General features: G+C 35.7%; 11 protein-coding genes, 1 long non-coding RNA gene and 2 pseudogenes across 15 annotated transcripts; 8 read left to right on the top strand and 6 right to left on the bottom strand.

Annotated features, from left to right (window-relative positions):
* Positions 1-6,437: 6,437 nt before the first annotated feature.
* Positions 6,438-13,269, bottom strand: LOC124821608 (isoleucine N-monooxygenase 1-like). Its single transcript, XM_047293520.2, has 3 exons — positions 13,110-13,269; positions 7,314-8,330; positions 6,438-7,228 (listed from the first exon to the last, which is right to left on the bottom strand). The coding sequence occupies exons 1-3, from the start codon at positions 13,122-13,124 to the stop codon at positions 6,605-6,607; spliced, it is 1,656 nt and encodes a 551-aa protein (XP_047149476.2). The 5' UTR covers positions 13,125-13,269; the 3' UTR covers positions 6,438-6,604.
* A 17,675-nt stretch (positions 13,270-30,944) lies between these two features.
* LOC148195727 (uncharacterized) lies at positions 30,945-32,486 on the top strand. Its single transcript, XM_088093881.1, has 4 exons — positions 30,945-30,980; positions 31,143-31,772; positions 31,856-31,978; positions 32,064-32,486. The coding sequence occupies exons 1-4, from the start codon at positions 30,945-30,947 to the stop codon at positions 32,484-32,486; spliced, it is 1,212 nt and encodes a 403-aa protein (XP_087950007.1).
* Positions 32,487-36,210: 3,724 nt separating this feature from the next.
* Positions 36,211-37,135, bottom strand: LOC148195726 (protein FAR1-RELATED SEQUENCE 1-like). Its single transcript, XM_088094283.1, has 2 exons — positions 36,449-37,135; positions 36,211-36,363 (listed from the first exon to the last, which is right to left on the bottom strand). Exons 1-2 carry the CDS (start codon positions 37,133-37,135, stop codon positions 36,211-36,213), a joined length of 840 nt encoding a protein of 279 aa, XP_087950409.1.
* A 224-nt stretch (positions 37,136-37,359) lies between these two features.
* On the bottom strand, positions 37,360-38,619 carry LOC148195725 (protein FAR1-RELATED SEQUENCE 5-like). The gene has a single exon (XM_088095271.1). The coding sequence runs from the start codon at positions 38,617-38,619 to the stop codon at positions 37,360-37,362; it is 1,260 nt and encodes a 419-aa protein (XP_087951397.1).
* A 69-nt stretch (positions 38,620-38,688) lies between these two features.
* Positions 38,689-40,296, top strand: LOC148195724 (uncharacterized). Its single transcript, XM_088095270.1, has 4 exons — positions 38,689-38,785; positions 39,498-39,647; positions 39,729-39,967; positions 40,057-40,296. The coding sequence occupies exons 1-4, from the start codon at positions 38,689-38,691 to the stop codon at positions 40,294-40,296; spliced, it is 726 nt and encodes a 241-aa protein (XP_087951396.1).
* A 3,120-nt stretch (positions 40,297-43,416) lies between these two features.
* On the bottom strand, positions 43,417-47,324 carry LOC148195723 (uncharacterized). The gene is made up of 11 exons (XM_088095431.1): positions 46,474-47,324; positions 45,754-46,383; positions 45,544-45,669; positions 44,842-45,461; positions 44,687-44,768; positions 44,523-44,612; positions 44,311-44,433; positions 44,104-44,232; positions 43,909-44,012; positions 43,734-43,824; positions 43,417-43,661 (listed from the first exon to the last, which is right to left on the bottom strand). The coding sequence occupies exons 3-11, from the start codon at positions 45,604-45,606 to the stop codon at positions 43,560-43,562; spliced, it is 1,404 nt and encodes a 467-aa protein (XP_087951557.1). The 5' UTR covers positions 45,607-45,669; positions 45,754-46,383; positions 46,474-47,324; the 3' UTR covers positions 43,417-43,559.
* Positions 47,325-50,033: 2,709 nt separating this feature from the next.
* On the bottom strand, positions 50,034-50,439 carry LOC148195722 (non-specific lipid-transfer protein 1-like; annotated as a pseudogene).
* Positions 50,440-50,488: 49 nt separating this feature from the next.
* On the top strand, positions 50,489-61,002 carry LOC148195721 (putative sucrose-phosphate synthase; annotated as a pseudogene).
* Positions 61,003-64,466: 3,464 nt separating this feature from the next.
* LOC124837836 (Endoplasmic reticulum vesicle transporter protein) lies at positions 64,467-84,502 on the top strand. Its single transcript, XM_047313292.2, has 11 exons — positions 64,467-64,782; positions 64,887-64,969; positions 65,068-65,143; positions 65,251-65,318; positions 68,987-69,071; positions 71,886-72,007; positions 72,106-72,189; positions 73,590-73,736; positions 83,439-83,547; positions 83,633-83,752; positions 84,116-84,502. Exons 1-11 carry the CDS (start codon positions 64,695-64,697, stop codon positions 84,178-84,180), a joined length of 1,047 nt encoding a protein of 348 aa, XP_047169248.1. The 5' UTR covers positions 64,467-64,694; the 3' UTR covers positions 84,181-84,502.
* LOC148195720 (uncharacterized) lies at positions 74,367-81,680 on the top strand. Its single transcript, XR_015780682.1, has 2 exons — positions 74,367-79,861; positions 79,952-81,680. It is a non-coding gene; the product is annotated as an uncharacterized LOC148195720 (long non-coding RNA).
* A 6,290-nt stretch (positions 84,503-90,792) lies between the features above and the next one.
* LOC148195719 (uncharacterized) lies at positions 90,793-92,569 on the top strand. Its single transcript, XM_088093906.1, has 2 exons — positions 90,793-91,558; positions 91,628-92,569. Exons 1-2 carry the CDS (start codon positions 90,919-90,921, stop codon positions 92,233-92,235), a joined length of 1,248 nt encoding a protein of 415 aa, XP_087950032.1. The 5' UTR covers positions 90,793-90,918; the 3' UTR covers positions 92,236-92,569.
* Positions 92,570-96,522: 3,953 nt separating this feature from the next.
* On the top strand, positions 96,523-98,299 carry LOC148195718 (uncharacterized). Its single transcript, XM_088093892.1, has one exon. The coding sequence runs from the start codon at positions 96,649-96,651 to the stop codon at positions 97,963-97,965; it is 1,317 nt and encodes a 438-aa protein (XP_087950018.1). The 5' UTR covers positions 96,523-96,648; the 3' UTR covers positions 97,966-98,299.
* A 3,951-nt stretch (positions 98,300-102,250) lies between these two features.
* LOC148195717 (uncharacterized) lies at positions 102,251-104,027 on the top strand. Its single transcript, XM_088093901.1, has 2 exons — positions 102,251-103,016; positions 103,086-104,027. Exons 1-2 carry the CDS (start codon positions 102,377-102,379, stop codon positions 103,691-103,693), a joined length of 1,248 nt encoding a protein of 415 aa, XP_087950027.1. The 5' UTR covers positions 102,251-102,376; the 3' UTR covers positions 103,694-104,027.
* A 3,371-nt stretch (positions 104,028-107,398) lies between these two features.
* On the bottom strand, positions 107,399-123,454 carry LOC124832544 (uncharacterized). Of its 4 annotated transcripts, none has more exons than XM_047306769.2 (8): positions 123,193-123,445; positions 122,442-122,924; positions 122,094-122,265; positions 115,222-115,525; positions 114,466-114,538; positions 108,284-108,374; positions 108,099-108,178; positions 107,399-107,962 (listed from the first exon to the last, which is right to left on the bottom strand). In XM_047306769.2, the coding sequence occupies exons 1-8, from the start codon at positions 123,259-123,261 to the stop codon at positions 107,738-107,740; spliced, it is 1,497 nt and encodes a 498-aa protein (XP_047162725.1). In that variant the 5' UTR covers positions 123,262-123,445; the 3' UTR covers positions 107,399-107,737. The 4 variants fall into 4 exon arrangements, 3 of the variants coding, with proteins under 3 accessions (XP_047162725.1, XP_047162726.1, XP_087950434.1); XM_047306770.2 differs by having other exon boundaries at positions 122,442-122,878; positions 123,193-123,443; XR_015780776.1 differs by lacking the exon at positions 107,399-107,962 and adding an exon at positions 109,528-109,782 and having other exon boundaries at positions 108,141-108,178; positions 123,193-123,454.
* Between the last annotated feature and the right edge of the window lie 11,707 nt (positions 123,455-135,161).

Genomic DNA, 135,161 nt, shown 5'->3' with positions numbered 1-135,161 from the left:
CAAGAAGGGCAGTGAGAATGTGATTGTTGATCATCTATCTCGGTTAGTAAATGATGAAGTCACAAGTAAGGAGAAAGAAATTTGGGAGTCCTTCTCAGATGAAACACTCCTGTATATTCAATAGAGGCCATGGTTTGCTGACATGGCTAATTTTAAAGCAGTAGGAGTAATCGAAGGAGATTTTAATTTGGCAATAGAAGAAAATGTTTTTGCATGATGCAAAATAGTTTATCTGGGATGATCCATTTTTATTTAAGATTAGAGTAGACAATCTTTTGAGGTGTTGTGTTACTAATGAAGAAGTAGAAGGAATTTTTTGGCATTGTCATTATTCACCTTATGGGGGGATTTTAATGGACAGACAACAACTGCAAAGGTTCTCCAGTCAGGATTTTATTGGCTTACTTTGTTTAAAGATGCTCATAATCATGCCAGAAATTGTGATAAATGTCAAAGAATTGGGAGCATCTCAAGACGACATGAAATGCCATTACAGGGCGTTTTGGAGGTTGAAGTCTTTGATTGCTGGGGGATAGATTTTGTTGGACCATTTCCACCATCTTTTAATAATGAATATATTTTGGTGGCGGTTGATTATGTGAGTAAGTGGGTGGAAGCACTTGCTTGTCCCAGGAATGATGCTAGCACTATCATTAAATTTTTGAAAAGACAAATTTTTGCTCGGTTTTGAATTTCTAGAGTTCTTATCAGTGATGGGGGATCTCATTTTTTCAATGCTCAACTAGTAAAAGTACTCAGGCATTATGGTGTGAGGCATAAGGTAGCTGCACTTTATCATCCACAAACAAATGGACAAGCTGAAGTATCTAACAGAGAGATAAAGAAGATTTTGGAAAAGACAGTTGCTTCATCACGGAATGATTGGTCTCAAAAGCTAGATGATGCTCTCTAGGCATACAGGACTACAATGAAGACATCTATAGGGTTATCTCCTTTTCAATTATATATGTAAAAGCATGCCATTTACTAGTGGAGATGGAGCATCGAGCTTTGTGGGCTTTGAAGTTCTTAAATTTTGATCCATGTGATACTGCTGGTAAGAGAAAAAGACAAATTCATGAGTTGGAAGAGATGCGTTTGCATGCTTATGAGTCTTCCAAGAATTATAAAGAGAAGGTAAAATTTTATCATGACAGGAAGCTGGTAAAGAAGGTTTTTCATCCAGGGCAGCAGGTCTTGTTATTCAACTCACGTCTAAAGTTTTTCCCTGGGAATTTGAAGTCCAAGTGGTCTGGACCGTTTACAGTTAAGGATGTTAAACCGCATGGAGCAATTGAGTTGGTAGACTCGGCTGCTATTGATCCGCAAAGAAGCTGGGTGGTTAACGGGCAACGCCTCAAGCATTATTTGGGGGGAAAGGTTGAATGTTTTTCCATAGCAATAGGGTTGGTTGACCCCTGAGTATAATGGTGTCAAGCTCATGACGTTAAACAAGCGCTTACTGGGAGGCACCCCGGCTTTCTGAACTTATCTATTTACTTTTATGCATTTTTGAATTTTTAGTTGTAGTGTGTGATGTATTTGGCTTAAATAAATTGTTCTGCAATGGTTTGGCTATAATTTGTTGTTTTGTGATGAGTAATAGTGTCTTGTGTTTGCTCTATTGTTTTAAGATGCATGATTGAGATAATGATTGGTTTAACTTTCAAGCATAGATGGTGGTTGCTCATAGTTGTGATTCATGATTTCAATTGTGATTAATATGTTGGGCACGATGTTTATCAAAATGTGGAACTTGAATTAACCTGTGAGAGGTTGGACTCCAGAGTCTTTGATTGATTGAATGCTATTACTTTGGAAGAATGATTGATTTTCCTTGATTTTCTATGATTGAACCACTTGCTTGCTTGTTAAACATGATCAAGGCCGTGTTTTTCTTCTCCCATATAAGTCAATGCTAATATGTGAACCCAATAAAGAACCATGTTTGTTCTATCCTTTGAACCTTGAGCCTAAATATGAAAAACCTTTTTGAAATCCTTGCCTTGAGTTGAGTATGTTTATATGATAATGGAAAATGGTTCAAGTTTGGGGTTGTGGGAAACTAGAAAAGAACTTTGCGAAAATCTTTAAAGGAGCATTGAGCAAAAGAAAAAGCAAAAGAAAAGAAAAGAGAAGAAAAGAAAAGGTTAAGCTCAATGCAAGTAAAATTGAGAATGAGTTCAATATTGGTTTCTCACATAAAAGCAAAAAGAGAGATTAATGATGTATCATGAAGTAAATTGCACACTCTCTTAACTCAAGGAATTTTGTTGTCTAGAAAAACCAATTTTCTTCTTAGCCCGACCATTTTACAAGCCTAGAAAAAGTCCTTGTGATGATAACTTGCTTGTGAGTGTGTTTGATGTGTTTAAATGAAAGGCAAAGTTGATTCATGTGACATTGTGATGGTAGAGTACAAGAGTGTCACCTCACTATACACCTTTGAGTTAGAGTGAAACACTATCTTGGGTGAGGAATTATTCCTGCACTTTATGATAACATTCTTGCTTGGTTGTTGATTGTTAATGAAGTTGGCATCTGTTATGTATGTTTTGATTATGTGAGCACCATAGTTGAGCTTGATTGGCTAGAGCATTGTTATATCTTGATTGATCTTGCTATGAGGAGCAGACATGAGTGACTTACTTGTCTTAGAGAAAAATATTTTTTGGTGTGCTAGACTATTGTTGTTTTGCTATGTTGTTAAGCCAGGTTTTGTTTTGCTTGAGGACAAGCAAAGTCTCAAGTTTGGGGTTGTGATAACGGTTGAATATACCATTATCTGTGATGCAATTTTGATACTAAATCAACCCTTTTTGACTTAGAAGCTTGCTTGAACTCATGTTTTTAGCTTATTTATGTGAATAAGAGTGTTTAGGTTATACTTGAAGATTTTATCACTAAATTCCCTTGATTTTGTAGGAAATTGGAATGAATTTGAAGAGGATTAAAATATCAAGGAGTTGGAACTCAGAAAGGACTGAAAGAGCACCAGAAGAGAAGCTTGCAGAAGCTTGCAGGACGCTTGGGCACCCTTTCTGGGGCCCTGGGCGTTGATTGTCTCGCAATCACGCTTAGACGCCCTTCTCTGGAGCCCTCAACGCTAGAAGTCTCACATTCACGCATGAGCGCCCTTTCAGGGACGCTGAGCGCCATTTCTTGAGAATCGTTTCACGCCTGGGCGCCCTTCCTGGGGCGCTGAGCGCACTTCTCTCGCAAGCTCGCCTGGGCGCCCTAAGTGGGGGCGCTGAGCGCTGGCGACGTTGGTCCATAATCCAATTCAACTGTATATAAGGACTTGCACGTCCTAGAGGTGGTATCTTTTGACAGAAGGGACGCAAATTCAGACTTTTTCAACTCTCCGAAGGTAAAATTGGATGCGGAAGCTCTCCTTTTCGGTTTTTAGGGTTTATCTTTCATTCTCATTCCATTGTACATCTAGTTTCTCCATGACAAATGGGAACTAAATTCATTTGTTGTGTGGGAAGATGTAACCTCTAAACTCTCATGTATTTGAATTGATTCCAATTTATATATCCTTCTTTCATTAATTGTTAGGGTTATTCTCCTATGCTCTATGCTTGTTATGTTTAACTCATTCATGGCATGATTTTTGGTTTTCTTTTTTATTGACAAATACCTAGAAACCTAGAATTGGGGAATTTCTCTCACGGGAACTATTGCTTAGACATAGGGATAGAACGTTTGGTTGTCTTAAGCTTCCGTTCGTAATGCAAAATTAATTATTAGGGATGCAAGACATTGTGGTCTAGTAATTAAGGATAGGCCTCTTTCGTCGAGAGATCGGGTTCTAAGTAATTTAGAAAGTGACATTGACAATTAATAAAGAAGAAGAATTCTTATATACATGAGAGTTATTAGGTGAAATCTAAACTCCAACAACATCTTCATCTCATAATACCAACATCATCATTCCCTTTTTCATTTCTCTTCAATTGATCAAAATTGCATTCATATTTATTTTCTTGTTTTTACATTTAAAAACCCTAAATTGTTCTTCAAAGTCTTAATTAGTTAAGTAATTACATGACTGTTTAATGTCGTGAGTTTCTTGGGAAATGATACTTGGTCTTACCAATTATTATTATTATTTGATACAATTTGGTACACTTGTCGAGGTCTTAACAATAATCGATTATTTGCACGAGCAACTCTTTTTGAAATGAGCTCGTGATAATCGATTATTACACCAAATAATTGATTATCTGCGTAAACTTTCTAAAGACAGGAAAACTTCTAAGTGTTTACATCAACAAATTTATTCCTATCACAATTTATTCTACAAAAAAATGCTTTTAAAATAAATACAACAAGAGTCTTCAAGTTTTTCATCTTGTAGCATCATCAAAACCATAATATCTTTAAGACACCAATGGTCCACATTGGTAACAAAATGGAGCCCACGATTAATCACAAGTAAGGGAATCTTAGCTTAACGCTTAATATGACATTGAGTCTTAAGTTCAATAAGATTAAATCTCTTATTTGATGATTGAAAGCACAAATAATTATTTCAAGAGTGCTTTAAGATCTGTGATGCTTAGGAGGTTGCTAATTATTAATTGAGTTCTTGAATTTATGTTTTGTCACAAAAACATGTTTACCTAAGAAATCAACCTATGTGTGCGAAGTTTGGCTGCTTCAAGAAGTTTAGGGCGCATGACTTTGTTGCACTTATGAATAGATATGGATGCATGACCCTATTGTGTCAAGTATAACAAGAATAGGTAATTTATCTTATATATAGAATATCTTCAAGACTTCATTATGTATTATGTTGGTTCAATCGTTTTGACACCAATAAAATATGAATTCCTCAAATGTGTATTCTACTAAGTAAAAGTTCAAGTCTATGTACACTTTCTTTTATGTGTAAGATTGCAATTATTAAATTGATGTTTGTGTTAAGTAATTATACAATACTCTCAAATTGGTGGAGGATTGTTGGAATTTAAGAGTATTAGAATTCAGATTCATGAAGAGTTACAATTATTCATGAAGAGTTCCATTCATGAAAAGTTACAATAAAAAAATGTAACTAATTAGAATCTGGTATCTCTTGGATTTGAAAGATGTTTGATCAACATCTATATAAAGGGATCATGTGCTCTATTGAAAGGTGAGACTTTTTCTCTATATTCGTGAGAATTTTATTCTTGTTTGACATTAATACTAAGAGTGAGTATTATCGTTATTTTTCTTCTTTGTATCTCAAAAGTGAATTTCGTGATCCCTTCACTTTTATTAGAGACGAAATATTACTTTTAGAAAAATGTGAATTCACGCCTAAAAAATTATATCAAGTCTACATTATTATTCATTTTGTTTTCCTAAGTTTTAGAAAAATTGTTCCAACATATTGGAACCCACCACTCACCCATGTTAATTCAGCCTAAAAGCTCCTTCACCTAAAACAACACTGTTCATCTAATTTTTTTGTTAGTTTTTGGGGTCTAACTTTCGTACCCGACTTAAAAGTAGACCCAGCATCACTTTAAAGACAGAGAGTCCATTATAATAATAATAATTCTTGAAATATTTAAAAAATGTTGTTATTTTATTATTAAACTAATATTTAAATAATTATATCTCAGTTATTATTTAGAGAAATATTAACAAAATCTACTAATACAGTCTATGTATCTATAAACTTAAAGGCTAATGAATACATATGCATCATATATAATCAATCAATATCTTTCTTTTATTGTTATCATTTTATACATTCATTCTTACTACTTTCAGGGTAATAGATTCTTTTTAAGTGTACCGTACAACCCGTTTGATTATGACGCATTGAATGACCATTCTCACAAAAGAACTATCCTAATGTCGGCACCTTTAGGAAGCATGGCCAAAGAATCCTTTCACGGAACAATTAACACTAATTCTGAGTAATTAAAACAAAATGTAATTACTATTAACACTAATCTGAGTAATTAAAATAAAATGTAATTACCATTAATTAGACCGTTAATCAAAATTCCAAGATAAGAGATAAGTTAAGTATTTGCATTACTACATTATTAATATTGGAGTAACTAAATCTTCACTAGAAATCTTTTATCACGACAGAAAAACGAAACACACTAAACTATATCTTAAGGAGATAATCTCCTAACTCCACAGAAGAACGGAATAGTCGAATGTCGTCACCGAAGTATATCTTAAAGACTTTAAATTGGATATTACACTGAGACTCTTAACCTTGACCCCACACCGGAAATAACAATTAATTTTTTTTTACTCATATCAATAATCTCACACTAACACCACTCTGATCAATTGGAAAAAGAGATTGGGCCCTTTGAAATTTTTAATTCCACCTTCAAGGCCACTCGATAAATTTCGGTAATAACAAACGTAAAATGTTTAGTCTATCTTGAACGACTGAAATTAAAAGATAGCATTAATTGCCTATCAAAAGAAAATTTTCAAATTAATAATTTATCACAGTACAATCTCAAATCAAATTGAAGTAAACAGAAATCCAAATTTAAATACGGCACCATGACAGTTTTTGTGTTTAATATAATAAATTTGAAAAAAGTTGGGGTGCTAATCTCCAAGGACGAATAATTCACACAGTATAAAGTTGTTGTGCTAATCTTGGCTTTACCACTGCCACAAGTGGGTTAGCCAGAAGTATATCGTGGTGGCTCTCTGCAAGGTTGATGCGTGAGGCATTGGGCGGCACAGTCCAACTAAAGGAATGAAGCAACCTAGCAAACAGCATCACAGTCATTGTTGTTCCAAGCATGATTCCAGGACAGCCACGTCTTCCTGTGCTGAAAGATACAAAATTCAAATCTGGATCTGTCAAAAGCACATTGTCCTTAAGATGACGTTCTGGCTTAAACTTGAGAGCTTCGTCACCCCAAACTTTTGAGTTTCGTCCAATTTCCTGTCTACTTAACAGTACATGGCTCCCTTTCGGGATTAGGTACTTTCCCACTATGGTGTCTTTCACGGAAACATGAGGAATATTGAAAGGTGCAACGGGATGAAGGCGAAAAGCTTCTCTTGCACATGCTTTTATGTAGTTCAGCTTTGGAATGTCTGATTCTTGGACCAATCTTTCTTTTCCAACTACCCTGTCCAATTCTTCTGTTGCGTGTTGAAGCAACTCAGGCTGGTTTATCATCTCTGCCAGACCCCACTCGACTGCATTTGATGGGTTATCCACAGCAGCCATCATCAATTCCTGCATCAAAAGTTTCATTTTTTTTTATCAGTTATTCAGTTATCTATGGAGTGATCAAAAGGATAAGAATATACTAGTCACGTACCATTATTTGTGCCTTGATTTCTTGTGTTGTCAATACTGGATTATTGTTGGCATCTCTGAGTGAGATGAGAATATCAAGGAAATCTTCTTTATGAATCTTGGATCCATCATTCCATTCTCTGATTCGTTGATCAATGATGGGATCGTGATACTTGTCCACGATTTGTATTGCCTTCTTCACCTTGTTCTCGTGGCCGTCCAAATCAAGTCCTCTCAAGCAAGGAACATAATCAGAAACACTGAAATCATAAATGTACTTTAGCAATACAAAAATGGCTTCAAGATGTTCCACTTCCTCATAACCAGGCCCTCCATCACTCTTACCCTCCCCAAAATACCTCATACCAAAGCTCAAATTCTTGATCACGTTGCAGCAATAGTGTTGCGCGACATCCCTCACATTCACAAGACCAACATTAACGTTGACGTTTTTTTTGCACTTATTGTAGATGCAAAAGACAAGGTTGTTGGCTTCTTCAAGCCTCTTGTGTTGAAGCTGGTGGTGAATGGTGGTGGACAACAGCTCATTGCCAACAATTCTTCTCATTTTCTTCCATTGTTCCCTTAAGGGCACAACGGCTGTGGTGAGATAACCACGACTGATAAGAGAAGTGGTTATGCTTGTGGGTCTAGAAGCAAAAGTAGCATCTTGTTTCCTCAAGAATTCACGAGCAATGAAGGGACAAGTTACTGGGATAACATGAACATTGCCCAGGCGAATGCAAGCAATCTCAGTTTTCATTCCCTTCATTAGGTTGTTTATCCACCTGAATGTAGGCCTAGTTGCAAGCATTTCAGGAAGGTTGCCGATGATAGGCCATGGTTTGGGACCAGGTGGTAAGGGTATTTCTTCATTCTTGGATTTCTTCAACAAGTGAAATCCAAGGCCTTTGAGAAAGGTTATGTAGAAAATTACAAGAATGATCAAAGATGACCACAAGTTTTGAAATTGAAGGTGGGACAATAAAAGGATGGAGGAGTGATCCATTGGAAACAGCAAGAACCTTTGCACTGTGTCCTGCATTTTAAAGGAGTTAGTTTTGTTTGCTGTGACATCAATAAGAAACACCTATTTATAAGGTCTCTGCCTCTTCCAAAGGGGCTAGTTTTCTTCACATGTTTAACGTGGAGAAGTGTGCATAGCAGTATATATTTTTTTACTTTTAAAATTAATTTATCTATCAACAAATCAAATGTTATAAAATCAAGGCTTAATAACTTCTTTTGTTTTCAGTTTTGCTGAATTTTGTCAATTAGATCTCTCCTTCTAATCTCTCCTTCTAAAAGTGTGTCAAATTGGTCCTCATTTAGTAAAAAATATTACTATGGGAACAATTGAAGGAAAGGTTTTCCAAAGGAGATTACTTTAAATTTATAGACTTGCTCCAAGAAATTAATTATATTAAGCAAGGAGAAAGGAGTGTGAGTCAATATTTTACTGACTTGAAGATTCTATGGGAGGAATTGGAATTTCTCAGATCCATCCCATGTTGTAGCTGCAAGATTCCTTGCAGTTGTGATCTCTCTAAAGTCTCTCATAAATACAGAGAAATGGAACATGTTATCTGCTTCCTAAAAGGCCTAAATGAATGCTACAATACTGTGAGAACACAGATTTTGTTGATGGAACCTTTACTCAGCATTAACCGTGTCTTTTCCCTCATCATACAACAGGAAAGATAGGAGAAACCTGACTCTGGCCTCATCAACTAGAATTTGGAAGTAAAGTTTGTGAGAATTAGTGTAGGATTTGATTGACGTGACAAATTAAAAAAATTTACTTCCAAATCCAATCTCATTTACCTTCAAATTCACTCAAACAATCAATAAAAAAAATTATTTTCAAATCCTCTCAAATCCCCTCAATTACTCTCCCTCAAATCCACTCAAGTGAACAAGGCATAAAAGACAAAATCACTGAAAGGGTGACCAGGGTTGGAAAACCCATGGACGTGGATTCACACCTCGTGGTCAAGGAAAAGGGAAAGGAAGAAATCCTAATTATGGGAAGCAATGTTCCCACTGTCACAAAATGAATCACACGGTTGATGAGTTCTACTTTAAACATGCATATCCACCATGGTATAAGAAAAACGACAATAACAATCAAAATAGTTTGGGACAGAGTGAATGGGGGTCTGCAAATGCTTGCACTACCTCTGTTGTATCACTGACCAGCCAACAGAATAATACCAATATTGTCCAAAGCTCTTTCACCCAGAACAGATGCAGAAAATACTGCAGATGATGGAAAAGACTGACAGCCCTTCTCATAGCATCAGTCAAATGCACAAAGACACTACAGAGGACAGACAAGGTATGTTCTCATGGATTATAGACACAGGGGCCACTTATCAGGTGACTCATGACAAAAATCTATTCATGACATTCAATAAAATCAATCCTATATTTGTTAAGTTGCCAAATAACTTCATTGTTACAGCCCACTATGCAGGAACTGTGCAGTTTTCCAAAGATTTCATAATCTTTAATGTTTTATACATACTTGATTTCGCTTTCAACCTTATGTCTTTCCAAAGTCTAACTAGAGATATAAACTGCACACTAACTTTTTCCTCTAAGATGTGTCAGATTCAGGACAACTTTACATTGAGGTGTGCTAATGTGTATAAAGGGTTTTACTACCTGCGATATGTTAGAAGAGATCTGACACCTAGATTTGTTTTCTCTTATGTAAATATAAATTTGTGGCATTATAGGCTAGGCCACTCTGGACATAAAACATTTGAGAGAATGTGCAAGATTTTCCCTTATATTCAAACTGTTTCTAATAGTGCTTGTGACATATGCCATTATGCAAAGCAACACAAATTGCCTTTTCCTAAAAATAATTCTTTGTCTGCTAATTGTTTTGATATTATACATTGTGATATATGGGGTCCTATCTCCATCCCACCTGTACATGGCCATAAATACTTCCTTACTATTGTTGATGATTGCAGTAGGCATACTTGGGCCTTCCTTATGCATAATAAGAGTCAAACTAGATAACTTCTGCAAACTTTTATCATGAAAATTAAAACCCAGTTTAATAAAATTGTTAAAACCATTAGGACTGACAATGGTCCTGAGTTTAATTGTTCCAGTATATACAATTCTTATGGAATTGAACATCAAAGAAGTTGTGTTGAAACTCCACAAAAAAATTCTATTTTGGAGCGCAAACATCAACACATATAGAATGTTACCCGTAGTTTAATCTTTCAATCTAATGTTCCCTATGCTTATTGGTCTTATGCCCTATCCCATGCTATATACCTGATTAATAGGCTGCCTTCCCCTGTTATTAAGAATCAGACCCCTTATGATGTGTTGCATAATAATCCCCCCACTTATCTTAACCTAAAAGTTTTTGGCTGTTTATGTTTTGCTTCCACCTTAGAAAGTAATAGAAATAAACTAGACTCTAGAGCTAGAAAAGGTATATTTCTAGGGTACAAAAGTGGAATAAAATGATACATTGCTCTTGACATCAACACTAGGGAAATCTTTATTAGCAGAAATGTCATTTTTTATGAAGACATCTTTCCTTATAAGAATGAGCAAGAAAATAAGAATAATTGTAGTAACAGTGAAGGCAACACTTTTTTTCTTGATAATTTACCTTGCAGTTATGAGGAGGTTTTAGTTGAGGATAGAGGAGATGATCAAAGTCCTACTGACAACATTGATACCAATGCTGAGAACACTAATCTCGTGGACGAAGAACAAGGAAACAATCAAAGGAGATCTAACAGAATAAAGAGAACTCTTGAGTACTTAAAAGATTACATACATCAAACTGATCAGTCCTCATCTACATCTTTGTGTGTCAAGAATGGTTTGAAAACTCCTTACCCTATCACTGATAGTTTATCTTATGAATCTTTGTTTGATAAACATTTAAGGTACACTCTTGCCATAACTGCTAGCAAGGAACCCAACTCCTATGATGAGGCTAGAAATAGCCTTGAATGGGCTGATGTTATGTAGAAGGAAATCAAGGTCCTGCAAGACAATGACACTTGATTTTTGTCCCAACTTCCTCCTGGAAAGAAACCCATTGGGTGAGGTGGGTCTACAAGGTAAAACACAAAGTTGATCGGAGTGTGGAAAGGTACAAAGCCAGAATGGTTGCCAAAGGCTATATCCAACAAGAGAGAATAGATTTTGGATACTTTTTCTCTTATTGCTAAGCTCACCTCTGTTAGACTATTACTTGCTCTTGCTGCTTCAAGGAATTGGTTTGTGCATCAACTTGATGTAGACAATGCTTTCTTACATGGAGACTTAAATGAGGATGTTTACATGGATCCTCCACCTGGTTTGAGCACTAACACAAAGGGACAAGTCTGTAAGCTCACTAAATCTCTATATTGGTGCTAGTAGACAATGGTTTGAGAAATTGTCCACTTTTCTATTTCTGCTAATTATGTTCAATCCAAATCTGACCACTGCCTATTTGTAAAGAAAACTCCCACGGATTTTACAGCTTTACTTGTGTATGTAGATGACATTGTTTTAACAGGAAATTCCATGAATGAGATCACTAACATAAAGGCTCTCTTACATCATCAATTCCAGATAAAGGATCTTGGGGAACTCAAATACTTTCTAGGATTTGAGGTTGCAAGATCTAAGAAAGGGATACATCTTTGTCAAAGAAAATATGCCCTTGATATCCTTGAAGAAACAGGAATGCTAGGAAGCAAACCATGCTCTACACCTTTTCTAAGCAGCACCAACTCATTGTACAAAACAGAGAATTATATGGATAACCCCAGTGTTTATCGCAGATTAATAGGGAAGCTCTTCTATCTCACTAATACTAGGCCTGATTTGTGTTTTACTCTTCTAAGCCAATTTATGCAGGAACTTACTAACTATCATTATCAAGCCTTGGAGCATGTCCTTAAATATGTCAAGTCCAGCCCTTCTAAAGGACTTTTCTTTGCTGCTGATTCTGACATGCAGATCAAAGGGTTCAGTGACTTTGATTGGGCCACTAGTCCTAACACAAGAAGATCAACTACTGGTTACTACGTTTTCCTAGCTGTTGATTCTAACATGCAGATCAAAGGGTTCAGTGACTTTGATTGGGCCACTAATCCTAACACAAGAAGATCAACTACTGGTTACTACGTTTTCCTAGGGACCTCTCTTGTTTCATGGAGGTCAAAGAAACAAAGCACTATCTCAAGGTCATCTGCTGAAGCAGAGTATCGTACCCTAGTTGCCATTGTTTGTGAGATGCAGTGGCTTCACTACCTTCTTGAAGATCTCCAAGTCCAACCCACTGCTACTGCTATCCTCTATTGTGACAACAACTCTACGAGGCACATTGCTCACAATCAAAGCTTTCATGAGCGGACCAAGCATATCGAGTTAGATTGTCACGTAGTGCGCGAGAATATTCAAGCCAAGTTTCTACATCTTCTTCCCATTCGATCGGAAGAACAACTTGCCGATGTCTTCACCAAATTTCCTCACCGTACTCGTTTCAAATTTATCATCCCCAAGCTTGGATTAGTGAATATTCACCATCCATCTTGACGGGAGGCTATTAATGATTTTGTTTTGTAATTATTGCTCCTAAGAGCAACATTCAATGTTTTAGGATTTTTAGTTTTAGGAATTTATTTTTCTGTTAGGGATTCTAACTAATCCCTCTTTCTCAAACCTTTTACCGGAACCCTATATAACCAGGGATCCAGTATTTTTCTTTGTAAGAAGAAGCATTCACAATATACTAGAAAATACATATTTCATACAGTAAATAAACGATCTTTTCTCTGACCTCTGTTACAAGCATCTCTATTATTTTCTCTTCGGTCTTCTTTCCCTTCTCTGCCCGATAGCCACAGTTACGAGTTCTGCTGTTGAATCGTCATGGAGATCATCCGCTTCTCCCTTCTCTCTCATGTCTCACAATGTTCAGTCTCACCCACTATATGACGAGGGAAGCTTCTAGGGAAAGTGTTATTTCGCATTTTTGGGTCTGAGGTTATTGGGCCTCAGTTATATTAACTGTGGGTCTATTTTAACATCTATTAAAGATAGTAAAAATAGTTAGAAATTGTATATATCTTAAGAATAAAATTATTTGATAATATAAATAATCGCAAATTTTATTTTTCAAGTCATTTATATAATATTGAGTTAAATTTAAATATCTTTTAACATAATATTACAAGAGTATTTATCATAATGAAATTAATGATATTAAAGTTTACTATAATGAAATTGGTTATTAACTAAGTTTATTTTTACTTCTTATTATATTATTATTGGATCATCCAGCTATGATATTAAACATTTTTTTATATTAAATATTTAACAATTTTATGTTTATTTTGTAGGATTTTTTTATATAAAAATTGTATGAAAAATGTATTAAAAATATTTTTAAAATTCCAACATGAATACACTTTAAATATTCAATAGACAATACAAAATGTGAACTCGAAAAATAATGTAATTAAAATAATATAATTAAAATAATTTTTATAATAGATCTTTAAGATAAACAATATCAATAATACTAATATAACATTACTGTTAATATAAATCAATATTTATTTAATCTATAAAGTACATTGTTAATACATTAATAGTATATATTGTATAAATAAAGAAAATAAGCTAAGATAAGACTTTTCATAATATAATCCGAACTTATCATATTGTGTGTTAAGGGTAAGGTTTAAATCCAAACCTGTAAAAAGTTGTAAAAAGTAGCAGGTGATGCATGTTGAGTTAATTTATTATTAGCAGGTGATGCACGTTGAGTTAACTTTCATTAAGATTATTTTCTCTCTCACACTTTTTTTGGTATTGCAAAATGACGAAAAAATTCGACTGATAAAAAGAAAGAAAAAGGTATGCTCCATTATAGAGGAGTAGAGGAAGGAGAAAAAAGAAAGTTAAAACCGTTCTAGACAGCAACAAACGGCACCAGACTTGTTAGTAATAGACTTTAAGCCTAACTCAATCCCACAAAACCAGTTTGTAGGGTGATGTTTGCACCCACTTATAAACTATGAACTGGTCTTATCTTTAGTTGATGTGGGACTTCCAACACACCCCCTTCACGCTGAGGTATAGACATCTTATGCGTGATAATAGAAATTGGGTGGTCCAATAACGACCCGATAGCAAGTGGAATAGAAGAATAGAATGCTCACTTAGAACTCGCTAGGACTATTAAGCCTAAAATCAAAATAAAAATATGTAAGCGGGTATATTTTTAGGTGGCTTAAATACATTTTTTATTAAAATATTATAAAGGATTGTTTTTCGTTTTTAAATTAAATTATAAAATATTAAGTTCTTAATTTTTAATAAAATCATATAAAATATTATTTTTAATAAATTAAATATATAGTTTAATGTAATTTTATATATATATATATATATATATATATATATTGATTATATTATAGTTTATTATAAAATTCTATTTGTAATATAAAAAGATTATATGTCATTCCCAGAGAGAACGTCACTTTTATAAAATATAAACATTAAGATATAATATTTTATAATAGTGTAAGAGATAAAATATATTTAAGCCTTTAGTATTTCAAGTTCATCTATGGATGTGTGCAGAAACAAAAACATGTAGATAATTGATTATGTAACTTGTGGCATGCAGAGACCCAAGTCAGAAATGTGTGTAATAGTAGGTATAAACCACATTAGAAACAAATGCGCACGTGTGCAAAAACAAAAACATGTATTGATTATGTCACTTGTGGTAGGTGCGCACGTCTCTCTCACTTACTCTCTCTCTATGAAAATATATAAAAAGAAAGTAATTAAATAAGACCTCTTGAGTATTTATTTATCCAAAATAAAGATATAAATAACAATGCACTAAACCGCATTTATTATGCTAAAATGGAAACTTGTTATTAAATAAAAAATACTTTAACATGATTTTCAATATAAACTTCAAATATCTATTTACAGAAAACATATTATTTGATTTTTAGTTAGATAGGTTTGATTCTAATGCATATTTTAATAATATAATAACAATGTAAGATAAATTTAATGAATTAGATAATAAGTTAATTAAATTATAAATTTTACATATTGTAATTTTTTAATTATAGGTGGAAAGACAAGGAGATTATCAATCTAAGAGTTCAACTGGTATACTTGAGTGATGTTACTTCCCTTAAAAATACCATAGTTGTAAATAGATAATATATTTAATAATTTTACTTCTATATAATAAACAAATCATATCAAATAAAATAGTAGTATATATATATATATATATATATATATATATATATATATATATATATATATAAAGTGGATTGAGGAGTTTTAATATGTACTTTTAAAAGTTGGAACGTAATAGAAGATCAATTTGTAAAGACTCTTCTACACTTGCTTAACTCAGTTTGAATTTTTTTAGTGAAGGAGAATGAATAAATAATATGACAATGAATTATGATATTAAGATAATGTAATGGGTAGGAAACAAAGGCAAAGACATACAGAAAGCGAAATAATAAGCATGTAAAGCATTTATGCTATGTTGTTTAGTGATAAGGTAAAAAACATATATGTGGACGAGGGAAAGACACCGATGTAGCATGATCTCAATGGTAGGGAACAAACTCCTCATGCTAAGTGCCTCTTTATCTTCTTAATAACAACAATATGATTTTATTGAGATTCTGATTACGACAAATCAGTCTTCTCACACATTTCATAAATCAATAATGTTACAATAATTAGTAGATTTTAAGTGGTTTACACTAAAGAATATAGAGTTTAAATAACACAGAAAATCAAATTTGCACTGCAAAATTTAAAATAGAGAACACTTGGATTTAACATTAGAAAATTATATTCAAGATCTCACGTCATGATAAAAAGAGAAATATTTTTCATAATTTATATACTTATATAAGCACGGGTAGGAAAGGCTAGGTATTTAAAAAAAAATTATTAGACGCACTTAAATAACTATTAGACAACATGTTTTTATTGTAAGTATATATTTTTGTTTATTTAATGTTTGTTTAATGAGTGAAAGTAAGAATGTGAAGACATAGAAAATGATATTTTAGAAGTGGTAGTGAGTTAAAAATAATGATATTATTATTTTAATATTAAAAGGTTTTAATATAAAACGGATGGTTATAAATGAGTTTCATTATTTTAAAACACATCATTTCTCTCTAGAAATCACTTTTTTAGAGTCTTATGCCTTCTCTATGAAGGTTCTGCTTCTTGTTCATTTGTTTGAAGATTAGCGACCACCTCTGTGATCCTCGCGTTAAGATCTTCAAGTTTGTCCGATCATTTTCTCAAATAGAGTAAGTCAGTTTTCTACCTTTTTCTCTAGTTTCATGTTCTTCAATGCATGTGAAGTTCCTCCTTGTCGCATGTATGGTCTGAGTTTCCTCTTATGTCTTCTACTAATAAGTGGTTCTAATGGTATACCCTGATCATATTTTTGTGGTTTGTAGGTGTTGTTTGGTCTCTTTGAGATGAGGGAGCAAAGTCGGGTTCTCTAGAACTAGTTGGAGTTTCTAAGAGGTAAGGGAATCTAAAGTTAATTTATATTTTAGTTATTGAATATGAAAGAATATTTGGTAGTAAATAAAACTTATGCATGTTGATAATTGTGTTAAAATGGTTGTTATTGAGTATGAAGTGTTTTTAAAATGGTGATTATTGGTTGAATGATGTTAATATATTTTGTTGATTTTGTTTAGAACTGATTCTAGTTATGAATGTTATTGTTGAATTATTAGTAATATCAAGTGAGTTGTTATGTTAAGAAGAGATGGTTTGGGTTGCAAGTCTTTATTTTAGTAAAAAAGAGATTCTTGATAGGTGTTTGATGAAACATTATTTTCCCCATTCACTTAGCTTTTTGTACCATATTTAATTGGTGAATTGTGTTTAACTGTTTATTAGTTTCTCAATTTTTCTATTTGGGTTTAATTAGACTAGTAATTCATATTTTAATTAATTTGAATGTTCTGAACTTAATAATTCCATTATTATTTTCAAGACAAAATTTTGGAATTTTATTCTAGACTTCAAGAGGAGCTACCATGTCATCTAACATTGTCTACCTCAACATTTTATTTTTATTTAGTTTTTATTGTAGTTTGGGCTAGATTTTAAACTGAGGCCCATTTTTAGAGAGGGGGTCGATTTGCATTGCCTAGGGTTTTGTTCCCATGTAGCCACACTCACATTTTTAACTTCTGAAAAACATAAAACATGATTCTCTCTAGAACGTGAACAATAGTTGTTGGTCTTAGGTTTGGTTTTTTTGTTTTAAATTTTGTTTTTTCTTTTCTCTTAGTGATGAGTACATATTTATGTCTTCATTTAGCCTTTAATATTGGATTGTTAATTGGTTTTTGTACTTTAATAGAATACTTTAATTAGGATTTATTATAATTGAGTTTATTTAGCATGAGATACAAAAACATGTTAAAAATAACTTTTCAGTTGCATAAATGTTTTTTGGATATTTTGACGTGTGTTAGTGCAACTGCAGCTAAGTTGAGCTCATTGATGTGTGGAAATAAATTGGTTATAAAGTTTCCTGACACCTTAAAAGATACATACAAGAATAACAAATAATCAAGACCACAATAAGTTAATCCAAGCATAGCATGAAAAAGTGAAGAAATTTGGCTAAGTTAAGAGGAGGGAACACGCAACAAAAATTGGATCTTGCGGTTTTCTCTATTTTTTTCTACCAAAAGGCTTTGATAATTGAGAAATGTTTATGATTAAAGATAATTTGGGAAAAACATATCTTAAGATATTTTATTTGATATTGTTAAATAATTACCTTATTTAACTATATCAATAAATATCAAAAAGATAATATTTACCAAATATTTTTTAATCTAGCATATATCTTCTCAAATATTTTTAGATCTCCACAACAATCAAATATATTTTGAAGATATTGGATTATTTAGAAGATAATTGGAGGAGATTACATTATCATAAAGAAGATTACAACAACAAAAAAGCCTAAAACAAAGCCCAGTACAATTTCTATATAAAGAGACATAGGAAAACACTTTAGGAGAGCTGAGGAACCCTTTTGGGGGTTCAAATTTCGTCCTTTATCTCTTTTATCATGTTCTCCACCCTCTATTCTTCTATTTTCATGTTATTTCATCATTCCATGAAGTGTTAAGCCTCTAGGGTTGATTGTGCTAGAATTTCTTAACTGGATTATGAGGTTAAATGAATAAATTTGTTTGTTCTTTTGATTCTTGTTGTGATTTATTTTTATTTATGTCTTTCGCCTCTTAATCAAGTAAAAGTAATGATTTTTACATTATAGCAATTTAGCATGGTGTCAAATCTACATAACATATAAATCATATGAGTCCAAGGGTTTTTAATTTTAATTGAGAATTGATTAAAGTTAGAAATTTCATATCATTGAATGAGTTTTTGACAATAATTAAGAATGTACTTTGATTAGTGGTAAAAACTTTAACCAGAATTAATCAAGAATGTACTTTGGTTAATTATCTTTTTACTTGAGATAAGAGGTAAAAGAATAGACATGATTAAGCATGGTAATATTTAATTGAGAATGTACTTTGGTTAAATTTACTATGACTAATCTACAAATTTCTTGATTTTAATTGAGAATGTACTTTGGTTAAAAGTGAGAATGCCAACAAATTAATTGAGAATTTATATTGATTAATTTGAAAATCTAAGATAATAGTTAATTGAACAATAATCTATAGATAACCAATGACGAATCCTATTTTGAAAAACTAGTGAAATCAACCTATTTTCTTTATATTTGTTTTTATCTTTTTAAATCTCTTTACAAATTTATTTCTTTCTATCTTTCGTTACTTTGTTCTTTAATCTTTTTTTATCTTTATCTTTTTTATTATTTTACTAACCCTTTTTGTATAGCTTTTATTACTAATTTGTGAAGAATCAATTTTGTGTTTGATGGGAGACGACTTAGGGTTGAATTTACCCTTTCTATTTTGTTAGCTATTATCTTAGCAATACTAAAGTTGCTATAGTTTAGTTGTATTAATTTTATTTTTCATCTCAGAATTAAGACTACCATAGGTCCCCACCACCAGATTTTTGAGCAACTCCTTCTTTAGTACTTTTATGAGGGTCTAAACAACATGGAGAGGAGTATGATTGACGCTGCTAATGGTGGAGCCCTTGGTGATATGACCCCTACTAAGGCTAGGCATTTGATTGAAAAGATGGCCTTTAACTCCTAGCAGTTCAGTGGAAGAAATGTTGCCCTTGTTATTAGAGGAGTTCATGATGTGGCTGTTGATTCTTCATCTGCAGATAAGAAGCTGGAGAGTAAGTTTGATGCTCTTATGAATTTCGTTTCCCAACTTGAGCTTGATAAAGAACAGAATGACCTTGCGACATCTAAGAGAAAACTTCCTGAGCAAGACGAGCAAACAGGTGGAAGCAAGAAATTTCAAGCAGGTGGACCCTCTTCTTCCACCAGTACTTCTGACTTGCAACAACCTCTTATCCCTCTTTTGTTCCCTCCTAAATTGATTCAGAGAGAAAAGATGGAAGAGGTGGATAAGGAGATTCTGAAAACCTTCAGGAAAGTGGAGGTGAACATACCTTTGCTTGATATTACCAAACAAATTCCTAAATATGCAAAATGCCTAAAGGAGTTGTGCACTCATAAAAGGAAAATGAAGGGCAATGAGAGGATCAGCATGGGCAGAAATGTTTCTGCATTGATAGGTAAATTTGTTCCTCACATTCTTGAGAAATGCAATGACCCAAGTACATTATGCATGTAACATCCTAATTTCTGAGATGTCACGGTCAAATTTTTTTCAAACTTTTCTATAAAACAATCGTTTAAGATAGTCAAACTTTATTCGATTAAAAATGCGAAAGCAAAACATAACTATAATCATCATCTGAAAATCTTATAATATCGCTTATACATAAAATACCAGGTCTGAAAACTTTTAAAGTAATGTAACTAATCATTCCCGAAATAAAATATCTCAACTCTCATCAGCTACTTTGATCTAGTCTGCAACGCCATATACTCCCATACAAGACCGATCATCATAGGTAGAAATCACAACCTCAACATGCAGGGGTGAGCAACCAAAAATATCATATACACAATGTACAATGACATTTTAAATACATAATAACTAAATCATAAACATATATTGTCACAACATTAACATCACAACATTATTATCACAACTTAGTGGTCTATTTCCTCTACACTACCACACTACTTAAGCATCATAACCAATTCATTACGAGTCACACGACACCCTCTTCTCGTATCACTCGGCCAAAGAGAAACTCTTTTTCCGCATCACACGACCAAAAGAATCATCATTAGAAAACCATCATCTTCCTTCATCACACGACCAAAGAGAATCTCTTTCCCGCATCATACGGCCAAAAGAGTCATCACTACCAAACCATCATCTTCCCGCATCACACGGCCGAAGAGAATCTCTTTCTTGCATCACACCGCCAAAAGAGTCATCAGTACCTGAGTCATCCTCTTCCCGCATCACAAATCCATACATATTCTCAATAACATGCATTGCTCACCAATCATAAAATTTATAACGCCTGTCTCATTACATTTCATGCATAGTCTCAATATTATATATTAACTTAAACCACACATACGTTATCTTAAACGAAATCATGCATAGACTATAACAACCAATGCAATAACCACACATACATTATCTTAAACGAAATCATGTTCAACCCATTAGCTCTGCACCATCTGCCAATTTAAGACAACTCGTGCCTATCCAACCATCATTATAAATGTATGTCAACTTCCATACTTTACCGTATATTTCCTGTTTATCAAAATAAGATGATTCGAGTGGTCCTCCACCGCAACTTTGGACTTGTCTCCCAAATTCCAAATTATTCACCCCAACACTAAACTCAGCATGAGTCGGAACCCTATGGGTGAGACACACATCCTTTTCTACCCCCTCACAAGAGAAAAGAGCAACACTCAAATCCTAGTCCCTTCCACCGCCCATCATGGACGGAGAGACCCATCTTTTCCACTACCATTTAAAGACAAAGAGATCCACCTTTCCACCCTGTCGCAAAAGGAAAGGTGACTACCTTTCTACCCCCTCAAAAGAGGAGAGGTACAACCCCAGATTAATGAAGTATAGACAGAAGACATACTTAAAACACACCCACCATCACACCATATGGTTGGTTCAACACCGTGACTCTCTCACTAAATTAACCAATGATCATGTAAAACCATTACCACTCTTCTCGTAACCCATCCTCTTCCCCTGCAGGTGAAAGAGAGACCCTAACTTTAAGGGTATCACCGCCACCACACTAGATCACTTCCTACTTTTGAACAACATCACGCAGGAAAGGATAATCGATTATCATCCCAGATAATCGATTATTCTCGAAACGCGCAGATAATCGATTATAACTAATGATAATCGATTATTGCCAAATCAAAAAAGATCCTGGACATGATTCCAACATTCAAACATACATACATCAACCCTAGATCACGTGGAAACATAATTAACACATCATACATGCATTCAAGCATCACATACCCATGTAAACATACTCAAACACATATAATACATCACTTGAGTCATCCAGATCCAATCATGGACATGTTATACCCCAATAATAGAGATCAAAAGAGTCTCCGATAAAAACACCAAATAGGGTTTTCAATTACCAAACTAACTAAGCATAATGCTTACAAATGAGAACTAAGAAGATGAAAGTTCTCCTAACACAGCTATTGATGTGAGGTTTTTTTTCTCCCTATGAAGAATGGTCATAATGAAGAACCATTTGTCTAGAACCCACAGTCAAAAAATCAGCTCAATCCAACGGTGAACGACTTCACAACGACGAAAACACCAGTGCAGATTTTATAAAATTCTCCAAAATAGAGTTGCTGATGTGAGGGTGTTTTCTCCCAAACTAGACCTCTGATTGGCAATCCGAACGGTTAGAATGAAGAACCATACATTTGAAACCCACTGTCTAAAACTCAGCCCGATCCAACGGTGAACGGCTTCACAATGACGAAAACACCAGTTTCGATTTTATGTTATGCGGGAATGACTTCTTCTCTTCCTTTCTCTCTCACTTGGTTTTTCCTTCTCTTCAAATGACTCTAATATGCCCTACTAATCTGACCCAGCTCCACTAAAATAAAGTGAGACATAATGGTCCACATTATTTTGCCTATTCTTCATATAGGAAGGAAGCCAAATAACCCAACACTTACAACATATATTTGCATGGAAACCCCCAAGCATCATAATTTTGTTCTCCCTTAGCATCAATCTCTTTGTTGGGATAACCCAACCAAACATACATAATACACTCATAGGGAAAACTCATCACAAATATTACAAAAACCCTATGCCCATTCATACACAAACTCTAACCCAACAATAACAACTAGATAATTATAATTATATAAACATGTATCAAAACAAGGATTACCAATCAAGAACACATATAACATACAACCATAAACAAATGAAGGTAAGCTTCCCCATACCTTGACCAATCATAAGGTTGTATTTACAACCCTAAATCACCACCAATCTTCCTTTACACTAAGAGTTTCTTGTTGCTCTCTCTCTCCTTGTCCCCAAACACCTATCTCCTCTCTTTCTCTGTTTTCTCTCTTTGATTTATAGTTTCCAAGGTTTCTAAACACCAAACTACCCCTTAATTAATTTCTACACCAATTAAATAAAGGTAAAAGATCATTTTGCCCCTAGGAAAAAATATAAAAATAAAGAAATAACATAACAATTATTATTCTAACAAAAATATATACTTTTAAACACTAATTTCCAAACAACAACCCAAAGTCTCAAAACTACTTTATTTTTAAAACCCTTATTTTCTCGGATCTTACACCATGCCTCATACTCTATAACCACACACTCAAGTACATCCCAACACTCATTCATTCTTCAATTCACAATCACAAGTCAAAACTAACCCTAAACATGCTCATTACTTTTATTCCTTAAGTACCAACGTGTTCCACTACTTTATAGGCTTGAACTACGTCTATCCTTCATCAAATTCGCCATTATTTACAAAAATACACTGTGATAATCGATTATCACTTTTGATAACCGATTATCTTAGAGAAAATCACCTAGAAACATCACGTAAGAAAAGATAATCGATTATCATAAGTGATAATCGATTATTCCCGTAACCAGACTCAATATCAATGCGTAGATAATCGATTATCACTAATGATAATCGATTATTACTGAAACGAAACACATATTGGACATGATTCAAGCATTTAAACATACATACCTCAGTCTTAAATCATGTGGAAACATACTCAACAACATCACACATGAATTCAAGCATCACATGCCCATGTAAACATACTAAAACACATATAATATATCACTTTAATCATCCAAAACCAATCATTGATATGTTACACCCGAGAAAACCCAAATATAATGCATATGATTATTACCACACCTTTACACCTACATTTTCATGGGAAACCTCCATGCATCATAACTTTGCTCTCCCTTAGCATCAAACCCTCTATTGGGATAACACAACAACCCATACATACATTCATAGAGAAAACCCAACACCAATATTACATAAACCCTATGCCAATGCATACATAAACCCTTGCCCAAATATAGCAACATACAACCATAATTATAATCATATAAACATATATCAAACAAGGATTATTAATCAAAATAACCAAGAACACATATAACATACAACAATAAACAACAAAGGTAAGTTTCCCCATACCTTGACAAATCCTAGGGCTTTATCTAACTTCCAACTACCATAAGTCCTTCCTTGCACTAAGGTTTTCTGCAACTCTTCCTCTATTCTCCCAGAAAACGTGTTCTCTCTCCTTTAACTCTAACTTTTGTTTTTAGGAATTAGGTTAACAATGTGCAGACCTCTTTTACTCTTTTCCTTATTATCTTCTTCTATTCTATCTCTATTTTTTTAATTAAAATCATATCTCTCACTTAATCTATAAAACCACCAAGATTTCCTCTTATTCTCTCTTAACTACTTTTTAAAATATCAACAACCACTAAATCTTTTAAATTTCAGATTTATTTTTATTCATTTACTTCCTACACCCCTTATATTAATTCTACACCAATTAATAAAAGTAAAAAACATTTTTGCCCTTGGGCCCAAAAATACAAATTAAACAAAAGTTTAACTTAACTCTTTTTCTTTCTAGAATTTGGCCCACACCTATTCAATCCTAAATCACCATTCTACCATCAATCCAATACATCATATTGATAAAAACACACCACACAAATAATCCAAATAACAACATATTAATCATGTGTTCCTCTTAATAATAACATTAAATAATAATTACCATTCTAGAAAACATTTAGTCATCAAACACAAATTACCAAACAATAATATTCAAGGCTCATAACCATATTATTCCCTTCTTACCACATTTTCCTAGGGTCTTACACTATTTATCGACCAAGGGTGTCTCCTTCTAACCCTAAAAGCACGATCTCCCACTATTGCTCTCGTTGGCAAAAAATGAGGCCTTCTAACCTCTCTAATGATGGGAGGACATGTGGCCACTCATAAAAACACAATCATCTCCATTCCTAGAGTGTCATATGGCCACTACTAAAAGCAAATCCTCTTCAGTGGTGGAGGGACATGTGGCCACTACCATAAAGAAATCCTCTCCATTTCTAGGGTGTCATGTGGCTACCTTTTAAAAAGAAAATCCTCTCAATGGAAGCATGACACATGGCACACACTTTCCACTTGGTTTGGATAGCTAACTTAGGGAAAAATCCTATACTAGTTAGGCCTTAATACAAGCCTTAATCAAACCTACACTACATGACCGAGTATAAGGCCTAAATAAACCTACATTACTCTTCAACCTCCATGATGACCTATGAGAATGAGCTTGCTTCACCTTGCATAGATTATTCTAGCTTCTTTTTGAAATTCTTAGGCCATAGTTAAGGGTATTCCATCAGAAATGAAGGTGTGTCAAGTGACTCTTAAGTGTCATTTGCATCTTCACATAGGATTGTTAGTTTACTTGTTTACATAAAATTCAATTCCTACTTTACTTTTATACATTGTCTTGTTTTTCTTTTAAGTCTCTATGGTACTTAGGTTGTTTGAAAGCATCTTAGATAAAACTTTCTTTGGTTTTATGATCATTCTTTGCATTTGCATCTAAAAACACGTTTTGGAAGATTTTTACTTAGAAGCTTATGTAAGGGTAATCTAAGGAAACTCTGACTAGGAAGAACTTGGTTTTTAACCTTGTCCATTGTGACTCACCTCTCCTTCCTCGGAGCTACTTGGAACATTCTTACTCTATTGTTTCTCTTTAGAAATCATCCATCAAAAAGAAATTTTTACTTGTGAAAATCATTTCATTCATAGTTGTGAAATGTTTTGAAAACCTTGGTGAACTCTTTTGAACTTCACAACATGAGTAAACATTCTCATCCTTCAAGTGTTCATAGTAGTATAAGAGATAGTAAAGAGGACATCTTAGGTATGAACTTACACAAAAGTAAGCAAATTAGAATGTATGTTTACTGAGTTTATGTTGGAAAAAAGGAGAGAAACACAACAAACTGAGCCATCCAATATAAGAAGGTACACTAGAGAAACATTCACCTCTCATAGTAGAAATGAGCTTCAAAATTGTCACCAAAATGAAAACTTCTACCATTCTAATTTGCATGATCGTTTTTGGGATTATGATTGTTTCTATTATAGGTATAGTGAGAATGAGTTGTGTTTAAGAGCTGAGAATGACATTCCATATTTTGGTATAGAAGTTGATCCGATGTCATACTTAGTTTGGGAAGCAAAGGTTGAAAAACGTCATCCATTCATTATTAAGTGTAGTAAGTTTCACATAGTTGGTTGTGTTCTTCTACATTTGAGAGGCATGCATATGATTGGTGGCATCAAAGGAAAAATGATGTTAAAAGTGGTATCAAATCACTAATTAGAGATTGGAATGATCTAAGAGCTTGCATGAGAAGAAAATTTGTTCCACCTTCTTTCAAGAGAAATCAAGAGCTTAAACATTAAAAGAGAGAACTCATGGTGAAAGATAGAGAATTTATTAAAGGTGAAAAAGAGTTCTTTCTTAAAGAGAAGGAGTTTGAAGAGAAACGTGAGAAGCTCTTAAGGGATAAGGAAAGAACAAAAATTGAAAGAAAGAAAAAGAAATAAATACAACTATAGAAAAAAGTTAGAGAGGAAGAAGCTACAAAAGAAAGGAAGGAGAGAGAAAAGAAAGAGAAAGAAGAAAATGAGAGAAGAGAAACGGAGGAGACAACAAAGAAAGAGAAAGAAGAAAATGAGAGAAGAGAAAGGGAGGAGAAACATAAGAAAGAGAAAGAAGAGATTGAGAGGAGAGAAAAAGAAAAGGAATAAATCCTACTCAAAGAAGAAGTATTACTCAAGGCACCTCCTACTCCCCCAATCATAATTGAGTCAAGAGTTCTAAAGGGAGTTTTCCAAACTTTAAACTATTATCCTTTCATTAATGATTCTCATTTCTTGGTTTCAACTTTTACTTTTGAAAGTATTTTTACTCCACTTTCACTCCCCATTATTTTTAACTCCTCAATAATCTTTGAAAAACCATTCTTGGAGTTGTTGTTACCTCACAAGTTACAAATAACTCAAGGTGAAAAAAAAGATTTTTGTAAATTTGGTCTCATAACTTTTGAAGAAACCAGAGCAAGAGATGTCCAATGCTTCAAGTTTTTTGATAGAGGGAACATTTCTTTTAAATGTCATCCTAAAAGAACATTGCTTTTAAAATATCAACACACTAGAAGCTTGGATAACACTCGTGAAGAAAAAGTTTTAAATTCTGCAGAAAAAATAAAATATCCTAAAGAAAATCTTTTCAAAAATAAAAGGCCTTATTTCATTCTTCTTTTGTATATTCTTTTATCACTACAACAACTTTTTGAAATAAAGGCTAACAATTTTCTTCATAAAACCTTTCGTAAAAACAAAAAACCTTATTTCTTTATTCTTTTGTTTAGGTTTATTCTTTTAATAATACTCCTATTTGCTATTTGTTGTAGGTACATTTTTTATCTAGGAGGAGATCATTACACCAAAGTTGTGTTTCCTCAAATATCTTTCCGATCTGAGGACAAATCATTTTCAAGAAGGAGGGTATGATGGAATCCATTTTGGAAACTAAATAGAGATCCATGAAGGGAGCATCAACAAAATAAAGGGTAGGAAATTGGAAGAAGAAGAAGGACTTTCAAGTTGGTTCTTGCTTTCCCATAAGCCTTACAAGACATTATATCTCTCATAAAAAGCCACGGTCAAAGAAGATGGAAGAAGAAGATGAAGCTTCAAGGATTATACTCTTGTGGAGGATCACATTTTAGTCTTCTCCTTTATCTTAAAACAACTTTTGTAAATATTTAATATAGTTCATTATTAGGTCTTGTATTTGGCCAAGACACTTTGTTTAGCTTTGTTTAGAAGGCTTGGTGGCCTTAAGAGAGAGTTAGCACACCATTAGGTCCTTAGTTAGAAGGTAACACCTAAAATAAGTTAGAAATGGGTTAAAAATGGGTTTGGAAGGAGTTAGTTGCAAGGAGCCTTTGCATTAAATGCTTTGACTAAGTTAATTATAAAGCATAAGGCTCCTTACATTTAAGGTTTAGCCTCCTCATTTACATTATGTTCACTTCGAGGGATAGTATTGTTTAAGCAGTTTTATGAGCGATGATTTGAGATGAATTTCGCGTTCACATGAAGAGAAATGCAGAGACGAATTTGAAGGGAAATGCGGGATGATGTACTTTTCACTCACCCGCGGATGTGATGAGATTTGGAGCGATCCAATCCAAAAAGTCTGAAATGCCCCTATATCTCAAAGTAATTCCAGGCAAGTATTTGTATTTTTTCATTGTAGAGTTAATGGTAGATGAAGAAGATAAGGTTGATGGAAGATGAAGAAGAAAGTGGTTGTGTTAACGGTTGAAAATACCGTTATCTGTGATGTAATTTTGATACTAAATACACCCTTTTTTGCTTAGAAACTTGCTTGGAATAATGTTTTTCTTTTAAGTTGTGTGAAAAAGAGAGTTGAGGTTGAATTTGATGATTTTATGACTAATTCCCTTTGTTTTGATAGAAAATGTGTTAATATGGAAAGCAGGGATAAAGTGTTAAGGAGATAGAGCTCAGAAAAGTCCAGAAATAGCATCAGAAGGAAGGAAGCTCGAGGCTTGGGCACCCTTTTTAGAGGCTTGAGTGCAGCAAACCACCGTTCGCCGCCCGGGCGCCCCTTTTGGGCGTTTGAGCACCAACAGCACGAAGCTTGGGCATCCTCTGGAAGGCTTAAGCGCAGGAAGTGTCGCTCGCCGCCTGGGCGCCCCTTTTGGGGGTGCTTGAGCTCCGAATGTAGAAGGCTTGGGTGACCTCTGCGAGGCTTGAGCGTGGAAGACCACCGCTCGTCGCCCGGGCGCCCTAAGTGGGGCGTTTGAGCACCGGCGACTCAGGCTTGGGCTTTGTTTCTGTTCTGCTTTTGTTCTGCTTCTTTTCTATTTAAAGGACCCAGGCGTCCTAGGTTTGGTATCTCTGGCTGGAGCAGCACAACAACACACTCTTCCACTCTCTGAAGGCGGATTTGGATGTGAAAGCGTCCTTCCTCTACTTTTAGGGTTTTGCTATCTCATGTTTTTCCATTATTCATCTAGTTTCTCCATGTCTATGGGGAACTAAACTCTATTTGTTGTTGGGGAATGATGTAACCTTGTGAACTGTCATGTATTTGGATTGATTCTTAATTCCATAGGCTTTTTCATTAATTGTTAGAGTAATTCATCTGTGCTTATTACATGCTTTGTTTAACTCATTCATCGCATGATTTATGAATTACATGAGTGTCGGGAGGTTCCTCACAATTTAGGTTCTTGTTGAATTCTCCAAAGAGTAATATTTCTCAAGGATAAGGGTATGAGTCTTGGTCGTCTTAAGCTCTGATCTTCACATTTAATTGCTAGGAAATCGCATGAACTGGTGGTTAAGGACAGGCTTATTCGCCGAGGGATCGGGTTTAGGTGATTTAGTGAGTGACGTTAACATTAATGCATAAAGAAGAATTCTTACATACATGAGAGGGAACTTGGTGAAATCTAACCCCAACAACATACTCATCTTATTATAAACAATATGCGTTCATCTTTGTGTTACTCTACTAGTGATCAAATTGCATTCATATTTAATTTTTTGTTCTTGCATCTTAAACCAATGATTTAATTTTATTTAAGTCTTAATTAATTGAGTCATCACACAACTGTTTAGTGTCGAGAGTCTTTTAGGATACGATACTTGGATTTACCATTTTATATTACGTGTGCAATTTGGTACATTTGTCAATCCATCAACTGGTTGATGAAGAGAACGAGTGTTTGAAGCTGGAGAAGATGAAGAAAAGCAAAGCGTATTCGGTTCCAACCCATGAAGAACAACAAAGCCAAGTTGTATTCGCTTCCAAGGAACCTATATTCGGTTCCAGCCCCATGAAGAACAACAAAGGCAAGGTGTATTCGGTTCCCATCGCCTAGTATTCGAATCCACGCGTATGAAGAAGGAGAACTGAAGTTGTATTTGGTTCCAGTGGTTGGTATGCTATGAAGAAGAAGGGAAGCTGTATTCGGTTCCCATGGGTTACCCATTGTTGAGACAAAAGCCCTTCATTCCCTAATTTCAATAACAAGCCACGAAGAAAATGAAACTATGAAACACGAAGAGAAGGATGCGATGTGAACCTTTTCCTTCTCCTTCTTGGAGATGAGAGCGGTTTGGCGAACGAACTCCTGCTCCTACGCGAACTGGAACCGAAAACAGAGAGTAATTAATTGGAGGACGAATTGCGGTGGAATGGCAGGAATAAAAGAAAACTTACCTCGTGAGAAACCTCTACGACGCGACATTGGCGATTAGCGTGGGTTTGTTCGTCGATCCACTTGCGACATTGGTTGGGATAAGAGAGAGGATGCCATGGCTTCTGGTTGAGATAGGAGTAGCTCTAGGCGGTGCCAGATTTGGTCTTGTAATCAACTTCTCCGTTCGCGATTCGCTTGCTCAGCCTTATGCCTACTCCTTCTTCCCCTCCATCACATAGATTCTCTATTCTTCTTCACCTCTCTCTCGAGCACTGTTTATGTTTGACCATTCTTCAACTACGAATAGAATGATGAATGAAAAATACTGTAAAATCTCGTCAATTTTTTAAGGACCGCGATATTCCAACAACGCATTTTTAAAACTATTTTGACAACGCCACGTGTCGTCACCTGATTGGTTCGTTTAAAAAAATTTTTTTTTTAAAACCTATGACCGTAACCCTTATTTTGAGTGAAAATCCTAAAATACCCCTTTCCCTTTCTCTGTTGCATTGCAAACGAAGGTCCGTTCTCTTGAGAGGTGGAAGGTCGTGTTTCGTGTCGCTTCGTTCCATTTGCATGGTGTTGTCTCCGGCCAGTTTCGTCTCCTGTTATCGTGCGGAATGGCAAGTTCCGGTGACGATTGTCCGCCGACGAAGGTAAGTGGTTTTCCATTCCATGTCGTAGCTTGGTTATTCGGTTTGGGCATCTCGTAGCATGCTTATTTGATTTGGGTTAATGTTTGGGGTTCGTATCGTTGTGTTGTTGTGCTTGGGTTATTGGGTTTCGTTGTTTTGATGATTTGATTTTGGTTTATGCAGTTGAGTGTTCGTCACTCTTTTTCGACAAAGTATATATGTACTTTGAACGAACGCTTGACAGAGGAGCATCGGTCATTGATTGTGACGACTCCATTTGCGTGGTTTTTAGATGTCACTGTCAATGTTAAACTAGGTAGAAATATACTGAGTGAGTTATTGGGTAAGTGGGACGACTGTAGCAGTGGTTTTTTAGTTGGGAATAAAGTTTTGAATATAAATGAAAATGATATTTATTTAGGGTTGGGATTGAGTACAGATGGTGCAAATATTAACTTAAAGGAAGAGCTGGGCAATACTGAATGTGTGAAATACATAGGCAAAGGAACAAAGGAATTGAATTCAATATACAAAATTCTAATGCGAAAACACAAGAAAAAGATCCCTTGTTCTCATTTTTGTAGCCTTTACCTCGTGGTAGGGATAAGTGAGATTTTATTTCCAAAACGTAGCGGGAAAGTGTTTCCCGTAATGTTTAATCTTGTTGACAACTTAAGTGCTTTGGGTAGTTATTGTTGGGGTAGTGTAGTTTATCGTTTTCTGTTACATAGTTTGTGCAAAGCTTCAGAAGGCTTGAAGAAAGGCAAAGGTATTTCAAACGTTTACGTTGATGGTTGTGTGTACATGCTGCAGGTAATTAATAGTATTTGTTGTAATTACTTAAATTGTTTTTTGAATTAAGTTTCTTACAAGTTAAGATGATTTATTTGTCTTAGGTATGGTTTTTTGAGCTCTTTGTTCCACCAAAAGGTCTTATTGATAAATTTCCACGAATATTGCATTGGATGAATATAAGTGTTGGAGACAAGTTCGTTAAACGGTGTATGGAGACAGGTTTGGTAAGTTGTTTGTTATCGAAAGTTTTGTTATGTTTTCATATATTGACAAAAGTTGTGTAATCTGTAATGTGTTATTAAATTTCAGGTTGTTGACGATGTTTATGGTGGTCCTTCAACGAAGGATAAGGAGGAATACAGACCAACACCTAAAAGAAAGGATGCTAAACCAAGAGGAAAGAAGAAACAAAAAAGAATTCGCAGAGAAACTTTTATGCGTGCCTTAGAGGAACAAGAATTTCTAATTGAAGAACTTAAAAGGAGGGTTGCAACTTTGGAGGCACAATTGGCTGAAGAGAAGGCAAGAAGGCAAAATAAAGATGATGTTGGACAAAGTGTGCCTCGTACAGAACCATCTGTGAACATTGGTTTTGTATCCCCTACTGACATTGACGGAAATGAACAACCTTTGAAGACGTATGTTAGGGTTGGATCACGAAGGCGTTACAAGGGAAGAGCACTTAGGACTCCATACACCGGGACCGTAGTGCTTAGAATAAAAAGTGAGTGATCTGTGTATTTAGTTGATTGAAAATGTTATTTGGAAAGTAATGAAAATTGTAATCATTGTAAATAGATTAAGAAAACAATGTTTAATGTATCCGATTTAGTTCAATGAAATAAAATTTGAGTTTTGGTTTGAATTGGTCTCATATTTTATCTATTCAATACCATTGTTATTATGAGTTGTGGGTTTGTCGATTTCAGAATGTCGTAATTTTTTTTGTCTCCTAAGTTGCAGGGTTGTTTGTAAGATGTTGGTGTTTGAGTGGTCATTTTGAGTAACATGTGATGTGATGTGAGTCCAAGGACTGTGGGGTGACCCCTCATGAGTTGGGGGAGCAAGCTGTGCAAGGAATGACTTAGAGTGCTGAAAAAAGGGTCTGGTAATCGTTTACAGCACCCCTGTAAACGATTACCCGAGAGAAAATGGCCATTTGTACAGAAAGTCCAACACAGGTACTCAGTCAGGTGAACAGGGGTCACCATTTGAAAAAAAACTGAGTTTTAGGCACTTCTGCACCTGTCTGAGGCTTGTGCAGGTGTTCCAGTGGTGGGAGAGGGTGGCTGGTGATGTGATGTGAGTCCCAGGAGGGTGGGGAGACCCCTCATGAGTTGGAGGAGCAAGCTGTGCAAGGAATGACTAAGCGTGCTGAAAAAAGGGTCTGGTAATCGTTTACAGCACCCCTGTAAACGATTACCCGAGAGAAAATGGTCATTTGTACAGAAAGTCCAACACAGGTACTCAGTCAGGTGAACAGGGGTCACCATTGGAAAAAAAATTGAGTTTTAGGCACTTCTGCACCTGTCTGAGGCTTGTGCAGGTGTTCCAGTGGTGGGAGAGGGTGGCTGGTGATGTGATGTGAGTCCAAGGAGGGTGGGGAGACCCCTCATGAGTTGGAGGAGCAACCTGTGCAAGGAATGACTAAGAGTGTTCAAAAAAGGGTCTGGTAATCGTTTACAGCATCCTGGTAAACGATTACCCGAGAGGAAAATGGATTTTGTACAGAAAGTATAACACAGGTACTCAGTCAGGTGAATAGGGGTCACCATTGGAAAAAAAAGTGACTTTTAGGCACTTCTGCACCTGTCTGAGGCTGGTGCAGGTGTTCCAGTGGTGGGAGAGGGTGGTTGGTGATGTGATGTGAGTCCAAGGAGTGTGGGGTGACCCCTCATGAGTTGGGGGAGCAAGCTGTGCAAGGAATGACTGAGAGTGGTGAAAAAAGGGTCTGGTAATCGTTTACAGAACCCCTGTAAACGATTACCCGTTAGAAAATGCATATTTGTACAGAAAGTATAACACAGGAACTCAGTCAGGTGAACAGGGGTCACCATTGGAAAAAAAAATGACTTTTAGGCACTTCTGCACCTGTCTGAGGCTGGTGCAGGTGTTCCAGTGGTGGGAGAGGGTGACTGGTGATGTGATGTGAGTCCAAGGAGGGTGGGGAGACCCCTCATGAGTTGGAGGAGCAAGCTGTGCAAGGAATGACTCAGAGTGCTGAAAAAAGTGTCTGGTAATCGTTTACAGCACCCCTGTAAACGATTACCCGAGAGAAAATGGTCATTTGTACAGAAAGTCCAACACAGGTACTCAGTCAGGTGAACAGGGATCACCATTTGAAAAAAAACTGAGTTTTAGGCACTTCTGCACCTGTCTGAGGCTTGTGCAGGTGTTCCAGTGGTGGGAGAGGGTGGCTGGTGATGTGATGTGAGTCCAAGGAGGGTGGGGAGACCCCTCATGAGTTGGAGGAGCAAGCTGTGCAAGGAATGACTCAGAGTGCTGAAAAAAGGGTCTGGTAATCGTTTACAGCACCCCTGTAAACGATTACCCGAGAGAAAATGGCCATTTGTACAGAAAGTTCAAACAGGTACTCAGTCAGGTGAATAGGGGTCACCATTTGAAAAAAAACTGAGTTTTAGGCACTTCTGCACCTGTCTGAGGCTTGTGCAGGTGTTCCAGTGGTGACTTTTAGTTTTACAGACAACTGCAGTGTTATTAAGTGGTATTGGTTAGTGGTAATGGTGTTTTACTCACAACTGCCATGGTATTAAGTGTATCATAAATTGAACATTACATAATAAATGTCGAGAATTGAGGAACCATTTTGAAACTAAACAACTTCATTTAATTAAATATTTGAAATGATCAAAGCAGGAACTGGAGTACATAGTTCTTTAAAATGCAGTAAAGAAAGCCTAAAGAAGCAATTTTAAGTCTGAGGATTGTTTCCAGAATCACTTGGCAAGTGTTGCAGTTGTTCTTCAATGTTCCCAACGCGCGATTGCAACGCATCAAACCTTGTAGTGATGACCATGTCCATGTTTCCAAATCTTGTTTCAAGGGCATCAAATCGAGTTTCAAAGGCATCAAATCTTGTACCAACAAAGGTTTGAAGTTGTTCTATGCGGTTGATGACATTATCTAGTGTTGTAGATGAACTGCCTTGTTCATCATCTTGTCCTTGATTATGTTGACCTTCTTGTAAGGGGGGATGGGGGGCGTTGCCTTTGGGAACCCATTCTCCTTCATCATTTTGCATATAACCAAATGATGCTACAACTTCACAACCAATTCTTTGCTTGAACTTCAGTTCTGAAATGGGATAACTTTCAGTAGGCACTTCAAAGTGTTCCATCAAGATGGTTATCAAATGTGGATACGGCAACTTTGCGTTCTCCCTTAATGCTCTTTTCATCTTATATCTAATAAGATGTCCCCAGTTAATGTGAATGGAATTGAAAAATGCCCATAGCAGCATAATATCCTCTTCGGATGCTTGACCAATATTGGTTGCACGAGGAATTAATACTCTAGTGAGAACGTAATGAAGTATCCTTGGTTGAACCTTCATTTGCCCCGCTAGTATTCTAGATTGTATGGCTGCATCATCTCTACACACTAGTTGCCTTGCAGTGACAGAATCGTATTGTTCTTTCCACTCATCTACAACTTTGCCTTCGTAACAAACACCATCAGATGGGAGATTAGTCAGTTGTTGAAAAAGATTACGGCTCACCCTAATTTTTACACCTCTAACTTCGCTTCGAATAACCCCAGTATCCGATATTGACATGTTGCTATAGAACACTCTGACTAATTGTGGGTGGTAATGTCTTCTTAAACACACAAATTCAGTCAGCCCAGCTTCGTGTAATATGTCATAGAATTGAAAATTTTTTCCTTGAAAGTATTCGTCCTCTAGATACTTACTCTCCAAAATTTCCCGATTTACGAAATGTTGGGCATATTTCTCCTGTTGCTCATCCGACGAGAAGAGATCATTGGTAGGCGTTGGAGGGGATGACGATGGTGATGGGGTTGGACTCCGCCGACGGCAACGTCCACCAACGGAAGAAGATTCCTTTTGTTTCTTCGTTCCACGATCAGCCATTCTATTTCGTTTAGGGTTTTCCACTGAGAGAAGAGAGGTTTTCGAAACGAATTTGAGGAAGGATGTGTTTTGGGCGGTTATGAACACGATTGCAAGTTATACACGTTATGTAGTGGGATAATTTGGTTTAATTAACTGAACACAGTAATCGATTACCAGGGCCTCGTAATCGATTACCAGACCCTCGTAATCGATTACCTGAGCCTCGTAATCGATTAGGATAAAAATCCTGGTGTGGTCATATGCATTAGATACATTCATTAAAGGAATTTCATGGATGACCATTTTAATTTACAAAAACAGAAAAAAGTAACAAAATAAGCAGCAAACAACTTGTATATATTAGTTGATGTTGTTATCGAAATTGTTATGTACAGCTGACAACAACGACATAAATCCAAAATGACCCATTTCGGTATCTTGTGATAGTTGGATAGTGTCCGCTTCAAATTGTTCACGGTGATCACATTCAACAACATTACTTGGTCTTTCGCCCTGAAACAACACAACTACTAAGTTAAACATAATTGATAGACTAAAAAGTATTTAATAAATATTTTGACCGTAAATAATGACTCACGCATTGTTCGGTGGGTGGTGTTGAAGTGTTTGTGAATGAAGTTGACTTTCTTCTTTTGGTTTTTTTCTCAACAGTGGACTTCAACCTATTTGTGCGTGGACGTCCTTTTCGCTTAACAGTTGCAGGACTGTGTACAAGGACATCAGATGTTCCAACTGGAGTAAGTGGTATTGACGTGCATGCACCAGTATCGTATCTTAGTTGGCCTGCATCACTGATGATGTTATTTGTCATGGAAGAACTGAACCCAAATTTTGTACCCAAACAATTAAGTTCTTTTTCCAATTCAGTACTAGCTTCCTCAGACTCACATGCAACTTCAGCAATTTCATAAAAACGTTTGCACAACAGTTTGTATCTTTGCATCCGTGGTTCATTTGTCGAATTACTATACGATGCTGTTATTAGTGTGTGTCTTCTTCGAATGTTTTTGCTCCAGCGCCTCAAAATGTATTGTGAGGGAACACAGTAAACATCTTCTTGGCCAAATACCAACAGGGAATGGCGACATATAATTCCTCTAAACTCAAAGAGGTGGCAAGAGCAAGTGGTTGTCTGTGTGATGGGATCAAATTGAACTTTGTAAAATTTATCCGGTACACGATTACCCTCCCACATTCGTTCCTCTTTTACAGTGTAAGTGTTCCACAAGTCCTCCTTTAAGGTGTCTTTGATGAAACAATTCATCCTTGAACGGAATTCAGTTTGGACCTCCTCAAACTTTGCATGTGTGTATTCCATTTGAAATTGTCTCTCAATTGGTGACTGAGAACCACATGCAATAGTGGTGTTCATGGAGGAGAAGTCGGCTTCTATTTCCTTCTGCGCCTTTACCCTAAGTGCATTGTCGTATTGGACCACAAATTGTTGAAGTGTTGTTGTAGAATTGATAAATCCATCAAAAAAGGCATTCATTCCCTCACTTCTCTGAGTTGTAGACATGCCTGCCAAAAATCTTTTTTCAAGTAACACGGGACCCATTTATGTCTCTCTTCGTACAAAGTACATAGCCATTCATTTCCCTCCAATCCATGTTTGGTAAGTAGTTCCTTCCAACCATTTTCAAATTTTGTTGGACAAACACAATCATATATAAGCGCATGTAGTTCGGTTTTGATAACGGGATTATTTCTATACCCGTGCAATTTTTTAGGCAACTTCTTAAGGATGTGCCATAAACACCACCTGTGCCTCGTATGAGGAAACACTTGTTCAATAGCGTTGGCCATTGCTCTGCATTGGTCAGTAATAATACCTTGAGGAGTCTTATTACGCATGCATCTTAGCCAACATTGGAACAACCACACAAATGAGACAGTGTCTTCCGAAGACAACAATCCACAACCAAGTAAAATCGAGTGTCCATGATGGTTAACTCCAACAAAAGGCGCAAATGGCATGTCGTACTTATTTGTTAAGTAAGTGGTGTCAAAGGAAACAACATCACCGAATTCTTCACATGCAGCACGACTTCTTCCATCAGCCCAAAACACACTACAGATTTTATTCCCTTCATCCAGAGCAATGTCATAGAAGAACTCGTTATTTCTATCTTTCATTGACGAAAAGTGTCGTAGGAGTGCCTGACCATCACCATCCTTACATAAAGATCTTCTATGTTGGCCAATGTAGTTTCGAGCGTCCCGCTCCACAAAGTCCATGTTTTCATATCCCCCCGCATCGTTCACAATGCTAAGGAAACTCTTATTTAACCTAACTCCAGCATCGTGGTTGACCTGCAACGTGTGTTTTGCATGCATGCTTAACTTTCTATTGGCTGCAAATAGTTTGGAGTTATTTGGACAAAGATCATGGTTGTGGTCTAGAACAACGGTCCTTATAAACCACTTGTCATCCTTCTTTGCAATGGTTATCCCACCAGGACATTGGTTAATTTGACTTGGAAGTGTTTTTACCACTGGTTTGACCGAAGACACATATTTTCCCTCCCTTGAACAAACTATTCTGAGGTAGTAGACGTTGTTGTCTTTATCTTTTTTAGAAGTTCTAGTCCACACGGCAAACCCACGTCTAATGGCGTAGTTTGTGTAAAAAGTTTTTGCTTCAACCATTGAGTCAAAACACATATGCACTGTTGGGTCAATCTCCATTAAACTTTCATTGGGCTCATCAACATTGTCATTATAGTCATTCCCTTGATCCCCATCCATTGTGTGCGTTGACATTAAATCCACCTTTAGAGATAAAGCAAATTATATTCACTCATCACACTTACCACTATGACCACTGGCAACTACAAAAATAATGAAAATAAAATCTTTTCGAAGAACTTATTAAAACGTACCCTGGTGAAAAATCGTGTGCCCTTTAATGAAGGTCAGTGGTCCTAACCAACCTCATCTTCTACATTTAAGTCCACCATAAATGATCCTTATGTGCTTCTCACCAAACCTCCGAACTTCGTTGTGGCCCTTCTCTTTAATGAACACCCGGGTAAGTTGTCTGGAAGTGCTTGGTCAATGGAAATAAGTGTGAACATTGGGGTTGTTGACGCAGCTGTGTATTCCCGCCAAAGGTCATATTTTTGCCTTGTCAAACACGTATTTGCTTATCCTGTGAAAGCATGCATTGATGGTTGTCAGCATAAAGTTTCTCTCTCCTAACCCCCAATCAATGCTTTTCAATTTTAAAGGCTACCCATCAAATCAGACTTTCTCCCCACAATTAATGTAACTTGATTTTAATAAGTTAAGTTAATGGAAATAGATATAATATTAATATTTTTTTGGTTACATTGATTTCATATAATTTCATCGTTCACGTACTTGTATTTCAATTTCGGGGAGAAACCAATTGTGTAGGCTTCAATCAGGTGACAGTATCTGTAACCCGTTTACCATTGTTTAGTTGTGAGTGACTTCTTTAATCATCCTACTCATGTATCGTCCTTAACCTACAATTTTTATGTGGACAGGAAATTTCTGCATAATCATGGATGCATGGGAAGACCTTGTTTATGATGATGATGTCCTTGAATCATTTTTGAAAAAATGAGATGCTTCCGCAACGCTTATTCCTGGTCCTGCAGGTAACATCCAAGCAGCTTTCATGAATAGAACGGGAACAGAACAACCGAAATCGACACAAGAATTTGCTCGTGATGTTGCTGACGCAACCTATGAACGAGATTTCAACTCCAATGCTTGGAAATGGGCAAAGATGTTTATTGAACACCACGGTACACTAAATCTCATACACGCTTCCAAGAACATTATTACCTTGACTACTTGTAATTTGTTTTCATATTGTTTTATCATAGGTCTCGTAAAGGATGGAAAATTCGAGAACGTTAACTCCCTCCAAGAGGCAAAAACAGCTGAGGTCCTTCCATTGGTGGTTTGCATATTGAAAGAGTGCAAGCCCAATGGGTTGGGAGATATGCAGCTGACTCTTAAGGACCCAACTGCCACGATGAAGGGTTCCTTGCACAAGAAAGCTCTTGAAGATCCTGAAATTGCAGAAAATATCGCAGTTGGTTCCGTTATCATACTCAATCTTGTAAGCCATCAAATTTGTACTTAACTACCATAATTATTTTATTGGTATTTAAGTGTTCTTCTTCTTACAAATTCCGTTTGTACATTTAGGTCCACCCCTTCACTGCATTTAGGCAAAACCACTACCTCAATATTACGCATCGCTCTATAGTGAAGGTATTTCCAGCTGAAGTTTCTCCTCCTACAATTGACCTTGTTAAGGCGACACCAAAACCTGTCATTCGACTTCCTATGTGGGCAGAGAAGGAACTCAATGTGGATGACATCCTCCGCAAATTTGTCCGTCCATCTGACCAACCATCAACGTCCAATCAAGCAGACAACCAATAGTGAGTTTAGGATAACTGTAATTTTATATGAACACCATTATAAGTATTTCATGGATAACTGTAATATTTGAAACGTACAATGTATCATTTTGTTGTGTATGTTGTGTACCTGAATCTCTATTAATGGTGTGTTATAATGAACTTATTTATGTCATACAAAATGGTGCCTAAAATTCACTTTTTTTTCCAATGGTGACCCCTGTTCACGTGACCGAGTACCTGTGTTATACTTTCTGTACAAAATCCATTTTCCTCTCGGGTAATCGTTTACAGGGGTGCTGTAAACGATTACCAGACCCTTTTTTCAGCACTCTTAGTCATTCCTTGCACAGGTTGCTCCTCCAACTCATGAGGGGTGACCCCACACTCCTTGGACTCACATCACATCACCAGCCACCCTCTCCCACCATTGGAACACCTGCACCAGCCTCAGACAGGTGCAGAAGTGCCTAAAAGTCACTTTTTTTTCCAATGGTGACCCCTGTTCACCTGGCTGAGTACCTGTGTTATACTTTCTGTACAAAATCCATTTTCCTCTCGGGTAATCGTTTACAGGGGTGCTGTAAACGATTACCAGACCCTTTTTTCAGCACTCTTAGTCATTCCTTGCACAGGTTGCTCCTCCAACTCATGAGGGGTGACCCCACACTCCTTGGACTCACATCACATCACCAGCCACCCTCTCCCACCACTGGAACACCTGCACCAGCCCCAGACAGGTGCAGAAGTTCCTAAAAGTCACTTTTTTTTCCAATGGTGACCCCTGTTCACCTGACGGAGTACCTGTGTTATACTTTCTGTACAAAATCCATTTTCCTCTCGGGTAATCGTTTACAGGGGTGCTGTAAACGATTACCAGACCCTTTTTTCAACACTCTTAGTCATTCCTTGCACAGGTTGCTCCTCCAACTCATGAGGGGTGACCCCACACTCCTTGGACTCACATCACATCACCAGCCACCCTCTCCCACCACTGGAACACCTGCACCAGCCTCAGACAGGTGCAGAAATGTCTAAAAGTCACTTATTTTTCCAATAGTGACCCCTGTTCACCTGACTGAGTACCTGTGTTATACTTTCTGTACAAATTGGCATTTTCTCATGGGTAATCATTTACAGGGGTCCTGTAAACGATTACCAGACCCTTTTTTCACCACTCTCAGTCATTCCTTGCACAGCTTGCTCCCCCAACTCATGAGGGGTCACCCCACACTCCTTGGACTCACATAACATCACCAGCCACCCTCTCCCACCACTGGAACACCTGCACCAGCCTCAGACAGGTGCAGAAGTGCCTAAAAGTCACTTATTTTTCCAATGGTGACCCCTGTTCACCTGACTGAGTACCTGTGTTATACTTTCTGTACAAATTGGCATTTTCCTCTCGGGTAATCGTTTACCAGGATGCTGTAAACGATTACCAGACCCTTTTTTGAACACTCTTAGTCATTCCTTGCACAGGTTGCTCCTCCAACTCATGAGGGGTCTCCCCACCCTCCTTGGACTCACATCACATCACCAGCCACCCTCTCCCACCACTGGAACACCTGCACCAGCCTCAGACAGGTGCAGAAGTGTCTAAAAGTCACTTATTTTTCCAATGGTGACCCCTGTTCACCTGACTGAGTACCTGTGTTATACTTTCTGTACAAAATCCATTTTCCTCTCGGGTAATCGATTACCAGGATGCTGTAAACGATTACCAGACCCTTTTTTGAACACTCTTAGTCATTCCTTGCACAGGTTGCTCCTCCAACTCATGAGGGGTCTCCCCACCCTCCTTGGACTCACATCACATCACCAGCCACCCTCTCCCACCACTGGAACACCTGCACCAGCCTCAGACAGGTGAAGAAGTGTCTAAAAGTCACTTATTTTTCCAATGGTGACCCCTGTTCACCTGACTGAGTACCTGTGTTATACTTTCTGTACAAAATCCATTTTCCTCTCGGGTAATCGATTACCAGGATGCTGTAAACGATTACCAGACCCTTTTTTGAACACTCTTAGTCATTCCTTGCACAGGTTGCTCCTCCAACTCATGAGGGGTCTCCCCACCCTCCTTGGACTCACATCACATCACCAGCCACCCTCTCCCACCACTAGAACACCTGCACCAGCCTCAGACAGGTGCAGAAGTGCCTAAAAGTCACTTATTTTTCCAATGGTGACCCCTGTTCACCTGACTGAGTACCTGTGTTATACTTTCTGTACAAATTGGCATTTTCCTCTCGAGTAATCGTTTACCAGGATGCTGTAAACGATTACCAGACCCTTTTTTGAACACTCTTAGTCATTCCTTGCACAGGTTGCTCCTCCAACTCATGAGGGGTCTCCCCACCCTCCTTGGACTCACATCACATCATCAGCCACCCTCTCCCACCACTGGAACACCTGCACCAGCCTCAGACAGGTGCAGAAGTGTCTAAAAGTCACTTATCTTTCCAATGGTGACACCTGTTCACCTGACTGAGTACCTGTGTTATACTTTCTGTACAAAATCCATTTTCCTCTCGGGTAATCGACTACCAGGATGCTGTAAACGATTACCAGACCCTTTTTTGAACACTCTTAGTCATTCCTTGCACAGGTTGCTCCTCCAACTCATGAGGGGTCTCCCCACCCTCCTTGGACTCACATCACATCACCAGCCACCCTCTCCCACCACTGGAACACCTGCACCAGCCTCAGACAGGTGCAGAAGTGCCTAAAAGTCACTTTTTTTTCCAATGGTGACCCCTGTTCACCTGACTGAGTACCTGTGTTGGACTTTCTGTACAAATTGTCATTTCCTCTCGGGTAATCGTTTACCAGGATGCTGTAAACGATTACCACACCCTTTTTTGAACACTCTTAGTCATTCCCTTGCACTACTTCGTCCCTCTACTCATCACGGGTCACTCCACACTTCTTGCGTTCACATCAATCACCAACACCCATCTCCCCACTCAGAACTTGATCAAATCCTTCCCATTAATTACCCTTAATTTTAGTGAAAATGGTTTCGTGCTTTTCAAATTTTTATTATAATGCTGCGTTCATTTTTCAATCACTAATTTTGTCATTATAACAAACACAAACACAAAGTAAAAACAATTCATTTCGACATCCAACCACTAATCTTATTACAAACACATACTGTACATTGTCAAATAACATTAGGTACATATTTGAACATCTTATACATGTCAAAATTGTCAAATAACATTAGGTACATATTTGAACATCTTATACATGTCAAAATTTGATAATTTCTTAGCAATCCTAGACAATGCCGTATAGCTGTAGGGCTTCCATTCTTCTAATGTTGTCGTTGTCCAGGATCCAGTCACACACATATTTCTTTCTAATCCCAAGCAGCTCCTCCTGAAACCAACATTTTTCACATTAGAAACCAGGACATACAAGAATATTATCAAACACACAGTTCCAACTTACAGTTGTATATTCAGGCATGCTTTTCCCGTTGTATTTTTCATCTCCATCCCAGATTTCCAATGCTTTCAACATTATTACTCCACAATCATGTCTGAAATAATATACCCAAAACATCAGATTACTTTTGCCCATATACATCACAATATAATCCGGCAGTACAGTTGAAGAAACTTACAAGTTCGGTTGGGATGGGATATTTGCTTGTTTAACTGTCAAAGGACCAATACTACCTTCCGGTGTATTCATCAAGATGCAAAAAAACCGTGCCATATTTTCAGCCTACCAGTTAACAAATACAATAAATACTTAAACAATACAGGGTTATGTCATAATCACACGATAATCAACAATGAAAGATGTCGAATCTTACAACGGCTGTGTCTATCCTTTTGCGGTCTCTAATCCCCTTCCCCAATGAATCAATCACAAAAATCTCCATTGACCTCAATTTCACTGAATAACACCACCAATGATCATCGTGGACAAATGGCAGAAACAACTACAAAAAATATAAACAATTTCAGTAACACATTTACAACCAAAAGTCGACAAAATTTGCAAATTCAAGGTTACTCACAAAGTCCGTTGTGGCTAATTCTTCAAGTCCAAAATGATCGGAATGCAAATAACTGTTATAGTTATGAAGCGTGAATACATGGCGATTCTGTGGACGTCTCCTATAATCTGTAAGAATATGGTGCTGTGGACAATTTCAAAATCATCAATAAAAAATCGATCAAAAATAAACTCTTCAATCATAAATATGATACAATATCAAATTTTATTTACCGAGTATAACGGACTAAAATGAATCCTCTTAACAACACCGCACAACCTTTTCTCAAAGTACATAAAGATCGTAGAAGCAAATAACACCACCTACACAATAAAAAAATTTCACATTACTAACATAAACTAAAACATGAAACACAACCAAATCTGACAATACTAACCATGTTATCAACGTATTTCATTGGGGCCAAAGTGTAAATTGAAGTGGTGCTCAAGCTTTGGCCAATTATTTCGCTTACAACCCTAAACATACAAATATTAGTCAATCACAAACAATACATATTCCTCAACCACAACTACAATTCATACCATATACCTGTGTACGTAAATCTCTCTGATGCTGACTGCTGTATACAATTGGTTTACATCAACACTAGTGCTTGGATCACCAACAAAACTCCGCAATGGGGGTATAGCCAATGGCACCACCTCCTGTTCTTCTTCATCAGCATCATCATCTATTTCAATAAAATTAATGTTACCAACAGTTTTATCATCCCCTCTTACTTCAGTATGTGCACCTAGGGGGTCATCAACTTCATTTCCATCACCTTCTTCTTCTCCCCCAACTTCAGCATTCTCCTCACCTCCAACTCCATGTCCTTCATCAACTCCACCCCCAACCTCTTCATCAGTGCCACATGCATCTGCTTCATGAAAGATTGGAGTTTGATAAATTTCAAATAACTCCCTAGTCAGAACTCCAATCTTCGCATTCAATGCTCTGATATCTTCGTTGTTTTTCCTCAATCTCTCCTCCGCACCTGCTTCCCATGCCCCGTCATCAGAGCTTTCGTCATCATCATCATCATCTTTGTCAACCTTGGATCCTTCACCCAAGGATCCTTCACTCATTCCTCCGTCATCCATGTTGAAAGCTGCACGGATTTCCGGCCTATGACGATCTTCATTTCGTACATACCACTCCATATTTAACTGCACCAATAGCACACAACAAATTCAGACAAAATAGACAATCCATTTTAACATACAAAATAACGAAAAACAAAACACTTACATCTCCGGTCATAAAAATATGTTCAACTTTTTTGGTCCTTGATTTAAACGGGAACCACCTCATTATGCGCGGGAAAAATCAGTGCGAAGGATGACCATGCAAAGAAAGTCTCTCAACCGCCCAAGCCTAAAATATCATAAAATTATTTCATCAAACATAATTCACAATGTTCTGCACTACATCAAAATAGTGAACTACATATCATATTACCTGCAACACTGCCACATTGCCACTGAGAGTGACTGACTGGGGGATACCTGCTCCCATAATTTTCTTCTTACATTTATTTAAATTCTCTACAATATGTTTATGTACACCGGTGCACCAATCATATAGACACAAACGGTCTAAGTCATCTAACACTCCAAAAGGCATGTTACAAACATGCCTTGATTTCCTAGGGAAATAGAAAACAACCAAACAAACTAATATATATAACCTACACACTACATCAACATCAATGTTTTTATCATCAACAATGACATTAAACATGTCTGTCAAGTCCTTCAAACTGATGGTTTTTGATTTGAACATTTCACCAACCAATCCACCAACTACTTCATCAAAGGGAATCTCTAAACCACCTATTTCTAAACCTAAGCTCATCAACACATCAACAACTCTAAAGGGCACCAACTTTTGACTAACTCTAAAACTGTTATCATTTCCAACCCACCTGCAAACCATAACCTTCAATAATTTTAAATTCACCTCCACAGGCCTTTCAATATTCAAACACCACATAAATGGTGTCATCCTAATCCGATCCACATGACACTGTCGGAGTAAACGATTCATTTCAATAATGATCGATGAATCCATCGAGATAAGAAGTCGCCACTACAAAAAAAATCATAATAATTTATTACTAACTACAATCCGTAAGATAATTAAATAATATATAAACACAAAATTTAATTTTTTTCTTACACTTGCTTTTTTCCCTTCCATTGCAACGGCCCTAACAAGATAACATTCCACACTCAGTTATATCATTCAACTTAATGAAAACCAAAAACACAGTGTAAAACACAATGTCAGGGCTCGCCCATTTTTACTTACACAAATAAAAACGGATACCAATGCTCGACGACCTCCTCCACCATACGCGAAATGCACAACAAAACAACCACACCCGCTTTAAGTGTTTCCAAAATGTAAGGGTTTCTCTGTGGACGACAGACCCCCACAAAGGATGGAAGGGTTGAACGTTGTAGGTAGGGTAAAGATGGAACACACAGCCACAGAGATCCTCCAAGGTTTCAACGCACGTTTTGAAGAAGGAGGAGAGAACGAAACCGAGGATGGAAGCTTCGAAGACGGAAAGAGAAGGAAGGCTTGAACGAACGAGAAGACGGACGACACAGCGAGAGAGAAGACTGACGACACAGCGAGAGAGCGACACTGAAGAAGGAAGGCTTCAACGAACGTCTTTCGCACCCTAAACCGCCAAACCCAAATCTTAAAATTTTAATCTGGAAATCCCAAAATACCCCTCGCCCCGTAACCCTTTCTCTGGTTTATTTTCAAATTAGTGAGCCAATGCACAGCTGCCACGTGCCGTTGTCAAAACTGTGTCAAACTTTTGTTGTCCAAATAACATTTTCCATTTTTTAAATCCAGAAAGGTAACTAAATTAGATTTTAAATTGTTTTTTAGATAAATCAGTGGAAACATACGTGTATATAATAAATAATTTTTAAAATTTTAACATAGATAATTTTGTTTATTAAAGATAGATTAATTGGATTAAGCAAAATAATTATACAACTTATAAATAAAATAATTCATATCAATCAAGATAAAGTTAATAATGAATTATGTAAAAAAATAGTTTTCAAATCATACAGCTTCATCCTATATTATTTAAAAATGAGTATTTAATATAAAAATATTAATATTTTAATTACTTATTCTCAATTTTTAATCAGATAAACTATATTTCAATTCTACTTTCTTTAACATTACTTATCATACTTTTATTTATTGTCAACTTAATTGCAAATCAGATGGACTCTCAAATCATTGATGAATTGGAAAAGGAAATTACTCAAAGAAGAAGACTATGTGCAATTCTTGAACGACAAGTACAGGCCATGGAGCGTCAAAATGCGCTATTAGCGGCCAGGATTCATTCTTTTAATCCAACTTCAAAAGAAATTCATCATTTATTATGGACTATGAACATTCGAGATGATAATTTACTCAAACAGTGCTTCGACTTTCTATCTGCACATTCATCCCATACAAGACGTCTAGTAGGGATGTCAATACAATATTGTTTCAATAGGTTGCTTACATATCTCAACGAAGCATCTGAATCATAAACTATGACAAATATATTTCTATGTTATTATGTTCGCACTTTTTTATATCTCATGTAATATACTAACTTTCTTTAATTATTTCTTTCTTTATATATATATATATATATATATATATATATATATATATATATATATATATATATATATATATATATATATATATATATATATATATATTCTTTGTAATAAATAATATTAAAAAAATATTACAATTAAAGTAAATTTTTTGTACAATATTAAAATTAATTTTAATAATTAAGGTTAACTTTTTACTCTTTATAAACTTTTTTACAAATAAATATAACATTAACAATTATCATTTTATATTACATTAATAACGAGGGGCATTTTAGTAATTTTCAATTTCAACCAATTAAACATATTTTTTTTATCTGTCACATCAATCAAATCCTACACTAATTCTCATAAATTTTACTTCTAAATTCACTCTCATTTACCTCCACATCCACTCAAATAAACACCAATTAATTCACCCTCAAATCCATCCACTCACTCTCTCCCAATTCCTCTCCCCCAAGTGAGCAAAGGCTTAATGCTTAGGCTCCTCATTTAATGATGAGGCTCCTCATTTAATGATGAGGCTCCTCATTAAATGATGGAAAGACTCCTAAATATTCCATGTACTCTAACCTTCTCCTTAACCTATAAAAGGAGAGACACCCTTTTGTAATCCTTAGAACTTGATTGAATGTAAAGTCTTTTTTTGTCAAAATTGCAAGACTTCTCTTCTTGAGTTCTCACCTTATGAAATTGTCTTCTTCTAGACTTCTTCATATCTTCTCCTCCATGGTTGGTGTAACCTCCTAGAAGGACATCTACCAAGATCATACAACACCAACATCTTCATAATGTTCCTCACTTGAAGCAAAGTCTGAAAAGATCGTACAACGTACTTCAAGCAAAGGACTGAAAAAACATGTCTGCTCTGACAAAGTTGACTTACCCACGACTGTTGTGAAAAGAAAAAAGACAAAGAACAAGTATCAAGGCTATAAACTACAAACTCAGTCTAATGGACAAATATCCATGAAGCCTATAAATAGAAGATATTTCAAGAAGAAAATCAAAATGATAACTTAAGAGAATATCTTAAAAAAAGAGCTTACAACAATATATTCATCCTGAAAAGAAGAGGAGAAAGAGCTCAAGAAAAAAAGTATATCTAAGCTGAAGAAAAGGAAAGAGAATTGAAAAAGAGAAAGAGATGTTGTCAAGCTTCATTGTCATATTACTTACTATTGTAAGAGAGAAAAGAGAAACACTTGCAGTTATTTAGACGGTTTTGTATTGTATTCAAATCCTCTTAGTGAAAGATATAGTCTGAACTACTTGAAAGTAATCGTTGATTGTAATTCTGAAGATAATTAAAACACTCACAACTTAACTCGATTGAGTTGAAGAATCTTAGTAAGGTTGTTAACTACCAAGAGTGGTGTGAATATTCAACACTAGTGTAGTAAAGGAAAACGACAACCGTTATTTTTGCCTATCTGCACCGGTTCTATAACCAAGATATATACAGGTGAGGCAGAAAGTCTTGGTTATGAACCGAGACAAAAAGTGTATACTTTTACCACAGTTCAAATGCAACCGAAGCAGTAGAGATGATCCTTTTTTTTTACTGTTCTTTTTCACCAGACTTTTGACCTCGGTTCCTAGTGAACCGAGGTAGTAGAGGAGAGTCTTATGCCTCGACTTAGAGTTCAACCGAGACAGTAGAGGTGTACTTTTTCATTTTGCTGCTGATCTAGAATAGCTTGGTCCTGCCATAAAGTAAACCATTTCATGTGATCTTTAATTAATTGACTTATTCATCTTGGAAAAGGAAAAGAAAAAGAAGACGCTCACTAGGTTTAAATTCTTTCATCCAGTAAAAGTTAATCCAGTAAAAGTTAATCAGTGGTATTTATTATACAAAATATATATATATATATATATATATATATATATATATATATATAAAGCATATTCATTAATTATTAATTTCAACATAAATGTTTGTTGACAGAAAATTCCCAACATAATCCACCGTTCCTAGCTTAATCAAGTCTGAAAAAAATAAAAGAAAGGAAAAGCAATGTCAGGAAAAAAACAAATGAGTGAAAGTTATTAACATGAATTGTATCCGTAAAAAAAGAAGTCTTACTTTTGGCAATCCAAGTCATTGGACATGATTTTGCACTCTTTGCAAAGATTATTGGCTCTGTCTTTGTCTAGGTTCCTATAGGCACTTACATGCAACACGTTTTTCTTCCTTCCTTCGTAGGTGATGAAAATATGATTTGTTTCATCCCATCGCAGCAAGAAGTTGAAGGGGCATCACTTTTCTTGGTTAGATAATCTAAGCATGGCTTCGCTAAGGCTTTTTCCTGCTCACAGGTTAAGCCCTTTGATGACTTTGTTGCAGTAACTGTGAAGACAAACACAATTAGCAGAGTGAAGAATGATACAAAGACAGTCTTCATTTTGACAGAGAGGTTTATCTAAGTGATTCAATCTTGTGTTTTGATTTTGGATGGATGAAACACTGAGGGAGATGTTGCTTTTATAGCCACTTACATGCTGCGTTATGAGCTTTCATCTGGTTACCGTTATTTATGACTATTGATGACATGAATGTCACATTAACAAAGTCCCAATCACCAACCAGGTAATCTGAATACCAACACATGGTAAAAAAATCAATTGTTAATATTCCAACAATAATTTGTAACGCATATGCCCATAACATTAACTGGTTGTTTTTATATAATATCAGTAGACTTTCAGCAGTAGACTTTAGTGGCTCCAGTCCAACAGCAGACTTTCAGCAGATTCAGCCAAAAAATCCATAGCATCAGAGCAAAACAAAAAGCTATAAAAGATTAAACTGCATATAACGTAGACCACACATTTACCTTAATTTATCTCAGACTCAGGCGATTAATCTCATGAAAGTCTCTTCGAATCTAAACTTTGATCACCCAAATCTACACAAGCACATTTTAATTAGAAACACAGGACAAAAAACCTAAAAAATGATTAAGAAGGAGCTTGGCCATAAATTAGATTTTAACCTATGCATGAAAGAAACTTATTTCATATTTCTTTAATTCCTTCTCCGATAGGCATTTTTATGAAGAAGTTTATCCAAACAGAGTCAAAGTTAAGTTCCTAAAGGACCAGGTTATGAAATTGTTGGTTGCATCACAACCTTATGGAAAGCAATCAGGTAAACAAAAGGAAACAATAAACCATTACAAAGCCCAAAAACCTATCATCGACTACATGTTCCAGCATAAAGTTCAAGAGGTTAAAACAATTTTTTTTTAAAAAAAAATTAACCTTGGCATAATAGTCTTTCCAGACCTTGCGAGACCTTGCGAGAACCTTGATGACCCCAAATCGAAAGCCTTAAACTTGATCTTCCCAATGCTCAATTCCTCCGATGTGGGGCGCTAGGTCGGCTGATGCTGAACTAATCTCTGCAACCAAGTATCAAAATTATAAAAAGATAATTTTTGAACGATTGGGAAGAAAAAAAATGTGAAGAAGGTGAAAAGAAGAGAGGAAGGTAACCTCGTCTTTGAGCATGTGAAGGAGAGTGGTCTTTGAGCATGTGAAGGAGAGTGGTTTACTCCCAACGGCCACCGCTTGCTCTTCACTCCCACCGCGAAACCCTAGGAGCTGTTAGTGAGAAGCTGCTTCACTCCCAACGACCACAACTTGCTCTTCACTCCAGAGGCGACGCACTCGAAGGCGAGGTGAAAGCCGCGCTCGCAACCGTCGCACACGACGAGGTGGTGGTGGCTCTAGGCGGCGGCAGGGCAGAGCTTAGAGCAGGTAGTGCAAGGAGCGAGGCCACCGCTTGGGAGGGCAGCGGGGGCTCCCAGCGTCAGCCCGGGGTTCTCGTGATAAGTGAGGACGACGTTGGTGACAGAGTCCGGTAGGGTTTCGGCGAACAAAGAGGAAGGCGAAGGGATCCCGTTACGGTCGATTCCAAGGCCTGAGCGAGCGTCCTGGTGGTGGTTCCTGTGTTTAGCTGCAGCGAAAGTGCGTTAAGGATGGAGCGTAGAGAAGAGAGAAACAAGAAAAAGAGAAGGGAAATAGGATATGGGAGAAGAACGCTGATGTGCGTGAAAACACCAGGGGATAATGACTCGGGTATATGCTTAACTTATGTCTAAAGTGTTAGAAAAGATATAAAAATAAAAATAAAAATTTACAGATTTTTATGTCTCGGTTTTCCTTGAACTGAGGTCTATAAGATCATTGAAATTATAAAAATATCATCGTATTTTTTTATGTTTCGGTTGTGTGAAAATCGAAGCGTATAGACCGTGTTAGAATCCTAATTTTGCACTAGTGCAAAGGAGATCTCGACGAGTTGCTGAGTACCAGGAGTTGTGCGAATACTCAAAGGAAATCTCAGCTAGGTGTTGAGTGCCAAGAGTGGTGCTAATACTCAAAGGAATTCTCAACGAGGTAGCTACGTACCAAGAGTGGTGGTAATACTCATTTGTAATCGTGTAAAGATTATAGTGGAACCCTCTGTGGAGGAGACTAGACGTAGATCAATTGGAGTGAACCAGTATAAAATCTTTTGTACAATTATCTATTCTCTTACCTAAACAATCCTCTTGTGAAAACCTGCAGTTGCTCTTTATTTCCAAACTCAAGAATCTTCCAAGCTAAACGATTTATTTCATAAAGGAAGTTCTTAACAATGCAGTACATATACTTGAATAGCATGCTAAAAGTTGTTATTGCAAATTCCTATTAAGTCAAGCCTACGATTTTTAAAAAGAAGATTTGAGCTTGATAATGTGCTATATCAGAAGGATTGCGAAAAGTTTTCCATTAAAACTATTCAAACCTGCCCCCCCCCCCTCCCCTCCCCCTCCCCGCCCCCCTAGTCTTTTTCAGGTACTTCACAGTGAAGAAGAAGACTTGCAAAAGACAAGAGATGAAGAGACGAATAATCCTCAACCTGCATATTTAACTAAGACATGGCAACAACCCCAAGGATTATCACTAGACAATGTTAGGTACCAATCTAGTCCTAGGAAATCTCATCTCACCGTAGTTAAGTGTATCCTTAAATACCTTATTGATTTTACAAATAAGGCATTGCCCAAGGATAGATTTTGTGAGCTTAGAAGGTGTTTAAGGATCTTAAAAATCTCTTAAAGGTCTTGTTTGATGCATTTTCCTGTTTTTCAAAAAAAACCTCGTGCAATAATCGATTATCCCCTACTAATAATCAATTATCCTTCCCTTAAGAAAATGTCATTAGGTTATAGAATAATCGATTATAAGAAGCCATAATTGTTAGCAAAATCTTGAAGTTAGAAATTTTGATGATGCCCAAATCAAGTGTCAAATGCTCAACTTGCAAGAAGATCTTCCTGAAAACTTGTGTTTTGTGTTAAAGCTTTTGTAATTAGTAGATTTATGGATAAAGCTTTATTTGTGGTTGATTCCTTGTATTGTTTGATTAAAAATTTGTTTTCGAGTCACAAAAACTCTGCAATAATCAATTAGCACTTAAGATAATCGATTATCATAGAGAAGTTTTTATGTTTGCTAAACATTCATTTTGGTCTTTGGAACAATCGAATACCAGGCTATGATAATCGATTATCCATAATCGATTATGACTTACAATAATTGATTATCACGATTAGTCGTTGGAGTTTTTTAGCATGTTTTTTTACCATTATGCATTCATTAAATGCATAATCGACTACAATAATGGATAATTGATTATCACACGTTAAATAGCTGAGAACTAATTTTTGGAGGTGTCCTTGAGTGAGATCCTTATATATTGATTTGAGTGTCTCATTCTAATACACGAAAACATATATGAGTATTTTGCTTTGTGAAAAGTGTGTTCTAGGGTTTGTAGAACCCTTGTGTTGTGGCTTTGGAAACTTGGTGTTGACTTAGAGCGAGAATTTTCAATGGAATGTGATTGAGTGTTGTTGCTATTGTGATTGAGTGTGATTAAACGATAATCGATTATCTAAAGCAATAATCAATTATCTCAAGTTTTGAACATTGGGAACTAAAAATATAGCAGTTGCAACAATTATAAACGGCTATATTATGCATTTATTGAGCATTTTTGGTCTGATATGCATAAATAGGGGTCTGTTGTCGATTAGTATAACGTCATTTGTGCTTTGTATGCATTCTAGATTTTCTTGCATTTTTATGTATTGTTGCATTATGCCTCCTGTGTTGTTTTCTTTTTATTTAAATAAAAATTTGCCTTAGTATTTTCTTTACTTTATTTATTTAGTTATGACTTATATTCAGGGGGAGTATTATCTAAAGGTGGAGAAATAATTAATCATAAATAACTCTTTTTTATAATGATAAAAATGGGGGAAAATATGTTTAAAGACTTTAATATATTTATCTCTTATCTATTAATGTCCTTTCTTTAAGTTTTTTATGAGCTACAAATTATGAGTATAGGTCACAAAAAGCTTTAAATCAAATGAGTTTTGATCATCATAAAAAAAGGGGAGATTGTTAGCAAAATCATGAAGTTAGAAGTTTTCATGATGCCCAAATCAAGTCTTGATGATGCCCAAATCAAGTCTCAAGTGCTTACTTTGCAAGAAGACTTTCATAAAAACTTGTTTTACATGTTAAAGCTTTTGTAATAAGTATATTTATGTATAAGGCTTTATTTGATGTTGATTCCTCGTATGTAATACTTCAAAACTCATTTTGGAGTCACAAAAACTCTACAATAATTGATTATCACAAAGAGGTTTTTAAAGGTTATTAAAAACTCATTTTGTCTCTAGAATAATCGATTACCAGCCCATGATAATCGATTATCCATAATCGATTATGACTTACCATAATCGATTATCACGACTAGCTGTTGGAGTTTTTAAGCATGCTTTTGGCCGTTGTGCAATCATTAAATGCATAATTGATTACCATAAGTGGATAATTGATTATCATGCGAGAGAAAGTTGACAACGAATTTTTGGAGGTGTCCTTGAGTGAAGTCTTTATAAAGATGTTTTAGACTCTCATTCAAAAACATGAAAACATATCTGTTTGTTTTGAATTGTGGAAAGTGTGATATAAGGTTTGTGTAACTCTTGTGCTTTGCCTTTGAGAACTTGTTGTTGGCATAGAGCAAGAAATTTACCTAGGAGTGTGATTCAGTGTTGTTGATGTTGCTAAGTGAAGCATGTCATCCTTTGTGAAGATTCAAAGGAAGTGTTCATCCTTTGTGAAACATTAGAGGAGGTGTTCATCCCTTGTGGCCTTTAGGAGAATTGATTTTCATCTTTTGTGGTAAGAAGAGAGGTGTTTCTAAACCCTTAAACTTGTCTTTCTGTGTGATTGTAATAGTTTGTTGGTTTTGTGATAGTGGAACACTAATCTTTGTTAGGATTAACAACTGGATGTAGGATCCTTGTGATCTAAACTAGTATACAATTATTTGTGCAATTTTCTTTCTTCCTTACTTTTTATTATTGTTTAATTTTTCGCTAAAGAAATTAAAATTAAGAGAAAACTATTTGTCAACACCCAATTTTGTCCGAGTAATTTAAATTCATCACAAAAATGAAAAAAAAAATAAAAAAACCAAAATGAAAAATACTATTTGTTTTACTTTTTGCACCCCCAAATTTTCTTTTAAACACTTAATCCAATGGCCCAAAATAATCTCTTACTTTTTTACTTCCTCACCACCCATCTTCTCTTACCACACCCCACTCTCCACATCACCACCCACGTCACCCTCCATATCACATTCCACATAATCTACCTTTTTCATTCACTTTTTCCACCTCATTTTCATATTAATTTTTATATACCAACTTTTCTAATTATTCCACTTACATTTTTTTATCAAATTTTCTCCACCAACTTTTTATATTATTTCTTTCACTTATTTTTCACATTAACTTTTACTATTTACTATATTTTATTTCACCTACTTCTCCACCAAATTTTTATATTATTTCTTTCACTTATTTTTCACATTAACTTTTACTATTACTATATTTTATTTCACCTACTTCTCCACCAACTTTTTATATTATTTCTTTCACTTATTTTCCACATTAACTTTTACTATTTACTATATTTTATTTCACCTACTTTCTCCACCAACTTTTTATATTATTTCTTTCACTTATTTTCCACATTAACTTTTTCTATTCATCTTTTTTATTATATTTTATTTCATCTAGATTTTCCACCAACTTTTTATATTATTTCTTTGACATTAACTTTTTCCATTCATCTTTTTTTATTATATTTTATTTCATCTAAATTTTCCACCAACTTATTATATTATTTTTATTCATCAACTTTCTTCATCCTTAACTCTATAAATACCTACATTCTCTACACACACAATTACATAATATCGATCTCTTCTCTCTCAACCTCTTCATTTCATCCCAAAACTCTACTTCATTTTTCTCTCACATTTTACTATTTCCTAATCCCTCTATACATAGTAAATCTCATACCATATTTCTACTATAAATTCATCTTCTTCACCATCAATCTATCTCTTCTCACAACTTATTACAAGCAAAGTCTTACTTCATCTTTCAAATCTTCAACAAGGTACACATCTTCTTTTCATTCTATTTATATGCATTTTGATCATTTTTTTTAGTTTATAAATTTATCCTATTTTCTACCCCAATTTTTATCCTATGCTTTTTCACATTTTTACGCCATAAATATTTCAACTCACCTCTCTTTCTTAATAAAAAGAAAATAAAAAAAAATATAAAATCTTCAAAAACCAAAAACATCCACAAATAACAAACAATTTATCGGCCAGAACTACGTGATCCTTGATTCTCCATCAAAAGTGGAGATACGTAGGAGTAAGGCTAGACCTTGTCAGGTTCACTTCCCCAAAAATCCAAATTTATCCATAATCAATTTATCAAACAAATTTCTTAAACAATTCCTCAAACAAATTTTCAAGCAGTTTCCAAAAGAACTACGTAACCCTGATTTCTCATTCTGAATGAGAATACGTAGGAGCAAGGTCGATCCTTGTCGGACACAAAAAAACTAAAAAATATATTTTGTTTCTTTAGAGTTTTATTTTAGGGGATAGTTAAACATTTTGAAAACCACATCATATTCGTGTATTTAGTTAAAGGTACTGCCTTAGGGCAGGCGTTGTAGGGTGCTAATACCTTTCCTACACGTAACCGACTCCTAAACTTCGAATCTCATTTTCGTAGACCATGTCTTATCATTTTATGGTTTTTTCGTAGTTTTCCAGAATAAACTATGGTGGCGATTCCAAATCTCTTTTTTCCAAATCCGTTGTGTTTCTTTTTTTGGATTGTCGTCCCGTCGCGATTCTGGTTGTGACACTATTAAAGACACACTTTTACAATAAGAAACCAATTCACTCCCTCTTGGTTTATTGTTCACACTAATCATTCCGCTGCACTGCTATAACAGGATGAAGATTAATATGTGTACTACTTACATTAGAAGGTCTAGTTATTTATATAATTTATAATTTTGGGATAAATATGTTTTTTTTAAACATAAAATTAAAATTCATTCTGATGAGAGTTTGGTTTCAAATTTTAGAAATGAATAGATATAATCATTCTAACCTAATTCTAAGAAACTCTTTTGTCATGTTAAACTACATTTTAGGTTATATTTGAATTCTTTATATTATTTGATAGGTTTCAACTTAAATCTTATCCTATAATATTATTTAATAGGTAAAAGAAATTAACATTATTAGAAAAAATAATTATATCTATTTATTTTAAAGTTTGAAAATCAAAATATATCTTTGGGTTAAATATGCTTTTAGTCCCTCAACTATCAAGCGATTTTGTTTTTCGTCCCTATTTCAAACTTTGTACGTTTTGATCTCTCTCCTTAAGGAAACCATAATTTTTTATCATCCAAAATAAACGGCGTTAAAAATTAGGTGAGGTGGATAACGTTTGGCCACGCTGGAAACTTTGAAAGTCTCTCTCTACAACATTTAATATTTTTTAATGCAAAGTCAGTGGTGACAGACGAAGGTAACGTTTTACACAGCTCCAGCGTCAACACCCCATTCACAACTGTGACCACCACCAGGATTACCATCGGGAATATTACCAGCAATACCTCCGATTTTACATATGTCCGCCACTACAATAAAAACGCGTATTACCGAAGGTTAATTACCGACGGCCTTCAGGCCTTCGGTAATGTATTGGTGAAATTAAATTACGAAGGCTTTTTGCTCTTCGGTAATATCTTCGATGCTTTAACTTCAAAAGTTGAGCATTTCTTCTTCAAATTTCCCAAAAGTAGAACAACCTCCCTCCCTTATGTCGAAACTCACTCCTTGAGTTAGGGTTGCGACCTTCGTGGCGGTCAGCCGGTTCGATGTTGTGGTTTGATGGCGCGAGTTGGTGGTGTGGACGCTGACGGAGGTTCGTTGTTGGGTGGCGCTCTTCCATTTCCTACTCTCTGTTCGAAGCAGTTTTTTGGTTTAAAGCGTGGGTTGTCGTCCTAAGGCGGTTTGAAGTGGTTATTGTTGCGGACGCTGACGGCGGTTCGTTGGTGGCTGGTTTGTGGCTAGGGTTCGGGGGTTTTGGTCCTTGTGAGTGTTGCGACAGGTTCCAAGTCCTCTCTGCTTCTCAGAGAGAGAGGCAGGTTCAGTCCTACTCGCTACTTCGTCGAAGAGGTCATCGGCTTTGATGAGACCGATCTCTACCGCTCATGGGTTCAGGTATGCTCTTTCGCTCTCCCTTTCTTTCTGATTCCGCTCATTCACTTCTTTCCGATGATCTTCTCCTTTTCGTTTTATAGGCTTCATCCACCAGGAGTCCTCAGGAGAGGAACACCAGGTTGGAGAACATGTGCTGGCGGATTTGGAACCTCGCTCGCCAGAAGAAGCAGGTTCGATCATCGACTCTCAATTCTCAATTCTTGATTCTCGATTCTCGATTCTTAATCCCGTCGATTATAATTATTATCAATTATGTGTTGTGATTTTTCTGCTTGATGATGTCTATTGATCGTGCTGTGTGTGTTGTGATGGATTTGAGTAGTTGGAGAGTGAGGCGGCGCAGAGAGTGAACAAGCGCCGCTTCGAGCGCGAGCGAGGGCGGAGGGAGGATATGTCGGAGGACTTGTCGGAAGGAGAGAAGGGAGATCCGGTCAGTGACGCGTCAGCTCACGGCGATGCCAACAGAGCCAGGCTTCCCAGAATCAGTTCTGCAGATGCCATGGAGACTTGGGCCAACAGTCAGAAAGGGAAGAAGCTCTACATTGTACTCGTCAGGTAGGTGTCCTTCACCTCTGTCTTTTTGCTTTTGTTTTTATTGTAATGAATGTGTAATTGAATCGAGCTCTGATGATAAGTGGATTGATATTGAAGTTAGACTGTTTGTTTCTTTATTCTGCTGTGTAGAGTATAATATTCCTATATTTCAATTCTTCCACAAAAATACATAAATCATAACACTCAATGCATATATATTCAGTGTCGTCAAGAATGAACGACAAGTTAATTATTAAAGAAAATCATTTCCACCATCTTAAAAGTGTATAATATTCCTATATTTTACTGTAAGAACAACAAGTAAGAAAAACATAAATAGTTATATTTTTGGCAATTAATGATTTCATGGAATATGCTTGCAAAACTTTTATATCAAATATATGAGAATGTAATATTTCTAATTTTAGTTTCATGAGAATCTTTCTTGATACATTTTGAAAAAGAAATTAATGTTTAATAAATCCAAAACCATGTTACAGACCCTTTTATAAATTTTATGACTCTGGATATATATATATATATATATATATATATATATATATATATATATATATATATATATATATATATATCGTAGTTTTCATATAATTATTAAGGAAACTTACAATATCCAAACCTTGATTGAAACTTGCTTCGATGGAATGAAGGGTGTTTTTCCAAACTAAAATTATTACAGTTAAAGAAAAATCAAAATTTGAAAACTATACTTAGACTTTGGCCAACAGTCAGAAAGGGAAGAAGCTCTACATTGTACTCGTCAGGTAGGTGTCCTTCACCTCTGTCTTTTTGCTTTTGTTTTTATTGTAATGAATGTGTAATTGAATCGAGCTCTGGTGATAAGTAGATTGATATTGAAGTTAGACTGTTTGTTTCTTTATTCTGCTGTTCAGAGTGTAATCTGTGTATTCGCTGATTAGATTAAGCTATGATTGGTTTGATTTCGTTATTTGATTTTAACAAGAATGGGCATATGTGTGCAGAATTCATGGCCTAATACGAGGTGAGAATATGGAGCTAGGACGTGATTCTGATACCGGTGGTTAGGTAGCGCTTTCATTTTTATTTGTTTTTTAATTTCTTCGAAATGCTGATTTTAATTTATATACAAAATAGACTTATTTAAAACAACTCGTTTCAGCTTTTGATAGAAAGTTTATTCCAACTTTTTTTAGTTTTCTTTTTCTGCCAGTGTTCAGGGAAAAACTTATCCAAAAAGGATCTTTGTCTTCCTTTTGTTTTTTCACACTGCCAGTATGTGCAAACTAAAATCTTTCCATCTGTCTTTGTTTCTGCTGAATAGGTTAAGTATGTGGTGGAACTAGCGAGGGCATTGGGGTCTATGCCAGGAGTTTATCGGGTTGATTTGCTAACTAGACAAGTGGCGGCTCTGGATGTAGACTGGAGTTATGCGGAGCCAACAGAAATGTTGACACCAAGAGACGCGGATGATTATGGAGATGACATGGGAGAGAGTAGTGGTTCTTATATTGTTCGTATTCCATTTGGTCCGAGAGATAAATATATTCCGAAAGAACTTCTCTGGCCATACATTCCTGAATTTGTTGACGGAGCACTTAACCACATTATACAGATGTCCAAATCTCTTGGGGAACAGATTGGCAGCGGGCGTGCTATCTGACCAGTCGCCATCCATGGACATTATGCAGATGCAGGTGACTCTGCTGCTCTTTTAGCTGGCGCCTTAAATGTCCTATGCTTTTTACTGGGCACTCGCTTGGCCGTGATAAGTTGGAACAACTTCTGAAGCAAGGTCGACTATCGAGAGATGAAATAAATGCAACTTACTAGAAATTTATGGTTTATTATGTGTATTTTTCTGGTTGGTATATATATATATATATATATATATATATATATATATATATATATATATATATATATATATATATATTTTAGTGCACTGGGTTTTATGATGTTTAGACCGTGACTGGATGTGCTTAGGTGTTTGGAAAACTTATATAAGGATCATCTTTAAACAACATAATGTTGATGCGAAATTAATATATACTTGAATATGTTGGATGAAATATGATGTAGGGAAATGATTATAGCGTTGCATATTCCCTGGTTGTTGTAGTTCTACTTACATTTATAAACTACATCAAAGCAGATCATAAACTACACCATAATTGGTTACTGGACAGCAGAAAATTCGTCCTTCGGAAATTACCGAAGGCTTTTGGCCCTCGGTAATTACCGAAGGCTTTTGGCCCTCGGTAATTACCGAAGGGCAAAAGCCCTCGGTAAATGTTAGCGACAAGGGATTTACCGAGGGCTCTTTGGCCGTCGATAAGCCTTCGGTAATTATCTTTTACCGACGGTTTTGGGCTGTTTCCGAGGGCTTCTGGCCTTCGGTAATGCCCTTTTTTTTTGTAGTGCGCTCCCCAGAAGAGAAACCTTCCGCCGGTGTCTCCAAGCTCCTCCGGTAATAATAGTACAGGACAGATTGTTGGTCTTGCTTTCGTCGGGGTTTTCATCATTGCCTTTCTTGCTATGGTTATTTTCTTTTTATTAAGGAACAAGCGAGAGAACAACTATTCCGCGCCCTCCCCTGGAAAATCTAACATAAGAGGAGCCGGTACACCAGGAGGTAAAGCATATATTTTCTGCAATCATCTTCGTTGTTATTGGTGTTCTAACCAATTCCCTTATGCACAACCAAAATATGAACATCAAAACTAATAACAAGAAAAGTTATTGTCTTTTACAATTACCAGTGATATGTTTTATAATTTGTAGCAGTTCTTTAACTATATATATATATATATATATATATATATATATATATATATATATACTAACTTTAACTTTTTCTTGGAGAAACTCATTTCATTCTTCTTTATTATTTTTTTTAAAAATCTTTACGGAGAAGAACCTAAACATACATGTTGTTATCATGTATAATGATTTTGGTGTGATAAAGTGCAGATGTGCATTACTTTGTTGAGGAGCCTGGTTTTGGGAATGGAGCACAACAAGGTGGCATGCATATAAGATCTCCTTCAGATTCGGCTCTAAGCGGTGGTCAGTTAGTTTTTACCTACGAAAAGATTGCGGAGATCACTAACGGGTTTTCCAGCGAAAACATCATAGGGGAGGGGGGATTTGGGTATGTTTACAAGGCTTCCATGCCTAATGGTAGAGTGGGGGCGCTTAAGATGTTGAAGGCTGGTAGTGGGCAGGGAGAAAGAGAGTTCAGGGCTGAGGTTGACATTATCACCAGAATCCATCATCAACATTTGGTTTCACTGATTGGTTATTGCATATCAGAACAACAAAGAGCGCTCTTCTATGAGTTCATTCCTAATGGAGGTGTGTTGAAGTTCGTGTGTGACCACTGACTTTGCATTAAAAAATATTAAATGTTATAGAGAGAGTTTCAAAGTTTCCAGCGTGGCCAAACGTTATCCACCTCGCCTGATTTTTAACGCTGTTTATTTTGGAGGATAAAAAATTATGGTTTTCTTAAGGAGAGAGATCAAAATGTACAAAGTTTGAAATAGGGACGAAAAACAAAATCGCTTGATAGTTGAGGGATTAAAAACATATTTAACCCTATATCTTTGAAAAAAAATAAATTTCAATGGTTGAAATTTAAAGACTAAAAGTAGAGTTAGTTCTATAATTTTTTTTATATAGGATAAGAATTACAAAAGTTATATTTTTTAAAAGTAGGTGTTTTAGTTGGAAAATTTCCAGTAACTTCATTTTTTATAATTTTCTTTTTAATTTGTAGACCGTTTTTAAAATGTAAATATTATGAAGCTAGACCTTTTAAAGTTTTCTAGCAATATAATTATAGTTTTTCCAACAATATACCACAAATATGCCATTATATTATATTTAAATAAAATACACCACTTCTTTTCCATTCGTGTACCTTCTCTCTGGATCTTGATTCGTTGAAAAACTTTTTGACGATTATTTTTATCTTTGGTTTCTTAAATTTAAGAAAAGAAATGATATTCTTAACTTAATTAGTTTTATATAACATCTTCCTATGGTATCTCTCATCAAATTTTCTTAAAAAAAAATCTCCAACTCATTTTAATCATTAAAAAATAAAGAATTATCCATTCTCTTTTATTTTCTCTTCTTATTAATAACAAGATAATCTTACTAATCAAATATTGTATCCAATATTAATTTATTTTGTAGGGTTAAATATGTTTTTAGTCCCTAAACTATTGGCCGTTTCTGGTTTTCGTCCTTCTTTCAAAGTAAGGTACAATTTGGTCCTCATTCTTTTCAAAACGTTCGTTTTAGTCTTCGGAACTTTGGTTTTAGTCCTCATTTTTTGCTAAATGAGGACCAAATTTTTAAATAGTGTTTACTTTTCGAGGACTAAAACGAACGTTTCGAAAAGAATGAAGACCAAATTGAACCTTACTTTGAAAGAGGGACGAAAACCTAGTTTAGGGACTAAAAACATATTTAACCCTATTTTGTACTACAATTTTACTTATTCAGAAAAAGTAAAAATCACACCAACGGATTAAGGACTAATATTGTTTTCCGAAAGGATTTTGAAATGAGCAAGAATATAAGTTATTGTATTCCGAACTTGGGAGTTTCTTTCTCTTTCTGCCCCCTCATGTTTTCTTCATACACCCCAATAAACAAAGTAAAAGGCAAATTTACCCTCATCTTTTTCCCTTCTCTCCAACCGCACCTTCGTACCTTCCTCCACCTTCTTTAGCATTAATGATATTATTAATGATATTGTCCATAATTGCGCATTTGTGCCTGTAATTCATAATACAAATTTGTATTATGAATTATAATATGTAATATAAGTTTGTATCATGAATGATACAATTTAGAATATAATTTAAAATTTTAATTATTTTTAAATTTGTATTACGAATTTTAAAACCTAAAATGTAAATTTGTTTTATAAGTTATACAATTTAAAATATAATTTTTATTTCAGATTTATTTCCAAATTTATATTATAAATTGTATAATCTATAATATAATTTACATTATTTTTTATATTTTGAAATGTAATTTACATTTTATAATTTTTTAAAATTTATATTATAATTTGTATAATTTAAAATGTAAATTTAGATTATGAAGTGTGTAATCCAAAATATATAATTATATCTTTTAACAGTCATATAATTGGAATTTTAAAAGGCACGGGTGCCCAAAGAAAATATGGAAGTACTGGAAGAAATTCCCTGATAACCCCGGTGGACGCTCAAAACACACAGTAGCTAAATGTATAAAACAATGTTTTAAAGGAAAGAAAATGCAACAAAAAATAAGCATATTCCTAAACGCTGTAGAGCGTATTTTGATTATTGGAAGACCAAATCGAGGAATTCAGAAAAGGGAACCCCGTTCGTTCTTTCCGTTCCGTTTCGGTTCCCTTTTCTCTTCTTTCCGATTGAAATTCCTTTTACCTTCCCAATTACCTCACAATTCCTTTCCCTCTGATCAAAAGAGGTTGGGTCGATCGCTGAACGCAGAAGATGGGGATGAAACAAGTCATTAAAAGCCTCGACGCGTTTCCACGCGCCGAGGATCACTTGTTGCAGAAAACCCAATCTGGGGCTCTTGGTATTCCCCCTTTTGCTCCCAATTTGTTTTATTTGAGTTAGTTATTTGTTTGTAACTTTTTCTTCAATTTAATGTTAATTTTTGCATTGTTGTTTTTGTTGCAGTATCCGTAATTGGTTTGATTATAATGGCCACATTGTTTGTGCACGAGCTGGGTTATTATCTTACAACCTACACCGTTCACCAGGTTTTTTTTTCCTTTTCTGCACTCATGAATTGAAATTGCATTCGTAAACAAATATTATGATTGAATAGATAACTAAAAAATGGTTTTGACCTGTGCAGATGTCAGTGGACTTGAAGCGGGGGGAAACTCTTCCAATTCATATTAACATGACGTTCCCTTCTTTGCCTTGTGATGGTTAGTTAGTGAGGTGTTTTGGTCTGTTTGATTTTTTTTTTGGGTAATGATGTGGGGGTTGTGTGTGTATGAAATTCTGAATGTTTGTTCTCTGTGTTTGCGGGCAGTTTTGAGTGTAGACGCCATTGACATGTCGGGCAAGCACGAGGTGGATCTTGATACTAACATATGGAAAGTAAGTTGGTTTGTGGTTCGTAATAATGTACCATGTTTGAAGTGTTTGGAATGTTGTGTCATGTGTTTGTTGAGATATAGTGATACGTCAAAGTATATATTTAGGATGTAGTGCCGAAAGTTGAAGGATGTCATTGAGATGAAGAGATATGTCTAGGCCTGGGTGTTGGGATGTGGTGTGATAGAACCTTGTAATGTATCATTGAGATGTAGAAATGTGTCTTGATGTAGGCCAAAGGTGCTTCATGAGGCCTCAATTTTTGAGATGAGTGTTGCTCATGTATTGTTGAGTGTTCTGTGCTAATTGGCAGGCTGTGTACTGTGTTGTGGCAGCGTTTTATTATAGGTGTCACATTGTTGAGATTTTTAGTGGTGCTGATTGCTGCTGATTACCAATATGAAGTTGTAGTGGTATGCCTAGCTTGAAAGAGAACAATGAAAACATTTATTTATAAATATGTATAGATTCATTGTTTTAGAGGTTAGCCAAATTATATATTCTAATAATTAGGAAATCTTATCATTGTATTTATCATATTAATTTGTTAATTGTCTAATTGAGACACATGGTTCATCATATATTATTTGTGCATCCTAGAATCTCCTACACACCCTGATAGGATACTGGGTGATAGGATAGAAGGCAGGGGAGCCGAACGGTAGGAGGCAAAAGGGAAGCAAGCCGAATGGTGGAAAGCGGTGAAGAGCTGGAGCCGAACAGTAGGAAGCAGGGGGAAGCAAGCCGAACAGTGGAAGGTGGTGAAGAGTTGGAGCCGAACGGTAGGAGGTAGGGGGAAGCAAAGCCGAACGGAAGGAGGTGAAGAGCTAGAGTCGATCGGTTCAAGAGTGACTATCTTAACTGGGACAACAGTTAGGATGGGCGGGAAATAATTATAATAAATAGAGCTATATCGTAGGGAAATATTCAGTATAAGTTAATTATAGTAAATAGAGCTATATCCTAGGGAAATATTTAGTATAAGTTAATTATAGTAAATAGAATTATATCCTAGGAATATTAGTATAAGTTAATTATAGTAAATAGAATTATATCCTAGGAAAATATTCGGTATAAGTTAATTATAGTAAATAAAATTATATTCTAGGGAAATATTTAATATAAATAAAGCTAAATGCTATTGTTTAGGGCATGCTTTTGATTATTGAGTTTGTTAACAGGCAGCTACGCTCTTGTGAGGGAGGTTATGCTCCCAAGTAATTGGAGGAGGTTATGCTCCCAATTACCTTGTTTACTTTTGTTTATTTAGATATTACCATAAAAAAAAGAAGTTCATTTGTTCATTATCATTCGTTCATTGTCTTTTCTACCTACTCTGATCGTGTTTAATTACGTCTCCCACTTGGATACGTAACAATTGGTCTGACCTGCCAGATCGATAGGGAGGAGAAAAGGGCGTGATGGATGGAACTGCCGGATCCTGAGAGGAGTGAAAGGCGAGATGGAGGGAAGAATGAATGCAGTCGAAGGGAAACTGGAGAACATGGGGCTAAAGCTGGAAAACCTGAAGTTGTCCATGGGGGCTTTGGAGGCGGCAATGCAAAAAAATTTCAAAGAACTGATGAGGATGATGGGAGGCCGAGACCGACAACTAGATGACAACTCGGATGGAAGCCAGGGGTCTGTCAACGGAAAAAGGAGGGACTGACGAGATGAAGAGGAAGGCGAGAAAGAGGGTGGTGCATAGGAGCAACCAAATTGGAGGGAAATGGTAGAGTTACCTACGTTTGAAGGGAGTGATCCATTGAATTGGATCAATACGGCTGATAAATTTTTTGAACTACAAGAGGTGTTCGAGGAAGAAAAGGTGCGCCTAGCCTACATCAGTATGGAGGGAAGTGTCGGATACTGGTTCAGATTTTGGAGGGAGAAGACCAGGGACCGTTCGTGGGCGGGTTTGAAGGAGACGATGGTGATTCAATTCGGAGGAAGAAATAGGGGGTCAGTCTTCGAAAGATTGGCGGCCAGCAAGCAATCAAGATTCGTGGAAGAATACATCCAAGATTTTGAAATCTTGGTGCGTCAGACGAAAGGAGTGCCCGAAGAATAGCTGATGGGGTACTTTATGGCAGGATTACAGGAGGGGATTTGTAATCAAGTACGACTGCTTAATCTGCAGGAGTTGATGATCGCCATGAGAATTGCAAGGGATGTTGAGGAGGCCCAGGGCGGGACAAAGGCTGGAAACTGGAGCGTGACAAAGAACCCATCGTCTTTGGAACGAATGAATAGTGAGGAGATAAGGCCTGGGGCAAGTCGCTATAACCCAGTTCGATTGGGAGTCGCCGAGAGTGCGGGGTCAATACAGAAGGAGGGTAGTGATAATAATGGGAGAAACACCAGGAATATGCCTTATTCAAAAGCCCTGAAACGGAGAGAGGAGGGAAGGTGTATCAGGTGTGGGGGACCGTTCAGTCCTGGTCACTACTGCCTGGACAAGAGTTTGAGAGTCGTGATATTGGCGGAGGACGAGGAGGAATTGCCACCACCCAAACCTCCATACCTGAATTGAAGAGGAGCCATGAGATCAAGCTCCCCGGTTCCAACCTTGGGGACAAGGTTGTTCTGCAGCGGGGTGTAATGATAGGATACTGGGTAATAGGATAGAAGGCAGGGGAGCCGAACGGTAGGAGGCAAAAGGGAAGCAAGCCGAACATGGAAAGTGGTGAAGAGTTGGAGCGGAACGATAGGAGGCAGGGGGAAGCAAGCCGAACGGTGGAAGGTGGTGAAGAGTTGGAGCCGAACAGTAAGAGGCAGGGGGAAGCAAAGCCGAACAAAAGGAGGTGAAGAGCTGGAGCCGATCGGTTGAAGAGTGACTATCATAACTGGGACAACAGTTAGGATGGGCGAGAAATAATTATAGTAAATAGAGCTATATTCTAGGGAAATATTCAGTATAAGTTAATTATAGTAAATAGAGCTATATCTTAGGGAAATATTCAGTATAAGTTAATTATAGTAAATAGAATTATATCTTAGGACATATTCAATATAAGTTAATTATAGTAAATAGAATTATATCCTAGGAAAATATTCAGTATAAGTTAATTATAGTAAATATAATTATATTCTAGGGAAATATTTAATATAAATAAAGCTAGATGCTATTGTTTAGGGCATGCTTTTGATTATTGAGTTTGTTGGCAGGTGGCTACGCTCTTGTGAGGGAGGTTATGCTCCCAATTACCTTGTTTACTTTTGTTTATTCAGATATTACCATCAAAAAAAGAAATTCATTCATTCATTATCATTCGTTCATTGTCTTTTCTACCTAATGTGATCGTGTTTAATTACGTCTCCCACTCGGATATGTAACACATCCTTTCATGCTAAGGATTGAATATCTCAAGTGTGAGACTAGATATTCGTGGGTGGTCTAATAACAGGTGGCATGATAGGTCCAATAAAGTTTGCAAAGATAGGCTTTGATACCATCTTATAAAATGTACTATTATGGTACAAAACTCACCTATAAAGCGAGGTTGCATCGACTTATATGTTGTAATTTGATCATATCTCTAGTTTATGTGGAATCTCCAACAGTAAACAATGATTATTGTCTTGTGTCAAGTAAATTTATCTAATAGTTGATACTTGTTAAATTCTTTTATGATTAATAATTATTTACCCTTTGTTTGAACTTGTTGCAGCTTCGCTTGAACATGGACGGCCATATAATTGGCACTGAATATATATCCGATCTTGTTGAAAAGGAGCATACCCATCATAAGCATGGTAATTTCTTGTTCCTTCAATAGCATGGACTTTGTTCATCATTTATGAGAGATTTTTAGTTTTGTATAACTTCAATTCTACTCTAATCTCCTCTTGCAACCAATTCGAAAAGATCCTCATCAAATACTGCCTGTCCAACCCCTTAATAACTCTAGCAAGTCTTTTAAACTATATTATAAATTCAGTTACCGAATTCTCCTGCATCAGAGCACTAGGAGAGAATCTAAAATTGGAGGGCTTGAAAGACCCCTCCTATGATCTTCTATTTATAATGATAGAAAACTGATACAATGAGAAGATAAAAGATCAAAAGACCACCTTAGACTCCTAGGTACAACTCATAGAGTGCACTAAACTCCTAGGTACAAGACTAGTTACTAATCATAATTACAGCAGATAAATGGTTCCCAATGCACTACTTATTACGTATTTCAACAAAAGCCAACACTCATTCGAAAGGGTCTCCCATCAAAACTGGTTGGAAACTTTGAATGAGCATTTTGAAACCAAAACAAGATTGGTTTGGGTTGCACATTTCCCACCATGAAACCAAAATAGTGCATTGCCTTCCATGGCCACCATAATTGCTACCACTTTCTCCTCTTCTTGAACCCCTCTCAAACAGAAAAAGGCGACAAACTTTTCTTATCCATCTTACAAGTTACAACATCTCCCTCAAATATACGAATATCCTTCATTTGTCACAATTCTTGTTTTCCAAGGATGTTGCACTCACAAATTCTTCTTGTATACCTTCAAAGACTTTGGTTCATAGAAATTGCTGCCCTCACACTTTTCCCACATCCTTCTTTCACAACCCTTTTCCACAAGCCACTTCAACTGAGCCATTCGAGAATCTTGTTATTTAATTCTAGCTTCCAAATCCACATCCATTTGGGATAATCTTGCATTCAATCTTTCTTCAAAGCCTTCAAGTAGGTCAATCCTAGTGGCTAGAGTCTTCTCCAATGCCTCCACTCTTGATTCCATCATTCTTGTAGCATCGTGTGTAATAACCCGCAAAGCCTGGATTGAGCTTTGATACCAATTTATAGAAACTGGATCAGAAAACTCAAAAAGGGAAAGAACAGTTGAGAAGTAAACCTAAGAGTTGTGTATAAAAGTTTCAAAAGTACAAAATTTTACACATACACTTCTAGCACTTTAAGGGTCTAGAAATCTCCCACTGACCAACTATCTTTTCATATCTCCCAAGACCCAAAAAAGCACCTATATATACAAGCTTCCCAATGGAACAATATAACCAGTAGCAGATTTCTCAACCGTTTGAATCAAATCAATTAGCTGTCTTTTCTTTCTCCCTTATTTCTTCTTTCACAGACCTTTCAAAAATATTTTTCAAATCTTTGAGTTCTTGGATCTTGAAATCAATAATCAAATAATTATGAATCAACTAAGTAGAGAGGGAAAAGAGAAAGATCAAGACACAACAATCTATACTGGTTTGGCTATCACAAGCCTACATCCAGTCCTCCTTCAATAACCTTAGTTGGGAATCCACTATAATGATTGACTTTACAAGAATACAATGACAACCCTCAATTGCACTCCTCTCACCACTCAAAATAAAAATAGCAAACAAGAGATGAACACCCTCAATCTCTTACAAACACGAGCAATCCCAGCTCTCAAACTTGACTATCATCACACACAGGTATACAATGCACAAATTGTATGCACAGATTGTTGATGAACCTGATCTTTAACACACTCTCCAAGGTGCAGATTGAATCAGAACCAATGTAGTCCAAAGTCTTGAATGAGTTCTTGATTTGTAATCACAGAATGAAGCTTAGACTCTCCAAGAACGTTTCTTGAGATCACCTGTAATCAAAGCTCAACAAAATTGTTAGTATTTGAAAATTGTAACGTTATTGAAACAGGTCTCAAGTCACATATATATATAGGATTTTCAAATCCTGTCGGAGAATAATCGATTATGTTAATTGCATAATCTGTTATGCATTTCTTTCTGTTTTAACAGATTATCTCATGTGTGTAATGGATTAACAATCTTAACAGATTAGGCTATTTGTGTAATGGATTAGACTATTGTTTCTGTTTTAATTTATTATCAAACTTATGCAATCGATTATATTGACATTTAACCATATTAGCCATCTATTTGTCATCCTTAACCGATTATGTTACTTATATAACAAATTATGGCTTTCTCTGTGTTTTAATCGATTATGTAACTTATATAATCGATTATAACAGAGTGATTTGTCCCTGTTTAGCTTTCTAAGTGTTCTGACTAAATCTAACATATTATTACACTTATGTAATCAATTATTTATAACAGAAACTAGATTTCTAATCTATTTTAGGCTTGATTTACTCATCGTTAATGGATCCAAACATCTAGCACTAACATGTTAAAGATATATACATTTGTTATGCCATTTTGTTGTGCAAGAAACCATTTAAACAATTAAGCTATTCATCATAAAAAACAGAGATATAAAGAAGCTAAGCTCCCCCTATCAACACAATCTTTGGTACCTGATCTCTCTTTTGAAGGACCCTCTTGTTTGGATGCTGCCCCTGTTCCCTTCCTGTAGTTTGGTGATTACACTTTGCTGCACCTTTCTTGTTTAGTGCTTCTGCATTTTCTGGATTGTTCTTACCCTGACCTCGGTTTATGCTCACATATTCTATTAGTCATATTCTTCTAAAGTCAAACTGTAGTTTAACTAGTGTGGTTTTCAGGGCTAAACATTTGATTGTGTATATCATATTCTTGTTACGTTTTTTCTTCACCACTTACAGCCTTGTAAAAACTGTGAACAGATGATCATAAAGATCATGATGAGCATTCAGAACAGAAGATTCATTTGCAAAATCTTGATGAATCTACGGAAAATATTATCAAGAAAGTGAAGGAAGCAATAAAAAATGGGGAAGGATGCCGGGTATGAATAAATTGCAATATATGAATTATTTTTGGTGAATTTGCGTTCAACCTTCAAAATTCTTGACATTTTCTTTGATACTATTAATCCTATGGCAGGTTTATGGCGTTTTAGATGTTCAAAGGGTTGCTGGAAATTTCCATATTTCTGTACATGGACTTAATATATATGTTGCACAAATGGTAAAATATTAATTTTTTTCTTATTAATCTTGTATTCATATAGGATATGTTTGGAATAGCTGCGAAGATTAAATTATATGTATAATCAATTATTTATATAATAAAATCAGAATCAGTTTTTGTTTGGGTAAGTTTGAAGTGGTTAAGATAACAGTAAGAAATATGAGAAATATTTGATGATATCATCTTAGAATATTTTAGAGTGTTTTAGATGATATTTTAAAATATTGTTTTAAATATTATGACTTGTTTTCTTATTTAATTAGGATCTTATTATTATAGGAATATGTTATTATAATTAGATTTATCAGAATTTGATTGTTAGGTATATCATCTCCTGTTATAAACTGCACTATTCAAAAGCACAAACTATACTCACGACAATTTGTATCAACCTGCGATCTTGTGTGGATCCAACGACTTCTCCAAGATTGTGAAAATCGAGCAACCCTTCAATTTGTCTCTACTCCCAAGTTCCATAAACGAACCCAACCGCGAAACTGATTGTCATTTTTTGGGGTACGTAGTTGTTCAAGGAAATTAATACTGAATTAATCTGTCCAATGATCAGATTGTTTATGTTCCGACCAAATTCTTAAGGGGACCTCAAACTCAGTTCATATGTTACAACCTTACTGCATAGAAAAGGCTTTTTGTCTTCTAGGTTATTTTGTGAAAGTTGTTTTGGCCGTGCCTGTCTATCCAATAGGATCCTAGGTGTAGGTCTTTTGTTAGCTTTTTTGGTATTACTGTTCAGATTGAGTCTAGGTCTAACAAACTAACACACTTTGAACTGTTTACGTAATGTACTTTAATATAGAGTCATTTGTCTCAAGAGTATACAGTACTTTAATAAAGAGTCACGTGTATCCTTTAATCTTTAGTATAAGTCAAATAGTTTTAGCCATTAGATTAGTTTATTTTAATGGATAAGATTTGGTGTATGTCTTCTTTACCTGGTGTTGACGGATCTCATCCCATGTTTGTATGTGTAGTCAGAGGGAGGGTAAGAGAAGCTCGGTTCTATGAAGAGATAAACCTTCTGTTTAGGGCCGACCCATAAGAAAGCTTTCAATCCTGGATATAACTGATTTGTCAAGGCCAACTATAAGAAAAAGACCCCCACTCTAGATGAAGAGCAATTACAATGCTGAAACTCAGCACAACTAGTTGGGACTTCCAAAAACCATTACCACGTATTTGCAAATTATATCCACTCATTCAGGGATATATTTTCCATTTATAGACTTAATTTGGAATACGCACATAAATTTATACCAATGTGACTTTTTTGTACCTTGTATGACCTTCCTGTCTAAAATTTGCTTAGAAAGATGCCTGTCGTATTGATGAATTCTACTATATCTGATAGTTAACTCAGTTGTGATGGCTTTATGCAGATCTTTGACGGAGCAAAGAATGTGAATGTTAGTCATGTCATCCATGATTTATCATTTGGCCCCAAATATCCAGGACTTCAAAACCCACTTGATGACACAAATAGGATTCTGCATGATACCAGTGGAACATTTAAATATTATATAAAGGTTTGTGCTTTGAGCTCTTAGTAACCTTTCTACTTAGCCTAAGCAACAGTGCAGGTGACCCTCGTTATTCCTCCATGCTGCTCTGATAGTTTGGAGGATGCCAATTATCTATTTTTCTCCTCCTTTTCCTTTGTCTAGATTGATTCTTGCCTGCCTTCTGATGAAATGGATTGACAAATATTTGTTGCGTCCTCTTAGTATAGCCATGTACTGAGATCCAATATAAATCCAGATAATTGAATTGGAATTGAATTCAAAAATATTTTCTGAAAGTTCAGTTTTGAATTTTGTAAATCTAAATAATTCAATTGGATTTTAAATTGAAAGACATATTTTTTAAAAGAAAATAGTTTGGATGTTTATAAAAATTTGAGACCAATTTTAAATTTGACATTCAAAATCGGTTTGAAATCTAAAATAGTTTTAAAGTAATACATACATACCTACATACATCTATATATATATATATATATATATATATATAATATATATATATATATATATATGTATGTATATATATATTTTAAGAATATTTTTTATTTAGAATGAAATTGTCATAATCTTTCACATTTATTAATTATGCAATTAATTAGTAATCTAAAAACAAACTAGTTCTTTATATTTGGCACATGCTTTCTTTAGAACTAGGTACAATGTTTTACATGTCTTAAATGGATGTGCATGTCACTTGTCGCTTTCTAATGAGACCAAATAGTGTATTACTACTTAAGAATTAAGTTTTGAAATGGAAGGATAAAGAAATACCAATTACTATATTTTAGTACAAAATTGTATAACTAAATATAAAAGTAACGTTTGCTAAACATCAAGATATTTTTAGTTGGGTTGGCCCTTGTGTAGGTTTATGATAGATTTCTTTATTATAGGAATCTATCTCACTCGCACTTAACACTCACAAGCACAAAAAAACTAGAAAACAAACTCTATATTATTCTTGTATTCAAAAAATATGAATGTACAACACCACACTTCCAAGGGAACACTTTCCCTTTACAGGAACAACCTCCTATCTATACAAAGAATATCAAAAGCTAATCCTTAACCATAGCTCTCAGCCTTCTTATAAAGGACACCTCTAACCCAACCAACTACTTGCAACCAACCCCTAAATGCCTAACCCTTTCAATAATTTCTCTTCCTCCTCTCATAAACCCTTAATACCCTATCATTACCTGCCTCCTCATGAACAACCTTGTCCTCAAGGTTGAATTCGAAAACTGCTCCTTCATGGTCAGCTCATCCTCCCAAGTTTCTCCTTCTTTTCCACCTTCCTGCCACTCAATCAACACCTGTGGCACCAGATCCTCCTTCTACTGCTTCTTCCTTCTATTCAACACCTTGAGTGGCCAACATATTGGCCCTCCTCCTTGTAAATCTTCTGGCAAGTCTCTCTGTACCTACTGTGTACCTACTGCCAGCTTTAGTTGGGATACATGGAATACGGGGTGTATTCTAGCTGTTTTCGGAAGCTGAAGTCTGAAAGGCACTGGTCCAACCTGTTTAATCACTTGGAAAGGTCCATAGTAGCATGCTGAGAGTTTTGGATGCAGCCTAGTGGGCGTGACGCTTGTCTGTTGGATCTGATCTTCAGATAAACCTAGTCCCCCTCATTTATAGTCGCTGGTCTCCTTTTTCTATTGGCATACTTAGCCATCTAGTCCTACACTCATGCCAAATGATATCTAAGCTGGTTCAACGCTTCATCCTCCACTATTGTTTCCCCTGGCACAAAACATGTTAGAGTTGGTGGAGATCGCCCATAATCTGTCTCGAAGGGAGTACACTTGGCAGCTCCCTAATAACTGGTATTATACCAGTATTCTGCCCAATGCAATATCAAGCTCCAATTTTTTGGCTGCTCCGAGCTAAAACAACGCAGATAAACCTCTAGTATCCTGTTGAGCACTTCGGTCTGCCCACCCGTCTTTGGATGATAGGCAGTGCTCATAAGAAGCTAGGTACCCTGCAGCCTAAAGAGTTCCTTCCAAAAGAGTCTTAAGAATGTAGGATCCCAGTCATTCACAATTGAAGTTGGTACCCCATGAAGCCTAACAATTTCCCTTACAAAAACCTCTGCTATGGACTTGGTTTTTAAGGATGTTTGATGGGTATGAAATGCCCATATTTTCTCAGCCTATCCACCACTACTAACACTGCGTCGTACCCATGGGATTTGGGTAACTTCACAATAAAGCCCATGCTGATATCCTCCCATATTGCTTGAGGAATGGGTAGTGGTTGTAGCAGCCCTTGGGAGGATGATGCTAGGTACTTGTGCTACTAGCAAAGCAAGCATGCTGCCACAAAATCAGTCATTGATTTCTTCATGCCAATCCAATATAGTGATTGTGCTACCTTTTTGAAAGTTCTGTATACCTTTGAGTGTCCTCCGGTAGGGGTGGCGTGAAACTCGGCCAGCAAGCATGGAATCCAGGCTGACTGGGCAACACCAAGGCTGTGGTAATAGCCTCCTTTAAGGCCTTCATAGTAGCTGTGCCCTGTTGTGACCACCTGATTTGCCCTTTCTTCAACAAATCAGTCAACGGCCTAACTATCTTGTCATAGTCTCTTATAAACCTCCTGTAATAGCTCGTAAGGCCTAAGAAGGCTTTCAACTCTTTAATGCTTTTAGGTTTCGGCCAATCTACCGCTGCAAACACCTTTTCTCCATCCATCTTCACCCCCGCTTCTGAAATCATGTGACCCAGATACCTGATGTGCCTCCTTCCAAATTTACACTTGTTTGCAAAGAATTGTTGTTGGGCCAACGTTTCCAGCACCAGTCTGAGGTGTGTCTTAAGCTCTTCCCATGTCCTACTGTAAATCAATATGTTGTCAAAGAAGACGAGGACACACTGCCTCAGAAAAGGCCTCAAAATGGTGTTCATCATGCAGGGGCATTGGAAAGCCCGAATGGCATAACCAGGAACTTGTAGTGACCTTAGTGAGTTGTGAATCCTGTTTTCTTGATGTCGTCCTCCCTCATACGAATTTGATTGTATCCAACTCGCAAATCCACCTTCGAAAAGTATGTTGCACCCTACAGCTCATCCAACAACTCTTCAATCACCGATATTAGAAATTTGTTGGGTATTGTAGTTGTTAGGATATTTATCCTATTTTATCATGATTATATTGTGTCAAGGGTTACCCTATTTATCATGATTATATTGTGTCTAAGATTACCCTATTTATCATGATTATATTGTGTCTAGGGTTACCCTATTTTTCATGTACTTTTGTATCAATTTATTCTTATAAATAGAAGATTGTGAGAGGGATCAATCAAGCCCTCTAGAATTATTTTACAGTTTAATTCTCAAGTTGGTATTAGAGCGGGTCGAGCCCGCTCTGGTTTCTGTCTCGTAATATCTGTCCGGCGCCATAGTCCGTCGTCGCCCGCCACCGTTCGCCGCCGGCCACCGTCTGCCGCCGGCCACCGTCTGCCGCCGGCCACCTTCTGCCGCCGGCCACCGTCTGCCGCCGGCCACCTTCGTCTGCCGCCGGCCACCTTCGTCCATCACTGGCCACCGTCCGGCCACCATCCGCTGCCGGCCACCGTCCGCCGTCGCCGGCCACCGTCGTCCATCGCTGTCACAGTTCCATTCGTCTAAACCCTTAGGGTTTTCTTGTTCCTCGCTGGTACTATTCGTCTTCTTCAGAAATGGCGTCTGGCAGTACTCTTTCGTTCTCCGGAAGTCCATCAATTACCTCCGAGAAGCTAAATGGAAAAAATTATCTTTCATGGTCTGCTACCGTTGAAATGTGGTTCCTTGGCCAAGAGCATTATGACCACCTTGAGTGAGATGGAAGCCATGTGCGTACTGAAAAAGCTGATAAGTGGAAACAAACAGATTTCCAGTTGTGTGCCCTGTTATGGCAATCAGTGGAACCCAAACTTCTTGTATCTTTGAGGGCTTTCATAGCATTTCACTCCTTTTGGAAGAAAGCCCAAAGCATTTATGCCAACGATATTCAACGTCTCTATGACACTACGAACAAGCTTGCATCTCTTAAAATGGCAGACCATGATATGGTGTCCTTCATGGCTGAAGCCCAATCTACTGTTGAAGAACTCAGGATGTTTTTGAAAGTGGACCCATTAGAGGATATAAAAAAGAAACTAGAAAAATTTTACATGGTGTTGATCCTTCGTGCCCTACATCTCGATATTGGTCATCTCAGACATCAACTTCTAACTAGTCATGAGGTCCCCTCTATGGAAACATTGACCACTCGCCTTCTGCGTGCCCCGGTACCTCAAACTCAAGAAGCGCATGAACTAGTGGAACCTTCTGTCATGGTTGCCACAGGAGGAAGTGGAGGACATGACACTAGAGGAGGAGGACGAGGAGGTCGGGGACGTCCTCAATGCACATACTGTAAAAGGATAGGTCATACTCAAGAGAATTGCTACTCCTTACATGGTTTCCCTTCCTAAACCGCCAATATTTCGAAGACTGAAACTTCCACTTCTATGTTTTATGAGGATGAATATCAAGAGTATTTAAGGTTAAAGTCTAATAACTTGGCACAACCATCTCAATCTTCCAGTACATCAACCGTCTGCGTTTTTCAATCTATGGAAGGTCAAAATTCATGGGTAATTGACTCAGGTGCTTCTAATCACATTTGTGGTAATACCTCTTTGTTCTCATCTATTTCCTTTCGAAAAAAACCTCATTTTATAACCCTTGCAAATGGATCTAAAACTTCCTCCAAAGGAGTCGGTCATGTTTCTTTGTCTCCCTCCCTCAATTTCAACTCAGTCTTTTTTGTCCCTAATTGTTCTTTTAGTTTAATTTCCCTAAGCTAGTTGACCAAAATGTTAAATTGTTCAATAACCTTTGATCATAAATCTTTTGTTATACAGGAGCGTGGTTTGGGGAGACAGATTGGAGAAGGATATAAAGCTGGCGCATTATACCATTTTGGATCTCGTCCAAGGGTGTCTTGTGTTGTTGCTCCTAATCCTAAAGTGCTACATGATCGACTTGGCCATCCTCATTTGTCCAAATTAAAAAAGATGTGTCCTGAAGTTAGTGGTCTCCAAACCTTAGAATGTGAGTCATGTCAATTAGGAAAACATGTTAGATCTTTCTTCCTAAAAGGTCTCAATCAATATATAATTCTAGTTTTTCCATCATCCATTCTGATATATGGGGACCTAGTCGTATCTCCTCCTTTGGTTTTAGATATTTTGTTACCTTTATTGATGAATATTCAAGATGTACTTGGGTTTATCTTATGAAAAATCGTTCTGAATTATTAGCTATCTTTACCTCTTTTTTGAATGAAATTAAGAATCAATTTGGTCAAGTAATCAAAATATTAAGAAGTGATAATGCAAAAGAGTATTTTTCATCCTCCTTTTCTGCCATCTTGAGTTCCCATGGTATGTTACATTAGTCTACTTGTCCTCATACACCGTAGCAAAATGGTATAGCAGAACGAAAAAATATACACTTGGTTGAAACTGCTCGTACCCTTTTGTTTGGTGCCCATATTCCTGTCCATCTCTGGGGGATGCCATCTTAACTGCATGTTATCTTATTAATAGGATGCTCTCCTCCTCTCTTGATAATAAAGTCCCTTTCTCCATTTTGTTTCCTAATGATCTTCTCTTTCTTACATCTCCCCGAGTGTTTGGCTGTGTATGTTTTGTTCATGACATGTCTCCAAGTCTAGACAAACTCTCCGTTCGTGCTCTCAAATGTGTCTTCTTAGGCTATTCTCGACTTCAAAAAGGATATCGGTGTTACTCTCCTGAAATTAAGAAGTATTACATGTCTGCCAATGTCACATTCTTTGAACATACTCCTTACTTCTCTCCATCTGTTTAGGATGTTTCTATCCTTCAGCAGGTTCTTCTATTCTAATGGCTGAGTCAAATAGCTCCACTGTCTCTGTCATTCCAAGTCTTGATCACAATCCTTCTACACCCATTTCTCCACATATTGAGATCATCTCACACAGGGCCCCAATGGATAGTCCACCTCCCCAAGACAATGGTGAATCTCCTACTTCAGATTCTTCTCCCTCGTCACCTCCTCCCATGCCTCCAGGTGAAAATGATTTAGCATGGCCTATTGCCCTTAGAAAAGGTACTCGCTCCACTTGAAACCCTCATTCCATTTATAATTTTCTAAGCTATCATCGATTGTTGCCCTCCTATTTTTCTCTTTTATCCTCAGTGTTGTTATACCCAAGAATGTGAAAGAAGCACTTGATCATCCTGGATGGCGACAAGCTATGATTGCAGAAATGTAAGCTCTTGACCACAGTAATACTTGGGAGCTGATGCCCCTTCCCCCAGGCAAAAAGGACAGTTGGTTGTCGATGGGTGTATGCAGTTAATGTCGGCCCTGGTGGTGAAATTGATCGGCTCAAAGCTCGGCTTGTTGCAAAAGATTACACTCAGGTTTATGGTCTTGATTATTGTGACACTTTCTCTCCTATAGCCAAGATGACTACTATTCGCCTCTTCTTTGCCATGACAGCCATTCGTCACTAGCCACTTCATCAATTGGATATCAAGAATGCCTTCCTACATGGTGATCTTGAGGAGCAACCTCCTGGGTTTGTTGCTCAGGGCGAGTCTGGTATGGTATGCAAATTGCATCGATCTCTATATGGCCTCAAGCAATCCCCACGTGCTTGGTTTGGAAAGTTTAGCTCCATTGTTCAAAAATTTGGGCGCAGACCATTTAGTTTTTTACTGTCATTCTTCTCTCTGGGAAATGTGTTTACTTAATAGTATATGTTGATGATATTGTCATTACAGGAAATGATGCTGTTGGAATATCTCAACTAAAAAGAGTACTTGTGTAGACATTTTCAAACCAAGGATCTTGGAAGTCTCAAATACTTCTTAGGCATTGAAGTAGCGCAACAAAAGATGGAGTTGTAATCTCCCAAAGGAAGTATGCTCTTGATATATTAGAAGAAACATGCATGATTGATTGTAGACCGGTATATAGTCCCATGGACCCAAACCAGAAATTAAGGACAGAAGAAGGTGAATTATTCTCCGATCCAGAGAGGTATAGGAGGCTGGTTGGAAAACTGATTTATCTCACTATTACAAGGCCAGATCTATCCTTTGCAGTTGGAGTGGTTAGTCAGTTCATGCAGGCTCCATTTGGAATGCTCTCATTCGCATTCTAAGGTAAGTATAGAAGGCTCCCGGGCAAGGATCATTATATGAAGATAAAGGAAGCATTCAAGTCTCTGGGTATTGTGATGCAGATTGGGCAGGTTCACCTATTGATAGACGGTCTACTACAGGATATTGTGTTTTTCTAGGAGGAAACATTACTTCATGGAAAAGTAAGAAACAAAAGGTAGTAGCTTGATCAACCGCAGAAGCTGAGTATAGGGCAATGGCATCACTAACATGTGAACTTATATGGGTGAAACAATTCCTTCAAGAGGTTAAATTTTGTGACATCCATACTATGAAGATGAATTGCGACAATCAAGCTGCTCTCCACATTGCATCAAATCCAGTGTTTTACGAGAGGACTAAACATATAAAAATTGATTGTCATTTTGTTCGTGAAAAGTTGTTGACTAAAGAAATATGTACTGAGTTTATTGGGTCAAACGATCAACTCGCAGATGTATTGACCAAGTCATTAAGGGGTCCTCGGATTGAGTTTATTTGTTCCAAGCTTGATACATGCAATTTGTATGCTCCAGCTTGAGGGGAAGTGTTAGGATATTTATCCTATTTTATCATGATTATATTGTGTCAACGGTTACCCTATTTATCATGATTATATTGTGTCAAGAGTTACCCTATTTATCATGATTATATTGTGTCTAGGGTTACCCTATTTATCATGTACTTTTGTATCAATTTATTCTTATAAATAGAAGATTGTGAGAGGGATCAATCAAGCCCTCTAGAATTATTTTACAGTTTAATTCTCAAGTGTAGCCTTGTTGAGATCTCTGTAATCAATATAGAATCTCCGGTTGCCATTCCTTTTCTTCACCAAAATCACAAGGCTGGAGTAAGGGTTGTTGCTAGGCTTGATGATGCCCATTTCTAACATTTCGGCCACTTGCTTCTCTATCTTAGTCTTCATCAAGTGCGGATATTTGTAAGGTCTCACATTGACTGGATCTATTCCTTCCTTTCTGGGTATTTTGTGGTCTAAAAGTCTGACCGAAGGAAGTCCTTGGGGTTCCCTGAAGTCCCTCGGGTTCCCTGAAAATCCCCTCAAACTTGCCTAGGATTTACTCCAAATCTTCAGCCTGATCGTGGGTCAGCTACGCCATTCCCTCACCTCAATCTTCTAATTCTGTCCGACCCAACCCAAGATCAAGGTAACCACCTCTATCTCCGTTTCCTTCAACAATGCCTCTGGGGATACCACCTTTTTGGTTAAGGTAGAGTCCTCCTTGATCAACACCTCCTCATCTTTCTGACCAAATTTTATTGTCAGATTTCCCAAGTTTATTTTAACCAATATGAGATCTACCCCTCCTAGCTCGAATAGGGAGAATTTCACCATAACTTCCACTCCTTCCAGGACCAACGAGATGTCGTTACAGCATCCTTGGGTGGTCTTCCTCTGCCCATCCCCGAGACACCTTATAGATTGAGTTTTAGCTCTTTGTGAAGGAGAAACCCTTGGAGGAGAGAGTGCTCTCCTATTTTGTTTTCTTTTTAGTCTATACAGTAAAAATATTACTCTTCTTTCTCTTTTCAGTTCTGTGTTCCTAACAGATTGTCTGTTACTAATTTGTGGAAATAAAAACTTAACATCTATCAATCAAGTGCACAGAAAGGCCTAAGAGTCTGAGTGCACAGAAAGGGAGAACACTTGTAATGTTTTGGTTGAAGTGCAAGTGTCCAATATACACTAGCATGTACCAACACAATTGAACTTTAAGCTTACCATTCCCTACCAGTAGAACTCATAAAAAGGCAAAGACAACACCAAGATCTGAAAGAATTCAACCCAAGTGGAATAGCAAGGTTGGATGCATATTATAGAACCTGGTTTGGTGATTCTAGCCTGTAAATGTACAAACAACGTGGAATTTTTGCTGGAAAGAGCTGGATTTCTATTTTTCTAAATTTTGGTCTTGTCTTCCGGATTTTGAGTCAAATAGAAATTTAACTTGTATAAAAACCAACATATTCTTTATTTTGTTAAAGAAAATAGCGAGATTCTTGGGGGTGAGTTCCATGTTTAAATTTCACAGCAGAGAAAATATTTATATTAAGAATCATAAATGCAATGGTAATTATAAATAAATGCAAGAATATAAAGGTACTCTAATTAACATAATTACATAAGGTAATATGCCTTAAGTAATTTGTTTATATTGAAATCTAGCATCAGTTTATGATTTTGGTTTTTAGCAGAGTTGCTCTTTGTAGAATGCTCAATACAATCACTCTCTCGGATTTAAAGTCTGGTTTATATATCCTCAATTTATAGTACTGGTCAGACTTCTTTCTTATCAGCCACAATTAAGTAAATATTACTTTGAATGCCCAACTTCTCTTCCTTTAATCTGCTGGAAAAACTAGCAACTCCTGAAGTCAGAATTGAGGGTATTAATAATCACATAGCCCTTAACCTTTAGTATAATTTAGTGACTGTAATTTTTAATTCCAGCATCTATTTTGGTAAAATTCATAAATTTCCTAAACTGATGCAGGTTGTTCCAACCGAATATAGATATATCTCAAAAGAAGTTCTACCAACTAATCAGTTCTCAGTATCAGAATATTATTCACCAATTAATCAGTATGATCGGACTTGGCCAGGTTCGTTTTATATATTTAACATTGGCTTTGTTAATGTTTTGGTCTAGATCTTCATTATTGTTTTCCATTTATACTTTGCATGCAGCTGTCTACTTTTTGTATGATCTATCACCCATTACTGTCACTATCAAGGAAGAGCGCCGGAGTTTTCTCCATTTTATTACTCGGCTATGTGCTGTGCTAGGTGGAACCTTTGCTGTGACAGGTTTTGTTCTTAATTACTTACTCTACTGTTCTTCTTCCATTGATCATTGCATCCATCCACACGGTTGGCCTATATTTTTCCGCCCCAAAAGTGAATTGTTGTTTTAGGTACTCCAGGGACAATAAAATAGTAAAGTTTCCGCCATATGATCATTTCTGCTGGTTTTAGCATAGTACTTAAGTCAAACCACATTAGTTGATATGATTTCATCAAAAGGATTACAAAATTATAAGATTTTCAAAAATTAGTTCTGATATCATATGTTAGTTTTCTGGAGTCTTTATCCGCTCAAATTCTTCCTGCCGCAGTCTACTCTGTTTCTTTGACTCACGTTCTTGTCTAAAAGCTTATTTATAACGACAGGAATGCTTGACCGTTGGATGTACAGACTTATTGAAGGTCTGACTAAATCAAAGTCTAAACGGTAGATCATGAAAGCCATTATACGTCCTCAACCAAGGGATTTCAGGCACTGTATGGAATTTACTGCCGCCAATTATTTAGAAAATATTGGTGGCACAGTTTAATCAGGCATGAGGTTTTAAACACGTGTTCATACAGTTGCATGTATTGTCTGACATCAATGACTAGCTGATCCGATCCTTTTCTTTTTGGATGAATGTTTTGGGGTTCGATTTGAGTGGTAGACAACATTGTACAACATATTCTTATCAATCAAGCCTGTGGAATTTACATAGTAGAACTCAAATTTGGAATATAGTGATTATGATAGGTTGTCTATTTCTCGTAGTTGTGCAAGTTCATATTTGGATTTCCCTGATTATATTATTCCAAAGTGGCAGAGGATTTTTCTGTTGGTAGGGCACTGCACTCAAAAGAGATTGGAGTATTTAAGTCAGTTTGTGTTAGGTTTCTTGGTCTCAAGAAACCTAGATACTATCTCAAAACAAATAATCACAACTGATTTATGAATTCTTACTATAAGGAAACAGTTTTATTGAATGGAAGTAAACGAAAAGTAATTAACAACAATCAAAGAAAAACATTCTCTTACACAGGACAAGTTTTTGTAACAAAACATTCCACAACTACCAAAATATACACCCACCTCTTTAAAAAACATAAATGAAAAGCAAAGAAAATCGTCAACTACTAAACAAAAACTACCCCTAACTACTATGAAACTCCTCTTAACTCCCTCAACCACTACTTACTAACTGCCATATTTAATTTTTCATTTGTCTACGATTTAAAACTGGATTTATATAACAATCTACACGAATGTGGAAAACACAATTCCTAAGACTTGACGGTTTTTAAGAAACAATTCAATGTCAGTGAAATTTGAAACAAATTGGATTTAGATGAACTATAAACTAATTATTTTGTCTAATTGTTGACGGTGAAAAATTGGATATCACTGTTTTCTTTTCGTACAACATATTAGTCAGTTTTGTCTATTCGTTGGTGTTTAGATGATATTTAAGTGTTTTGCATGAAGTGTTTCTTATTTCACTACTTGTTGATTAATTAATTACTTTGATGTTTTTTAAGAAGTGAATTTTAAAACTAACTTAATCTCACAAAACTGACTTGTAAGGTATAAAACTGACTTGTAAGGTATATATATATATATATATATATGGGGTTTGCTAACGCGCGTACGCCTGTTTTTTAGTTGGTACATTTTAGCAATGTGTACCGGATTTTAATAGACAAAAATACCCTTATATATCATGGATTCTAAGTTTTAAGGTTAAGGATATTTTAATAATTTTCATTCTCAAAACTTAAAAAAAAAAAAAGAAACCCCAAACCCTTACTCACCTCTCTCATTCCTCTCAATCCTTTCTCTTTCATCTCTCTCACTCCAACCTTTTCTCTCTCATCCCTACTGTAGCCCCAATTGAAAAAATCAGAAACACTTGCCTTTAATGCCTTTTTAAAGAGTTGAGTCATTGACATATTCACCTTCAGGCAAAGGTTCATTCAAGATCTCTTCAATTTCACCATCTTCACTAATTTATCTAATTTCTCTAATTTCATCATCTGCATATGTTGAATCATCATCTCTAAAAAAACCCTCCACGCCAATTACCAATTCTTTCGGATGTTATTATGCTTGTGAAAATTAGATAAAATTATATACGACAAAAATTATAAAATGAAAACTCATTATAAAGTCATTTTTTGTAAGAAATTGTTTAACAACGAGTGTTTCTGATTTTTTCCAGGCCAATTACCAATTCCTCTGATGTCATTATGCTTGTGAAAATTAGATAAAATTAGATAAGACAAAAATTATAAAATAAAAACTCATTATAAAATCATTTTTTGTAAGAAATTGTTTAACAACAAGTATTTCTGATTTTTTTTCCAAGTCAATTACCAATTCCTTTATGTTTGTGAAAATTGGATAAAGTTAGATGAGACAAAAATTATAAGATCAAAACTCATTATAAAATCATTATTTTGTAAGATTGTTTAACGACAAGTGTTTCTGATTTTTTCAATTGGGGATACAGTAGGGTGTTTCTGATTTTTTTCAATTGGGACTACAGTAGGAATCACAGAAAAAATATTGGAGTGTTCTGATTTTTTCAATTGGAACTACAGTAGGGATCACAGAAAAAAGATTGGAGTGAGAAAGATGAAAGAGAAAGGGTTGAGAGGAATGAGAGAGGTGAGTAAGGGTTTGGGGGGGTTTCTTTTTTTTTTTTTTAAGTTTTGAGAATGAAAATTATTAAAATACCCTTAACCTTAAAACTTAGAATCCATGGTATATAAGGATATTTTTGTCTACTAAAATCCGGTACACATTTGATACGCGGGGACCAAGGCTAATTAGTTTAGTATAGTATTTCTTTTACTTTTATTAAAAACATGTGTAAAAGGTGTTAGGCATGTGCTAGATAGGAGGGACTTTTAGTCCTATATATAGACATGCCACCACCTCTTGTAAGGGACTTTTGAGCATAATGAATTGTTATTCTGTTGAGAACACTCCAGATCAATTCTACCTTGAAAGTCAAAGCTAGAGAATCCCAAAGGATCTCCTCTAGCCACCTTCCATTCACACCATCCATTCTCTCATTTTCCATTATCAGATTCTCTCTCCTCCGTAGCATCCATCTCACGCCACTCTCATCAATTGAAAGCTTCCTCGGGGCTTGCATCATATCTAATGCCACGCGTGCCTTATTCCCTCACGAGATTTCATCAGCGAAGCCTCCGAATCCTTTTCCTCATGAGATTCATCACCTCCGAATCTCAAACTTCTCACGTCTGATAGATCCCTCCGAACCACATCTTCATCTCTGCTTCACGACCATTCTCCACCGATTAGATCCTTTCTCACCGCCTAAAACACTTCTCCATCGCTCAAACCGCTTCCGCATCAAACCTTAGGTTTTCAACCGAACAAACCTCGAATCTCTGGTTTGTTCCTCACTGTTCATCTTCGAATCCAAATGCTAGGGTTCTTGACTACGTCTGTTTCTTCCGCTGCTTCCCGGTCTTCATCTCGAACAAATCCCGGTTTCTCGTCGTTTCCGGATTCAGCTCAAGCCGTCGCCTATCATGTGGTAATCAGAGCTCAGGTTCTCCGCGCTTCGAAAGCTAAGTATCTCTCCATTGATTCGCGTCTCTGATCTGAGTTTAAGTTTCTTGCGTTGTTATGAAATTCACGAGTTGTTTCGATTCTGTCTTGATCTTATTCATTCGTGTTGAATCTCTTCAATATTCGTGTTGTTCATTATGATTCCTTCTCTGTCTTGTGTTGATTCATGTGTTTTGGTCTTGATCTGTTCATTAGGTTTCTGCTTGAGTCATTTCTTGTATGCTAACCTTGTTTTGGTTGTGTCTTTCATCATCTTAATCGGTCCAAATTTTTGTTGAGTCATTTTCATTGCTGAATCATATTCTGTCATGTTTACAGTCATGTTTAATTGCTTAAAATGTCATAAATTTTGTGTTCAAAGCTGTGTTGAGTTTTTTTTCTGAGATTCTGGAATATATGATCAGTGGCTATACACCATATGAGCTATGATACATTCATTGTGAGCTCGGGTGCATGCAAAAGTGACCGTAATCTCAGATTTAACGTACTGTTGAGGTGTATTTTGATTTGCGTTTATTGTCATGGTCAATACATATTATTTTGGTGATAAAATGCTTGAATGAGTTCGTATCAGGTGCACATCACTTAAGCCATGAATTGCTGAAGCAAATAGCTTGATGGCACCTTGTGAAAACTCCAGCAGTATCAAATTGCAGTTGGCCGATCTGCATTGTCTTGTTTGAGTCTAATTTTTTGTTTTAAAATCTGTTCTGGCATATAGATCTTGCTGGAAATCTTACATTAACTTCCTCGTGTCGTGTTCAAGTTTCCAATTGCTGTTTTAAAGTCATTTTCATCAATAATTTGTCAATTGACTCCATAAAACTTAAAACTGGTGGTGTAGTTGAGCTGTTTGATTGCATAATTGGCTATTGCAAGTTCAATTTTCGAATTACTACTTTCTGCATCCAACTTCAGAGCAAAACAAGTTGTTTTGATATTTCAAACATGATGCAATAGCTTAATTCGAGTTATATCAGCCTTTGTGCAATTTCACCTTTGAAACCCCAAATTTTAAGTTCAAATTTTTTTTGTACAAGTTGGAACTGCAGTGCTGAATTTTCTTGTGAATTAGATCATTTCAAGAGGACTGGATTGTAGCAATAGCAAGGATCTGTGATAAAAAAAAATATATATATACAGAAAGATGAATATGATATATTCAATGTAAAAAGCTTTTCAGACCTGTTCAATCCAGTTGAAACCAATTTCAAAACAGATTTCAGATTTAAACATATACACTGGTTTCTTTGTGGCATTCCATTTAACAGTTTTGAAAATTCAGTTCTGTACGCTGCATGTGAATTCAGTTTCAACTTGCTGTGAGTTTTGATTTTCTTGCTTTAAAAATCTGTTCTAGCTCTATTCATTAAGTTCCATTTGAGTGCTCACTTTGATCAAAAGCTTTGTTTCTTGCTTGTCATTTGTTGGTTATCTAGTTTTGTCTCTCACATGTTAATCATGTTCTGCTGAATCATAATTGGATCTTTTATTTGCTTTATTAATCTGATCTCAAGTCAGTTGCTCTGCTGTTTTTGTCATTCCATTACCTTGTTTATCTTAGCCATTTTCCTGATTGAGAAATCTGATTCCATTCTGGTTTTTGGGATTTGAAAGAAGGTAAGTGTGAATGGTAGCATATTAGGTGGTAGTGATCCACAGGATTCTCTGGCCTAGACTGAAAATTTCTCTTTTAAACTTTTCATTTGAGTGTTTTAAATTTTTAAAGAGAAACCTCAGTGCTGTGAGCTTTGTAAGGCTAATTTAGCCTAAATTCGTTGGCATTTGCATGAGAGTTCAGTTTCAATTAACCATTTGTTGACTGTGTTCATTGTGCAAGAAAAGAAATTGGAGTAATTACATTGGATCAGCTGTGCTTTATTTCAACTGCAATCACTGTTGTTTTCAGTTGATTACTTATTGCCTGGTGATGCTATTTGTGCTTGTGAATGTTAAACTGTCATTGCACTCATTTTAGTTTCAAACATTGCCTGCTGAATTCATTGATATACCCACTGTTTTGCAAATGAATTGTTGATTTCATGGTTTAATTGGACATGTTGAATGCTGATTTTGATTTGATAAGACCTATGGAAACTTGGTAAATGCATAGGATTTGCAAATAATGTGCTGATTGTTTTATGAGCATTTCTGGAAGTGCAACAATACTGCTTTAAAACTGCCAATTCCTGATTTGCCTCACATTACTCTTTGTCCATTCATTTGATTAGCATGGTCCACTGATTTCTGAATTAGTTTAAGACAGTGTTCTTGACTAGTTGGTCCATTGTTGCTGTCCAGTGTAATTCACTAATTTTTTCTGAAAATGCTGCTCTTGTCATAATCAATTGTGCATCAAACTGTTTTAATTGCCAATGCATCCTCCAGTTTTAGGAAGTGATTAAAGCACCTAAATTTCTAGTTTTAACTTGGTGATTGAATTAATTAGATGGTTAAATTCTGCATTGAATTATATCCAATCTGAAGTTAATTCACTGTCCATTTGCACTTGCTGGATTTTGTTGAGATTTATGTGTGCAGAGCTGATGTGAATGAATCATTAGTTGAGCATAATATTACTGAAGAAACAGTAGCAGAAAAAAAAAACCTCAGTGTGGAGCTTGGAACAGGCTAGAAACAACCATTCAAACAGGGAAGTTGCCTAATTTACCCTTTGTTATGAATTGATATTCTGTTTTAGCTTGTAAGTGATGTAAGTGATAATATTGAATGAGTATCCTGCTGATTTTGGTTGAAATTTAACTGTGCAGAATACTTGGAACAGTTTGAGAGTTTAGTTTAAGCACTTCATGTGGAAGCTTTGAACTAAAGTGAGTTTAATTGAACAGCAGCATAATTCTGAGTGGAAAGCTTGGAAAGCTTGTACAGCCAAGAGAAAGGGAAGTTCTTACTGCCCTATATCTTCTTTTACAATCTGTTTTAACCAAGTGAATACTCACAACAGTTTTTGTGCATTTGTGATTATAGGATTGACCAGAAGCTAGATTGCCCAAGTTATCCCGCAACAAGAAATTGAAGCAATAGGAGTGTACGTATTTTTGGCACAAGGACTGGCATCCAAAAGTGGATTGTAGCTGAACCAGACCAGACCGTGACAGCTGTTTGAATTTTTTTGTAAATTGTTTTCTTCATTTTATGTGTAATAGGTTTTTGTGTTAGCTTTCTTTTAATATCAGTGTAAAAGGCCATTCAAAGTCCAAGTGTCTTGGAAGAGTCCTTGGTGCTCTTTCAACTCTTGGCAAAACTTTTCTTGTTTGTGTTTAATTTTTAGTGTCTTACGTTTAGGGTGATTTTAGGCTAAAAGGGATTAAACTCTAAGCCTTGTCACATTAGAGTCCGCAAAGTCTCATTTATTAGTGTTTAATTGTTGTGATTGTTTGTGAGTTGTGTCCTTTGATTTTAAAAGTGATTTTAGTTTAAAGGGTAACTAGTAGTAACCTAAGACATTTCTGGCAAGGCAAGACTTGGTACTTAAGCAGTCTTCATGACTCACCTCTCTTACCTGGGACTTGTCTAAGTGTGAATCTTGTATATCTTTTACACTAGAAAACTTTTAGAAACAAAGATGTCTTGTTATCCATATAGGTCTTCTAGGAATTTTAATTTTGATAAGCAACTTAGTTACAAAGGAATCAAAAGAGAACATGATAAAGCTAGAAGGAAGTCTTGTTCATCTTATGAATTTGATAGGATTGAAGATGATTTGTATAAAAAAGCTAGTGAAAATATTCCATTCTTTGGTGATGATATTGGTGCATTAACATACCTAGCTTGGGAAAAGGAAATTAATGACATGCATTCATTCATGGTGAGAAAAAGTAAATATGAATCCTTCTATTCTAGAGATGATGAATCTTATATTCTTAATCTTTACACTTCTAGTTTTAAAAAGCATGCAAGAGAGTGGTGGGATGATAGGCAATATCATGTTAAGATAGGTAGAAAATATTCCATTCATGATTGGAATGAATTGAAAGTTTGTATGAGAAGAAAGTTTGTGCCTCGAGAAATTGAAAGGAACTTAGAACTTATGAGAGAGCTTATTAGAAAAGGTGAGTCATTCATTCAAAATTTAAGTGGGTTCTCCCGTAGGGAAAGTGAGTTTCTAGAAAAACTTAGGAGGCTATGGGAAGAGACAAGCAAACATATAATTGATAGATTAAAAAGAGAAAAACAAAAGCAAGAAGTAAGAGAAAAAAGAGAGATAAAGAAAAGAGAAATAGAGAGAAGAGAAAAAGAGAGAAAGAGAAGAGAAGAAGAGAAAAGAAGAGAGCAAGAGAGAAGAGAAGAGGAAGAAAACGAGAGAAGAAAAGAGGAAGAAAGAGAGAAAAGAGATGAGGAAGAAAGAGAAGAAGAGAAAAGAAGAGAGAAAGAGAGAAAAGAAACACTTAGAAGAGAAAAGGAAGAAGTTGAAAGGATAGAAATGGAAGAAAAGAAATCAAAGCAATTAAGGGCAACATCTCCTCCTACATTAGAAGTCAAACTCTTAAGGGGAGGTTTTCTATCCTCTCACTCTTATCCATTTATATTTGAATTTTCCAAATTTCACTTTTCTTTCAAAGAATTGGCCACTCCATCTTTAAAAATGTTATCACTTTCAACACATGCAAATTTCCAACATGGGTTATGGTTACCTTTATGGTTACCAATAACTCAAGATACAAATAAAATTTCAAATGAAGAAAGGTTTCTTTGTTATATTAAAATTAAAAATTTCAAAATTTGGAAACCTTCTTCTACACATATTCTTTTATATATCTTATTGGGTCAAAGAAAACTAATTAGAGATATGTTTGATGCTTATTGCAGATGGATATTTGACCCAGGAGGAACCCTTATGAAGCTAACAAAAATAAGTCTTCAAAAGCACCATCAGATTTGAGGACAAATCCTTTCCAAGGGGGAGGGGATGATACGCGGGGACCAAGGCTAATTAGTTTAGTATAGTATTTCTTTTACTTTTATTAAAAACATGTGTAAAAGGTGTTAGGCATGTGCTAGATAGGAGGGACTTTTAGTCCTATATATAGACATGCCACCACCTCTTGTAAGGGACTTTTGAGCATAATGAATTGTTATTCTGTTGAGAACACTCCAGATCAATTCTACCTTGAAAGTCAAAGCTAGAGAATCCCAAAGGATCTCCTCTAGCCACCTTCCATTCACACCATCCATTCTCTCATTTTCCATTATCAGATTCTCTCTCCTCCGTAGCATCCATCTCACGCCACTCTCATCAATTGAAAGCTTCCTCGGGGCTTGCATCATATCTAATGCCACGCGTTCCTTATTCCCTCACGAGATTTCATCAGCGAAGCCTCCGAATCCTTTTCCTCATGAGATTCGTCACCTCCGAATCTCAAACTTCTCACGTCTGATAGATCCCTCCGAACCACATCTTCATCTCTGCTTCACGACCATTCTCCACCGATTAGATCCTTTCTCACCGCCTAAAACACTTCTCCATCGCTCAAACCGCTTCCGCATCAAACCTTAGGTTTTCAACCGAACAAACCTCGAATCTCTGGTTTGTTCCTCACTGTTCATCTTCGAATCCAAATGCTAGGGTTCTTGACTACGTCTGTTTCTTCCGCTGCTTCCCGGTCTTCATCTCGAACAAATCCCGGTTTCTCGTCGTTTCCGGATTCAGCTCAAGCCGTCGCCTATCATGTGGTAATCAGAGCTCAGGTTCTCCGCGCTTCGAAAGCTAAGTATCTCTCCATTGATTCGCGTCTCTGATCTGAGTTTAAGTTTCTTGCGTTGTTATGAAATTCACGAGTTGTTTCGATTCTGTCTTGATCTTATTCATTCGTGTTGAATCTCTTCAATATTCGTGTTGTTCATTATGATTCCTTCTCTGTCTTGTGTTGATTCATGTGTTTTGGTCTTGATCTGTTCATTAGGTTTCTGCTTGAGTCATTTCTTGTATGCTAACCTTGTTTTGGTTGTGTCTTTCATCATCTTAATCGGTCCAAATTTTTGTTGAGTCATTTTCATTGCTGAATCATATTCTGTCATGTTTACAGTCATGTTTAATTGCTTAAAATGTCATAAATTTTGTGTTCAAAGCTGTGTTGAGTTTTTTTTCTGAGATTCTGGAATATATGATCAGTGGCTATACACCATATGAGCTATGATACATTCATTGTGAGCTCGGGTGCATGCAAAAGTGACCGTAATCTCAGATTTAACGTACTGTTGAGGTGTATTTTGATTTGCGTTTATTGTCATGGTCAATACATATTATTTTGGTGATAAAATGCTTGAATGAGTTCGTATCAGGTGCACATCACTTAAGCCATGAATTGCTGAAGCAAATAGCTTGATGGCACCTTGTGAAAACTCCAGCAGTATCAAATTGCAGTTGGCCGATCTGCATTGTCTTGTTTGAGTCTAATTTTTTGTTTTAAAATCTGTTCTGGCATATAGATCTTGCTGGAAATCTTACATTAACTTCCTCGTGTCGTGTTCAAGTTTCCAATTGCTGTTTTAAAGTCATTTTCATCAATAATTTGTCAATTGACTCCATAAAACTTAAAACTGGTGGTGTAGTTGAGCTGTTTGATTGCATAATTGGCTATTGCAAGTTCAATTTTCGAATTACTACTTTCTGCATCCAACTTCAGAGCAAAACAAGTTGTTTTGATATTTCAAACATGATGCAATAGCTTAATTCGAGTTATATCAGCCTTTGTGCAATTTCACCTTTGAAACCCCAAATTTTAAGTTCAAATTTTTTTTGTACAAGTTGGAACTGCAGTGCTGAATTTTCTTGTGAATTAGATCATTTCAAGAGGACTGGATTGTAGCAATAGCAAGGATCTGTGATAAAAAAAAATATATATATACAGAAAGATGAATATGATATATTCAATGTAAAAAGCTTTTCAGACCTGTTCAATCCAGTTGAAACCAATTTCAAAACAGATTTCAGATTTAAACATATACACTGGTTTCTTTGTGGCATTCCATTTAACAGTTTTGAAAATTCAGTTCTGTACGCTGCATGTGAATTCAGTTTCAACTTGCTGTGAGTTTTGATTTTCTTGCTTTAAAAATCTGTTCTAGCTCTATTCATTAAGTTCCATTTGAGTGCTCACTTTGATCAAAAGCTTTGTTTCTTGCTTGTCATTTGTTGGTTATCTAGTTTTGTCTCTCACATGTTAATCATGTTCTGCTGAATCATAATTGGATCTTTTATTTGCTTTATTAATCTGATCTCAAGTCAGTTGCTCTGCTGTTTTTGTCATTCCATTACCTTGTTTATCTTAGCCATTTTCCTGATTGAGAAATCTGATTCCATTCTGGTTTTTGGGATTTGAAAGAAGGTAAGTGTGAATGGTAGCATATTAGGTGGTAGTGATCCACAGGATTCTCTGGCCTAGACTGAAAATTTCTCTTTTAAACTTTTCATTTGAGTGTTTTAAATTTTTAAAGAGAAACCTCAGTGCTGTGAGCTTTGTAAGGCTAATTTAGCCTAAATTCGTTGGCATTTGCATGAGAGTTCAGTTTCAATTAACCATTTGTTGACTGTGTTCATTGTGCAAGAAAAGAAATTGGAGTAATTACATTGGATCAGCTGTGCTTTATTTCAACTGCAATCACTGTTGTTTTCAGTTGATTACTTATTGCCTGGTGATGCTATTTGTGCTTGTGAATGTTAAACTGTCATTGCACTCATTTTAGTTTCAAACATTGCCTGCTGAATTCATTGATATACCCACTGTTTTGCAAATGAATTGTTGATTTCATGGTTTAATTGGACATGTTGAATGCTGATTTTGATTTGATAAGACCTATGGAAACTTGGTAAATGCATAGGATTTGCAAATAATGTGCTGATTGTTTTATGAGCATTTCTGGAAGTGCAACAATACTGCTTTAAAACTGCCAATTCCTGATTTGCCTCACATTACTCTTTGTCCATTCATTTGATTAGCATGGTCCACTGATTTCTGAATTAGTTTAAGACAGTGTTCTTGACTAGTTGGTCCATTGTTGCTGTCCAGTGTAATTCACTAATTTTTTCTGAAAATGCTGCTCTTGTCATAATCAATTGTGCATCAAACTGTTTTAATTGCCAATGCATCCTCCAGTTTTAGGAAGTGATTAAAGCACCTAAATTTCTAGTTTTAACTTGGTGATTGAATTAATTAGATGGTTAAATTCTACATTGAATTATATCCAATCTGAAGTTAATTCACTGTCCATTTGCACTTGCTGGATTTTGTTGAGATTTATGTGTGCAGAGCTGATGTGAATGAATCATTAGTTGAGCATAATATTACTGAAGAAACAGTAGCAGAAAAAAAAAAACCTCAGTGTGGAGCTTGGAACAGGCTAGAAACAACCATTCAAACAGGGAAGTTGCCTAATTTACCCTTTGTTATGAATTGATATTCTGTTTTAGCTTGTAAGTGATGTAAGTGATAATATTGAATGAGTATCCTGCTGATTTTGGTTGAAATTTAACTGTGCAGAATACTTGGAACAGTTTGAGAGTTTAGTTTAAGCACTTCATGTGGAAGCTTTGAACTAAAGTGAGTTTAATTGAACAGCAGCATAATTCTGAGTGGAAAGCTTGGAAAGCTTGTACAGCCAAGAGAAAGGGAAGTTCTTACTGCCCTATATCTTCTTTTACAATCTGTTTTAACCAAGTGAATACTCACAACAGTTTTTGTGCATTTGTGATTATAGGATTGACCAGAAGCTAGATTGCCCAAGTTATCCCGCAACAAGAAATTGAAGCAATAGGAGTGTACGTATTTTTGGCACAAGGACTGGCATCCAAAAGTGGATTGTAGCTGAACCAGACCAGACCGTGACAGCTGTTTGAATTTTTTTGTAAATTGTTTTCTTCATTTTATGTGTAATAGGTTTTTGTGTTAGCTTTCTTTTAATATCAGTGTAAAAGGCCATTCAAAGTCCAAGTGTCTTGGAAGAGTCCTTGGTGCTCTTTCAACTCTTGGCAAAACTTTTCTTGTTTGTGTTTAATTTTTAGTGTCTTACGTTTAGGGTGATTTTAGGCTAAAAGGGATTAAACTCTAAGCCTTGTCACATTAGAGTCCGCAAAGTCTCATTTATTAGTGTTTAATTGTTGTGATTGTTTGTGAGTTGTGTCCTTTGATTTTAAAAGTGATTTTAGTTTAAAGGGTAACTAGTAGTAACCTAAGACATTTCTGGCAAGGCAAGACTTGGTACTTAAGCAGTCTTCATGACTCACCTCTCTTACCTGGGACTTGTCTAAGTGTGAATCTTGTATATCTTTTACACTAGAAAACTTTTAGAAACAAAGATGTCTTGTTATCCATATAGGTCTTCTAGGAATTTTAATTTTGATAAGCAACTTAGTTACAAAGGAATCAAAAGAGAACATGATAAAGCTAGAAGGAAGTCTTGTTCATCTTATGAATTTGATAGGATTGAAGATGATTTGTATAAAAAAGCTAGTGAAAATATTCCATTCTTTGGTGATGATATTGGTGCATTAACATACCTAGCTTGGGAAAAGGAAATTAATGACATGCATTCATTCATGGTGAGAAAAAGTAAATATGAATCCTTCTATTCTAGAGATGATGAATCTTATATTCTTAATCTTTACACTTCTAGTTTTAAAAAGCATGCAAGAGAGTGGTGGGATGATAGGCAATATCATGTTAAGATAGGTAGAAAATATTCCATTCATGATTGGAATGAATTGAAAGTTTGTATGAGAAGAAAGTTTGTGCCTCGAGAAATTGAAAGGAACTTAGAACTTATGAGAGAGCTTATTAGAAAAGGTGAGTCATTCATTCAAAATTTAAGTGGGTTCTCCCGTAGGGAAAGTGAGTTTCTAGAAAAACTTAGGAGGCTATGGGAAGAGACAAGCAAACATATAATTGATAGATTAAAAAGAGAAAAACAAAAGCAAGAAGTAAGAGAAAAAAGAGAGATAAAGAAAAGAGAAATAGAGAGAAGAGAAAAAGAGAGAAAGAGAAGAGAAGAAGAGAAAAGAAGAGAGCAAGAGAGAAGAGAAGAGGAAGAAAACGAGAGAAGAAAAGAGGAAGAAAGAGAGAAAAGAGATGAGGAAGAAAGAGAAGAAGAGAAAAGAAGAGAGAAAGAGAGAAAAGAAACACTTAGAAGAGAAAAGGAAGAAGTTGAAAGGATAGAAATGGAAGAAAAGAAATCAAAGCAATTAAGGGCAACATCTCCTCCTACATTAGAAGTCAAACTCTTAAGGGGAGGTTTTCTATCCTCTCACTCTTATCCATTTATATTTGAATTTTCCAAATTTCACTTTTCTTTCAAAGAATTGGCCACTCCATCTTTAAAAATGTTATCACTTTCAACACATGCAAATTTCCAACATGGGTTATGGTTACCTTTATGGTTACCAATAACTCAAGATACAAATAAAATTTCAAATGAAGAAAGGTTTCTTTGTTATATTAAAATTAAAAATTTCAAAATTTGGAAACCTTCTTCTACACATATTCTTTTATATATCTTATTGGGTCAAAGAAAACTAATTAGAGATATGTTTGATGCTTATTGCAGATGGATATTTGACCCAGGAGGAACCCTTATGAAGCTAACAAAAATAAGTCTTCAAAAGCACCATCAGATTTGAGGACAAATCCTTTCCAAGGGGGAGGGGATGATACGCGGGGACCAAGGCTAATTAGTTTAGTATAGTATTTCTTTTACTTTTATTAAAAACATGTGTAAAAGGTGTTAGGCATGTGCTAGATAGGAGGGACTTTTAGTCCTATATATAGACATGCCACCACCTCTTGTAAGGGACTTTTGAGCATAATGAATTGTTATTCTGTTGAGAACACTCCAGATCAATTCTACCTTGAAAGTCAAAGCTAGAGAATCCCAAAGGATCTCCTCTAGCCACCTTCCATTCACACCATCCATTCTCTCATTTTCCATTATCAGATTCTCTCTCCTCCGTAGCATCCATCTCACGCCACTCTCATCAATTGAAAGCTTCCTCGGGGCTTGCATCATATCTAATGCCACGCGTTCCTTATTCCCTCACGAGATTTCATCAGCGAAGCCTCCGAATCCTTTTCCTCATGAGATTCGTCACCTCCGAATCTCAAACTTCTCACGTCTGATAGATCCCTCCGAACCACATCTTCATCTCTGCTTCACGACCATTCTCCACCGATTAGATCCTTTCTCACCGCCTAAAACACTTCTCCATCGCTCAAACCGCTTCCGCATCAAACCTTAGGTTTTCAACCGAACAAACCTCGAATCTCTGGTTTGTTCCTCACTGTTCATCTTCGAATCCAAATGCTAGGGTTCTTGACTACGTCTGTTTCTTCCGCTGCTTCCCGGTCTTCATCTCGAACAAATCCCGGTTTCTCGTCGTTTCCGGATTCAGCTCAAGCCGTCGCCTATCATGTGGTAATCAGAGCTCAGGTTCTCCGCGCTTCGAAAGCTAAGTATCTCTCCATTGATTCGCGTCTCTGATCTGAGTTTAAGTTTCTTGCGTTGTTATGAAATTCACGAGTTGTTTCGATTCTGTCTTGATCTTATTCATTCGTGTTGAATCTCTTCAATATTCGTGTTGTTCATTATGATTCCTTCTCTGTCTTGTGTTGATTCATGTGTTTTGGTCTTGATCTGTTCATTAGGTTTCTGCTTGAGTCATTTCTTGTATGCTAACCTTGTTTTGGTTGTGTCTTTCATCATCTTAATCGGTCCAAATTTTTGTTGAGTCATTTTCATTGCTGAATCATATTCTGTCATGTTTACAGTCATGTTTAATTGCTTAAAATGTCATAAATTTTGTGTTCAAAGCTGTGTTGAGTTTTTTTTCTGAGATTCTGGAATATATGATCAGTGGCTATACACCATATGAGCTATGATACATTCATTGTGAGCTCGGGTGCATGCAAAAGTGACCGTAATCTCAGATTTAACGTACTGTTGAGGTGTATTTTGATTTGCGTTTATTGTCATGGTCAATACATATTATTTTGGTGATAAAATGCTTGAATGAGTTCGTATCAGGTGCACATCACTTAAGCCATGAATTGCTGAAGCAAATAGCTTGATGGCACCTTGTGAAAACTCCAGCAGTATCAAATTGCAGTTGGCCGATCTGCATTGTCTTGTTTGAGTCTAATTTTTTGTTTTAAAATCTGTTCTGGCATATAGATCTTGCTGGAAATCTTACATTAACTTCCTCGTGTCGTGTTCAAGTTTCCAATTGCTGTTTTAAAGTCATTTTCATCAATAATTTGTCAATTGACTCCATAAAACTTAAAACTGGTGGTGTAGTTGAGCTGTTTGATTGCATAATTGGCTATTGCAAGTTCAATTTTCGAATTACTACTTTCTGCATCCAACTTCAGAGCAAAACAAGTTGTTTTGATATTTCAAACATGATGCAATAGCTTAATTTGAGTTATATCAGCCTTTGTGCAATTTCACCTTTGAAACCCCAAATTTTAAGTTCAAATTTTTTTTGTACAAGTTGGAACTGCAGTGCTGAATTTTCTTGTGAATTAGATCATTTCAAGAGGACTGGATTGTAGCAATAGCAAGGATCTGTGATAAAAAAAATATATATATACAGAAAGATGAATATGATATATTCAATGTAAAAAGCTTTTCAGACCTGTTCAATCCAGTTGAAACCAATTTCAAAACAGATTTCAGATTTAAACATATACACTGGTTTCTTTGTGGCATTCCATTTAACAGTTTTGAAAATTCAGTTCTGTACGCTGCATGTGAATTCAGTTTCAACTTGCTGTGAGTTTTGATTTTCTTGCTTTAAAAATCTGTTCTAGCTCTATTCATTAAGTTCCATTTGAGTGCTCACTTTGATCAAAAGCTTTGTTTCTTGCTTGTCATTTGTTGGTTATCTAGTTTTGTCTCTCACATGTTAATCATGTTCTGCTGAATCATAATTGGATCTTTTATTTGCTTTATTAATCTGATCTCAAGTCAGTTGCTCTGCTGTTTTTGTCATTCCATTACCTTGTTTATCTTAGCCATTTTCCTGATTGAGAAATCTGATTCCATTCTGGTTTTTGGGATTTGAAAGAAGGTAAGTGTGAATGGTAGCATATTAGGTGGTAGTGATCCACAGGATTCTCTGGCCTAGACTGAAAATTTCTCTTTTAAACTTTTCATTTGAGTGTTTTAAATTTTTAAAGAGAAACCTCAGTGCTGTGAGCTTTGTAAGGCTAATTTAGCCTAAATTCGTTGGCATTTGCATGAGAGTTCAGTTTCAATTAACCATTTGTTGACTGTGTTCATTGTGCAAGAAAAGAAATTGGAGTAATTACATTGGATCAGCTGTGCTTTATTTCAACTGCAATCACTGTTGTTTTCAGTTGATTACTTATTGCCTGGTGATGCTATTTGTGCTTGTGAATGTTAAACTGTCATTGCACTCATTTTAGTTTCAAACATTGCCTGCTGAATTCATTGATATACCCACTGTTTTGCAAATGAATTGTTGATTTCATGGTTTAATTGGACATGTTGAATGCTGATTTTGATTTGATAAGACCTATGGAAACTTGGTAAATGCATAGGATTTGCAAATAATGTGCTGATTGTTTTATGAGCATTTCTGGAAGTGCAACAATACTGCTTTAAAACTGCCAATTCCTGATTTGCCTCACATTACTCTTTGTCCATTCATTTGATTAGCATGGTCCACTGATTTCTGAATTAGTTTAAGACAGTGTTCTTGACTAGTTGGTCCATTGTTGCTGTCCAGTGTAATTCACTAATTTTTTCTGAAAATGCTGCTCTTGTCATAATCAATTGTGCATCAAACTGTTTTAATTGCCAATGCATCCTCCAGTTTTAGGAAGTGATTAAAGCACCTAAATTTCTAGTTTTAACTTGGTGATTGAATTAATTAGATGGTTAAATTCTACATTGAATTATATCCAATCTGAAGTTAATTCACTGTCCATTTGCACTTGCTGGATTTTGTTGAGATTTATGTGTGCAGAGCTGATGTGAATGAATCATTAGTTGAGCATAATATTACTGAAGAAACAGTAGCAGAAAAAAAAAACCTCAGTGTGGAGCTTGGAACAGGCTAGAAACAACCATTCAAACAGGGAAGTTGCCTAATTTACCCTTTGTTATGAATTGATATTCTGTTTTAGCTTGTAAGTGATGTAAGTGATAATATTGAATGAGTATCCTGCTGATTTTGGTTGAAATTTAACTGTGCAGAATACTTGGAACAGTTTGAGAGTTTAGTTTAAGCACTTCATGTGGAAGCTTTGAACTAAAGTGAGTTTAATTGAACAGCAGCATAATTCTGAGTGGAAAGCTTGGAAAGCTTGTACAGCCAAGAGAAAGGGAAGTTCTTACTGCCCTATATCTTCTTTTACAATCTGTTTTAACCAAGTGAATACTCACAACAGTTTTTGTGCATTTGTGATTATAGGATTGACCAGAAGCTAGATTGCCCAAGTTATCCCGCAACAAGAAATTGAAGCAATAGGAGTGTACGTATTTTTGGCACAAGGACTGGCATCCAAAAGTGGATTGTAGCTGAACCAGACCAGACCGTGACAGCTGTTTGAATTTTTTTGTAAATTGTTTTCTTCATTTTATGTGTAATAGGTTTTTGTGTTAGCTTTCTTTTAATATCAGTGTAAAAGGCCATTCAAAGTCCAAGTGTCTTGGAAGAGTCCTTGGTGCTCTTTCAACTCTTGGCAAAACTTTTCTTGTTTGTGTTTAATTTTTAGTGTCTTACGTTTAGGGTGATTTTAGGCTAAAAGGGATTAAACTCTAAGCCTTGTCACATTAGAGTCCGCAAAGTCTCATTTATTAGTGTTTAATTGTTGTGATTGTTTGTGAGTTGTGTCCTTTGATTTTAAAAGTGATTTTAGTTTAAAGGGTAACTAGTAGTAACCTAAGACATTTCTGGCAAGGCAAGACTTGGTACTTAAGCAGTCTTCATGACTCACCTCTCTTACCTGGGACTTGTCTAAGTGTGAATCTTGTATATCTTTTACACTAGAAAACTTTTAGAAACAAAGATGTCTTGTTATCCATATAGGTCTTCTAGGAATTTTAATTTTGATAAGCAACTTAGTTACAAAGGAATCAAAAGAGAACATGATAAAGCTAGAAGGAAGTCTTGTTCATCTTATGAATTTGATAGGATTGAAGATGATTTGTATAAAAAAGCTAGTGAAAATATTCCATTCTTTGGTGATGATATTGGTGCATTAACATACCTAGCTTGGGAAAAGGAAATTAATGACATGCATTCATTCATGGTGAGAAAAAGTAAATATGAATCCTTCTATTCTAGAGATGATGAATCTTATATTCTTAATCTTTACACTTCTAGTTTTAAAAAGCATGCAAGAGAGTGGTGGGATGATAGGCAATATCATGTTAAGATAGGTAGAAAATATTCCATTCATGATTGGAATGAATTGAAAGTTTGTATGAGAAGAAAGTTTGTGCCTCGAGAAATTGAAAGGAACTTAGAACTTATGAGAGAGCTTATTAGAAAAGGTGAGTCATTCATTCAAAATTTAAGTGGGTTCTCCCGTAGGGAAAGTGAGTTTCTAGAAAAACTTAGGAGGCTATGGGAAGAGACAAGCAAACATATAATTGATAGATTAAAAAGAGAAAAACAAAAGCAAGAAGTAAGAGAAAAAAGAGAGATAAAGAAAAGAGAAATAGAGAGAAGAGAAAAAGAGAGAAAGAGAAGAGAAGAAGAGAAAAGAAGAGAGCAAGAGAGAAGAGAAGAGGAAGAAAACGAGAGAAGAAAAGAGGAAGAAAGAGAGAAAAGAGATGAGGAAGAAAGAGAAGAAGAGAAAAGAAGAGAGAAAGAGAGAAAAGAAACACTTAGAAGAGAAAAGGAAGAAGTTGAAAGGATAGAAATGGAAGAAAAGAAATCAAAGCAATTAAGGGCAACATCTCCTCCTACATTAGAAGTCAAACTCTTAAGGGGAGGTTTTCTATCCTCTCACTCTTATCCATTTATATTTGAATTTTCCAAATTTCACTTTTCTTTCAAAGAATTGGCCACTCCATCTTTAAAAATGTTATCACTTTCAACACATGCAAATTTCCAACATGGGTTATGGTTACCTTTATGGTTACCAATAACTCAAGATACAAATAAAATTTCAAATGAAGAAAGGTTTCTTTGTTATATTAAAATTAAAAATTTCAAAATTTGGAAACCTTCTTCTACACATATTCTTTTATATATCTTATTGGGTCAAAGAAAACTAATTAGAGATATGTTTGATGCTTATTGCAGATGGATATTTGACCCAGGAGGAACCCTTATGAAGCTAACAAAAATAAGTCTTCAAAAGCACCATCAGATTTGAGGACAAATCCTTTCCAAGGGGGAGGGGATGATACGCGGGGACCAAGGCTAATTAGTTTAGTATAGTATTTCTTTTACTTTTATTAAAAACATGTGTAAAAGGTGTTAGGCATGTGCTAGATAGGAGGGACTTTTAGTCCTATATATAGACATGCCACCACCTCTTGTAAGGGACTTTTGAGCATAATGAATTGTTATTCTGTTGAGAACACTCCAGATCAATTCTACCTTGAAAGTCAAAGCTAGAGAATCCCAAAGGATCTCCTCTAGCCACCTTCCATTCACACCATCCATTCTCTCATTTTCCATTATCAGATTCTCTCTCCTCCGTAGCATCCATCTCACGCCACTCTCATCAATTGAAAGCTTCCTCGGGGCTTGCATCATATCTAATGCCACGCGTTCCTTATTCCCTCACGAGATTTCATCAGCGAAGCCTCCGAATCCTTTTCCTCATGAGATTCGTCACCTCCGAATCTCAAACTTCTCACGTCTGATAGATCCCTCCGAACCACATCTTCATCTCTGCTTCACGACCATTCTCCACCGATTAGATCCTTTCTCACCGCCTAAAACACTTCTCCATCGCTCAAACCGCTTCCGCATCAAACCTTAGGTTTTCAACCGAACAAACCTCGAATCTCTGGTTTGTTCCTCACTGTTCATCTTCGAATCCAAATGCTAGGGTTCTTGACTACGTCTGTTTCTTCCGCTGCTTCCCGGTCTTCATCTCGAACAAATCCCGGTTTCTCGTCGTTTCCGGATTCAGCTCAAGCCGTCGCCTATCAACATTGCTAAAATGTACCAACTGAAAAACAGGCGTACGCGCGTTAGCAAGCCCCTATATATATATATATATATATATATATATATATATATATATGGGTTTGCTAACGCACATACTCATGGATTCTAAGTTTTAAAGTTAAGGGTATTTTAATAATTTTCATTCTCAAAACTAAAAAAAAACCCCAAACCTTTACTCACTTCTCTCATTCCTCTCAACCATTTCTCTTTCATCTCTCTCACTCCAACCTTTTTCTCTGTCATCCCTACTGTAGCCCCAATTGAAAAAAATCAGAAACACTTGCCGTTAAACAATTTGTCTTTGTAAAGAGTTGAGTCATTGACATATTCACCTTCAGGTAAAGGTTCATTCAAGATCTCTTCAATTTCATCATCTCCATTAACCTCTCTAATTTCATCATCTGCATATGTTGAATCATCATCTCTAAAAAAACCCTCCATGTCAATTATCATTTCCTTCGGATGTCATTATGCTTGTGAAAATTAGATAAAATTATATACACGACAAAAATTAGAAAATGAAAAATCATTATAAAATTATTTGTAAGAAATTGTTTAATAACGAGTGTTTCTGATTTTTTTCCAGGCCAATTACCAATTTCTTTGATGTCATTATGCTTGTGAAAATTAGATAAGACAAATTATAAAATGAAAACTCATTATGAAATCATTTTTTTGTAAGAAATTGTTTAACCGCGAGTATTTTTGATTTTTTTTCCAGGTCAATTACCAATTTCTTTATGCTTGTGAAAATTGGATAAAGTTAGATAAGACAAAAATTATAAAATGAAAACTCATTATAAAATCATTTTTTTTGTAAGAAATTGTTTAAGTGCGAATATTTCTGATTTTTTTTCCAGGTCAATTACCAATACCTTTATGCTTGTGAAAATTGGATAAAATTAGATAAGACAAAAATTATAAAATGAAAACTCATTATAAAATCATTTTTTGTAAGATTGTTTAACAATTTCTGATTTTTTTCAGTTGGGGCTACCATAGGATGACATAGAAAATGTTCAAGTGAGAGAGATGAAAGAGAAAGGGTTGAGAGGAATGAGGGAGATGAGCAAGGGTTTCGGGTTTCTGTTTTTAGTTTTGAGAATGAAAATTATTAAAATACCCTTAACCTTAAAACTTAGAATCCATGATATATAAGGGTATTTTTGTCTACTAAAACCCGGTACACATTGCTAATGTACCAACTGAAAAATAGGCGTACACGCGTTAGCAAACCCCATATACATACATACACACACACACACACACACACACACACACACACACACATATATATATATATATATATATATATATATATATATATATATACATATACACATATATATACATATACATATGTACATATATATAAATTGATCTTATATTTAGTTAATGTGGAACTTCCAATCTATTTTCTCACGTCGAGGTGTGTATACATCTTGAGTGTGTGACTAGACATTAATAGGTGGTCTGATAGTAGGAGGTAAAGTATGTCGAAAAACACAAATATTGTTTGAATAGGTTCTAACAATGACACTGATATCTTGTTAAGAAATGAATTTTAAGCCTAACTCAATCTCACAAAACTGTCTTGTAAGGTAAAGTTTGCACTCACTTATGTATTATAAATCGGTCTTATCTTTCATCAATGTTGAATTTTTAACAATTTTTATACTTAATTAAGCTTTAAATCTTTTTGAAGTTTGTGATTTATAAATAGAGATCCTATCAAATTTGTGATTTATTGAGTAATAAAAAATTTAAAATATTTCCATTGAGTCCAGAAATGTTAATTAGGTTGTTAACCTAACCATTATCTTACATGTCACTTTAGTTGATTTTTTGTCACATGTAATTTTATAAATTCACAATTTTATAAAAAAATTCAATGATTTTATTGTTAAATAATTTTATAATTTTAAACATTTATGTAAAAAAGATAGGTCAATAATCTCAACCAAGTAGGAGGGTGAATTGGTTTTCCTGTTTAAAATATTGTTCTTTCAAGAACTTTTTAAAATCTTTAAAGTTTTCTTGGGGTTTATCCTGACATTCTAATGGTCATTCATTATCAAATAGAGAGGATTGACATGTGGTGAGAGTGACACGAGGTCTTAGTCTTGGGTGCTTCCATTATGATCTAAGGCGTGTAAAAAACTAATCTTGTGAGTGTGGTAGGATGAAACTCATTGACAATGACATTGCAAAATACAAGAAGCCACCACAAGTGTACAACCTGTCTTAGCTCGACATTCATTCTAAATCCGGACAATCAAGTCAAAGTATTGTCATACATAAAGTGTTTGGTTGTTTTGGTGTGATATGTTTATATTGTGTATAATGTTTTAATGTTCATATATATATATATATCATTAATTTTTTTTATTCTGGTTTACTCTTGCTTTGCTCTTGTTTGTTGTTTTCTCTTTTCACCTTAATGGGTGTGCACTTAGGGAAAACATCTTTCCAATTGTCTTAGCTTAGGGATTGAGAGTGAAACAACAATATAAATAGATTCTTTTTCCAGGTGTAAAGTGTGTTTTAAATTATAATCTGTGTAGCTTTCATTTGAGTTGTTTTGTACTATTAAAATGAAATGTTACAAGAAAATTATAAAATTATATAATTATTAAATTATAAAATTGTAAAATTATGAAATTATAAAATTATAAAATTTTATAATATTTCTATTTTATATATTTTTAGTTTAATAATTTTGTAGGTTTATAGTTTCATAATTTTATAATTTAATATATTTATAATTTTTTTATTTATGGTTTTATAATTGTATAATTTTAAAATTCTAAAAACCTATGATTATAAAATTATGTAATTATAAAACAATTATGTGGGTGGAGAAGGATAATAAATATATTACATTCTCGAGCAAACATGGTGATAATTTAAGGAGCACTTCAATTTACACTTTCAATTGGCATGAGAAAATATTGCCGGTCCAAGAAATAGCCATATCTTCAAATTAGTTCCGTACAAATCTTGAAGCATGGAAGTAATGATAAAAAAACATAACTTCTATGGTAAGCATAGAAAGCTCCCACCACCCTTTCAAGTTATACGCAAAAAAAAAAAAACGTTCTAATCTTCGCAGTTTATAAAATATTCTGCTCATGATAGATTCATTCATATATTTTGCTCCACACGAAAGTGGAAAAGCCAAATCTTAATAGCTTCTAAACTAAAAGCAAACAAATCTCCACATTTTCAAAGGATACTGTCATTGGTGCTGCTCATGCTGCGGCCTTTGCAGTTGAGGATGCAATCTTTGATGTTCTTGCTGTTGGTGTGCATGATCACGACGCAGTTGCTGTGTCGTAGAAGATTGAATCAATCTTCTCATTCTCCATCTAACATATTCCGTTACCAGAGTATTCAAGCTGATTGAAATCCCAAATCCAGTGAATGAGGAGAGAAGAACTGAGAGAATGGCATTAACATTAAGCTACAAAAGTAAAAAGAAGGGTGTTACATATTTTAAATTTTGCTTACCTGCACCAAAATGACACAAGTCCTATTTGGATAAACTTTTCAATAAGGTGCAGAAACATTAAGATAGGTCAGAAACCAAATACTCTTACTATGGTATAAAACACATGAGCAAACAGGATGACAATTGCAAACTGGAAGCAAGCATAGGCCCACATGTAACTACCGTTCACTGCAACCGAAACATTCAAGATGGTTTATCCATGGTTGAAACAGAGCATGATGAGAACAAAAATAACTTTGATATGCTAAGGAAAATAAAAGGAAGCAAGTTTACCCATTGTTGAAGCAATCATAGATGAAAGGAGTCCCAAAACACAGGAGAAAGGCAATGAAATAGCAAGAGCATGAGTGCCCATATCTGAAACCTGGTTCAATAAAAAATAGAGTCATATTTCCATCCAACAAAACATGTTTGGAGAAAACAAGATAATAGAGGGGAAGATGGAGCAAGACTATAGAACATTATACTTTAGAGTATTGAAATAACTAGTGCTTTACATTTTGTTTTTTCTTAGTTTTTCCATTTTTTTCTAATATTTTATGATTTGTTTCCTTAATTGGTTAGTACAAACAAAGGTCAACCGTTTAATCATCACATTACATCTTATTATAATACATTACAGCACAAAATATCTAACTGTACTAAAATCTCATATTTCTTCATGGTATCTAAATAGTACCATCCTTTGTGATCCGTCCTACCAGTATTATGCTTGAGTTTCCTATGACGTATTTTCTTTTGTTAGTTTTACTCTAACTGTTCTCTTTTCTTAGTCAGTTGCAACTGAAAGGTTTCGTTAGTTTCCAGCTCACCACTCTGGTAATTCACTGATCTTTATACAGGGCTTAAGTAACTGGGAACTACTTCACCTTTCAATGTATACGTCTCACTCAATCGATAATACTTGTTTCCTCTCCATCTTAATACCCTATAAATTCAGGGAATACGAGCAAAATTTCCCTAATTACATAAATATTCCTCTCCACCTTAATACCCTATAAATTCAGGGATCACAATCAATCTACCTATAATAAAATACGAGAGCAAAATTTCCCTAATTACATAAAGGCTTAATTACTTTTTTCGATCTCATATTCAAAGTTTTTTGACTCGTTAGTACCCAGTTTTAAAAATGTCTCAATTGCGTTTCACATGTGGTATAATTGTACCAATCAAGTCCCTTCCGTTAAATTGACATATATTAAGTTAAATCTGTGATGACGTAGCAAAAAAACTGTACTTTTATTTCTCTCTCCTCTACTCTTCTTGCCATCCCTGCCATGCACCCATATTTTTCTCTCAATAATTTTTTTTTCCTGGAACTTTTCTTTATTGATTGACCGGAAGTTGAAACATAAGGGAGATATTTTTCCGTTGTTGGAAAACACGATTGGGAAAACTGAGTGCCCACCAGAGTGGTGTGTGGTAAGCCCACATGTGAAAGAAAAGAACAGCGTCATTCACTTTCTTTTTCTGGAACTCCTACGACTCAACCCTTTCTAAGCTAAATTTCTCACCACTCCTTTTATGCATTCTCAATCTCATCATCCAATTCCAACTTTTCACTCTCTCAATGACACCCACTGAACACTGCCGCTGCCTTCTCCATTTGCCTCCCTCCATGCTGTGAGCTTCATCCACCACGATTCTGTTTTCCTTCAATGGAGTGGGACAGTGATTCCGGTCTCAGCAGAGATGACGATGCTTCCTTTATGATCAACGCATGACGATTTCGCGGGACCCCTCCCATCTTTTCCTGTCATCTCACGAATCTATCATGTCTTTAGAACATGTGCAACATCATTTGCTCACGTATAATACATTATATGATAATCACCGATAATTTCATTCACAAACACACAAACAAGTATGAGGTAAGCTACAGATAAAAACAAACCATAACCATACAAAATATGATTAACAAATAACAATACATAACATCAAGAAACAACCCCATCTGAATCACAAACACAATGAATTATTAATTCCCTCGTCAATGCAAATCAGCAGTAATCCCTCGTCAATGCAAATCAGCAGCAATCCCTCGATCCCCGATTCCATCACAAATACCACACACATAGACCAATGGTCTATCCATTCATCAACACCTATGCTAACTACATCACCAGAGTAAACATCACCACCATAGCCACACCACTATCACCATAGCATACTCAAGAGCATCTTCAACACTATGATCACCATCATAAGTCTACCACCATCATGAATATTCTCATCATGAACACACCATCATGATATTCCCATCATGAACACACTATCATGAATATCCCCATCATGAACACACCATCATGAACATCCCCATAATGAACATCACCATCATGAACATCCCCATCATGAACATCACCATCATGAATATCCCCATCATGAACATACCATCTTGAATACCCCTATCATGAACATCACCATGAGCATCCGCAACCCCATGAACTCCATCATGAAAAGACTCAGTCACACTCTTGTACCTTACCTCACCCACCTATAGCTTCTCCATACAAGTCACTTATAGCTTTCCCATATAGGCCCGCTCGAGTCGTCCCGCCTTCGCGACTAAGGGACCTGTTTCCCTATCACACAAGGACTAGGCAAAACATCATTCCCCCATACAAAGAAGGTTCAACATTGATACACCACTCCCTTTTCGAACACAAGGTCAAAAAGAGTCGCTACCCCGTATCGCATAACAGATAGTCTTAGGATTTACTAGGTACAAAAAGTATACTTGTCCTTCACATCTTATGCTCATTGATCAATGACACCTTTGTGCATCACATCACATATCCATGCTCCAATATCAAACAAGAGTCCAATCTAACCCCAACTTACCAAACAGTTTCATTCCCTGCTCAATATCACGTTTTGCCACTCTTAGAGCTTATTCCTCCTCCATTCTTCTTCAAAATGCACTTTTCCAACAAAAATACACTGGGATAATCGATTATTACTTGCTTGATTATTACAGACAGGTACAACACCCAATTTTTCAGCTATACAATGTATGAATCATCCAAAACCCATCATTATGCAAATTATAACCCAAACATTGCATGGTAAAATCCCTCAAACAACATACCTTTCTCCCCTCTTGGCATCAATACATATTATCATGGGAAAACCTAACAAAGCTATACATACTTTCATAAGGAAAACTCAACAAACATGATATAAACCCTATCACCATGCATAACATATTCTCATACATACACATGCATCAAAAGCAAGATTATCATTCTAGATAATCAAGAACATATACACATACAATAAAAACAAGATAAGATTCCTCATACCTTGACCAATACTAAGGTTTTCCCTAACCACAAAGATCCCAACAATTCTAAGCCTCCCTCTCCCACGTGCGATTTCTCTCTCTCTCTCCCTCTATCTCTTTTCTCACGTTAGTTTTAGGATTTCTAAAATATGCAAACGATTTCTCTCTCTTTTCTCTATACCTATTTTATTTTCCAGCTTATCTCTAACTCTTAAAAATCTGTTTAAATCTTTGAAACAACTTATCTCTTAATCTATCGTTTCTCAACCAACTTTTAAAATGCAATTGCCTATCCTACCAAGATTCACGTCAATCTCTTTTAAATTTTAGTTTAGATATTTAACATCCACCCTTTACTTCTTACACCCCCTTATTAATTTTTGCACCAAATTAATAAGAGTAAAACCCTTTTGCCCCTAAGCAAAAATAAAACATAAAACTAAGGTTTCCCCTTAAACTCTCTCACTAGGAACTGAACCCCCACACATTCAATTCTAGAAAACCAACTCTACCAACAAGCCAATACATCACATTAGTAATAACACACATATCACAATCCAACAAACATATCAAAACATGTGTTGCACTTTATTAAAATATCATCAAAGAAATAATATAGAAATTATGTTCTAACAAAGATGTTCCCACAAGAACACCAATTATCAATCAAAAATACCAAAGTCTCAAGACTACTTTATATCTAATTACTATGTTTTTCGCAGGTCTTACATGGTGCAATTAATCATTGGATCATGTTCAATCATCATTAACATTACACTAAAATTTATATCTAAAGACTACAGTAATGTCAAGTGTGACTTGGATGATAGAAAAAGTACATATGGATGTCTTTATGATGGGAACAGGGGCAATTTCTTGGGCTTCAAAGAAACAAACAGTGATTTCTTTGTCTACCACTGAGGCAAAATATATAGCAGTAGCCTTGTGATTAAAGAGAATATCAGTTCCAGAGTTGTGATTACGTTTGCCAACAGCTCTACTATACAGCTGTCAAAACATCTAACGTTTCACGAGAAAAGCAAGCACATTGATATAAGGTTTCATTTTCTTTGAGATTTGGTGAATGATGAGGTAGTCAAGTTAAGTTTTTTAGCTCGCAAGATCAACTTGCAGATACCATGACAAAATCATTAAAACTGGAGCAATTTGAGAGACTTCGAACCATGCTTGGAGTAACTGGTATAGATACATTGGTTTAAGGGAGAGAATGTTAGGTGTTTGAATTTGAATTTCTGTTTTGTTTCTTTAGTCTATTTTGCAATTGCGTTCCTATTTTATAGGAAAAATAAATCTTAGTTCCTAGATTTTAGGGTTCACATCCTTGTCAGGTAAATGTGATCCGGTGCAATTTGTTTCTGTAAAACGGCTTTATATAGCCTACTGGTTTTCATTATTGAATCATAGAACCGTGAATGTTCAATTGTCTCTGTATGCCTCTATTAGCAAATATTTCTAATGATCTGTAAAACATCTAACACAAAACACTTTCCTAAAGTAAAGCACCAAGTTTTCAAACTGTAATGTTAAGTTTGATAGATAGTTCCACATCAATACACGTATTACCAAATCTGATTGCTTATTTCAAAAATTCTCTAAATGCCACTTTCACTACCAAAGTATTCTGCTTTCCTTTTTTTCCCTTTCAAAAGTGGTGTCTACTTGTTTGTGTGATCCAAAATTCTATGTGTATGCTCATCAGTAATAAACAGCAGTTGAGGCCTTACCTATGAAATTTACACCTACTAACTTTTTGTGCAATACAGCTCAAAGCGATCTGAATCTTTCTATTTCTCTTTGCACAGTTTCTATTTTCATTATAGGTCATCACACTCATCACTGAAAATGTTTGCAGTTAAGGTCCTCTATAGACAGTCCCTGTTCTTAGCTTCTTGCCAACAATGTTCTCTCAAAGGTGACTCAAAGATATCATAGAGCAATCTGTGATATTCGGGGTTAATCAGGTTCTGTTTGTTTCTGACAATATTAACAAGAGTAGAAAAAAAGTTACCTGATGCTTAGTTGGGTTAGATTAGGGGGTGGCATGATTCAGTCTTTACAGTGGTAGGGTGTCTATTAAAACTCAGTAGCCACACTGCTATATCTATAAATTTGCTGACGTCCTAATTCATTTTATAACCATTCTAGGCAAAAGAATTTTCCTCTAATGCAGAAAATATTGATCGTGGAGAATGATTGACACGCATTGGTCCAATTCCAGGCTAATGAATAATGAAATAGTCAAACATATCTTAAAATTATGAGTGTCATGTTGAGAATTTCTAGCTTTGGGTAATTGCATGTTTGGTGTTCTCAAAAAAATTACACTCCTAAAAATGTTAATTTTCAAAACAATTTATAGTCAAGCCAGTATTTCAAAAAGTTCATGACTTATACCAGACCATCTAGCCCAGCTGTTAGTAATTTTTATAAAATAACACTTGAGATTGGAACTTTAAAATAATTATTGAGGGCTATATTGAACCCTCTCATAATCTTCTATTTAGGATAATACTAATAGGGTAAATATCCTAACAGTAACTACCAGGATACTTAGACTACCCTTTAGGACAAATTTCCAGTGCTTGTAAAGGATCTGATTTTTGTATAATTAATGAGAAAAGGCCAGAGAGCCATAAAGTTTTACCCTAAAATAGCTTGAAACTTTCTCCTTCATCCTTTCTGGATCGATTATTCAATTTTAAGCTTCTTACAAAATTGTATAGACCTACTCAACTATACAAAACTAACTTGTCAATTGAGCATAACAACCATTTATATACTATATTTTAGTATTATCTTTAAACAATGTGGGACTTAGGTTTTCCCAATACATCCGACAATGTGTCCAGGACTACTGTTTTGATACGAGTATAACATGGTGACTGACCTTTATAGTGAATCTACTATACATTCTAATATCAAATTACAAAGTGATTTAGGCCTAATACAATCCTACAAAATAAACTTGTAAAGTAAGGATTGTCTTATGGTATTATCCCTAGTCAAAATGAGACTTCCGTTTTTTCACAATAAATCTTATAACATTATAGAGTGTCAACACATGGCTACTCAGTTAGCTTCATTTGCTATATACAAGCAAAAAAGTATCCAACAATTTTTGCCAATGTCACCAAGATCAGTACCATACCAGTAGTTCCTCAAGAAAACAAAAGTATGCAAGCATGCTGACCAAGATAAGTACTGATAAATCCTGCCATATCCTGCACGGTACATTATGATTAGAATAGAAAGTCGGAACTAGTCTACCGAATTAACTCCTTGACATTGTTCAAATTCAGATATAACTTGCACATATTTTATCACAAAACTCAGCAGCCAAATACGAAGTAAGCTTTTTGGTTGGTTGGTGAGTTTTGGGACTTTCTCCATAGTCTAAATCATTTCCCTTATTTAAAAACAACTAGTGCATCCATTGAAACCTATTAGGAGATCATTACTATTGTTATGCTTAAGAGTTTATAATACAATCCTATTATGGTCTGCTTTAGACATACAATTTAGCTTTCCCCATAACTTCAAGAGTTTGTTACACTGGCCATAAGCACATTACATATGGATTAGTCTTCTAACTTGTTTGGTGAAGCTTGGAATTTTCACCATAGTTTGGAGCAGCTTCTCATTATGAACTACAGTTTTTCGAGGATTAAATATGTAAGTTAACTTGCAGCTAATGAAACCTAGAAACCCCTACAACTGGTCTTCGTGTCAAAATAAAAATTAAAATAATGAAAACTGTAGTTGGAACTTATTGTCCTAGAAGATTTTTATGTCTAGATCACAAGATCCAACAATTGAGTCCAATAATTTTTCATCTTTCCTATGTTAACTTGTTGGTTTGATATTGAACACAAAATTGCTGTATCATTGAAGAAATTGAATTTACCTATAAGAAGTCACCTCTCTCTGCTGTGATCGTGGTGCATTCATTGGCTGTGGAGAAACAGTTTGAGGATTAGAAATTTTCAACAGTGTTACGGGGAGGTTAAGGACTTCTTGCTTGCAGACATCACAGGTTTTGTTTCCTTTGATACTAAACCACTTTACTGCACAGTCTTGGTGAGCAAGTGCAAGCTCACCTTTACAACTGCATTCCATCCTAAGAGTATTACCTCCTTCTGCAAGCTCTACCAAACAAATCCTACAAACTGCATCTTCCTCTGGAATATCCTCAGAAGTATCTTCAACAACTGGAAATGAAACAGTGAGAAAATACTAGGTTAGGAAATAGTATACAATTTCAATTCTCCTTCATGCATAAGCAATGTTCAAATAATCCAAGGAAATAACACCTCTATGGAATGCTCATACAGCATCTTTGAAGATATCAAAACTAAAAATAAAAGTATGGTTTGATGCCATCTTTTGTTAGAACATAATGGGGACAAGAGGAATCAACATCCATGTATGCAATATGTGAACAATGAGGCACATGACCAAAGAAGCAGAGAACACAAGGCGAAGGTAAAAGAATAGGGAAATGGAAAAAATAAATACAAAGTTACTGAAAATTTCATTATAAAAAATATGCTGAGTTTCGCCCATACAAGAGTTAGAAAAAGAATATAAAAGTTATTCAATAAGTTTAATCGTGGCAACATAATAAACTTTACGGCAAACCATTAAAACACCTTTGCTTCAAAAAAGGAGAATTCTAAAATTAGGTTTCGTTGCTGTTGTTATTATAGAGTATTCTAGAATAAAGAAACTTTTGTACTTTTATTATGATGTGGTTATATTATAAACAGTGAACAAAACTACTATTTACTGCTTATCTTTCATCTACCATTACATTTAGCAAAATTAAAACCTTCAACAAATTCTTTGGCAATTCTATTTCTCATTATGGAATAAGATGAATGTGGATTATTTGCAAACAGAATACACGGCACATTTATGATTTAAAATACTAATCCAATATCTGTAAGACTGTTACATGTATAAAATACTTCCATTTTTCTTATGTATGATAGATTACCTGAGCCAATCAACTAATAACCCAGGCGACCACCGAAGATAAGCAGTTTACGGTCGTTTCTAAACGATCGTCCACTTATTAAAAGGAACGATCGTATAGAGACATCCTATGTTGGTCATCGCCGCCCTCGACATCAACCATCATAAGCGATCGCTGTCTAACGATCGTCTATCGATTGACGAGCGATCGCTGTCTAACGATCGTCTATCGATTAAACTATAGGGCGATCGGTCGATTTTAGTCAAAATTGACATCTTAATCCTAAGAAGTTAAGAAGCAAGCGGTTGGATGTATCCGGTTGTAAGGCCGCGGATCAAGGAGTCAATTGACCCAGTATCAAGTACGACTTAACAGTTGTATTTTCTGGAAAGTCAGATTCTCAACCCACCGGATTTTAAGGTAAACGGTTTATTTTCATTACTGGGATAAATATGACAAAGCAAGAGGAAGAAAGGTACGTTTTTCCCCTAGAAAGAAATTAAGAGAATATTGATTTTCTTCTTCGTTTTGAACTGATAAAGGTTGAATCCATCCTTTTTCTGACTTGAGCGTCGGAGTGCCTTTCCAGGTACCCAGCTCATTTTCCCCCAAAGAGCTTTACACAGGAAGGAGACGCGACAATAACAATACCACTGGACGGAGCGGAGGCGATTCATTACGCTCGTATCTCGGCCTCAACTATTCTACTGAAACAATTTGCAAACAGAATACACGGCACATTTATGATTTAAAATACTAATCCAATATCTGTAAGACTGTTACATGTATAAAATACTTCCATTTTTCTTAGGTAATGCAGACCCTAACCCACGTAGAAAGCCAGATCTGGTATGAATTTCAAGAAAGAGTGGAGAGCTAATAAATAAATTTAAGATATGTAAACGGGATATTAACTACAAAGCCTGAAAATGGTGGCAAGTTACTACTGCAGGGAATGTCACGATTTCAAACAACTGTTTCTGCTTTGATTCTTTCAGGCAATTACAGTCATCCACAACAATCATTTAGATTTTAGCTAATAAATTGGTCACAAATAACAACAATAAATTCCAGAACAATATTTCAATTTAAGCTTCATTATTCCGTAGTCAACTCAGATGCATCCATCTAAAACTAGATACCATCCAAATCTACTATTTCTCAAGTTCTAACGCTCCTTTTCTATCAAAGGTGTGGAAGCATTACAATCCTCAAGATCACATATTAAAAGAAACTTAAAGGAACGAATATCAGCTGCTTGGATCACTTGATACATGTAAGCATGGACACTTTCTAGAGAATCTACCTCACACCTTCACTTCAAAAGAAGAGAGTACTCAATGTCTTTCTAAGAATCTAATATTAAATTATGTTGTAATTTGAGATAATATCTTTAAAATCTTCCTAATTAGAGGAAATAGATACATAATCTTTTATTTTATTTTATTTTTCCTAGTTTTCCTAGTTTCCCTATTTCCCTTTTTAGGAGAACTAGATTATTACAAATAGAGGGTATGAGAATGTATTTTTTATGATTTGAGAATAATAAAATAAGTCTTATTTTCAACTTGGTGTTAGAGCTCCTGATCTTGGGGCTCGGTTCCGCTGCAACAAGTCGCACCGCCGCCGCTATCTGACCACCGCCGCTGCTGTCGTCGCCGGTTGGGGTCGTTGATAGGGCAGAAAGGTGCGCCCAACACCGGCGATCACAACGCCGGAAGTCACAACGCCGCCGGCGAGACCCACTCGCCGCCACCGCCACAGACAGGGTCGCCAGAGCCCCCTGAGTCTATTCCTAGGGTTGGTGACGACTCATTTTGGCTTTATTTGAGTAGATATGAGTTTTAAGTTTTGCTCTTTTTTCTCGGTGTGACCCACTCGTCGTTGTTGCCACAGAAGAGTCGCCGGAGCCTCCTGAGTCTGTTTTTAGGGTTGGTGACGACCCGTTTGGCCTATATTTGAGTAGATCTGAGTTTTAAGTTCTGCTCCTTTTTTTTCTCGGTGTGACTCATAGGCCGTCATCGTCTTGGAGACTCCTGGTTGCGTTCTACGGGAAGTCTGAAGTAAAAATTATTCCTTTGAAAGCAATCGATGAATCAATGAGTAAGCCCTTTGGATCATGCACTCTGCCATAAAAGGTAAGATTTGTCTCAATACTGTTGATCATGTGTCTCAAGTTATTTGGATCCTTGATTCGGGTGCAACTGATCATATGACAACTTTTAGTGTGTCCTTCGACTCATATGGTAAAAGAAATAAACAACTTATTACAGTTGCGAATGGTCAGGGTATACCTATATGCGGCTCTGGGAATATAATTTTGGACTCATCTATTGTATTAAAGGATGTTTTACATGTTCCTCAATTAGCTAATAGTCTTATCTCTGTGCAAAAACTCACAGGATTTAAATTGTTCAGTAACATTTTTTTCAACTTATTGTGTTTTTCAGGACCTTCCCACGGGGAAGACAATTTTAATTGCTAAGGAGCAGAGTGGGTTGTATTTTTTAGTGCTTAATGACCAAAGCAATACAAAAATCATGAGTCAACAAGCTACATCTGAGACGTGGGCAAAATCTCAAATTTGGTTACATCATCAAAGGCTTGGGCATCCTTCATTTAGTCTTATCAAGTCTTTGTTTCCCCACTTGTTTACCAAAGAGTCTGTTGAGTCTTTTAAATGTGATATTTGTCAATTGTCAAAACATCATCGTGCATCTTATCCTATTAGTCACAAAAAGAGTATTTCTCCATTTGATTTAATTCACTCTGTGTCATAGATTCTATTTCCGGAGCCCAATGGTTCGTTACCTTTATTGACGATTGTACCTGTGTCACGTGGACATACATTATGAAAAATAAATCCGAAGTTTTTCAAATTTTTGTTAATTTTTTCCATCTTGTCCAAAATCAATTTGGAAAAAATATCAAAAGAATCAGGTCTGATAATGGTACTGAATATGTGAATCATGAATTTCTCAATTTTTTGTCTCATAATGGTATTGTTCAGGAACTAACTTGTGTTAACACCCCTCAACAAAATGGGGTTGCAGAAAGAAAGAATCGTCATCTTCTTGAAATAACTAGAGCTCTTCTTTTTCAAATGTTTGTTCCAAAAAATTACTGGGGAGAAGCTGTGTTAACGGCCACATATCTCATCAACAGGTTACCCACTCGTATCTTAAATGACACTAGTCCTATAGAGTCTCTATTGTCTTTTCTTCCTTCTTGTTCCCTATAACGAGTCTACCTAGTCGGGTCTTTGGATGTGTTGTTTTTTTTCACTCTCATCATCTTAATCGTGGTAAATTAGATCGCAGAGCTCTTAAATGTGTCTTTATTGAGTATCCTTCTAATAAAAAAGGGTACAAATGTTAGCATCCTCAGAGTCATCGTGTCTTTATCACCATGGATGTCACCTTTCATGAAACACAATCCTTTTATGTTAGTCCACCAGTTCAGGGGGAGAAAGCACTTGAAGTGGATGAACTCTCCTTCTTGTCATTACCATGTTTGTCTATGCAGGATGCCCAATACTTGAGCAATGAAGCTACCATAGTCCACAGTGGGGAAGAAGAGGAAGACGACAAATTTTTTGGCAAAAAATATGAAAGAGAACAACCCACTTCGACTCTCGAGCAAGAAAAATTGTCTACTCCGGAGGTGAGGATCCCTGAAGATATCAATGAGGAGAACGTAAGTATTACTGAGGATTTACTCGTAAGTATTACTGAGGATTTACCCATTGCATTGAGAAAGGGAAGAAGATCATGTGCTAAATATCCTATTTCTCAGTATGTTTGCACTAACAATCTCTCTGATAAACACAAAAGTTTTATTGCTGCCATTAATGCCACAAAAATTCCTAACTCAATCCAGGAGGCCATGAAACTTGAACATTGGAATCAAGTCATGAAAGAAGAGATGAATGCATTAGAAAGAAATTCAACTTGGGAAATTGTTGATAAGCCAAGAGACAAGAAGGCAGTAGGGTGTAGATGGATATTCACAGTGAAACATAAGGCAGATGGTACAATAGAAAGATATAAAGCTAGATTGGTGGCAAAAGGATATACCCAAACATATGGGATTGATTATGAGGAGACATTTGCCCCAGTGGCAAAGATGAATACAGTTCGAGTTATTCTCGATTTGGCTGCCCATTTTGGATGGGACTTACACCAGCTGGATGTGAAGAATGTCTTTCTTCATGGAAATCTAGATGAGGAAGTGTACATGGAGATTCCCCAGGTTTTGAAGTGAAAAATGAAAGAAACAAGGTATGCCTCTGGAAGAAAGCATTGTATGGTCTTAAGCAAACCCCTAGAGCATGGTTTGGAAGATTTACAAAAGCAATGGTTTCCTTGGGATACAGACAAAGCAAAGGAGATCATACTCTATTCATAAAGAACTCTTCTACAGGTAAACTCACTCTATTGCTTGTTTATGTGGATGATATGATTATTGCAGGAGATGATGAAACAGAAAAATTGGCATTAAAAGAAAAATTGGCATTAAAAGAAAAATTGGCAGCTCTATTTGAAATGAAAGACCTAGGAAAACTCAAATATTTTCTTGGAATAGAGGTTGCCTACTCCAAGAACGGAATTTTCATCTCCCAAAGGAAATATGTACTTGATCTCCTCAAAGAAACAGGAAAGCTGGGATGTAGAACCTCAACAGTTCCAATAGAACAGAATCACAGAATAGGAAGTGAAGAAAGTGCTCCTATAGAGAAGGCCCAATATCAGAGATTGGTGGGAAAATTGATTTATCTATCACACACAAGACCAGACATTGCTTATGCAGTTAGTGTAGTGAGTCAATTTATGCATGATCGAAGAGAGAGACACATGCAAGCAGTTGACAAAATTCTCCAATACTTAAAGTCAAGTCCAGGAAAGGGACTATTATTCAAAAGAGAAGACACATTGACTATGAAGATATATACTGATGCTGACTATGCAAGTTCTATTACTGACAAAAAATCTACTCTGGGTATTATGTATTTCTTGGAGATAGTCTGGTAACATGGAGAAGCAAAAAGCAAGATAGAGTATCTCGTTCTAGTGCAGAAGCTGAATTTCGAGCCCTTGCTCAAGGAATGTGTGAAGGACTCTGGATGAAAATCATTTTGGATGATCTTAAAATCAAAGTGGAGAACCCGGTGCAACTACATTGTTACAATAAGTCTGCTATGAGCATAGCCCATAATCCAGTATAGCATGACAGAACAAAACACATTGAAATTGACAGACATTTCATCAAAGATAATCTTGACAAAGGTTTTGTGATTACAACTCATGTTCCTATAGAACTTCAAATAGCAGATATTTTTACAAAAGGGCTTCCTCCGGATAGATTTCAAGATCTTGTAGGCAAGTTGGGAATGATTGATATTCATTTACCAACTTGAGGGGGAATGTTGTAATTTGAGATAATATCTTTAGAATCTTCCTAATTAGAGGAAATAGATATATAATCTTTTATTTTATTTTATTTTTCCTAGTTTTTCTAGTTTCCCTATTTCTCTTTTTAGGAGAACTAGATTATTACAAATAGAGGGTATGAGAATGTATTTTTTATGATTTGAGAATAATAAAATAAGTCTTATTTTCAACTAATTATTACTCCTATTTTTTCCTTCCTCTATGGATCACATTGCTAATCTTTTATGGTTCAGTGTCTCATAGAGAAACTGTTGTTTGCCAAACACTTAAGTGTTACTTTAGAAAAAAGAAAATTCTAATTGAGATACCCAGAAAAAATGTAAGATAGAATCCATATATTATGAAGATTACCAATCTCTGAACCGGAAGCATTCTGAGTTGAGATGCCTTCACCAGTTGTTAGAAGTGATCTTGCCGAAATTACACGAACCAACCTTCTAGAATCTGTACGTCTTAAATTAGCGGCTTTGATATTAACAGGAACGGAAACCGATCGAGTAATGTGCTGATTTACTTCCATTTTCTGTACAGAATGAAAATTCATCATCAAAGCACCATATCTGAAGTATCAAATACCATTTATACGAAAAAAAAATGTAGAAAAGCTTTGCCTATGTGTTAACACCCACATTATTTAGATTGGTGTGAAAGTATTTGTTTTGAGGCCATGAAACAAGAATGGGAACAGAAGAATCATACACTTAAATCAGAATCACACCCTGGATGTCTTCCTTGTACAATCTCTGCACCTGAATTTGCAGTTGGAGTAACTGGCAATGAATGTGTGGCTTTGGTTGATGAAGCAAACAGAATCTTGTTAAGAGAAAGAGACCTTGAAGTTGAAGGCTTAGATGTTGAAGGCTTATCCACAGGACAATCTGATGGTAAGTTATCAGGAACAATAAGAACTGTCCTTTCACTATCTTGTGAACCATTCTTAGCCCTAAAGCTCCTCTCAGAGAGCAAACTTTTCATAGTGGACTTGACTCTGGCTGAATTTGGCCTTGGGGGAAGTCCTCTACTGGAACCTGGACTTGATATCAATGTAGGACCATCTGTCTTTGTGAAAGAGGATAATGCATTTTCCACTGACCTTGCTGGTATTTGCAGAGAGGAGAGACGTGGTCTTCTGGACTCTAGAATCAAGGAGGTACTGTCACCAATCCCATTTCCAGCACAACACTAAAAAAATAGGGCATCAAAACTATTTCACTGTAAACTAACACACATAATGAAGTTAAAGCTTTCCTTTTTCCAAAGAAGGAGAAAAGAAAAGGCAAAATTCTCCTTTACCCATATGGTAAAAAAAATGAACTTTGCATTATCTTGGTCCCTTTGTGGCTCAAACCAAATGAAACCCATTTGGTGTGAAGAGCAATCATGGCACAAGTAAAAAGGGGTTTCAGTTTTCACCATTGAAGATTTCAACAAGAGGGTTTGGCAAAATCACCTGATGATGGTGACGAAGAGTAGAAGGATCTGCTGCCTCACGTTGAAGTTCAGCAGCTGCCTTGTCCATCAAAGAAAGATTCTGAGAAAAGGAAAATGGTAGTTCTGAGAAGAAGGGGCAAAACTGAAGTCATCAACAGTGATACCATCAGCCCTCAGATGCAACAAAATAGAATAATTGTGTTTGCAGTGAAGGAAGAGGAAAGAGAAAGGAATGATGGGTTGTAGCATGAACAATGTGCTAACTAAAGTTTGGAGAATATTAAAATAATTGAAATTATGATTTTTTGAGAATTAGCATTTTAGAATTGGCACGCCATTATTATCATCCGCCAACTTGTCATTTGTCACTTTTATCACACTTCCACTTCCGCTATCTCTATCATCACTCTCAAAATTTTCAGACTCCAATCTCTATTTAAACTGATTAAACTACTTCTTCCAAATTTAATCATTTGAAGTATTAATAAAACTATTTTAAATCTAAAACATAAATTTATAAATTCTTAATATTAAAAGTACATATAAAAACTTAAATAAAATATAATAATTTAATTTAATATTCATTAATAAAAATAAGTTTATATGTAAAATAAATAAAAAAATTAAATATCTAGTAGTTTAGCCTGAATTTTATTTTAGGAAGAGATTAAAGCCGCGGTTTATTTTTTTATTGATTTAACATTGATTTTGTATTTGATCAGTTTTGCATCGCAGCTAAAGGGAATCGAAACATGTTTATAATGATAAAATGAGTAATAGGTTTTGATTTACACATAATTTTGTATTGATACAAATTTATTCTCTTTATTGCATATGACGTTCGGAGGCGACATTTAGAATTTAATGTTTATCCTTTATTGTTGACAAATTTTAAAATTTTAAGATTAAATTCATCTCGAGATATTTTTTTGAGCAAAAAAAAATGAGTTTCTATGTGTTAAATATAAGACAATTGACGAAGAGACTTGACATCAATTTGTAGAGAGTCGGACATTAAAGGCATGACAAGCTAATATAGTTGATATTATTCAATTCTTCATTAACAATTTTATAGGAAACAAGGACAAAAGCACAAGCTATAAGTGCTAAAAATAAAAATCTCCCCTTATTATCTCGTGATAGGTATAGGAAGCTTGAATAGAAAATCATCAAGAAAAAGACAGAAGGTAGACCCGTACTTCCTAAGGGTGGTAGTCACCAACCTCCTTCACTACCATCATGGCATGAGAAGTGGAAGTTATCCCGTTTACGATCATCAGGTTCCTACACTTCTAAGACTGCACGAGAAATATAAAAAAGAATTGTAAGATATCGCTTTTCCTATAATAGTAATAGTTTCATTATACATATTAGATTGAACTTTTTAAAACATAATGGTGTTTTGTTATGTTACAGGACCCTTGGTTGAGAAGAGCTGCCAAGGTCAATTCACTCTAGAAGGTCGTTATGATATTCTTACTACTACAATTGAACGACCTGAGAACCTTAGACGAGTGTGTGCTGCGGGAACTAGTGTAGGCATTCGAGATTATTTTGGAAGCTCCTCGCGTCACACTTCATAGACACACAACCAAGAGTATGAAGAAAGGCTTACGTAGGAGATCACGAAACAACTATTGTTCATAGAATGAAGTTGTCATAGAATGAGGTCAAGGTCTCAAATATATGACATTATCATACCATATGTGTCAGTTCCTCTACCAACCGATGAGATTTTCATTGTGGCACACACATTCCAATCTTTTATCGCTTGGCCTAAACATGTGGTTGGTTCTATTTCTAACCCCCCCTAATGGACTTCTACTTTACACTTCTCAATTTTAAAGTTTACATGTTATTGATTGATGAAGCATTATTTTGTCCTATTCACTTAGCTTTCCGAACCGAATTTAATTAGTAAATTGTGCTTAATTGTCCATTATTTTCTCAATTTTGCTAATTGGGCATAATTTGGTCAGTAATTCATATTTTAGTTAATTTGGATTATCTGAGTTTAATTATTCTCATTATTATTTCCAGGGGAATGTTTGGGATTATATTTTGGGACATAAAGAGAGTTGTCACGTCATATGTTAATTTCCACCTCAACATTTTATTTTAATTTCATTTGTAATTTCGTTTTTCCTTTGTATTTTGGACCAGAATTACATTTGGGCCCATTTTTGGTCAAGTTTGTAAAATTCCAAATTGTGGGCTGACCTTGGGACTTAGGTTTTAGTACCCGAAAGGGAGAAAAAATGTATACACTCTCTTCATTCCCAATTTTAGGCTTTGGGACGTTTTCAACTCCCATTTTTGGGAGTTTAGGTTTGCTTTCAATTTCCTTTTCTTGTAGCGAATTAACTTTATTTTAATTCCCATTTCGTTTTCGTTCTTGATTCAATTTCATTTCCCATTTGCAATTGCATTTGGTTTCTATATGCATTTGCGTTTTCAATTTTGTCTCTACATGCATTTGTGGTTTCTATTTTGATTGTAGTTGTGTTTTTCAATTTTGTTTTCCAATTTCATTTTGTAGTTGAATTCCAATTTTGTATTATGCATTTTGTTCCAGATTTCATGATGTTTTATATTTCATTTTGCTGTATTGATGTAGTTTTAATGGTAGCTTAAATCTGTTTGGGTTGGTAATTAGTGTCATTACAACGTTTCCATGAGATTTCCGCACCGTTAATGTAATTCTACTACCTTACCTTGCATCACGTTCAATTTGTTTTTCACTTGCAATTAGGACACACTTAGTGGTCTAATTGGGTTTAATTTTTGCTTAGTTAGTTAATCTGTATGGTGAAGAATCGATTAAATAAGGTGCATTGCGTTTGCTTAATTCAATCTATTGGATTAGGGGTGAGAGGAGTGATTAATTATTGTTAATATGGGATTGGAAGCATTGCAATGATCTAGTGACCAACCTGTTTTAATTCGTGTCTTTCATTTGTGCCTTGTATTCATAATTTTGTTCACAAAATCTGTCAAAAACCCCCCGCCCACTACGTGTTTGATCCTTTGACTGAACCAACAATTGGTCCTTGAGAGACACTTCCTAGTATATTGCATTTATAATTGCTCATTAATTTGATTCGGGTACGAACTCGATCATTGATGTCCAAACTTATCCTATTTTTCCATGTAACAACAAACGCATGGAGAGAAGAAAATTTGTTTATCTGAGGACGATTTTCTTGGTGCATTACACCAACTTTATGACATCATTGCAGATAAGTTGATGATGGTTGAATGGAATCCTAATGTATTTGGGAGAGGCTCTAAGATCCCATTGTATTTGCATGAGCAAGATGTCATGGAGCTTGCATCACGAAAAGAAGAGTTGAATATCACATTAATTCAACTATGGATGTTGTAAGCCTATGTGCAATTATTTATATAAAATTGATTTATATATCAAGTTACTTATATCAAATGTAATTTTTGATTTCAGGTATATGTTTGGTGTAAGTAACAATTTGGGGTATGATGATGTCTATGGGTTCATTGATCCCCAAGGCACTCACGAAGGAAATAAATTTGATGACATCCAAACATACCTCACTAACAACTTTAGAAGGGGGAAGGACATATATTTCGTCCCTTATATATATGGGTAAGTTTTGTTTGTTAACTTCAAAGTTCCATCTGTGATTTTAATATATAACAATTAAGTTATTATCAATTCCAAGCACCATTGGCATCTATTTGTGGTTTCCATACCGAAGAACATTTTGTGTGGTTTTTCTCATTGCACAAGTCTTCTCCTAAACATCTCAGGCAAGTAGTAGATTGGTAAGAATCTCAATGCTTGGATTTTCTTTGTTATATAAATGTATGTTAAAGCCATTTTTTAAATAGTTCTAATTGAGGCCGTACCCAATCAAATCAATATGCAATTAAAGTGAAATATAAACTAGGAAGTGACTCCTAGGTCGTCTCTCAAGGACCAACATTAGTTCAGTCATTAGATCGAACACGTGGTGGGGGTGATTTTTGGACAAAATATCTAAGTGAAATTAAACAACTAAAGCATGGATTTAAACACTAATTGAAAGTGCTTGATCACTAGCTCAATTGCATTGTTCCAATAACAAATTAACAACAATTACCCACTCCTCTAACCCTTAATCCAACACAAATTAACCAACTAAGCGAAGACTAACCATATTTTCATAAAAGCGAATTAAGGAAACACAATGCTCATATTCAGTCAATTTTGTACCATACAGTTCATCAATTAAGCGGAGTTTAAACACCAATTAGGCAACTAAGCATATACCCAATTGCAAGTGCATAAACATATTCAATACTGAGTGAGGCAAGAGGAACAAAATGACAATCATAGTGTAGAAATCTCATGGAAACGATGCAATGTTGCTAATGACCAACCAAGAACACTTAGGCTACCATTAAAATGAAATTAACACAAAAAAACAGAACTAAAAACAACATTAAATATGGAACGAAAGTGCAGAAAATGGAATTGCAAAACAGATTCAAAAATGCAATAGAATTGGTAAAATGAAACTGCACAATTAAATTGCTAATGAAATTGCAACAGAAAATGAATTGGAAATATGTAAACCAAACTGAAATGGAACACGAAAATGCAATTGGAGAAGTAAATTGAAGCAAGAACATGAAATGTGAACCAACATTGCAATTAGAATGAAATTAAATACATAAAGGAAAGACGAAAGAAAGAAAAACCTAAACCCCCAAGGGGGGAGGGGCTGGAAAATGTCCAAGAGCCTAAGAAAATGAAAAAGTGAGAAGAGGAGAGACTTCTAAAATCTGATTCAAGGGTTTTAAAAGACCATTTTACAATTTTGCCCTTTATATGGGCTTATACAAAATTTGCCCAAAAATGGGCCAAAAGTTATTAAAAATGAAATTAGAATAAAATGTTGATGTGAAAAATAATAAATGATGTGGCAGCCCTCTTGAAGTCCCAATAATAATTCCAAAATTGTTCTGCAAATATTAATTGAAATAATTAAGCCCAAATAATTCAAATTAATTAAAATAAGAATTACTAGTTAAATTAAGTCCAAATAGTGAAAATGAGACAATAATGGAGAATTAAACACAATTCACTAATACAATTCGGTGTAGAAAGCTAAGTGAATAATACAAAATAATGATTCATCAAGTTCCCTTGCAGAACATATGATGTTGTTTGGGAGATCAACTTCTGATACTAAAAAGCTTGCATGGTTGGCTCTAAAGGTTTGATATTTTGATCATATTTTCTTATAGTTGTTTTGTTCTAGTGATTTTCATTATCTATTTATAACTATGATGATATATTGTAGTGTAATAGACAAAGTGGGTCATATGAGTGCATATACTATGTAATGTATTGGATTACACACAGTTTTCGTGCTCATATTACAAGTGACTAGGAAACAATAATATTTGGATTTAACTAATTTTGTTTTTCTCCATCGTTTGGAATTCATATACACTAATTAAAATCATGTTTCTTGTGCAAAGATTCAAGTGTCTTATTCCAATTCCTAAGAAGCCTCTTACTTTCTTAAGGAAGGCACTTGCAAAACATCTAATCAAATTATACAACAGTGCAGAATTATTAGGATTTAAAATACATTATCACATATTAGTTTAGTTGATTTATATAGAAAAAGTGATTCCAATATCTCAAGCCAAGAGTGGGAGTAAATTGGATTTTGTTTTCAAAAATAGTTCTTTTAAAAAGCTTTGCAAAATCTTCAAGATTTCTTGAAATCAATATGACAAATATATGAATCCACAATAAAAGAGAAAGGAGAGAAAGATCAACAAAAAGATTTATAATGGTTCGGCCAAACCTACATCCAGTCTTCCTTCAACAACTTTAGTTGAAGGGAACCACTATAATGATAGAGTATACAAGCAAGAATACAGACATATCCCCTCTCAATGCACTCTCCTTTCGCACTCAATATCACTTACAGTACAAGATGTGAACACCTCACAATCTCACAAACCCAGAAAACAATCCCATCTTTCTGTACACCTTGAGAGCAATCCCAACTCTCAATGTAGAACACTCAGGTTCTCCTCCTGGATAACAGCAACAAGAATACAATCCTCTTGATTGTAATGTGGACACTGATCCTCAAAGAATACACCAGAAGTGTAGATATAATCAACAATGTATCAGCTCGGCTTTCTTGCAGGAATCTTTATGAATTCACCAAAATGTATGATCTTGATTCTCAAAGAAGTCTTGGGACGCTCCTACAATCAATACTTAACAAACAAGTAAGTTATGAAAATGTAAGTTCATGTCAATGTATTGAATCAGCATGCAAGACATCTATTTATAGGATTTTCAAATACTAACGCAATTTAATCGATTACGCTTTTAATGTAATCTATTAAGCTTTTCTTTCTACTTTAACAACTTTATATTTGTATCAGATTTAACAGATTAAACAGTGCATGCAATCGATTAAATAAATCATACAAGACAACAACTAACAAATATGACCGTTATAGGTAGTTATGACTTTTAATGAAAATGATTTTCACAAGATAAACATTTTAACCGATTATGAAACTTATGTAATTAGTTAGGTTCCATACTTAAGCAAATTATCAAATCATTTTTCTTTCCAAACACATCAATGCACTCAGCAAACACATGTTGGCATAGCAACGTGTTTTAATCGATTAAACAACTAATATAATCGATTATTTCACAATTGTTTTGCCCATTGATGGAATCCTTTTCATAGCTTAGCTCTTAAGGAGCATGGGTTATTATAAATACCCAACTCCTCTCTTGTATTAGGACTTTTGAGCTTAATGAGAATTTGATTTTCTGACATTCAGAAATAATTCTTTCTTGAAAGTCATATGCTAGAGAGTCCAAAGACTCCCTCTAGCCACCTTCCTTGCACACTGCCTCCATTTTCATTTTCCTTGAATTCCACCGTGCTCCACCTTATTTCTCTCATTTCCACAACGTTGCTTCCATACGCGTCAGCCATTCCTTCGCTGACACATCCTTACGCACGCGTCAACATTCACATTGCCTTATCATTATTCTCTCTCGCGCATATCAGAGAGCCTCATTCTCATTTCTCTCCATTCCAAGTTTCTCGCGTCTCCACACTCCAAATCAGGTTATCTTCTTCACAGATCTACATTTTCTTCCACCACTTCTTCCTCGTTTCATCCATTTTCGTTCACAGTGCATCATCTTCACCGAACAGTACTTCGTTCTATGGCCTTCCCTAGGTTTTTCTTCTTCGTTCATCATTTTCTCTGATTTTAGTCGATTAAAATCACTCTTGATCCGTTCCAAACCTTTTCCACCGTTCAATCTTGATTTTGAACCCATTAATCGGTTCATTTTGAGTTTTCCCTCTTTTCTAGGGTTCGTTCATGATTTTAGGGTTTTCTACAATTGATTTCGTTTCTCTCAGTTTCCTTCGAGTCAGCTCTCAATCTAGAGCTTCGTTTACATATCCGCTGCGTCTTATCTCGTCGAGGAAGGCTCGAGGAGTTCAAATCATGCTCGCACAGCTTCAATCGACCTCTCCTTGGTCGCTCGTCCATCAAGTGGTATTCAGAGCAAGGTCGAACACGCTTCGAAGGTAAGTATCTCGGTTCGTCTCTGTTCTGAGTTTTCTTCCATTATTGAGTTGTTTCGATTCTTCAGTTCTTGCGTTTGATTCGCGTCTCTGTTTTTGTTTCTAGTTATGTCTCGGTTTGATTTTGATTCTGAGTATTTTGTGTTGTTTCTTTTCATTTCTAAGGTGTTCATCATTTTCCTTCATTGTCTTGAGTGTTCTGATTTGTTCTGTGCCTGGAGTCATTACTTTGAGTTTTATTTTCATTTTATTCGGTGATTTCACTTTATTTGAGTTTTTATTTTCTAAATCACATTTCTGTCATGTTCTAGTCTTGTGCATTGTTTTAATTGTCAATTAAATTCGAGTTTAACTAGCTGATGTTTGTGTTTTGTGATTCATTTGAGTTGCCTGCACTGAGTAAGTTCTGTTCACCATATATAAGCTATGACATTTAGATAAATGAGCTTGGTGGCAGATTTCAGTGGTAGAGATAATGAATCTCATGTTTTTGAATCTGTTTAATGATAACTTTGCTTGGTTTCTGCCTAATCAATAACAAGTGCATACCAAGTGAGCAATGAAAGGCTCAGCCTAGCTCGGTTGCACATTGATTAATCAACAGATTTGTGATTTGGCCAGCTACACCAAACTGGTTTTTCTTTGAAGAGTCTGTGAGTCATTCATACTTGGTTTTAAATTCTTTGCCAAGTTCTGATTCAAATATTTTTCCAGTATTGTCTTCGTTTCATTGGCATCTATTGAGGTATATGAATCTGCAGAATTGCATTAAAACTGTTTACAACAGTGATTGAACTTAGTTTGAACTTCTGAGTTTGTGATCCATAATGTGCATTCACTGTTTTCACTTTGTTATCAATTCTACAATTGAGAATAAATTTTTGGTCACTCAAGGAAGCCTAAACCAGTGGTATTTGAAAATATAACTGTGGCTAAGAGTGATTAGCCTCTTGTTTTCCTTTGGATATTTTTTTTTTGAGTTGAATCATTTGTTTCTATCATGACTCATATCTTGTGAAGTTGAATTGAAATAGAGTCAAATTATATGTTGTGAATTGTAGCAAAAGAAAGTGAAATTATAAAAGCATGAGTTCTTGTGATTTGAAAAAGAAAAAGCAATTAGAAAAGAAGTATTGATTGAACCACATAAAGAGTCAAGTGGCAAGTGCAATTCACAACACAGTTTTACTCTTAATGTTCTCTCCTTTTTCTGGTTCATCATATAATTGGATTGGAGTGAACATTTTAGAGCAATTGGCAATGCATTATTCTATTTCAGTTGCAAATCTGTTTGGTCATGTATGATTCAACTTGCTGTGATTTTCTTGTGTTTTTAATCTGTTTCTAGTTATATTCCTTAGGCTCTATTTGCTGTGCGTACCTTTATTAACTAGCCTTGTTTCTTGTTTGTCAATTGTTGGCTGTCTTGGTTTTGTCTTTCACGTGTGAACTCTGATCTGCTGTTCTTAATTTGAGCTTTAATTGCTTTATTCATCTGATCTAGAGTTGTCTTAAGCAATAGATCTGTTGTGTTGTCATTGTCTTGTGGATGTCCTGTTCTTTCTGGTTTCTGATTTTGACCTTAGCCTAGCCATTCTTGATTGAGAAGCTTGTACACTCTGGATTTCTGGAATTTGAAAGGAGGTTTGTGTGCTTGGTAGCATCTTAGGTGGTGGTGGTCTAAAAGACTCTCAAGCCTTGAACTGCCAAGGGAGAATCTCCCTTCCAAATCTTTCATTTTTTTTATGTGCTTTAAATTTCAAAAGAGAAGACTGAGTGTTGTGAGTTTTGTAAGGCTGACTTGGCCTAATTCCTTGGCAATTTGAAATAGAGAATTTCATTGTTCATCTAACTGTGTTGTTGACTGTGCATTGTGCAGGAAAAGGAGTTTGAGTGATCAAACTAGAGTAGCTGTGATTGTACTCATTTTAATTTGCTCTTGCATTCATTTTGAACCTTAATTTGTTTGTTGAATCACTGCTACTTTACCTGTTCTGATTGCATTTTGAACTTCTTCATTTTGTTGCATCAACACTGTTTTAATTGCCAATTCCTGATTACACATACTTCTGCACATACTGTTGCACATTGTATTTCATTGGTTTGATCAGATTGGTCTGCTACTTTTGATTAATCTCGAACATTGTTGTCACCAGTTTGGTCCATTGATTATGACCAGTTTAATTCACTGATTTGCTATACAGGCTATACTGGTCATTTAATTGTGAACCAACTTATTCTTCATTTTTCCTGCATTGTATCATGTGGTGTATCTACTGTTTTTGGTGTAGCTGTGTAGACCTTATTTAATTGGTGTCATATAGCTAGTGCATCAGTTACAAGAATGCAGTGTAGGATGTCTACAAGTGAAGAATGAATCTGCTGATTAGTTGAGCACGAGGAAGAACCTACAACAAAGTCCACTAAAGCCAACAACTAGAAATAGCATTAATTAGGGAAGTTGCTTAGCTATATTGCTTCTGTTTGTTTAAACTGTTTGTGTTATAGCTTGCAATTTGTTGGATGTTGTGATTTGCTGAATTGGGTGTGATTTTCTTGCAGTTTATTCCTAGAGAGCAAAAGACATCTTCTTTGTGACTGCATCAAGGGCACAAGACCGAGAAAAGGGAAGTGCTTACTGCCATATATATATACACATCACCTTGTGTAATCTGTTTTAGCTAAGGAAATTTTGACTGAAGATCTGTGCATTTGCTTTTGTAGGAAACTGATCAGGAAAGACCAAGAGAATTGATAGCAGAAGCACAAAGTGGAACAACAAAGCTGAATGAAGTGGACCAGGACCGTGGCAGCGTGCATGTTTTGTATTTTTTTGTTCCATTTGATGTGTAATAGGCTGATAGGCTAGCTTTCTTTTAATTTCATTTTTTTGTTTGTAAAAAGGCCTTTTATAAAGTCCAAGTGCTTTGCAAGAGTCCTTGGTGCTCTTTCAAACTCTTGGCAACTTTACTTGCTTTAATTACTTGCTTTAATTACTTGCTTTAATTTTAGCATAGCTAGACAGGTGAGTGTGTCTTGTTAGCCAAAGCAACAAGCCTCACCATAGGAGTAGACTTTAAATATTGTTTGATTTTGTGTTCACGTTTAGGGGTGATTAGGCTAGAAGGGATTAAACTCTAAGCCTTTTCACATTAGAGTCCGAAGAGTCTAGTCTTTTAGTGTTTAATTGTTTGTGATTGTTTGAGTTGTGTACTTTGTTTCTAAAGGTGATTTTAGTTTAAGGGGTAATTAGTTAGTAGCCTAAGACATTTCTGGCAAGGCAAGACTTGGTACTTAAGCAGCTCTTTAGCTCACCTCTCTTACCTGTGACTTGTCTAAGTGAAAGTTTCGAACCCTTTAAATTAAGAAAACTCTTAAAAACAAAGATGTCTTCTTATAGTTCATATAGGTCTTCTAGGTTAGATAATGTTGATGAAATGTTCAAACAAGCTAGGAATCTTCCATCTTTTGGTAAAGACATAGGTGCATTAACATACCTAGCTTGGGAAAAAGAAATTGATAAAATAAATCCTTGTTTTTATGAAGAGAGTGAATATTATGTCCTTAGCATATATCTCTCTAAGTTAGAAGAGCATGCAAGTGAGTGGTGGGATGAAAGACAATATCATTTTAGGAAAGGTAGAAAGTCCTCCATACATAATTGGCATGATTTAAAAGCTTGCATGAGAAGAAAGTTTGTGCCTTCAAGCATTAAAAGAAACCTAGAACTAATTAGGGATTGCATTGATGATGGAAAATTATTTCTTGAGCGTTTAAATGATCATGGGTTTCTTCGTAGAGAATTAGAATTTAGGGCAAGACTTAAAGAGCTCAAGAATAAGAAAAGAGAAAGAGAGATTGAGAGAAAGGAAGAGGAAGAAAGAAAAGAAGAAGAGAAGAGAGAGAGAAAAGAAAACGAGAAAAGAGAAGAGAGAAGAAGAGAGGAATTAAGAAAAGAAGAAGAAAGAAAAGTAAAAGAGAGAAAAGAAGAAAAGAGAGAAAGGCAAGAAAGAGAGAATAAAGAGGAGAAATTGTTGCTGATGACAAATTCTATTCTTTCCAAGACTATGGAACCTAAAAGGGAAGGTTTCCAAATCTTTACTTCTTTTCCAATCATGGTTTATTCTTCAAATATTGACTTCTCTTTCAAACCAATTGTCATTATATATTTTATGCAAACTTTTTCAAAATATGACAATTCAAATCTTGAATTATTCTTATCTTTTAAGAAAGAAATAAATCAAGACAAAAGTGAATTTGGACTTCTAGAATTTCCAAATGTGATAAAACAAAATATTAGAAGTCCTTATTTCCTTGTTTTTAAAGAAAAATTCTTTCTTGGATTGATATTAATTGAAAATATATTTGATGTTTA

Source organism: Vigna umbellata, chromosome 7 (assembly GCF_029865625.1).
Source record: "Vigna umbellata cultivar VRB3 chromosome 7, Vumbellata_1.0, whole genome shotgun sequence".
NCBI lineage: Eukaryota > Viridiplantae > Streptophyta > Magnoliopsida > Fabales > Fabaceae > Vigna > Vigna umbellata.
Note: the sequence above shows the minus strand (reverse complement) of the source record. Positions and strands in the feature narration are given on the sequence as shown.

Coding starts and splice junctions, on each gene's coding strand:
- LOC148195727 (XM_088093881.1), top strand. CDS start 30,945: ATGGCAAGTTCCGGTGACGATTGTCCGCCGACGAAG. Junction 30,981..31,142: donor ACGATTGTCCGCCGACGAAG/GTAAGTGGTTTT, acceptor TGGTTTATGCAG/TTGAGTGTTCGTCACTCTTT. Junction 31,979..32,063: donor GGTGTATGGAGACAGGTTTG/GTAAGTTGTTTG, acceptor ATTAAATTTCAG/GTTGTTGACGATGTTTATGG.
- LOC124837836 (XM_047313292.2), top strand. CDS start 64,695: ATGGGGATGAAACAAGTCATTAAAAGCCTCGACGCGTTTCCACGCGCC. Junction 69,072..71,885: donor GCATACCCATCATAAGCATG/GTAATTTCTTGT, acceptor AACTGTGAACAG/ATGATCATAAAGATCATGAT. Junction 83,753..84,115: donor TGGAACCTTTGCTGTGACAG/GTTTTGTTCTTA, acceptor TTATAACGACAG/GAATGCTTGACCGTTGGATG.
- LOC124832544 (XM_047306769.2), bottom strand. CDS start 123,261: ATGGACAAGGCAGCTGCTGAACTTCAACGTGAGGCAGCAGATCCTTCT. Junction 122,925..123,192: donor CTCTTCGTCACCATCATCAG/GTGATTTTGCCA, acceptor CTATTTTTTTAG/TGTTGTGCTGGAAATGGGAT. Junction 114,539..115,221: donor AGAGAGGTGACTTCTTATAG/GTAAATTCAATT, acceptor TGTACCGTGCAG/GATATGGCAGGATTTATCAG.
- LOC148195718 (XM_088093892.1), top strand. CDS start 96,649: ATGTCTTGTTATCCATATAGGTCTTCTAGGAATTTTAATTTTGATAAG.
- LOC148195717 (XM_088093901.1), top strand. CDS start 102,377: ATGTCTTGTTATCCATATAGGTCTTCTAGGAATTTTAATTTTGATAAG. Junction 103,017..103,085: donor AGTAAGAGAAAAAAGAGAGA/TAAAGAAAAGAG, acceptor AAAGAAGAGAGC/AAGAGAGAAGAGAAGAGGAA.
- LOC148195719 (XM_088093906.1), top strand. CDS start 90,919: ATGTCTTGTTATCCATATAGGTCTTCTAGGAATTTTAATTTTGATAAG. Junction 91,559..91,627: donor AGTAAGAGAAAAAAGAGAGA/TAAAGAAAAGAG, acceptor AAAGAAGAGAGC/AAGAGAGAAGAGAAGAGGAA.
- LOC124821608 (XM_047293520.2), bottom strand. Junction 7,229..7,313: donor AAATCAAGGCACAAATAATG/GTACGTGACTAG, acceptor CTTTTGATGCAG/GAATTGATGATGGCTGCTGT.
- LOC148195723 (XM_088095431.1), bottom strand. CDS start 45,606: ATGAGGTGGTTCCCGTTTAAATCAAGGACCAAAAAAGTTGAACATATT. Junction 44,613..44,686: donor TGAAATACGTTGATAACATG/GTTAGTATTGTC, acceptor TTTATTGTGTAG/GTGGTGTTATTTGCTTCTAC. Junction 44,233..44,310: donor AATTAGCCACAACGGACTTT/GTGAGTAACCTT, acceptor TATTTTTTGTAG/TTGTTTCTGCCATTTGTCCA.
- LOC148195726 (XM_088094283.1), bottom strand. CDS start 37,135: ATGAATTGTTTCATCAAAGACACCTTAAAGGAGGACTTGTGGAACACT. Junction 36,364..36,448: donor CACCACCCACCGAACAATGC/GTGAGTCATTAT, acceptor GTGTTGTTTCAG/GGCGAAAGACCAAGTAATGT.
- LOC148195725 (XM_088095271.1), bottom strand. CDS start 38,619: ATGGATGGGGATCAAGGGAATGACTATAATGACAATGTTGATGAGCCC.
- LOC148195724 (XM_088095270.1), top strand. CDS start 38,689: ATGACCACTGGCAACTACAAAAATAATGAAAATAAAATCTTTTCGAAG. Junction 39,648..39,728: donor GATGTTTATTGAACACCACG/GTACACTAAATC, acceptor GTTTTATCATAG/GTCTCGTAAAGGATGGAAAA. Junction 39,968..40,056: donor CCGTTATCATACTCAATCTT/GTAAGCCATCAA, acceptor TTGTACATTTAG/GTCCACCCCTTCACTGCATT.